The sequence below is a fragment of the Gymnodraco acuticeps genome, unplaced genomic scaffold (assembly GCF_902827175.1).
Source record: "Gymnodraco acuticeps unplaced genomic scaffold, fGymAcu1.1, whole genome shotgun sequence".
Taxonomy (NCBI): domain Eukaryota; kingdom Metazoa; phylum Chordata; class Actinopteri; order Perciformes; family Bathydraconidae; genus Gymnodraco; species Gymnodraco acuticeps.
Genome location: NW_022990567.1, coordinates 560,610 through 704,788, shown reverse-complemented (window position 1 = coordinate 704,788; position 144,179 = coordinate 560,610). Strand labels below are relative to the sequence as shown.

Sequence of the window (144,179 nt, the reverse complement as noted above, 5' to 3'; positions counted from 1 at the left end):
GGGGAGACGCCAAGGCGTCCTGCAACAGAGTCTGTAAAGCAGGGAGAACCAAGTCCTGGCTGGTCAGAAGGGGGCCACCAGAAGAAGCCTGTGGCTCGTTGAAGCACTCTGAGAAGTGTTGGTAGGATCAGAAGAAGGGGTGGATAGGTATAGAGAAGACACCTTGGCCATGAATGAGCCAGGGCGTCCTGACCCAAAGGGCTGGTCTTCTCTGTCAAGGAGAACCATAGGGGACAGTGGGTCGATATCCTCGAAGGCAAAGAGATCTACCTCTGCCCTGCCGAAGACACCCCAGATGCTGTGCACCACCTCTGGATGAAGCTGCCACTCCCCCGGTGGAGGCTTGTTACGAGAGAGGAAGTCTGCGACTTGGTTCTGCTCTCCTAGTAGATACATTGCCGTAGGCTGGCCAGGCAAGGGGCTGCCCAGGTTAGGTTGAGTCTGGGACACCACTAGCAAGTGTGCAGATTTGGTGATCCCCTGATGGTTTATATCAGGGGTTTTCATAGTGTGGGAAGGTGAGCCTCCCCTCAGAGAACATAAGAACAGCCGCACCCACCCTCCCAATTAATATTGCTATTATTATTGTTGTTGTTGCTATAATGCAGGGGTATTATTATCCAGTGGAATGTCCTTACCTACTGGCCTAGTTAAATCAAAGTGGTTACTTTTTTTTGGCTGGGCAGTATAGTTTTACACACCTTCTTATTTGACTTTCTCAGGACTTAAAACTGTTTTTTGGGGACAGACCCCCAGAAAGAAAAATATATTTTTAAAAACCCGGAAGTAAGCTGCGCATGGCTTCCCTCCACAAAAAAGCAATGAGATTTCTCCATAGGATTTTAGAAAATAGCTCGAAATAAGATCTGTGGTAAACGTACCTGTTAGATAAATGCACGTTTTGTTCAGCCGGATAATATCCACATGTCTACCCTACTTTTATAATTTCTAATCATAAATCTATCGATTAGATTTATGATAGACTTTTGAAACTACAAGAAGATAAGGAGGACTTTTACAAAAAAGTAATAGAGATTTTTGTCCTGAAGGATAGGCAAATGGACTTCAAGTCAAGGTAAGACCGCAATTTTATTGAAAATGGGATCTTACTAAGATAGAACAATTCAATATGTAAATGATAAAATTAAATGTTTTGGGTATCCTTTTGTTGAACTGTCTGTTTAAAATTAATCGAAGCCACAGACAAAAAAAGCTTTTGAAAATAATATTATATTTTCATTTAGGTCAAAATATAATATTTGTAAACCTGAAGAGTCAGTGCCAGTGCCTCACCAGCCATGAACCTCACTGCAGAAGCTTATATATAGACATCTACGTTTGTGCCCCACCACTTTTGTACATATAAAAACGCCACTGCTCATTCCTTCCGTCTACTTGGGTCCGAATGCGCCGTCCCGTTCAAATGAAATCGTCGCCAATCACATTTCCTCGTTCGCGCCAGGGCCGGGGGAGGGGTTACAAGGCTCGCGTCTTGTGCTGCATTCATTTTCACTCGGACATTAGGGATTTTCTCTCATAAATGTCTGATGAGCCACAACCTTTATTTCAAAACAAAGCTGCCAACTGGGGTGGCAAGGCTATTTTTAGGGTGGCAGTTGCCACCACATGCCACCCCGGTAGATCCGCCCCTGCTTGACCGGTAATTGCTTTTAATCAAAGTCAATGCGGAAAACCCGCACTCACACAGGTAGGCGGAGGTGAAGGGAATGAGCACTTTTACAGCCTTTTTGGCGAGGTGGGGGAACTCGGTCTCCACAGACAGCCAAAAGTGTGCAAGTGACGTTTTCTGCCAGACGCTGTCTCCTCTTTCACTTTAGGTAACTTCACAAAAAATCGATCCATGTTGCCGCACGCATAAAGTTAGCTGAAGTTAACCAGCTAGATTTCACTGTTTCTCGTTATTTTTTTCTCATGCTGCGCCTCCCCTGAAGCTCTCTCGGGCGCGCCTCACACTTTGAAAACCGCTGGTTTATATGAAACGGGGGGGTTACGTATTGTAACCCTAGTTATATAAGGACAGGCGGACCCCTCTATTGGACTCTATGGGTACTACTCTCTATCATGCTATGCGGGCATTCACCTACTGAGTTGCATAAACGTAGCCGGCCAATCGGGGCGAGCCTACCTGAATGCACGCGCAGGCCCACAGTATATAAGGGGGCTACGCCTCCCGACTGTCATCCTACACCCTCTTCAGCGAGCGGCAAAGGAAAGACAGGGCCCCCAGGTAGAGGGCTCCGACTGTGCTTATATAACTAGGGTTACAATACGTAACCCCCCGTTATATATCACACAGGCTCAGCCCTCTACTGGACTATATGGGTACAGTGGGTGGAGCCCTGAAGTATAAATGCCCTGTCGTCCAACAACATCGACCCATCACACTGCCCCTGATCGGCTTTTGGTTAACAGCCACCGCACCCCCACTTCCTCCCATCCGGTTGTGACCGTGGAGAAGTCGGGGCCGCAGCTTGGATAAGACATACTCACACACGCTTACCTCGTGTAGAGTGTGCATGGAAAAAATAGTGCGGAAGACTCTGTATGGAGCTTACTGCGCATCATGTTCCCCAGGTCCCTAAGGAGCATGGGAAAAACACAAGTGCACTCTATCCCAGGCATAACACCGGAGCCTCGCTGCTGGGAAACGTTGGTGCTGTTCTAAGTTTGTTCTAATCTGTCAAAATGACAGACTGCTTTCAGATCTTTTCGTCATTGTTAAAAAAAATCCGTACAATATTCGGTTAACGCGACCTCTGTGTGAGACAGAAGATATCCAGTGCTAAGCACTGCCGCTGGGGTCAGTAAGGATGAAATAGAACTGCTCTTGACCCGTTGACTCACGTGGAACTTGTGTGCAAACATCCCGACCATAGCTATTATAGTCTTTAACAAATGAACACTTGTTGTGAATATATAAAGTATACATTGCATGTTACACTATGTAAATAGTTAATTTATATACAGGATATATATGTTAAGAGCATATTTATTTGACTAATCAGACATGTTGAAAATATTTTTACATTTTAGCAAAGTTTTACTTTAAGAATTATATCATTTCAAATACACAATATAACAATACTAACGATTTTTAACAAATATTTCATAATTCAAAAGTATCTTTAGAATTTCCTGAAAGATTGCTTCTTGTGTTTACATTCAGCACAGTAAGATTTCTTACTTTCTTCACAGAACAAAAAGACAAGGTAGATACACATGAACATGATGTGTCTAATGGCCTCCCCGCTCACATCTGATTATATTATTCATATAAGATTACTTAATTTTTATAGGCAGGGATATTGTATGTTGTGCCACCCATCAGGGAACAGACTGGGGGCAGGACAAAGTACACCTTTTAATTAATTATGTTAGTTTAATAAAGTAAACTTGAGAATAAATGCTATGTCATATCAGCAAATACATTATTTGTTTCAGCAAATAAGTCTATAACCATATATTTTATTTTGTATTCTTAAGTTTTCTTCATTGAATAATGAACACACCAATATCAACGTTTTTTTTATGAAAGCAACATAGAGAAGCTAGAACATGCAATAATATAAAGGGTTTTAATCTAGGAATAATAGTTGAACAATCCATTCGTGTATATCAGTGTTTCTAAAACGTTTTCATACCAAGGACCACTTAACCAATAGAAAAACACTCGCGGACCACCTAACTCCAAAAATATCCAAAAACACATCGTTTTTCTAGAACAGATTACAAATCACCTGAAAATGGTACAAACAAGTGGCAACATGTGTGATGAAGGTGTTGCACTCGGCTATATCATGCAATCGAAAACTTAAACTCGCTCCATTGCGGAGATATTCCCGCGAGAGTGCGGAAAACTTTAATTTATTTATTTTCAAATGTGACATTTTACCAATGTACTCACGGACCACTAGGGGGCGCTCACGGACCACCAGTGTGCGGACCACACTTTGAGAAGCACTGGTGTCTCTGCACATGATATTTAATCTGTTCGTCTCAAATGCAAAAATGCAAAATATGATAAAGGAAAAGTGTACAATTCAGATGGTAAAGTAAGAGCAACCTAGGCTGAGTTATGATTCTTTGCTTAGACAATGGTATCTTTACATCAAACTGTCATATATTTGCTTGTGTTATTGTATTAAAACACAGGGAATGAAGGGGATAATAAAGGAATAATCAGTTTTACCCAGACATTTCATCATTTATTCCAGAAATAGATTAAATATTTAAGTCCTCAGGCAATACCATATGGGTATTTTCAATAACATACCAATTACTATGGCCTTTGGTCCACACCCAAACAGCTTCTAAGTCAATTGAACATTAAGCTTATGTAAAACTACCAAGGTGACGATGTTCAGGAACTTCATTTTCAATGTAAATGTGTGGACAAGGAAAACAGAGTTTTGGCTTGTAAACACACAAATGTGGCTGCCAACGCCATTGGTTATTGACCTGTTTGGCTTTTGACCCATTGTGTTGTCAAACCTTCCCATTGGCCTCAAATACCACCTCATTGTGTTGTGACTTTTAAAGTGCTTGTGTGAACAGGACTTCTATTTGGACAAAGGAAATAAAACATTAAAAAAAACAAGTTTATATGTTATAGGCCATTTTATCTATTTATTGTTTGTGCTACATTTCCATCTTGGTTATTCAACGACCCATGATAGCTTTCTTTGTGTTCCTCTCTGGTCTCAGCAGCACAATGTAACATTTGGGACCAAACAGTGCCATCAAGAGGCCAAAACTGGAGGCAAGGATGGCAAATACTTCTACTGCATCTGCATATTTGCCTGGGGAGTTTATGTAAGCAGGAACAAAGGCCACCCACACAGCACAGAATATCAGCATGCTAAAAGTGATGAGTTTGGCCTCATTGAAGCTATCTGGAAGATTCCTTGCCATAAATGCTAACAGGAAACTAAGTATAGCCAGTAGGCCAATATAACCCATTAACACTGCAAATCCAACTGTGGACCCGACTACACACTCATACACTATTTTGTCATTGTAGTATTGAGTGTTTTTTTGAGGCACTGGTGAGGAAGAGACAAGCCAAGCAGTACAAATCACTGCCTGAATGGATGTAAGAAGCACAACTGTCCCTCTCTGCAGTCCAGCACCAAACCACTTCAGACTGGCTCCACCTCCTGGCTTGGAGGCCTTGAACACAGCCAGAACCACCATGGTTTTAACAAGAATACAAGAGATACAAAGTACAAAGCTTATCCCAAATGCTGCATGTCTCAATTGACATGTCCACAGTCTGGGACGGCCGATAAACAGCAGTGAACACAGGAAACATAGCTTAAGTGATGCTAAGATCAGGAAACTCAGTTCTGAATTGTTGGCGCGTACCATAGGTGAGCTACGGTGATGGATAAAGATTCCTAGGACAACAGCACAGACACACGTGCCGAGAAAAGAGGCGGTTGTCAAGCAGATACCAAGAGGCTCTTGATAAGAGAGGAACTCCGTTTCTTTAGGAACACAGTGGTCACGCTGGGGGCTGGACCAGAAGTCCTCTGGACAACTGCTGCACTCCATGGAGTCTGTTAGAATAAGGGAAAAGAGAACACTGACAGTTAAGTTGAATGGGCCACTAATGCCCAAAACTTTATTGCTCGCTATGTATCTAGTAGTGGACATGTGCTTTTTTTACACCTGGGCATCAAGAAAGTGACAAATGTATAATCGCTGGTTTAGGATGTCGTTTTATAATGATACCAACCAGTTTCATTGCTGTACTTTCCCTCAGAACAAGCGACACAGTCATAACAGCAAACAGGCTGTCCCTTTTTTCTGGTCATGCGGCTACCTGGAGAACAGCTCTCACTGCACTTGGACTGGGGTGGCTGTCAGGATTGTAAAAGTTATAGAACAGTTATTCAACACTTTTTGATTGTGTTAGTGTGTGTCATAAAGTACCAAGATAAAAAGAAAAAACAATAAACAGGATTAACCTGTTTGAAGACAAAGCTCCAGAAGATGTTTTCTTCATCAAGTGTGAGTTCTTCACCTTTGGAGGCAGACTTCTTAACAACACCCACATTCTGAACATTTATTTTTCCATCAGGGAGCCACTGCCAGTTCATGATGTCATATATTGGTAAGGCATCACCATTCTCATCAAATGATACTTGATCCCCAAATGTTGTTGTAAAGTTGACTTTTTCCAAGTAATGTATAAGCTACACAGGGATACAACACAGACATATAATTTGAGAAGGTGAGAACAAATATTTAATGTTGTTGATTTTGCATTAGTATTGTAATGTTCTGTATGATATATTGTGGATTTATTTGTCAATTATTATAGTCAAAAACATCAACCACTGTTGCCATTAAGTAATTAAGTTTGTCACAAGAAAAAAAGGGAATTTTATTTTGTCTTGTAACTTCTATGATTAAAGATGTCGTCATCTACTCAAAGACAATCAGGAGAGTATGTCTTCTTTTCCCCAAATCTATTTCATTAATTAACTCAAGATGAAGCAGGAGATTTCAAAAACCAAACAGGTGTAGTGCAAACTGATATCACACCTGCCATGGCTCCAGTGTTTGCAAAGCAGCACAGCTGTGCCCACTGAAAGGCCCTCTCCCTGGCACACAGCGCAGCATATCATCAAGGGCATATGCCAGGGCATACACAGCCTTGTAAATATTGTATTCTGGCCTGAGGTTTGAAACATCCAAAAACTCAGTCTCCACACTTGCTAGATCTTCCTGCCCAGTGCATAGAGCTCCCCCAGCTTCCACCCAACCTGCTGGAGGTGGTGCAAATTTACACCGAAATGTGTATTCCCAAAACTGACTTACCTGAAATGTAATTAAAACAAATAATTCACAGAAATAGCAATTATAATTATGGAATTTGCAGAAATGATTGTAAGGTAACACTCTTACCATTCTATTTCTATGATTATTGGACTTGTCTGGACTTGTTTTAAGTAGAAAATCCTCAAGCCCAGATATTTCTCCTCTACGGATGGCAATGCCCAGGGTGCCACCCAGGTACGGCATGAAGCCGGGGGTCTGGAGCCCAGTTGCTGTAGTCCAGGCTTCACTGGCCATCCACTGCAGGCCTGTCATATTCTGCCTTACCACCTGTAATTTGCTCTTATTTAATCTAATTTTTCAGACTGATGTATACATAACATCATTTACTTACTAGGAATGAATATTTAAACTACTACATATTATATTTAAAACAGATATTTTAGATTGGTAGATTATAAATAGATAAAGATATAGATTGATACTGTTAATACCTCTTCCATTAGTTGAATCATGTGGATCAGATGTGCAAAAACAATGACCACACGAGCGGTTGATTTCTTCATTAAATGGACAATCCTCTTAAGTTCAGCTGGGTTGTCACCCCAGGGCAAAATCTCAGAGTAGGCCAGACAACCTCCAATAGACTCATTTAAGTCAGATTGGAAGGATCGGGCAACATGGCGGCCATAATCATCATCACTGACCAGCAGACCGGCCCAAGTCCAGCCAAAGTGTTTCATAATCTGAATCATAGCACGCACCTAAATAAAAATAGAGCACAGGGATACCTATTCATGTCTCACAATAAAATAAGAGTCGATTTGACCACTACACTTATTTTCTATATCTACGTAGTTTCATTAAGGATGCACAACGCAAACACAGTACATTTACACTAAATTACAGCTCAGTAAACTCTTTGTAAAACATATGTATTGCATTTCTAGAACATAGTTTGTTTCACCTGGAAAGCATCACTTGGGATTGTTCTGAAGAAGGATGGAAACCTCCGCCTATCACTCAGGCAGGAACATGTGGCAAAGTAACTGACCTATAAAGACATACAGTATTAACACAAGTGTGACTTTTTTACTATTACTTCAATTCAGGGTAAATAAATAAATAATGTCAGCTTTTACAAATGAACTGTTTTAAAATATGCATTAAAAAATAACTTCTACCAAATAAAGCCTGAGATTTAATGTAACATTTACCATCCTTTCACTTTTAAGTATATACACATTTGGTGCATCAAAAGAACAGCTAAAACTGAAGACAGGAAACTTACCATGGGCAATTTGAATAAACCTATCACATCAGATGTGGCGATTGAAAATGTTGAAATGGGATCTCCCACAATCCCAAGGACTGGGGTGGTCCCTAAACAGGTCTCTTGAAGCAGAAACTGCTCCTCTCGACCGCTGGCTAGTGACAATGCAGCACTGAATCCAATTACAAGTGTGGCACAGTTGTCATAAAGACTGTATCCCAGAGACACATTCTGTAGCAGGTTGGGGTTTTTGTTGATCTCATCAATAGCATAGGCCATGGTCATGGCATGTCTAAACCCTGGAGGGTCAAAACTAACAAAAACATTTCTAGATTAACCACTTGAAAAATCAATATATATATATATATATATATAATTATCGGTAAATGGTGTCTACTTCATGTGTTTGAAACTTACCCTTGGCAGCTGACCTGATTTGGCTCTGACGTGAACGTCGGCTCATGGAAGACAGAGGTGTAGTGAACCTTAAACAGACCACCGAGGATCACATCACCAGCCTTTTGCATCTCATTAAAATTAAACTGTTTCCTTAATTTACAGGAGGAGAAAAGAGAGGAAGACTCAGACAAGAACCAAATCAAGAACAGAAATGTGTCTAGAAATGCCCCCATAATGGCCCTCCTTCCTACACCCATTTGGCTTCATGCAATGTTACCTAATTTTATAAGTAGGGATAAGTCATGTCTTTGGTCATGCTGGTTTTCGTCATAGTTTCACACCGCCCATCGGGGCACAGGCAGTAGTGTAAGAGCAGGGCATACATATCAAACCAGATTTACAGGCAATGTGATGATGACATTATTTATTTGCTGTATTTTCTGTTAATTTCTTTATCCGGATATTTAATTTGTTTGTTAATTTGAAATTGGAGTGCAACCTAAACTCTGTAGAATGTTGCTGAATGGAAAAAAAAATCATCTTTCTAACTCTAATACATAAAGAGGAAAAGAAAAGTAAACAAGAATACATAAATATAACAGAGATAGCAATTATTTTCCAGCTCCGGATCAACCCAGAATAGTCGATTACTCAAGGATTGGATGTTAATGTGACAGATTTGTCTGGCAGTTACCCTGTTGTTTTATAGCAAGAGTAGGAAAATATGGTTTTGAAACAGACACTCATTCCATTCAGGCTATAGTGTTGATGAATATATGATTTTATCTCTATCTTTTAGTCTTTGGATAGCTCGGGTTGTTTGGAATTGGGGCCACAAGTTTTATATACAAACACCAAAAACAACCAGGTCAGAATCGCTTTGTCTGTCTATCTACGTAGATCTCCAATGCTCTGTTTCAGCACTCTGCACACTGCACCCCACAACAAACAACGTTGTTCTCAAACCGCTAAGTAATAGTCACAAGGTTCTCTTTACCAGAGTATTTTTAAACACGAGTATCTGTACTTGAGTAAAGGATGTGTGTACTTTTGCCATCTCTGTGTAACAGAAAACCCAAGAATAAGCAATATATAGGCCTGTTGCATCAAACCTCTGACAACAAATAGATAGCCAGGAGGTGAAATCAAAACTGGGGTAGATTTTTCAAATTGGACTTAATTTTGATCTTAATTTTCATGCAGTCTTTATAAAATATTTCGAACAATGAATACAAAAACACAAGAATACAAAAATAAATTGCTTTTAATTTTATAAAACCACAATACAACACAAATACAGAAATATGATGAAATACACATCAAAAAATGTATACAAATCTGCAGAGTGCAATGTAACAGCAGTGACCATGGTGAAAGGCGGTCTTCCTATATATACCAGTGCATTCATAGCTCTGAAACAATTTCCCTAGGCCTGAAGTGAGATAGAACTGCCGAAAGTGTTACAAATCTACATTTAAAATGCAGTCCCAAAACACACAATATTGATATATTTCTGTATATATTACAAAGTCACACGTGACCTCGCATGACCCTGGAAAGCATAAGTTCCGGTGTTGTCAACGAGTTCAGTCTTATGGAATCTTCTCGCGGGAACATGAGATTCCGAGTGACTAAGAACTCTGGCGGTCATCCAGGATTCATAGAACCGTAGTTACATATGTTAACTTTCGTTCTATTACATCCTTACTGACCGCCAGAGGCGGTGCTTAGCAATGAATGACTTATATCAACAGAGTCACGAGGAAACCTGAGTACTCATAGGGATAGACTAGGTGGACTCTGCAGGAGGACCACACCCAACGGGTGAGGGGCGGCAACATTCACTCTGTGGTATCTGGCGAATGTGCTCGGTATGCCCATGGGGGCGCGGCACAGCCGGCCGATTGAGATGAGAGCGTGCCAGCACCTTAGGGAGGAACGCTGTATTCGGCCATAAAGTGACACCCGAGCCATCTGAGTTCACCTCAGACACGAGCTGTTCACGGACAAGGCCTGTAGCTCGCTTACACGCTTTGCTGAAGTGATGGCAAGAAGGAAAGCAGTCTTGGCTGAGAGCCACTCCAGTTCTGCCTGTGACAAGGGTTCAAAGGGAGGCGAGCATAGGGCGTCCAGTACCAAGGGCAGGTCCCATGTAAGGCAAGGCAAGTTTATTTATATAGCACTTTTCAACACAAGGCAATTCAAAGTGCTTTACAAAAAATGAAAGACATTAAGAAAATGGCATTTAAAATCAGTCATTAAAAAGAAAAGCTAATAAAATAAACATTATAAGAAAAAATACATGGATAAAAGTTACAGTGCAGTCTAAGATATGAATAGTTCAATTAAAAGCAGCGACAAAAAGAAAAGTCTTCAGCCTGGATTTAAAAGTAGTATGAGTTGCAGCGGACCTGCAGGTTTCTGGGAGTTTGTTCCAGATATTTGGAGCATAATAACTGAATGCTGCTTTACTATGTTTAGTTCTGACTCTGGGGACAGAAAGCTGACCAGTCCCTGAAGACCTGAGAGATCTGGATGGTTCATAATTTAGCAGGAGGTCAGAAATGTATTTTGGGCCTAAACCATTCAGTGCTTTATAAACCACCATCAGTATTTTGAAATCTATTCTTTGACACACAGGAAGCCAGTGTAAAGACTTCAGAACAGGAGTGATGTGATCCACATTCTTAGTGTTAGTGAGGACTCGAGCAGCGGCGTTCTGAATCAGCTGCAGCTTTCTAATAGATTTTTTAGTGAGACCTGTAAATACACCATTACAGTAGTCGAGTCTACTGAAGTTAAAAGCATGGACAAGTTTTTCCAAATCCTGCTGTGACATTAGTCAAGAATATATCTAGGATTAAAATCCTAGATACACATCCTAGATATATTCTTTAGGTGATACTAGGCTGATTTAGTAACTGTTTTAATGTGACTGTTGAAACTCAGGTCAGAGTCCATGACTACACCTAGATTTTTGGCTTTATCTGTTGTTTTGAACATTGCAGACTGAAGCTCAGCGCTAACTTTTATACGTTCTGCCTTGGCTCCAAAAACCATTACCTCAGTTTTATCTTTGTTTAATTGGAGAAAGTTCTGACACATCCAGTCATTGATTTGTTCAATGCACTTACTCAGTGTTTGAATTGGAGCATAGTCTCCTGGTGAAATTGTTACGTAAATGTGTGTGTCATCCGCATAGCTATGGTAACTTATTTTGTTGTTCTTCATTATCTGAGCCAGTGGTATCATGTAGATGTTAAAGAGAAGAGGCCCCAAGATGGAGCCTTGAGGAACCCCACATGTCATATTTGTCAACTCAGATGTGTATTTACCTATAGAAACAAAGTTGTTTCTGTCCTTTAAGTAGGATTCTAACCAATTTAGAACTGTTTCCGAAAGTCCCACCTAGTTTTCCAGTCGGTCTAGTAATATGTTGTGGTCAACAGTGTCAAACGCAGCACTGAGATCTAATAATACTAACACTGAAGTTCTGCCACTGTCTGTGTTTAAGTGGATGTCATTGAAGACCTTTACAAGAGCAGTCTCAGTGCTGTGGTTTGGACAAAAGCCTGACTGGAACACATCAAAACAGTTATTTAAATGCAAGAAATTACTCAACTGTTGAAAAACAACTTTTTCAATGATTTTACCTAGAAATGGCAGGTTTGATATGGGCCTGTAATTGTTCATTACTGAGACATCTAGAATATTCTTTTTTAAGAGCGGTTTAATGACTGCAGTTTTCAGGGCCTGTGGAAAAATACCTGAGTGAAGAGATTTGTTTACTATATGAAGTAGATCTGAGGCCATGCAAGGCAAAACATCTTTGAAAAATCCTGTTGGAATAATATCAAGGCAGCAGGAGGAGGATTTCAGAAGTTGAATAATGTCCTCTAGGTTTTTTTCATTAATCTGATGGAATTGTGTCATGATGTCTGAATTGATATTAGGTGGACACAGAGACAACACATTTGCTGTACCTGATGCAGAGGCACTGACTGCTTGTCTGATTTTCTGAATGTTGTCAGTGAAAAAGGAGGCAAAATCATTGCATGACCTGGTGGATAGACATTCAGAGGCTACTGACACTGGGGGGTTAGTTAGTCTGTCGACGGTAGCAAACAAGGCACGTGCGTTGTTTTTGTTTTTGGTAATGATGTCAGAGAAGAACGATTGTCGTGCGTTTTTCAATTCCAAATTATAAAGGCCAAGTCTCTCTTTATAGATTTCAAAGTGAACCTGGAGATTTGTTTTTCGCCACCTGCGTTTAGCTTTTCGACATTCTCTTTTACCTGTTTTCACGGTCATGGCCTTTCTCCATGGAGATATTTTCTTGCCAGACACTTCCTTTACCTTAGTTGGAGCAATGACATCTATAACATTTTTAATTTTTGAATTAAAATGATCTACTAGCTCATTTACTGAGATGTTAGCAGGGGCAGGTGTGGAAGAACAATTCTGAGTAAACATTTCCCTAGTATTTTCAGTTAAATATCGCTTTGTGGTTACCTCTTTTTGAACATTTTTGTGAACAGAAATAGAGCTCTCAAAGAAAACACAGGAATGGTCAGAGAGTGCAACATCAGTCACCACAACCTTAGAGATATTCAGACCCTTTGAGATAATTAAGTCCAGAGTGTGCCCCTTATTGTGCGTGGGCGCTGTCACATGCTGAGTCAGTCCATAGCTATCAAGAACACAAAACAGTTATTTTGCCCCTCTGTCCTGGGGGTTGTCAACATGGATGTTAAAATCACCAACAATGACTAGACGGTCAAAGTCAATACACACTATAGACAGCAGTTCGGTAAAATCATCAAAAAAGCTTGCACAGTATTTGGGTGGTCTATAGATATTTAGGAACAGAGCTCGAGAGGAGCATTTCAGCTGAAGGGCCACATATTCAAAAGAATCAAAGTTCCCATAAGATGTCTTCCTGCATTGAAGGGAATCATTGAACAGAATAGCAACTCCACCCCCTTTCTTATGCATTCTTTCCTGACTCATAAAACTACAGTTGGGAGGTGTTGATTCGATAAGAACAGCTGCACTGTTATTTTGTTCAATCCAAGTTTCTGTTAAAAACATAACATCAAGATTGTGCTCAGTGATAAAATCATTGATTAAAAATGTTTTTCCTGCCAAAGACCTGACATTTAATAAAGCTAGTTTAAGTTTGTTAAACACACTATCAGTCATGTTTTTTGTAACAAGCTGTGGCTGACATGGAATCACTGCTACATTTGATAAACTCACACAAACGTTTGAGCGCTTCCTGTATCTAAGATGATTCACCGCTCTTAATCTATTACCTATCAACACAGATATCGGCAAAGCTACAGGCAGGCAGGGCCCCGGCATGTCCTGGAAAGAGTTGAGAGTGCCATACGCCCTTGAGCCTGGACCCAGCAGATATCAGTTTGCAGAGTTTTGTACACACACATCCCTATCAGGCTTTGAAGGAGAGGGAGGACCCACTACCCTGCTCCTCTCATCATAGGAGGGCAGGGTTTGGAAATCTGCTTCCATCTTCCTTGTATTGTTTTGGTTTGGATGATTGTGGTAGGCATGGTGATGAAGCTGGGGGAGATGGTGCGCATCTCTGCTTCGGTGATTTTGGTGGGCGTCGTTGAGGGGCGGGGGTAAAGGACATGCTGCCAACCCTGCGTGTCGCCTTCATGCGGTCATCGAACTCCAGGGGGGAGGGCGAGGGTGAAAGGGTGAGCGGAGGGTAGAGAGAGCTGGGGGATGAATGAAGAGTATCCTCAAAGGCGTTGACAGGGGGGGTGACGGGCAGTGGAGACTCCTCCATTTGTCTCATAGGTCTCCCATAATCAGAACATTCCTCAGGCGGGTGCAGTGATACTTCTTCAGGGTTTTCTGCGTGATGTGTTGTGTCTTTCTCCTGTTTTGATTCCTCTTGCCGCTTGTCCTTGGCAGAGGGAACAGATTGATGACAGGCAGTTGAATATGTTAGAGATAAACAATTTCACTCCTGACTTGTTTAGGCAAACTCCATTGGCCTTGAAAAGATGTCTGCGATCCCAGAAAAAGTTAAAATTGTCAATAAAATGGACAGAATGGTCAGTACAGACAGTTGAAAGCCACGTGTTCAGTGCAAACAATCTGCTGAATCTCTCCACTCCTCTTCTGACTGGCGGTAGAGGGCCACTGATGAACACCTCCGCATTTAGAGAGCTGACAGTTTCTAACAAACATTTAAAGTCTTCTTTCAGCATTTCTGACTGTTGTTTCACAACATAATTTGTTCCAATATGTAGTACCACATTCTTCACAGTCGAATTTTCAGCCCCAATATACAGGATCTTCTCAGCCAAGTCAGAGACCACATCCTTGGGAAAACAGAGTACTTTGGTGTTGTTCTTACTACACAGACCTTTTACATCTCTTACAGCAGAGTCACCCACAATCAGAGTTTCAGGCCCAGTCGTTAGCTTTCCCTCTAGCCTTTTACTTTTGGAGTAGCTATTGGTCCTTACCCTGCTGTGTGAAGATGACAGGTTATCCAGGTCATCAGAAAGAGATCTCCGGTTCTCGGTCAGCGGAGGGTATCTGTTCTGGATTGGCACACTTGGTGGTTTAGGAGGATTGTTTGTAATTCTCCCTTTAGCAGCTGTCCACGGCTGTTTCCTAGTATGAATAGGGGTTGAAGAGGCACTCTTCCTGGGTGATAACAATGCAGGCCAGCCGGTCGCATCACAGATTTCAGAGCGCTGGGCTCTGCCTGTTATCCGTCCTCCCAAATCCCATGGAAATGATTTACTCTTAGGCTTTGCACCCAGAGAGTTCCAGGGAGGACTACCACTTGTAGATTTATTACCCAGTACACAGCCCTCCTGTTCCTTGGAATCCTTGTAGCTGCTAACTAGCTGTGAGTTAGCATACCCTTTTCCATTATTTTGCAACACTGGTAAAGTGGTGTCATTCCCACGACATAGTCCATTCACTTCCACGTTAACTTCCAACCGTTGCATTTTCATTTCCAACACAGCCATCTTCTATATAAGTTTGTGGAAGTCATCTGTAGAGAACGGAGGCATTTTGCTGCTAACTAGCTTAAGCTAAATTGCATGTAGTACAGGCTTTAGCTGTTGCTAGGCCACGCTACTGTAAGACTGAGGTCGTCGTAAAAATCTTGAAATATGGCTGAAACCCTCCGTCTATTTACGAAGATTAACTGTCCCAGTGATAAGTTAATGTCCAGGAGCCGCTGCTCGAAGTTTTCAGAGAATAAGATTAGGAAAATCAGCATAAAAAGTAAGCAGAGGCAAGAGCAAGCGGAAAAGCGTCTGCACTGTAAGAAAGATAAGCCACACACCAAGGATCCCTTGGGACGTTCGGGGGGCGCAGCCTCAGAGTTCCCCCTAAGAAGAGGGATACCATTCTGTGGCTCCCCACTGTGTTGTTGTCAACCCTTGCGTGTTGCGATGATATAGCAGCCACATACACCCTGACGGTAGCGGGACACCGGCCGTTGTTCAGGAGGGACTGTAGGAACTCAAGGATAGTAGGCACCGAGCAATGTACTGGGTCCTCGTTTTGCTCTTGGCACCAGTCAGTAAATAGTTTCCACCTGTTTTTGTACTGTATACGAGCAGACAGTGCCCTGGCATTGAGAATAGTTCTCTTGACAGGCTCTATGCAGTCGCTCAGCAGTGGGTCGGGCCCTCCAGTGGCTGAGACAAGAGGTCCTTCCTGTTGGGGAGATGCCAAGGCGTCCCGCAACAGAGTCTGTGCAGCAGGGAGAACCAAGTCCTGGCTGGTCAGAAGGGGGCCACCAGAAGAAGCCTGTGGCTCGTTGAAGCACTCTGAGAAGTGTTGGTAGGATCAGAAGAAGGGGTGGATAGGCATAGAGAAGACACCTTGGCCATGAATGAGCCAGGGCATCCTGACCCAAAGGGCTGGTCTTCTCTGTCAAGGAGAACCATAGGGGACAGTGGGTCGATATCCTCGAGGCAAAGAGATCTACCTCTGCCCTGCCAAAGACACCCCAGACGCTGTGCACCACCTCTGGATGAAGCCGCCACTCCCCCGGTGGAGGCTTGTTACGAGAGAGGAAGTCAGCGACTTTGTTCTGCTCTCCTAGTAGATACATTGCCCATAGGCTGGTCAGGCAAGGGGCTGCCCAGGTCAGGAGAGTCTGGGACACCACTAGCAAGTGTGGAGATTTGGTGCCCCCCTGATGGTTTATATCAGGGGTTTTCAAAGTGTGGGAAGGTGAGCCTCCCCTCAGAGAACATAAGAACAGCCGCACCCACCCTCCCAATTATTATTGCTATTATTATTATTATTATTATTATTATTATTATTATTATTGTTGTTGTTGCTGCTATAATGCAGGGGTATTATTATCCAGTGGAATGTCCTTACCTACTGGCCTAGTTAAATCAAAGTGGTTACTTTTTTTTAGCTGGGCAGTGTAGTTTTACACACCGTCTTATTTGACTTTCTCAGGACTTAAAACAGTTTTTTGGGGGCAGACCCCCAGAAAGAAAAAAAAATATTTACACACGTAAGGTCATCATCCTAACAGTTTTTTATGCTCATCAAGTCATCCGTGAGCAGAGCATCAAGTTGGTGTGGCGGCACGTGGGGGGTGTTTGTTGGAAATCCTATTCAACTAAAAGCCAGACAACGCCACCTTGGGAATTGCACCCAAGGAAATAATTATTCCAAGTACCAACAAGGCACTCAGGTTCGTGATACTGAGGGGCAGGAGACGTGGTTCCAATTTGTCAAATGTTTTATTTCTGGCATTAAAATATCATTAAAAACACCATAAGCTCATTATACACACTGGAAATAAAGGGGGGAACTCTTAATTCAGGGATGCTGAGGCTTACCAGTGGATAGAGGTAACGAGGGGTGAGAGGGATCCCAACAAAGTAAATTAAGGCACCCGTGATCACTACACACTCACACGAAGGAACACAAATCAGGGGGGAGCACAGCACGACACACAAAGGGGAAAGCCACCACCGGGGACACCAGCATCACACCTTTGGCTCTCAGAGGGGCAAACAAGACACAATTACTGGCATAAACAGTAAAAACAAATTAATACACTGACCAACACATAAGATAACTATAAGACAATAAAAAGTCAAGAATACTACAAAATACTGATTTCAAGTAACTGATATTAACTGAAATAAACTAAACAAATGTAAAGCAACAGGGTCGAAAACTAAACCAAAGAAACGAAAATCAACCTAACAGTCTACTTAATCTTGAAATAAATAAACAAAACAAACTTAACTCAATGAAATAACTAATCATGAACAGAGATTAATCGAACAAACCGCGATAACAATGTTTAAAATATGGCCCTGTAATGAAGAGCAAAGGCACAGTGATACCAAGAGGCTGGTACAGACAATGTAGGCCAAGAGCAACACCCGCCAGGCAGTAGTGTGGCGGTGAAGCACAGTAGGGCAGGCAAGCCGGCTGTGCAGACAGACACAGCCGTGAGGGCAGACCCTGGGGCAGACCAGCCGTCCAGGCAACAGGCAAGACACTCGTAGATGTAGAGCAGTCGTGGATGCAACACAGACGTGGAGGCAAAACAGCAGTCCTTTATCACGCTTCCAGCGCAGAGCCTAGCAGACATTAAGCGATCAGGTGATGTTACAATAACAATAATAGGTTAAGATCATTCAGGAAGAATGAGACAAGCAGAAGGTCTACCTACCGATCAGGCCAAGTTCAGACAAACACACAGCAGGAGAGCTTCATTTACAGCGGCAGCAGACATGGGCTGCAGGATCCCTGCAATGGTCTACAACCAGCGATACATTTAGTATTCAGGCTAATTGTCATGCTATGTGTATAACAAACGTCAGCCACTGCAAACTCACCGGTGCCAGCGGAGAAAGCACGTCACGTCAGCGGAACCCGGAAGTGGCCTTCGTGCCAAAGAGCAAGAGCGACACTGACCCCTCTTTATAAAGGTTGCCCCGTGTGGTGATAGGGCTGAACAGTCTATCCTGCTACATTGGCATGCCTATAAAAGCTGAATGCGGCAATTACCATCTTGTTCAGCAAAACGCCTCACAAACGTATTAAGATCTAAAGCTTTAGTGTGTTTTGATTCAATGCTGAGTACAGCCGAACTTGACAGTCTCTTCTCTGTCATTGTAGACCGCAAATACCTCATTCCTTCTGTCTACTTGGGTCCGAATGTGCCGCCCCGTTCAAATGAAATCGCAGCCAATCACATTTCCTCGCTTGCGCCAGGGCCGGGGGAAGGGTTACAAGGCTCGTGTCTTGTGCTGCATTCACCGGACATTAGGGATTCTCTCTCATAAATGTCCGATGAGCCACAACCTTTATTTCAAAACAAAGCTGCCAACTGGGGTGGCAAGGCTATTTTTAGGGTGGCAGTTGCCACCCCATGCCACCCCGGTAGATCTGCCCCTGCTTGACCAGTACTTGCTTTTTATCAAAGTCAATGCGGAAAACCCGCACTCACACAGGTAGGTGAAGGGAATGAGCACTTTTACAGCCTTTTTGGCGAGGTGGAGGAACTCGGTCTCCACAGACAGACAAAAGTGTGCAAGTGATGTTTTCTGCCGCTGTCTCTTCTTTCCCTTTAGGTAACTTCACAACAAATCGATCCAAATCGATCCATGTTGATCCATGTTGATCCATGTCGCATAAAGTTAGCTGAAGTTAACCAGCTAGATTTCACTGTTTCTCGTTATTTTTTTCTCACGCTGCGCCACCCCTGAAGCTCTCTCGGGCGCGCCTCACACTTTGAAAACCGCTGGTTTATATGAAACGGGGGGTTACGTATTATAACACTAGTTATATAAGCACAGGCGGAGCCCTTTACTGGACTCTATGGGTACTACTCTCTATCATGCTATGCGGGCATTCACCTACTGAGTTGCATAAACGTAGCCGGCCAATCGGGGGGCGAGCCTACCTGAATGCGCGCGCAGGCCCACAGTATATAAGGGGGCTACGCCTCCCGACTGTCCTTCAGCGAGCAGCATAGGAAAGACAGAGGGCTCCGATTGTGCTTATATAACTAGGGTTACAATACGTAACCCCCAGTTTATATTTTTGTTCAGTGTATATCAGACAGGCTCAGCCCTCTACTGGACTCTATAAATATTTTTACATTTTAACAAAGTTTTACTTTAAGAATTATATAATTTCAAATACACAATATAACAATACTAACGATTTTTAACACATATTTCATAATTCAAAAGTATCTTTAGAATTTCCTGAAAGATTGCTTCTTGTGTTTACATTCAGCACAGTAAGATTTTCTTCCTCAGTATAAATAACGCATCATTTGTACACATGTGTGAAACGTACCCTTTTCAGCTGAGCTGTTGTGGCTCTGGATAATGTCTGCAGAGGAAAGACAGATATGTGTGCACCTAAAACAGCCCTACTATAACCACATAACAAGGTTTTTGCATTTCATTAAGATTAAGGATGAGGTACAACAAGAAAAATGAGAACAAAAAGACAAGGTAGATACACATGAAAATGATGTGTCTAATGGCCTCCCCGCTCACATCTGATTCTATTCTTCATATAAGATTACTTAATTTTATAGGCAGGGATATTGTATGTTGTGCCACCCATCAGGGAACCCCTGTTCCCTGATGGGTGGCACAACATACAATATCCCTGCATATATATATCCCTATATATGCACAAAGTACACCTTTTAATTAATTATGTTAGTTTAATAAAGTAAACTTTAGAATAAATGCTATGTCATATCAGCAAATACATTATTTGTTTCAGCAAATAAGTCTATAACCATATATTTTATTTTGTATTTTTAAGTTTTCTTCATGGAATAATGAACACACCAATATCAGTGTTTTTTTTATGAAAGCAACATAGAGAAGCTAGAACATGCAATAATATAAAGGGTTTCAATCTAGGAATAATAGTTGAACAATCCATTCATCCAAAAACACATCGTTTTTCTAGAACAGATTACAAATCACCTGAAAATGGTACAAACAAGTGGCAACATGTGTGATGAAGGTGTTTCGCTGGGATATATCATGCATTCGAAAACTTAAACTCGCTCCATTGCGGAGATATTCCCGCGAGAGTGCGGAAAACTTTAATTTATTTATTTCAAATGTGAAATGTTACCAATATACTCACGGACCACCAGGGGGCGATCACGGACCACCAGTGGTCTGTGGACCACACTTTGAGAAGCACTGGTGTATATGCACATGATATTTAATCTGTTCGTCTCAAATGCAAAAATGCAAAATATGATAAAGGAAAGGTGTACAATTCAGATGGTAAAGTAAGAGCAACCTAGGCTGAGTTATGATTCTTTGCTTTGACAATGGTATCTTTACGTCAAACTGTCATATATGTGCTTGTGTTATTGTATTAAAACACAGGGAATGAAGGGAATAATAAAGGAATAATCAGTTTTACCCAGACATTTCATTATTTATTCCAGAAATAGATTAAATATTTAAGTCTTCAGGCAACACCACATGGGTATTTTCAATAACATACCAATTACTATGGCCTTTGGTCCACACCCAAACAGCTTCTAAGTCCATTGAACATTAAGCTTATGTAAAACTACCAAGGTGTTCAGGAACTTCATTTTCAATGTAAATGTGTGGACAAGGAAAACAGAGTTTTGGCTTGTAAACACACAAATGTGGCTGCCAACGCCATTGGTTATTGACCTGTTTGGCTTTTGACCCATTGTGTTGTCAAACCTTCCCATTGGCCTCAAATACCACCTCATTGTGTTGTGACTTTTAAAGTGCTTGTGTGAACAGGACTTCTATTTGGACAAAGGAAATAAAACATTACAAAAAACAAGTTTATATGTTATAGGCCTCAGACCATTTTATCTATTTATTGTTTGTGCTACATTTCCATCTTGGTTATTCCACGACCCATGATAGCTTTCTTTGTGTTTCTCTCTGGTCTCAGCAGTATAATGTAACATTTGGGACCAAACAGTGCCATCAAGAGGCCAAAACTGGAGGCTAGGATGGCAAATACTTCTACTGCATCTGCATATTTGCCTGGGGAGTTTATGTAAGCAGGAACAAAGGCCACCCACACAGCACAGAAGATCAGCATGCTAAAAGTGATGAGTTTGGCCTCATTGAAACTATCTGGAAGATTCCTTGCCATAAATGCTAACAGGAAACTAAGTATAGCAAGTAGGCCAATATAACCCATTAACACTGAAAATCCAACTGTGGACCCGACTACACACTCATACACTATTTTGTCATTGTAGTATTGAGTGTTTTTATGAGGCACTGGTGAGGAAGAGACAAGCCAAGCAGTACAAATCACTGCCTGAATGGATGTAAGAAGCAAAACTGTCCCTCTCTGCTGTCCAGCACCAAAACACTTCAGACTGGCTCCACCTCCTGGCTTGGAGGCCTTGAACACAGCCAGAACCACCATGGTTTTAACAAGAATACAAGAGATACAAAGTACAAAGCTTATCCCAAATGCTGCATGTCTCAATTGACATGTCCACATTCTGGGACGGCCGATAAACAGCAGTGAACACAGGAAACATAGCTTAAGTGATGCTAAGAGCAGGAAACTCAGTTCTGAATTGTTGGCGCGTACCATGGGTGTGCTACGGTGATGGATAAAGATTCCTAGGACAACAGCACAGATACACGTGCCGAGTAAAGAGGCGGTTGTCAAGCAGATACCAAGAGGCTCTTGATAAGAGAGGAACTCCGTTTCTTTAGGAACACAGTGGTCACGCTGGGGGCTGGACCAGAAGTCCTCTGGACAACTGCTGCACTCCATGGAGTCTGTTAGAATAAGAGAAAAAAGAGAACACTGACAGTTAAGTTGAATGGGCCACTAATGCCCAAAATTGTATTGCTCGCTATGTATCTAGTAGTGGACATGTACTTTTTTTACACCTGGGCATCAAGAAAGTGACAAAAGTATAATCGCTGGTTTAGGATGCCGTTTTATAATGATACCAACCAGTTTCATTGCTGTACTTTCCCTCAGAACAAGCGACACAGTCATAACAGCAAACAGGCTGTCCCTTTTTTCTGGTCATGCGGCTACCTGGAGAACAGCTCTCACTGCACTTGGACTGGGGTGGCTGTCAGGATTGTAAAAGTTATAGAACAGTTATTCAACACTTTTTGATTGTGTTATTGTGTGTCATAAAGTACCAAGATAAAAAGAAAAAACAATAAACAGGATTAACCTGTTTGAAGACAAAGCTCCAGAAGATGTTTTCTTCATCAAGTGTGAGTTCTTCACCTTTGGAGGCAGACTTCTTAACAACACCCACATTCTGAACATTTATTTTTCCATCAGGGAGCCACTGCCAGTTTATGATGTCATATATTGGTAAGGCATCACCATTCTCATCAAATGATACTTGATCCCCAAATGTTGTTGTAAAGTTGACCTTTTCCAAGTAATGTATAAGCTACACAGGGATATAACACAGACATATAATTTGAGAAGGTGAGAACAAATATTTAATGTTGTTGATTTTGCATTAGTATTGTAATGTTCTGTATGATATATTGTTGATTTATTTGTCAATTATTATAGTCAAAAACATCAACCACTGTTGCCATTAAGTAATTAAGTTTGTCACAAGAAAAAAAGGGAATTTTATTTTGTCTTGTAACTTCTATGATTAAAGATGTCGTCATCTACTCAAAGACAATCAGGAGAGTATGTCTTCTTTTCCCCAAATCTATTTCATTAATTAACTCAAGATGAAGCAGGAGATTTCAAAAACCAAACAGGTGTAGTGCAAACTGATATCACACCTGCCATGGCTCCAGTGTTTGCAAAGCCGCACAGCTGTGCCCACTGAAAGGCCCTCTCCCTGGCACACAGCGCAGCATATCATCAAGGGCATATGCCAGGGAATACACAGCCTTGTAAATATTGTATTCTGGCCTGAGGTTTGAAACATCCAAAAACTCAGTCTCCACACTTGCTAGATCTTCCTGCCCAGTGCATAGAGCTCCCCCAGCTTCCACCCAACCTGCTGGAGGTGGTGCAAATGTACACCGAAATGTGTATTCCCAAAACTGACTTACCTGAAATGTAATTAAAACAAAGAATTCACAGAAATAGCAATTATAATTATGGAATTTACAGAAATGATTGTAAGGTAACACTCTTACCATTCTATTTCTATGATTATTGGACTTGTCTGGACTTGTTTTAAGTAGAAAATCCTTAAGCCCAGATATTTCTCCTCTACGGATGGCAATGCCCAGGGTGCCACCCAGGTACGGCATGAAGCCGGGTGTCTGGAGCCCAGTTGCTGTAGTCCAGGCTTCACTGGCCATCCACTGCAGGCCTGTCATATTCTGCCTTACCACCTGTAATTTGCTCTTATTTAATCAAATTTTTCAGACTGATGTATACATAACATAATTTACTTACTAGGAATGAATACTTAAACTACTACACATTATATTTAAAACAGATATTTTAGATGGGTAGATTATAAATAGATAGAGATATAGATTGATAATATAAATACTTCTTCCATTAGTTGAATCATGTGGATCTGATGTGCAAACACAATGACCACACGAGCGGTTGATTTCTTCATTAAATGGACAATCCTCTTAAGTTCAGCTGGGTTGTCACCCCAGGGCAAAATCTCAGAGTAGGCCAGACAACCTCCAATAGACTCAGTTAAGTCAGATTGGAAGGATCGGGCAACATGGCGGCCATAATCATCATCACTGACCAGCAGACCGGCCCAAGTCCAGCCAAAGTGTTTCATAATCTGAATCATAGCACGCACCTAAATAAATATAGAGCACAGGGATACCTGTTCATGTCTCACAATAAAATAAGAGTCGATTTTACCACTACACTTATTTTCTATATCTACGTAGTTTAATTAAGGATACACAACGCCGACACAGTACATTTACACACAATTACAGCTCAGTAAACTCTTTGCATTTCTAGAACATAGTTTGTTTCACCTGGAAAGCATCACTTGGGATTGTTCTGAAGAAGGATGGAAACCTCCGCCTATCACTCAGGCAGGAACATGTGGCAAAGTAACTGACCTATAAAGACATACATTATTAACACAAGTGTGACTTTTTACTATTACTTCAATTCAGGGTAAATAAATAAATAATTTCATCTTTTACAAATGAACTGTTTTAAAATATGCATTAAAAATAAAACTTCTACCAAATAAAGCCTGAGATTTAATGTAATATTTACCATCCTTTCACTTTTAAGTATATACACATTTGGTGCATCAAAAGAACAGCTAAAACTGAAGACAGAAAACTTACCATGGGCAATTTGAATAAACCTATCACATCAGATGTGGCGATTGAAAATGTTGAAAAGGGATCTCCCACAATCCCAAGGACTGGGGTGGTCCCTAAACAGGTCTCTTGAAGCAGAAACTGCTCCTCTCGACCGCTGGCTAGTGACAATGCAGCACTGAATCCAATTACAAGTGTGGCACAGTTGTCGTACAGACTGTATCCCAGAGACACATTCTGTAGCAGGTTGGGGTTTTTGTTGATCTCATCAATAGCATAGGCCATGGTCATGGCATGTCTAAACCCTGGAGGGTCAAAACTAACAAAAACATTTCTAGATTAACCACTTGAAAAATCAATATATATATATATATATATATATATATATAATTATCTGTAAATGGTGTCTACTTCATGTGTTTGAAACTTACCCTTGGCAGCTGAGCTGATTTGGCTCTGACGTGAACGTCGGCTCATGGAAGACAGAGGTGTAGTGAACCTCAAACAGACCACCGAGGATCACATCACCAGCCTTGTGCATCTCATTAAAATTAAACTGTTTCCTTAATTTACAGGAGGAGAAAAGAGAGGAAGACTCAGACAAGAACCAAATCAAGAACAGAAATGTGTCTAGAAATGCCCCCATAATGGCCCTCCTTCCTACACCCATTTGGCTTCATGCAATGTTACCTAATTTTATAAGTAGGGCTAAATCATGTTTTTTTTTCGTCATAGTTTCACACCGCCCATCGGGGCACAGACAGTAGTGTAAGGGCAGGGCATACATATCAAACCAGATTTACAGGCAATGTGATGATGACATTATTTATTTGCTGTATTTTCTGTTAATTTCTTTGTCCGAGGTACTTATTGTTATTTTGAAGTTAGAGTGCAACCTAAAACTCTGTAAAATGTTGCTGAATGGAACAATTGATAAATCATCTTTATAACTTGAATACATGTAGAGGAAAATAAAAGTAAACAGGAATAAAGAAATATAACAGAGATAGCAATTATTTTCCAGCTCCGGATCAACCCAGAATTGTCGATTACTCGAGGATTGGATCTTAATGTGACTGATTTGTCTACCAGTTACACTGTTGCTTTATAGCAAGAGTAGGAAAATATGGTTTTGAAACAGACACTCATTCCATTCAGGCTATGGTGTTGATGAATATCTGATTTGATCTCTCTCTGTGATGTGTATATCTTTTAGTCTTTGGATTGCTCGGGTTGTTTGGAATTGGGGCCAAAAGTTTTATATTGTAGAGCCGATTGAATTGGAGTCGGGGGCGGTGTGTTAAGTATGGAACTCCACACTTTATATTCCATTAGGTTACAGACAAAAGAATATACTTGCTACATGCTACCGTGAAGCTGGAATTCTAACAACTAACTAACTAACTGGTTCGTGGTGCAACACACTATACTGTATATGAATAGGTGAATAGGTGAATTATGTCCCGTAATGTTCCACCACACAAGCCCCCCCAGAATTCACCCATACACAAAGTCCGTGCGGCGGGGAGGAGCGACAGGCCGACCACCACGACTCCGGAGAACAGGAGCCGGAGAGGCGACTCCCGCAGGGGCGGCCGATGGGAGTGGTGGGACCAGAACCGCAGGCCCCAGGTCGGTGACAGGGGTCAAGGTCGGGGGGTGGCCCCGTCGCGGAGGCCGTGCCAGCAGCCGGCTGGTGCAAGTCCAGGTGAGCAGCCTTCACCCGGTCCACCGAGACGTGCTCGGCCCTGCCACCCAGGACCACCAAGTGCTTTCCCCCATGTTTCAATACTCGGAAAGGCCTGTCGTAGGGGCACGAGGAATTGCTCCAGGGGGGCCTTCGTGTGGCGGTACACCTTAGCAGATGCCCTCACTTCCTTTTTGAGCCCCCGCCAGACGAACTTTGCGGCCACCATCCGCTGCGAAGGCTTCCCACCGGGGTGCCACAGGTTGTGCACCGCCTCGAACATGGAGCGCCTCCAGCTGGCGGGAACGACTGGACGCGGCTGGCCCGTGGAGACGTCACACAAGAGATCAACCTCAGCCTCTGCCATCCAGCTGATCTCCTGGATGGGGGCCTTACCCTTCAATGCCTCATACAGCGGACACATAATGTGGGCGGCCCGGGCGATGAAACGGTGGTAAAAGGTCACCATCCCAAGGAACTCACGGAGCGACCGCGCCATGTGTGGGCGAAGAAACGCTGCGACAGCCTCAACCTTCGCCGGCAGGGGTGCAGCCCCGCCCTTGGTGACGCGTGCAGAGTGCTTGGTGGTGGGTGCAGAGAAGGTGGGCAGCGTCAGGTCTGAGAACTCGGCCAACAACACAAGATACTTGTGACTACCTGACAATGAGTTGTATGCCACCTTGCCAACCGTACACACGAGGGAGGAAAACGTCAAGGCATCAACCAAGCGTTTGTTTCCAACGTCCACCAGAAGCCCATGAGCACACAAAGAAATCTGGCCCAAGGAGGGGAAAATAAATATCTGCTGTGACGAAGTCCCAGTTGAACCGCTGCCCCCCAACACATAAGTTTACACATAGGCCTCATGCCATATGTGCGGATGGGGCTGCCATTAGCTGTCGTCAACTGCGGTCCGTTCCCCCCCCCGACGACGTGGAGCTCCCCAGCGCCGCCACCACGTGGAAATACTTCAGGTCCTCGTCACGGACCTGACGGCCGGCAAAGTGCGCCTCCACGTGTGCGAACCACGGCGTAGTATAGAACTCCACACTTTATTTCCCATTAGGTTACAGACAAAAGAATATACTTGCTACGTGCTACCGTGAAGCTGGAATGTTAACATCAACAACGACCGGAACAAGGTACCACCCACTAAATGGTCCGTGGTGCAACACACTATCACGGTGAATTATTTCCCGTAATGTTCCACCACAATATACAAATACCAAAAACAACCAGGTCAGAATCGCTTTGTCTGCCTATCTACGTAGATCTCGACCAGGGCCGGCCCTTGGCATAGGCAGTATAGGCGAATGCTAAGGTCGCATCCATCGATTGGGGGCGCCGAAAATTGGGGGGAGGAAAATTATTAAATAATACTATTAACGATATTTCATAACAAAACAATCTCCCAATTTGGGCTCAATAAAGTACATCTTATTATCTTATCCTATCAGAACTACGCCTACATTGTGTACAGTGCCCATAAACTATGGAGGAGAAACGGGAGAAAGACAAAGGTACAGTAACGTTAATGTGATGATTAATCAAAAGTCAATTGAAATGTAGTTACCGTTGATGGAACAGAGTGTTAACTTGCTAGTGTTAAGATTGCGGAAAAGGTAGGACCCAAATGCTGACTACAAAAAGGTAAGAGGTCTATAAACAAAAGGCGAGCTTTATTTTCAAAGCTGAAGATCACAAAACATGGCATGGATAACATTCTAGACGTCCATAACAAAGTCCAACATTCCCAAAAGGGTGGGTGGAGGGAGTCCGGAGGACGGGTCTGGGTCGACAGCCCAGAGGCAAGGCAGAGGAACCGGAAGTGGTCTCAGGTGGACGGCCCGGGGCCAAGGCAGAGTTCATGGTGGGGGTCTAGGGCGGACGGCCCGGGGGCAAGGCAGAGTTCATGGTGGGGGTCTCGGGCGGACGGCTCGGGGGAAAGGTAGAGTTCAAAAAGGGGTGAAGGCCACAGCGGGCGAACTCAGGGGGCCGGGCATGAGGGCGAAGGCAGCGGCTGGAAGAGTCAGGGGGCCGGGCTCGAGGGCGAAGGCCGCGGCTGGGGAACTCAGGGGGCCGGGCTCGGGCACAAGGTCGGGAAAGAAGGCGGCGATGGGACAGCTCCGAAGGGCGGGCAGGAAGGCGGCGACGGGACTGCTCCGGAGGACGGGCACGAAGGCGGTGACGGGATAGCTCTGGAGGACTACGTATGCCGCAATGGGACCCCTCCAGTGTCAGCTGGATCGCCGGAACACTGGGATCGAGAGCAGGAGCTGGCCTGGTCATACCCCAGGAAAGGGTTAGAGACTTCAGACAAGTCTTCAGGACTACTTGTGAGAAGCTGTAGCCACTCAGGCAACAAGCTCCTGAGCCAGGGCTGGCTTGCGAGCGACCTCCTGGCGTGCCTCCTTCAAGGCAGCCTGTAGAAGCCAAAATGCTTTTGCCATTACTTATTATTTGTATTATTATCTTCATTTCTGTTTGCATCGCGTTTAATTCTTATTGTTTATCACTTCCGCCAATGGTCACGTGGATGTGGTTTAATGTTATTTAGGTCACCTTTTGGATGCCGGTTTGGGAGGATATGATGTAGGAAGAGGGTGAATGGCACTCTGACCGTCAGGTTGGGAGTTGTACATTGTTTGTTTGCATTTTATTAAACACTATGGACTATGAATTACTTCGGACTCTTATATGGAACGCGAGTACATTTTAGACTCTCAGCAGCATAACTCATAGGGAGTTTGTGCCGCTACATTAGTCAACAGAAAAGGATCGCCGCATCGAAGACGCGACGGAATGGACTGGATCCTAAGCAGACAAAGCCGGACATTCGGGATCACGGAGTTGGAACACTGGGACAGTTTCCCCCTCGGCGGAGTGGACAGGAAAAGCTAGAATTAACCGTGGCCGCAGGCGGAAACTGATTGACTGGAGCACATCACAGCCAGTTGAGGCGGTAGGCACAATTGCGTTCATTCTGTGTATTTTTTGTTTGGAACACAGTTTGCAAGTGGTGCTGCCGTTAGTCCATTGGGGACTGTTATTTGGCGTGTTTTGTGCGTGCTGGTTATGCCGATATCGGCGAAGGTTTGGATTTCCGGAATTGTTTGTAACGTGCACAACTGTGATCACTGATCAGGCACCACGTCTGTGACAAGATTGACATTTGTGAATACTGTTGTGTGCATATTGGAACATGCAAAATGAGTGATAACAACGAAAATGAGGATGGAGTGGACAATGTGTTAAATATTGGAAACAGAAATAGCAAATTGACTTTTCATGACTCAAGATCCAGAGTAGGCATATCAAGAACTGCGTCTGCTTATATAAATGCTCAGGTGGAAGTGGCCGCCCTGATGGTTTTACAAAATCTACTTCAACAAAGACATGCTGTGGAAAAATAGGAACATGAGCTGGGGAGAAGAAAAGAAAAACTGGACCTAGAAGGAGACATCGCCGCCACCATGGCCAAAATGAAGGTGCTTGCTGAAATCCAGTGTTCCGAGTAGCTCTACTACAGGATCTGATGGCAAGCAGTCATATTTTGTAAATGGACTTAAGGAAAAGAAAACACTTCATATCAACACAGATCCTTGTAACCCAGCCACAAGTTATATATAGACCCTCTAGAAAAACGCGGGCAAAAATCCTTAATTATGCGGGCTAAAATCCTTGATTATGCGATTAAACATGCAGGGTTTTTATGTGATTTTATGCGGTGAAATTGCGGGAAAGTTGCGAAATATGCGAAATATTTTTTTTTAAATATTGGGCTGTCTTATTTATTCTCTCTCACACACAACCTGCCATTAACGTTAAACCCCTTTACTATTGAATTAAACACATTCAATGTTTATTTACTGTAAAAGCAATAGGGCTATTTTAATCACACACACACACACACACACACACACTTCTCCGCCTCATTCTGTTTTCATTTACTTGTTCGTTATCTGACCAGCTTCAATCTTGTAGGCTACTCACCTCGTTTCTTGTAGCCCTCGAAAGGGTTTTGGATGTTGATGCCTCGGTGAACGTGACTTGTTTGGCTTTCTTGTCCGCAGCAGCAGAAAGCATTTTCGAATGTTTGAATGAATCAAAGTGGGTCGTCACCGTCAATTTTCTCTTATGCTCCAACCAAGCGGCAAACTCTGGGGAAGAGCCGGTGTTGTGTCACATTATGCCTCCCCATCATGAAATGCCCCCCTTGTCACGGGAACGCGCATTTCTAAATGACACGTTTACACCTCTAAATGACACGTTTACACCTTAAAACGATGTTTAAAACGAAAAGTAAACGTTCAGGGTTTTTATTAATGGTAATTTTCAGACTGTGAGTTGTTTAGTGGTAGCTCATAGTCTTGATCAGGGACGTGCACAGGTACAGGCTAATGTTGCCCGGGCAACGGCCCGTTTGGCCAATACGGAAGTGCCACACACTGCAGTTCATATATTGGCCGATAGGGACTGACTGCAGAAAGGAGCAATTTCCATAGACCCCCATGTTAAAATGCCCAACTTTACAGCATAAAAAAACATGTTTCTACCCATGGATGCAATAGATATTATTATGAATATAGTTAGATTCCACCTTCATGATTATGGATCTGTGAGTGAATTGTTTTCTAACACGACTCTTTTATTCATATTAGGTCTTAAAGTGTTTGCATAAATTAGGGCGTGGTCACATTGAGTGACGGCTCTGTCAAGTGACTGCTGCTGCTAGCTTCTTGTCTCTCTGCTAGCTGCTCCGTGAAGCTACAGGCACTCTGCCTGCTCAGTTCATCCAGGGACAACACACTCTTACTCCCTAAGCGTCCAGGAGCGACGTTTGGTCAGTGTCCGTGGCGTCCAGTTGTGACGCTCCTAGGCTCCTTCAGCGTCATAAAGGGAGGCAAATAGCTTTCAACTGATTGCAATGTATTCCCATCTGCGGCGGGATTTGACGCTCGTGGAAGCACGGCATTCGTTTGTGTCGGCTGTCCTTAAAGGCAATGTGAGCGTCCATTCCCATTGGATAACGGAGAATTGTACACCCGGAAGTAAGTATTCCTCTTACTGTCGATTGATTTTACAGTGATATCTGCACTACTCATCGACTAAAAAACACCAGATTATCCTTGTTAATTACACAACATTGATTGGTTTAAATTGTGTGCAATGCTTTTGTATTTTTCCCCTTCGATTCGGAGAAACAAATATTTTTTCGGAGTAAAGGATGGCAGAAGACACTACACTACCCATAGTCCCCAGCTATCGTTTGGACTACACCATGTGCTCTGTTTGACAAACCCCGTTTTTTTTCACCATTCATTCCAATGGCTGGCGTCTATGTCACGTGATCTTCAAATTTCTCCCCGCAGAAAAAGAAAACATGGCCGAACTTCGTTTTATTCTCAGTGGAAAATGCCTATTTTAAAGTTAGTTTGGCCATTAAAATGCGTTTTGATGTCATTTGATGCGAGAAATATGAGTTGTTATTTCAGATTATGTGTGCAGTGGATGTACATGATCTTTAGTTTGCTAGTTATTACGAAGATTACTTCAGGAAATCGCGACGTTTTCATTGTTACCAAGGTGGTTGCTAGGGACGCTGCTATCGATATTATTTCTGTTATGTTGTGTAACTGTTTAATGGTGTTATCTTTATTGCTACCCCCTTCCCCGTCAATGTATAGTGTTGGTCCACAGCGCAAACATATTAGTTTATAACAAAATCCGCATCTAAAGATAGCCTACGTTATTTCCCCCTGTGCAATTCCAGTCTCACATCTCACAGCACATCGTCATTAACAAATACCGGAAACAGACCGAAAACATTTTAAAAAAAAAGATATATACTTTATTCCGAGTGTGCTTGCTTTTCTCTTTGGAAGTCATCACATAACGGCATTGTAATACACGGTTCGGCTGCATTAAATATTACATATCTGCCGTAGTTCTGTATTTATAGAGCCCTGATGAGAAGACTTCTAGACAAACATGAGGAACTGAAAACGTGACGTGGATCATATATATATCAGCCATTAAACAACATCTTACATTTCTTTTCTCACAATACGTCTCCTTGCAGTATCAACATTAATTCGGCTGACTTTTATATTTGATCCAATTGGTAGATAGGCTGTATTTACTTCATAAAGGTGCACAGCTGATATAAAGGGACACCTAGTGGTTAAAGCATGTTATTGAATTTCATTATTTTTATTATTAGATATTAATAGGATCCCTATAAAGTATATTCATTACTCGTTATTCTCTACCAATAGTTAATTAAAGACTGTATATAATGACTATTTTGCACATCCCTTTCAAGATTTCAAGATTTTCTAAGGTTTATTGACATAATCATATAGGCTTACACAACTATGCAACCCAGTCTCACGGCATTTCGTGTTCACCAACACGATTTTTGATCTATTGATTCGTGTTCACCAACACGATTTGCCCCTTTTTTTCGTGTTGCAAAGCACGATTTTAAAAGCAATGTATTTCTACTGCCTGCATCACGTATTTTTCTCCGGTCGGGTCGTGGGAGACCGGAAGCTGTGTGGTTCATAAAAACATGTTCCTACTCAATATCAAGCCACAATTATTGCTTATATTTTAAATCGTATAATTTCGAACTTTTGTTGCCCTCTGTGAGGAAAATAAATGGGGCTCAGAGCCTCAGAATACGGAAATCTGTATTTTTAAATATTTGTTTCCTTCTAATTCGTTATTCTTTTCAAAATAACACACTGTTATTTACTCACCAATAACACACAATTATCCTTGCTTTTATTTATTGGTTTAATTCCATAATCTCTGGCTTTTTTGGCGTCCGTCAGGAACTGAATTTCAAAATAAAAATAACCGGAAACAGACGTAGGCCTATAAGGGACATTTCGAGCATCATTGCGATTGTCAACATTTCTGAGTTTAGGATGGCCGAAGACACTACACTACCCATAATCCCCAGCTATCGTTTAGGACTACAGTCCCCGTAAGGTTACGTAGAGCGTCAAACAGCTGTGTGAAATGGAACGAAACCACGCCAGACTATCCAAAACTGGAATCGAACGCCCCCCCCAGAACTACACATGCTGGCTATTGTGTTTCGCAAAATGTTCTATGGGACGTCTCTACTGAACGTTTTCGTTTTTCCCATAATTAGAAGTTGCCAGTATTAAACACATTGGTGTTATCAAATGTAAAACATATAATTAATAAATGGGTGAAAATCGCTTGTGTCCATAATGCGCAGCATTAATACCCACATGACAGCTCATTGTTACTTTGTAATTCTACTCCACTACAATTCAGAGGTTAACCTGGTATTTTTACTCCACTGCATTTATTTGAGTTACTTTGCAGATTCTGATTAATTATGTGAAATATAAACAACCCTTAAATCAGACTTTAGTTACACCTGAGTAAAATTCAGGTAAGGTGATTGTCAAGTGCCAACAATCAGGAGAGATATTTGATAGTTGGTGCTTGAGAAGACTAAACATGTATCTGCAATTGACATGAATGGAAACGAGTAATAAAGTATATGCATTACTCGTTATTCTCTACTAATAGTTAATTAAAGACTGTATATTATGGCTATTTTACACATCCCTTTCAAGATTTTCAAAGGTTTATTGACATATCATATACACAACTACGGTGTAGTTATGCAATTAATGAAACACTTGGGTCACAGGTTCCTCAACAGTGCATTACAAGACATCTATCAATATGTGTGTACCTCCACCATTAAACTGTCATATTCTGCACATTTCTTATTCTATCTACATACATAAGAGTATAATTCATATGTATAATATCAGTTAAAATAAGTGATTCAACATAGTTAACATTGCAGGAAAGCAATATATTAGACATTAAGTACTTTGTCAGGCTTAATATTTATCTGCAGATAGATACCCCCAACGTTTTTTTCTTATTTAAAAGAAGACCTTAATCTGTTATTTAATGTTTTAAATAAAGGTTAATTCGTTTTTCTGTTTTGCACCTCCTCCTATTAACCTGTTAAACCCCGAGCCTGTTTTTCAGGTTTCAGGCTCGAAAATGACATTCCCAGAACAAATGACCATATCTTCCCTTCTAAAAGGGTTACATTAATAATCTTTTTTCTCAAAGTAATGATAAATCTGTGAGTTGGATGTAGAAAAGTCAGATTCAATATAGATGTTTTTTATTTTAAAGAAAATTCAGATTGAACATGGTAAAAAACTGTAAATTATAGTGTCCGTCCAAAAAATATTTTGTACTTATAGTGAAAACTAACCTTGGATGATGGGTTAGTAGACTAAAAGCTTTAGGAATCCAAAGTAAAACATATAATAAGTACCCTGTATCAAGATTGATGCAAAACAAGTGATATTTGACCTTTTTAGACAGATTTAGCAAAATAAAAACCTCTTCTGGGGCCATTTGGGTGGATCTTCCATATCTCTGGCCCCCCTTGCTTGATTTTGACATGTGACATCTCTTTCTGACAGTCAGAGCCAATGGAATCGAGGGGAACTCCCACATAGTCCTTATTTGGTCATGTGTATGTGTGAGACTGCTGCATCGCCGAGACCGGAAGCAGCAGCTAGCTGTGGTGGCTACCATTAGCAGCTAGCATTTACTCTCCGATATTTACATACAAATGGAATTATTGATTATAAATTCAATCAGTTTTTTATACATGGACGTTAAGAACCTATGGATTAACAGATTCAGCCGCGTTTTTTCTCATTTTAATGCCATTGAACACGTACTTTGATCAGATTGACAGCTACTTGTGAGACGATCTCCCTAGAAGCTTCGTAAAGGTACGTGTTGTGATGACTGTATTTGCTTCCCCTGTCGCGAGTCCGGATCACTCAGTGATGATACTATATACCTACATAATCTATGGAGTCTCAGCTTTAATCGGATATATTGTATGTGCAGCTATGATAAGTAATAAGGGTACTTTTATCTTGAGTTCTGTGTCAATGTCCGTTAGCATTTTTCACTCAGGGGTAATTTAGATGCTTCTTGTGAGACTTGTGTTTTGTTTTGGTAAACATGGTTTGTATCGGCAGTTAGCTGAGATTATTTCCGTTAATCTGGTATAACACATTAATAGGTTCTTAAATATTAAGATCTCCTGAGACACAGTATCGTGAAAAAAAGACCCAGGGTCCCCGCCGGCGGGGACCTTCGGGCTTAACAGGTTAATATCTTTGTACATTCTGCACTAAACTGTTTTATTGTAAAGATCACTTATAGTATCTTCTTGATTTTTTATATTCTATATTTATACTTTCCCCCTATGAAAGTATGTACTCTTAATATGTTTGTAATCAAATAAAACACAATAATTCAATAACGTGCTTTAACCATTAGGAGGTGCACACAAGGTACACACAGCCATAATAACTTTGTATTATTAGTGTAGGACACTTGTGTTTTCGTACAACATCTGAAGATGTGTAGTTTTATGCATGCTTTCACATAATTTTACAGCATATTGCTATACTATTTCAGACTCAGTATTTACATTCTTACATTCAAAGAAAATCAGTAATATCTTTAAAAACCACAGTCCTTTTATATCAGCTGTGCACCGTTATGGTGTAAATATAATAAATCTGTGAATTAGATCAAATGTAAAAGTCAGCCGAATTAGTGTTGATACTGCAAGGAGACGTATTGTGTGAAAAGAAATTGAAGATGTTGTTTAATTGTTGAATATATTTATGATCCACGTCAAGTATTCAGTTTCGGCGGCATTTTCTCAGTTTTTCCAAAGGTCTTCTCATCAGGGCTCTATAAATAAAGAACTACGGCAGATCTGTAATATACAATGCAGCCGAACCGTGTATTACAATGCCGTTATGTGATGACTTTCAAAGAGAAAAGCAAGAGCGCTCGGAATTAAGTATTATTTTATTCTTTTAAAATGTTTTCCGGATTTCATATCATATAAACACCGAATCCCAGCATGCATTGCGGCTAAAACATCCAATAAGCGAGCTTAAAACCATAGCTGAGGATCTTGGGTAATCGCTCGAAATGCTTACGTCTGTTTCCGGTTATTTTTATTTTGAAATTCAGTTCCTGACGGACGCCAAAAAAGCCAGAGATTATGGAATTAAACCAATAAATAAAAGCAAGGATAATTGTGTGTTATTGGTGAGTTAATAACAGTGTGTTATTTTGAAAAGAATAAGAAATTAGAAGGAAAAAAAGATTTAAAAAATACAGATTTCAGTATTCTGAGGCTCTGAGCCCCATTTATTTTCCTCACAGACGGCAACAAAAGTCCGAAATTATACAATTTCAAATAAAAGCAATAACTGTCGCTTGATATTGAGTAAGAACATGTTTTTATGAACCACACAGCTTCCGGTCTTCCTCGACCCGACCGGAGAAAAAGACGTGCTGCAGGCAGTAGAAATACATTGCTTTTAAAATCGTGCTGTGCAACACGAAAAAAAGGGGCAAATCGTGTTGGTGAACACAAATCAATAGATTAAAAATCGTGTTGGTGAACACGAAATGCCGTGAGACTGGGTTGAACTATGGTGTAGTTCTGCATTGAATGAAAAACTTGGGTCGCAGGTTCCTCAATAGTGCATTACAAGACATCTATCAATATTTGTGCATACCTCCAGCAATGTTAACTCTGTTGAAGCACTTATTTTAACTGATATTATACATAATGTATTATACTCTTATAAGATGTATGTAGATATACCATCTCTGGCCTTGTCAGGTATTGAACAATCAATAAATAAAGAACACAGAATTGTTAAATATAAAACACAGAATTTGTGTGATTATACTAAATGATTTACAAATAAACACCACTGCATATTTACAACTGTTACACATGCTGATGTAACGCAAATGTTCCAACTTGGGATCAATAAAGTATATCTTATCTTAAGCTGATCGATGGCTACTGCCATATTTGCAAAATTTGCCTCTGAACCTTGACAAGTGCATGTTTCAGGCTTATCAATTAATGTAATGTTATCAATTAACAACAGGGGTCACAAACATAAGACCAGCTGTTAAATAAAGCTCTTCTGACATTAGCTGGCATGTGTGTATATATATTAATGCTGCCCATTATGGGCACAAGCAATTTTCACCCATTTATTAATTATACGTTTTAAATTTGAGTGTTTCCTATCCCCTAAACCTCCAGGGATGTACACAGTTTAATACTGGCAACTTCTTATTATGGGAAATACGAAAACGTCTTTTAAAACTACAACTCTAGAGACGTGCCATAGATACAGAACATGTTGCGAAACAGAATAGCCAGCATGTGTAGTTCTGGGGACGGGGTGGGGGAGGGGGGGACGTGGTGGACCCGTTCAAATCTAGTTTTGGACAGTCTAACGTGGTTCCATCCCATTTCAAGTGCTGTTCGAGAATCGGCGTAACCCTCGGAGCACACTCTCCAATCACAGAGCTTGTTTGTCAAACAGAGCACATGGTGTAGTCCAAACGATAGCTGGGGATTCTGGGTGTAGTGTCTTCTGCCATCCTTTACTCAGAAAAAATATTTGTTTCTCCGAATCGAAGGGGAAAAATACAAAAGCATTGCACACAATTTAAACCAATCAATGTTGTGTAATTAACAAGGATAATCTGGTGTTTTTTAGTCGATGAGTAGTGCAGATATCACTGTAAAATCAATCGACAGTAAGAGGAATACTTACTTCCGGGTGTACAATTCTCCGTTATCCAATGGGAATGGACGCTCACATTGCCTTTAAGGGCAGCCGACACAAACGAATGCCGTGCTTCCATGAGCGTCAAATCCCGCCGCAGATGGGAATACATTGCAATCAGTTGAAAGCTATTTGCGTCCCTTTATGACGCTGAAGGAGCCTAGGAGCGTCACAACTGGACGCCACGGACACTGACCAAACGTCGCTCCTGGACGCTTAGGGAGTGAGAGTGTGTTACCAGGGAACACAACTTGACCCCTGCAGTGTTTGTTTGTTCTTCATGCCTATATATCGGACTATTGTGACTCGCTCTGCGGTTGAAACAGACGGTGCATGCATGCGGTTTTGCGGTAAGTGAAAATCGAGTACTTATTTATGTGTTAATGATTTTAATCAGCTACGTAATGAATGTTAAGGCTTGGGTTAGCGTGTAAGCGAGTGGTAGCTACATTGGTGCTAACGATGCTAATCGTAGCCTCCAAGTTAAAATGATAGACTGTATATATAAAGGTTAAAACGAAATAGACAAGTGTTAAGCGTTAAGTGGGATAATACTGTAGAACAAACGGCTTCTGTTTGAGGTTGATAAAATAAGGTCATCCTTGTAACTTAGAGAGATATTTTATTATGTAGGTAGGAACTGTATGCATGCTAAGGTTAATTTAAATTGGCTATGCTCAAGTATGTAAACAAGCTAATGTCGAAGTAGTGTATGTGAAATAAGATGTGTGTATATTACAATTATTAATGTCATATTTTAAGATGATTACTTAGATATTACAATATGGCTGGTTGAGCTGGAGTTCATTATTGAGCTTACACGATAACGTCATAGTCATCTGAAGAACGAACCCAAACCTTGTTGTTTTTATTAATTGCATTACCAAATTGGTATCAAATAAACAGTAAGCATTGGTAACACAACTTCCAAAGTTACAGTAAAATAAAAAGGACCCTGACTCGGACAATACACAATCCAACATGTTCAACAGAAGAGAATCAGTTATATTGTTTGTACACATGGTACTTTACATATATATCTGTTTGTTTAAGGTGTCCAGGTGATGCAGACAGGCTGGACCAGAGAGTAGACAGAACTGGACTCCTCACAGCAGTGAACTTCAGCACAGGTACAAATACTCTTTTTTTCATACTGTACAAAGAATCAAGAAATATATTGGTTTAAATTAATGAAGTATTGACTTGAATACACTGATATACATTCCATTAAACAATACTAAATACTAGATCACCTACACATCAGTTAAGTTGAGGGGTTTTTCCATGCAAAAAGTTACATTTAGATGTTAACAAGCAATATGACTGTCAGCTTTCTAATGTAATGTATTGAAGGCAAATATATTTAACACATAGTTAACTGCTAACTGCTACTATTTATCTCTCAATATTGTCTGAAAAAATGTGGTAAAAGTTATTATTTCAGTGAGACAACAGAGCAAGCTTCTACAGTTGCACTACGTTTTGATAACAGTTAAATATTATTTTGATAATAACATATATTTCAATGTTGATGAACTTCATACTGTTCATTCCTAATCTGATTGTCTTTGTAGCTCACTGTTGAAATTAAAAAAAAAAACATTACAATTACAAAATAATTATATCTACAGCCCCTAAACACACAAACACACCGCTTTCATAAATAACACACTTGTTCTGCAATAATATGTTTTATGTTTCCTGTAAGTTTTGTTAGGAAAGGACATGCCTGAAAGACACGATTAAACATTTTCTCCTTCTCTGAGGGTCAAGAAGAACATCCAAGAGGAACATTAAAAGCTGATGTTATGAGACTTTAAGACCAGTACAGGACATTCACTAAGAAACAACTTTTATTGTGAAAACACAGTCAGCTGATCGAATGCAGCTATTTTCACATCTACACTCCATCAGCTGATTATTTCTATTTGCCTCACTTTATGAGCTTCACATCACCTGTGCATTGTACTGCAGAGTTTGCAACGTCACAAATAAATGGGGCCAATCTTCAGTCAGATTTTCAGTAAGAATAATGGACAAAAGGAGTGCAAATACAAATACAATTTATTGAAATGTGAACCAAAAGTTAATCAAAAATGTTTTAAATAAAAAGCACATATGGACAGAAGGTGTAAACCTATTAAATGTATTTAACACATTTAGTCAAATAAAGTGACAGACTAGGCTTTTGCAGTTGGTATCAGCTGTGCCCAGCATGGGCTCCTCCATCAGGCCTGGTCCTCCTCGCTGAGGAAAGACCCTCAGTCCTCTCCAAACCAACAGACAGGACGCCGATCACACGGAGGTTTCTCCCTGAAGTCTCTGCAGCTCTCTGGACACCATGCTGTCTCAATCCGTCCACATTGAATATGAGAGGGGAAAAATGAAAATAATAAATGCTTTAGACCATAAGAAATATAAAGTTGACTGTTGAGTTGCTCAGTTTTTTTAGATTGTCAATACTATTACTGTATAACTAATATATTAGGTTAAGAGGCACATTCAAATAAAGATTGGTCTTTAAATACATTTTGTCTTTTGAATTGTTTGTCTAAAGTCAAGGATCTAGAACTGGTACTTAGTTTTAATGATACAGTCTGGTTATTATGCTGTTTGGAGGAGGCCTCACAGGTAAGAGCACTAACTAGCTACCATCACATGTACCTTAGCTTGACTTAAATGTATTAAACGTGTAATTAAGTGATATCAAAATATAAATAACTAATGTCATGCAAACATATTAATATTTGCTTGATTCCAGTGTTGAATTTAGCACAATTGCATACAAACGTTAAGGGATTTTAAGATTCTGAAGTATTATGCTAAAAACTCAATAACTTAGATTATTATTTATAGTTTTGCTGAATAGTTCCATGTCCGCTTACCTTAGAAACGTAAAATGCGACGGCAGTGTGCAGATGGGGAGCATGTTAGCTTAGCTTGGTAGCTTCAGCTAGCTCTGGAACTTCCAGCTCGGTGGCAGCAGGTCCCGCCTCGGCTCTGCCTCTTTGCCCTTATAGAGTGGCGAAGTCACGTCCATCTACTTCCGGTCCATGGGACCCAGGAAGCGGAAAATTATACATTGAAGTCAATGGAGAGAGAAAAGTTATCTTTTGATCCCGTTTGAATTGTGCCACGAATTACACATATGATGTTTGTCAATCTTAAACAATCATTTCCATGTAAAAAAAGTCACAGTTTGTCGTAAAACTGTTGAAATATAAGACTATGAAAAATACGCAACTAGAAAGACTACAAATCCCAAATCCCATTCTGGGTCGCGTAAGTGATGTCATAGGCGATAATGCTCCAAGACTGGTTGCGACTCGCAATTAAAGCAAAGAAGAAGAAGATCTCATAACTGATTCATTCCCTCCAATATAAGAGATTGCTCCAATTAATTCACTTTTATAAGATGCCTGTGTGCTTTGTACCAGGTTGGAATCACAAAAGTGATCATACCACTTGCTCGTTCTATCGCTTCCCATCTGATGAAAGGACCAGGAGTCGTTGGACCAAACATATCAGGTAATATACTTGTTTTGCATGGAACATAGTCAAGTTAGCTACCTAGCTAGTACCCGAGCACGTTAGTTAGCATTACATTACATTACTTAGCCTTGTCATTTGTATTAGCCTTAACATGAAGTAAACCAAAATGTTAAACAGTAAGAGTAGTCATGATGGTAAGTATTTTGTGAAACATTTGATGTCATCCATGTAGCTTCCCCCCAGTAAGATGAACCAAGCAAAGTTGACATACTCAACATACAGCTGTGCTCTTAAGTTTACATGAATAATTTGTGAAATATTGGTATTAACAGGTTTAAATAATTATTAGTAATTAATTATATAATTTTCTGATTATAGACGAGCAGATGAGAAAAGCAGAATATGCAGCTGCCATTTTCCACATGGAAAAGAGAAAGGGAGCTTAGCTGTTTTCAAACTGGTTCATGTATCACTTAGTTTACTGAACCGTGATGAATGAAAGAAATTAGTGAGGTAGTGGTTTACTGAAGTTACAAAGACATTAATATATCAGTAACAGGTCAGTGTAAACACCAGCTTCTGTCAATTATGGATCATTCAAACTATATACAAATATGTAATAAAGTTCTAAAACAAGTATTCGGTATATTCCTTGATAGCTTTTGGAGAAGGTTGTTTTTAAGTTTACTCAAATCTATCGTTTCAACTGTTTCACTTTATAAAAAGGGAACAGGTGAGTAGAGCATCATTGAGTTTCTTATTCTGTCAGTAAATTATCCAAATGAAATGTTTTTCATTATTTTAGTCAACCCTAAACAAATTGATTGTACCTTTTAATAATGACCTTACATGGTCGCCAAAGTTAAATTAACTTCAGAAAATCAAATCTGTTCTGAGAAAAAACTAATAAATGTTTAAAGATAGGAATTTGCCATCCCACTGTAAAACAGTCCGTAGAAATGTAAAGGTGTAGTTGTAGTTTAGTCCAACGTTTCATTTGGATTCATTTGACAAAAGTCAACTATTTTCATAAAGAATATATATATGTTTCAAATTCAAAGTCAACTTTATTGTCAATCTTACTCAGTTTGTGTTTATAGAAAGAGAGATCAAAAAGACGTTTCCAACAATCCCAAATACGAAAAATTTAATTATACAATTTACAGATATTTATACAAATATATATATCCTATATACACCATCATGTATAATGATGGTGTATGATGTAGAAGGAAGTGTGGTAGATAACAAGTAAATATAGAGTTACATACAGATCCATGTTACAGCAAAAGATGGAATAACTAAGAAGCACGCAGTATAATAATAATTACATGCAACAATTAAATAACTGCACAGCATCTCCACCACAATCCCAATCTGCTGTGTCCTGTTTTCCTCCCCTCTGCGTAACACCACATCACACATACGAAACACAACGCAGAGTCCGAGGGTGTTAAGAGTATGTTTATTTAAATGTCCTCCTCTCTACTGGCCAACACAGGGAGCATATGCTGGGTGTAGAATTTTTCCAGGAGGAGGAGATTTCCATGCCATGCAGGGTCTTTGGGAATGGGGATGATGATTGCCTCCTTCGTGGTCCACACAACAAAGTAGCAGAGACTCCGGTCTGTGATGTGCAGCTGCCCTTGGACCTGGTGCCAGTATGGGTGATTCTCCTTGAGAATATATGACCCACCCTCCTCACGGAGACAGAAGGATGGTAACTGGACTGCCTCCGTGATGGTCATGTTCCTCTGGCTGTGTGGACACTTCACCTCCAGCAGGGCAGATGGCTGCACAAGTCCATCGGATGATGCTCCCAAAACACCCGACTCACTCACAAAGAGACCAGACTCGAACACTGTCACCCGATAGGCCTGCACAAAAGCCTCCACCCCTTCGGTCTCGTTTACAACCCCCCAGTTGACAGCCATGACTCCGTCCAAGTTGTACCCCCCAAGCACCCTCTTCATGAGGGACGCGCATGGAGTGGATGAAAGTCCCGACCGCAGCACAGCACCAAAATTGCTGGCTGTCAACCTGCCCCGCTTGTGTAACTGCCACTGAGGATTTGTCCGCTGTCCTACGTGGCTGTCTGGATGGCAGCTTGCTGGTCTCTGCTCAGTTGCATTGAGGCAAGAATTGCCTCAAGCCCCCGACCCCCATGCTCCTTCACCAGCTCCGGCACGGTGACAATGGCCTGATGTTGAGGCTGCGGCTCTGGCTCAGGTGACAAAAGCCATGCCATGCCACACTGTGTGCCCCTTAGTGCAGACCTGAACCAGTCTACATCCTCAGTGGCGATATCTCTGGCCAGTGGGTTGTATGTCTCCTCTCGCTGTTGATACAGTTGAGACACCGGCTGGACTACTTTTGAAGTGCCAGGCTTCCTCCACTGGCACTCAACATCTGTGGAGCTGATCTGCCACATGGCAAATATTGCAAATGCTGCAGTGTGGCTGCATTTGTACATCCCCCGTGCACAATCACAGACAGCGCTCTGCATCGCGCCATCGTCTCCCATGCAGATTTTGTAAAAATAAAGTAAGTACCATTTGTTAGCATGCTATAATAGATTGAATGAGCAATATTACAAGGATGGTCCGGATCTGGGGGTGGGAGGGTTTATTTTTCCATAGTTTTGTCCTCTTGTTTGATTGTTGTTATTGTTTGTTTTTTCTGTATTTTTTGCAATTTGTGTTGTATTGGTTGTGATTGTACATTGTATTTTTCTAAATGTGTATGAATACATTTTTGAAAAACATTTGATAAACAAAAAAAAAGGATTTGGTCAGGATCTAGACTCGGTGTGTAGTTTATTAATTAATCAATGCTCTCTACATTAGGAAAACACATACCAGTGTACCAGAGGGAGTCACACACAGCTGTGCCTAGATAACCAAACAAATTGACAAGATAACCAAAATCCTTGAATCTACACACAGCAAATAAACTCAAATGACACAACGACATGTAAAAAGAGATCACACATACAGTATAGTCGATATAAAACTGGCCGCTTCAATCTGAAGAGCAACTAAAACAAAACACAGGAGTGTATCTTGTTCTTGTGAACACTAATGTTATCCACAGCATACACAGAGACCACAACGTTTTTAAGGAGACGTTAGTGTACCTTGTTAGCTAGCTGACATTAACGTTAAACATTGCACTCATATTACTCACCGAAACCTTGTAAAGCCGGTCCCGCTGCTCTTACAGAACCGACTAACTCCCCTTTCGTGTATGTACAGCTCTCAACATTCCCAGACTTGTAGTGATTTTCACCTCGTTTTATACTTTTCGCCTCATTCTGAAAGAAACAGGTGACATTTGCTAACGTGACGGCCATCTTTGTGACGGTGACGCGTATTGTGCGAGACCAGAGACCTGTAGTTTACTGAGCGGTTTCACACAAACAAATGTGTAACTTCACAGTTTTACCACACATTTTTATTTTTTTGACTAACATCATATGTGTAATTTGTGGCACAATTCAAACAGGATCAAAAGATAACTTTTCTCTCTCCATTGACTTCAATGTATAATTTTCTGCTTCCGGTGTCCCATGGAGGCTCCCGGAAGGGGAGGAACTTCGCCTCTCTATTTGGATCAGGCAGGAGTTGAACTCTGACGTCACTGTCGAGCCGTTAGTGGCCGACTCCGCCTACTAAGGGCTTCTCTGCAACTCTGCAGAATCCTATGGGTGACGTCACGGACCCTACGTCCATTTATATATACAGTCTATGGCTCCAACACACAGTTGCACGGGGTGCAGAATAGTTTCCCCCCACTTTCGTGCAAGACATCGGGGTACTGCTTTGCCCGGTCTTTAGCAGAAATGTTCGTCGGTAAATAAGATGGATTAGATTTTTTCATCTTGGTGTTTTCTCTCTCGTGTGAGTTCCACACGTTCACTCTACGGTGTTGTTTACCTTCTGTGATGCGCGAGCTGCGTCATCATCATTACTACTTCACGTCAAGACGAGTTAACTTTTTTCCCCCTCAACTTTGTGTGGAAAAATGCAGGGATTATGCGCCCTTTTAAGAAATATGCGCCCTTTTAAAAATCTGCGCCATTTTGCTGATTATGCGGTAAATTATGCGATCGCATAATCGCGTTTTTCTGGAGGGTCTATACATCTGCACCAATCATTCCAGAGCACAGTGTAGCTAATCTAAAAACATCAACACTAACAACCAAGGACAGAGCTGACACTGAAATCATCACATCTACCATAACCCCCACCCTGATCCACCTCCACTGGCTCCCAGTCAAGCACCGTATCACCTATAAACTCCTTCTTCTGACTTACAAATCCCTCCATGCCCTCGCCCCCCAATACCTGTCTGACCTTCTCCGCTACCACACTCCTTCCCGGAAGCTAAGATCATCTGGACAGGATCTCCTCTCCACCCCCCGCACCAGGTTGCGGACTTTTGGTGACAGAGCCTTCAGTGTGGCATCCCCCACCCTCTGGAACTCTCTCCCCCCCCCGAAATCCGCAGCGCCCCAACCCTGGACATTTTCAAAAAAGCCCTCAAAACGCACCTTTTTACCAAGGCTTTCGCCACTGTATAGTTAGTTTAATAGGTTTATTTTTCCGCTACTTCCCCCCCCCCCACCCCCTTAACCTGTCTGCCTTTTTTCCCCTACTCCCACACCCCCCCTACCCGACTTGTAAAGCGACCTTGGGTTTCCTGAAAGGCGCTATACAAATATTATATATTATTATTATTATTATAACACTCGAGTCACAACCTCATCCGACAGAAAGCACATTTGCAACCATGAAAGCTGGAAATATTAAATAAGACATAGAAACAAAGGAAACTAATGGCGCGTTTCCACTGCAGGCCTCGCTCGGCCTCGCTCGGTTTGGTTAGACCTTATTAGGCCCGGCTCACTTTAATGCTGCGCTTCCATTACAGTTTAGGAACTGGGGTAGTTACTATAGTAACGCAGTGTAGGCGGAGCCGTGACGTCATCTTCAATGAGCGCCCCAAAAAAACAACATAGCCGTTAGCTCTTAGCACTCATTCATATCTGTTCAGAAACTAGACAGAAGTTAAACAAGTAGAAACCACAGACTGCCTGTGTCATGGCGAATACAGTCGCTGGTTTATTTATGTCTGTATAGGCCGTTGTTGTGAGTGTGGACGGTCGGAGCATATATAACGTTAGCTTAGCCAAGCTCCATTTAGAAAACACGCATTTTAAAAGGGTTTTTCGCCTGCCGTCTGTCTGCAGACTTATCAAAGCATTAATTCATGGTTTTTACTAACCGGAATCAGTATGTTGTTACTTCGGCATCATTTTGAAATGTGTATTAAAATTAAATCACGGTCAAATATGTTCATCTTGTTGTAGTTGTAGCCCCCTTGCCAGCGATTCTCTCTCTAGTTTAGCATACTCAGCCCGACTCAGCCTGGTTGTTCCTGGCTCTAGAACCACGATTTAGTCGGGCCAGCCAAAACTAGGCCAAGTGGAAGCGCAACCAAAAACGGGCCCCGCACGGCTCGGCACGCTTAAAGCGAGCTACCCGCTGCAGTGGAAACGCGCCATAAGATCGACAGAAAATAACCAGCCATGGCCTTTTTGCATACAAGTGGCCTTACTGGGGCCGGTGAAGATGACTGCAAACTCTCAGAGTCAGCGATGGGTGCTTGCAGGACATCTGTAATGAAAGTGGATATGCTGTGGAAACATCAATTTAAGATGCACTATCCTGAAGGTGGCAGAGACATCCAGAGACTTTCCATGGAAAATCAGCGGTTCCGGGATCCAGTCTTAACATCTGCCAAACTATTGGAAGGACCAATCACATTAGATTGGAAAAGGATAAGGAAAAAATGACTTGTACTTGTGATTCAGATGAAGACACATATTGGCTTTCTGAACAGACCCCTCAGCCAAGTACGCCTTTTTCATGAGGCAGAGAAACTTCTGCCATGTCTAAATAATTTTCCATTTTTCACCTTGCTCCTTGCCCCATGCATACAGTGACTATTTTTGCCCCCTGCACACACACTACTACACACAGCAGACTTGATTGCTTGTATACTGATATATGAATACTGGATTAAAAAAATTATGATCTGCATATCATTAGAATTTATTGTAATTTGTTTTTGAATAATTATTATAAATTGTTATATAATAATTAGGGGCGGGAATGTAGGAGCCATAATGCTTGTTTTGCCATTACTTATTACTTTTATTATTATCTTCATTTCTGTTTGCATCATGTTTAATTCTTATTGTTTATCACTTACGGCAATGGTCACGTGGGTGTGGTTTATTGGTATTTAGTCACCTGTTGGATGCCGGTTTGGAGGATATGATGTAGGAAGAGGGTGAATGGCGCTCTGATACTTTCTGTTGACCGTCAGGTTTGGAGTTGTATATTGTTTGTTTGCGTTTTATTAAACACCATGGACTACAAATGACTTCCGACTCCTACATGGAACAGCAAAGAGCACATTTTAGCCTTTCAGTGGCAGTAGCGTGGCGTGGGAACAAAATTAGGGGAAGCCAATAATACGTCCTTTCTTTTGGGTCGGGGGTGTGGTGGTCAATGTAATAACGTAACCAGATGAGTGATTACAGCACCCGGTATCATTTTACACACATTTGTATCAGATGCAGGACTTACACACGCCTGTTATCTAACCGACAGGTCCGCACGCACTCTCCAGCCGAAACTCTAATAAGCATTAATTCACAAACTAAATCAGGAGACCTTTTCGTCCGATTCGCTCCTTTTTTCCTCGCTGTACACAGCTCCAGTTTGGGCATCGGCCTGTCATCAGATTGTATTTGTTGTTGCTGCTGTAGCGGAAGTTTAGTACAATTATTTTTGATTAAATACTCCAAATCTCCACCCTCCATAATTTCACTTGTTTCAGTTGCTTGCTACTTTCTAACGGCGGTGAGAGTGATGCAGTGACGCTATCTATCTTCTATCGATTAGATTTATGATTCGAAAATTATAAAAGTAGGGTAGACATGTGGATATTATCCGACTGAACAAAACTTGCATTTATCTAACAGGTTCGTTTTCCACTGACCTTATTTCGAGCTATTTTCCTAAATCCTATGGAGAAATCCCATTGCCTTTTTGTCGAGGGAAACCGAGCGCAGCTTACTTCCGGGTTTTAGGATGCGTCACTGCAACACTAAGTTGATGCGATTTGATTGGACTGTGAGGCAAGGGAAGCCAGCCATCTCTGGCTTCCCTTGGCATGGCCCTGACCAATCACATGTTGGCAGGGGCATCACGTGAGCCTCATCTGATTGGTCAATCCCTCCATTTTTTTTCACCAAGGGAAGCCAGATTCGGCTAGCCTCCTCTCGCAGCAGAGAGTGCAATCTACTGTTTCACCATAACATCTAGAGGGGCGCTGTTTGTTTCACTCTTTGTAAAATACTCAATGAGAATGGGGGAGAGACGGGCCGGGCCGGCAGCAACACACAGCAAAGGAGAATTATCTAAACAAAACAAAGTGTTTTTATTTATTTATTTAAATTATAACTACAATCCGAAAAAACAGGGGAAGCCTGGCTTCCCTTGGCCTCCGGGAGAAAACGCCACTGCTCAGCGGCTAACTCATAGGGAGTTATTGCCGCAATACAGCCTCTCTACCCCGTCTAGATGAGGCGTTATTCCCAGTGCTTGAATTGGGCCGGTCCTCACTGGTTCGCAGTACCGGCACTTCTGATTTTTACCCATGTGGTACCGGCACTTCTTACTGAGGCAAGGTGCTGGTACTCAAGATGCCGGTACGTCATGACGCATGACAACAAATATGCCCAGCGTAGATGCGTCATGAGATGCCGCCGGCGGCAGAAGCGTGGCTTAATAATAGTGTGAAAAGACGGCGGTTGTCGCCGGACAAGGAGCCGACTGCAAATACAGAAAATGCTGTGCCTGTGTTAGAAATGTTGTCTGACGGGGAGCCTTCTCTGGTCGAGCCTCCTGCTCCAAGTTCTGCATCCCATAAACCACTGTCTGGATTCCCCTGTGTCCCCCCTGGCAGCTCCATTGATTCCCTCTCTCCTTCCTGCTGAAAGATGGTGAATGTACTCAGGGACGAGGAGTCATTTAACCAGCCGCCAGTAGGAGTCAGGCTTTACTTTCTTGTATATCCATAAAGCAGTGTTTCTCAAACTTTTTCATACCAAGGACCACTTAACCAATAAAAAAACACTCGCGGACCACCTAACTCAAATATCCAAAAACACATCGTTTTTTGCAAATCGCCTGAAACTTTTGCTCACTCCATTGCGGAGATATTCCCGCGAGAGTGCGGAAAACTTAAATAAAGAAATGTGAAATTCTACCAATATACTCATGGACCACTAGGGGGCGCTCACGGACCACCAGTGGTCCGCGGACCACACTTTGAGCAAAAGTAAATCTGTTTACAGTTCTGTTTCATATGGATGTTGAGAGGTATCCATATATCTCTTAATTTTCCAGGTCCAGGTGCGCATAATTTTACGTAATTAATCATATATTTTCGATTATAAGGAGTAGAAATATGATTCAGATATCCGCGGAATCGCTGGAAGAGTAGCTTTCCAGCGGTATCTCCTGTGAGACTGTAACCAGGGCACAGCAGCCAATATGGCCGCTCAAAGCAGCTTGACTTTACACTGTGTGGGATTGGTGGATTCGTGTGTCCGTCAAGGAAATCTCGGCCGGCAGCCATCATGGTCTAAAATGACCAATGGACATCGAGAAATCACTAAGGACCTACCCACCAAGTAAACAAAACATAAACCACGTGTCTCCCATCAGTTTAGGTCTTTGAGGAGAGAGAGAGAGACAGAGAAAATGGCTAAAAAAAACTTTACAGTTGCCAACTTCGCTAGAGATTTTTTTCGCTAGCAGCAATGAAGATAGAGCCTCAGAACCTGAAGAAGAAGAAGAATACAAAGACAACAACAAGGATCCATTTGGACATGAGTAAGTGTAAATATTACAGTAATAGTGTACTGGAAATGTGTGGGGAATACCGCGAAAATGAACAATAGGTTTATTGATATATATTTTGTATCGATAGTCATGAACTTTTTATTGGACAAAATAGACTCCCCATTAGCAAACGTTTACTCTGTGTTAACGTTATTTTGGTGTGTAAAAGTGAGATTACATGTGTAGATGATTAAATTAATCATTTATTCGTCCCACAACGGAGACATTTACAGTGACATGTTTTTGCCATCGATTATTTTATCATACTGTTCTGTACAGATGAGACTTTGTCATAGATTTATTTATATGTGTGCCTGTTATTATTTTACCGTCCTGTACAGATGAGACTTTGTAATCAGATGTGGCCTATGTATATGTGTGTCTGTGATTTTATACTGAATGTAAAGTAACTGGAAATACCTGTGTGTGTGTGTGTGTGTGTGTGTGTGTGTGTGTGTGTGTGTGTGTGTGTGTGTGTGTGTGTGTGTGTGTGTGTGTGTGTGTGTGTGTGTGTGTGTGAGAGATCGAGAGAGACTCCTTCTCCAACCTCCCAAACTTTATTTTTATGTGTGCATTGTTATTTGTGCTTAAGCAACATTTTACTTGAACTTTATTTCAATGAAATTAGTTGTAATTATTGTCCTACATTTTAATTTGTTTTACAGAGATGTTTCACAGCTGCCTGGGCCTAGTGGCCCACAGGCGGCGTTTATCCAGCAGCCAGAACATCCATCTGTGCCTGCCCCCAGATCAAGATCTACCGTGGCTCAAGGGCCTTCACCAGAGCCATCACCACCAAGGACCAGCAGACCAGCATCACTACAGCTGCCTCCACCTCCATCTGCGGCTGCCACCAGGTCAAGATACACCTCAGCACAAAGGCTCCACCACAGCCATCACCTTCAACCCAGCCAGCAAGGAGGTCTCGTGGAGGTCTTGTATAGCACTTGTACACCCCACCTACACAGCAGCCCATGCACCATCACCCCCATCTTCACAGCAGACCCACTGTCTTGGAAGACAGACAAAGACCTTGACACTGTCTTGACATTTATAATAAATAGTTGGTTGAAAGTTCTGATGTTCAATATTGTAAATAGTTAGATTTTCCAGTTTCTTATATTTATATAAATAGTTGGTTGAAAAAAACATATTTATAATAAATTGTTGGTTGAAAAAAAAGGTTGAATGCTCAATTTGTATTTGTACACATCACATGAACCTTGGTATGTAATATGAAGTCATTATTCAGTCCTAATGTATCTCAGTCCCTGCTGTGGTGAAAGTAGAGTGATACACACCTATTTTACTCAAAATTCGAATTTAATTGTTTTCATTTTAGACATTAATAACACATTTATATACAGTGTAATTCAAATATTTCACTGCTTTTGTGATCTTAAGACTTTGGTAACCAAATCTAAAACACCAAAACAATTCGATCACATGAGTACATTTGTGTTTTCACAAAAGTTTTGAAGATTTTCCGAAAATTGGATGTCAAATGTTAAGCTTTTGAGCTACTTATCTCATCAAACAGTGCTCTAAGGTGAGTAATTTGCATATATAGCAATACTAGAGATTGTCCTGAACATTTTGATATGTAACACATGGGTGCCATGTTAGAAGAAATACATTTAAAAGGTGATTTAAGAAAACATCTACAAATCGCGAAAATACCCTTAGACTCCAGAGGGTTTTAAAGTGCACCAGATGCATTTAACTTCAATATTTAAAAAAAAAAAATCTTCCCGGGGGAGCATGCCCCCGGACCCCCCCTAAAGGGTGTCAGGTCCACTCCTCACTTATACAAATAGCACTTTACTACTGCACCCCCTCTCAGCATTTCTAAAATATACAGTAAAGAGACAAACCCACCAGCATTATAGGATATACTATATGACTTTGAGCCAAATACTTGTTTTTGGGCTGTATAAATAAATTGACTTGAAACAGTTGCTGATTTAGAGTACTGGCACCTATTTTATTCCAATTCAAGCACTGGTTATTCCAAGTGTAAAAAATGACGTTCCGCCTGTAGAGCAAAAATAATCTGAGTCCAAAGTTGGTCGGTTCATTCTGTTAAGATCGCGGAAAAGGTAGGACCCAAATGCAGACTACAAAAAGGTAAGATGTCTATAAACAAAAGGCAAGCTTTATTTTCAAAGCTGAAGATCACCAAACATGGCATGGATAACATAGGTAACACAGGGAAAATACTTCACCAAAAAGCTGACCGTGACTGACATGGAGGGAGACAGGAAAAACAAACAATGAACCGACAGGGGAACACAGTGAAAAACAAGACTAAATACAGAGAGGGGTAATCACGGGACGAGAAACAGCTGGGTAAGGGAGGCAGAAACACAAGGGCAACAGGTGAACACAATGAGACAATCAGACACAGGAGGAAAACAAGAGACAGGGAGAACAGAACAGCAAAACAAAACCCATTACCAGACAGACAACACTAACACCGTGACATAACACCAAGATCGTGACAGCTAGCTTACTTTTAGAAGATAGCATGGTTGTTTGTTTGCTAATCATATATCATCACATATTATATTTATTGTTAACGTCAATTAACGTTACTCCCACCTTAAATTCAGGCACATTTGGAAAGATTATTCAGATGTTACATCACCTGTTATATTTTCATCTACATCTGTTGAGGTGAGCCAATGTTTGCCCTGCTTGTATATAGGCTAGTCATTACAATGCTATTCCTATTACATCCCCTTCATAGTTTATCGTTGTAGGCCTTTATTTTATTGCCCTACTGTCTAGAGTATGTTCAATAGTGTAGAGTAGGGCTGTACCCGAATATTCGACTATTTGAATATTCGTTCGTTGGCCAACTATTCGGGTTTCAATTTCATTATTCGGATATTCATTTTTTTTCATTTTTTTTTCAATATTTTTTTTTTCTAAATGTATGCTATCAATAAAGGCGAATTGCCATATTCTTATACTATATTTATAATTTTGAATTGCACTGTTAAAATGCGGAAATATATACAATCTCAGCCTGTGCTCCTGACATCGCGTTCACTCAAAGTCACAAACGCAAACGGCACGCTTCACCTTGCTTCACCTCGTTTCACACACCTGAACACAAAATGCCGAAGACTTCAGCTGTGTGGGACCATTTTAAATTGGACGACGGTAAGAAGAAGGCAGTGTGCCAAATATGCGACAAGAAACTATAGGTTACTTACGTAACCCCAGTTCTCAGAGTAACATGAAGTGAGATGTCTCACTATGGGATGCGCCTCATCGCGGAGCAAACAGAAACATCAATCTCATTACGCCAATCCTGATTGGCTGGTGATCTTGACGTCAGCGTCAGGGAATTCACCCCCTATAAGTAGCTTGCGCCACGACGCATGCGTCATTCAAAATAAGCACCTCTTCTCGCTTCACCATAGCAAGGAGGGCCGTCTGGTGAGACATCTCACTTCATGTTACTCTGAGAACTGGGGTTACGTAAGTAACCTATAGTTCTCATTCATAACACTCCGTTCGATGTCTCACTATGGGAAATTGTAGCTCCCGTATTGTCAGACGAGCTTATCTCAAAAATCACCAAACCAACCAGAACTTAACAGGTAGAGCTCTGACTCAACCAGGTGCCCAGCACTGCTTGAGTCACACTGGGAAAAGAACATCCAGCCTGTTAAGAGAAGGACAAAAGTGAGCGGCGAGGACCAGCTCGCCGCTGCACCAATGTCTTGGATGGGAGACATCCTGGACAGAGTCCAGGATGCAGCCAGACCCTGAGTCGAAAGAGCCCGCGGACCCGAGGGTGCCTGCGAACTCTGACTCGTATGAGCCCCAAAGCAATTGCTTCCACAAACCAGTGGGAGAGCTGTTGCTTAGTAACAGGCTTGCCCTTATAATGGTTAGCCCAGGGCACAAGGGGTTGGTCATTATGACAAAGCACCCTTGATCTGTCCCTGTACGTGCGTAAAGCACGGGCTGGACACGGCAAATCCGGCCGCTGTTCCCCGGAGGAATACAGTGGCGTGGAGGATGCCTCAATGTCAAATGTGGTACCTGAACCAACCGCCTTAAGATAAAGGCAGGGTTGGGCTTCAACCACACTCTGTTTGCCCTGGGGCGAACTGAGTGCATGAAGACTGTACAGATAGTGCATGAGTGCCACTGGCTCGCTTGGCAGCTGCCAGGGTCAGCTTCATGTCACACTGTCAGATTGTACCACTCACGGGCCAGGCCCATAGAGCCAAGTGCTCTGGGTGTGGGTGAAAGATCGCCCCCCCCGCTTGGGACAGTATGTCCCTGCGTAGTGGGAGCTGCCATGGCTGCCCGCACAGCAGCTGATATATCTCCGCTAGCCAGTACATAGCTGGCCAGTGCGGAGCTATCAGGATAAGTGTGTGGCGTTGCTCTCTCACTCTGGCCAGAGTTGGGGGTATCAGAGCCAGGGGTGGGAACGCGTACAGAAGGCCCGGGGGCCAATTGTGCGCAAGTGCATCCACGCCTAACGGTGCATTTAGATCGCGCATCGAAAAGAACAGCTGACACTGAGCGTTGTCTTTTGATGCGAACAGATCCACCGCGGCTCTGCCGTAACGCACCCACAGCTGGCTCACAATCCTTGGATGTAGAGTCCAGTCTGCATAAAGTGGTATACCTCTGGACAGTAGATCTGCCCCAAGGTTCATCACTCCCGGTACGTGCGTCTACCGCTCCATAGGATCAGTTTGCGCGCCAGTGTGTGTCACTGGAGAGAACGCAAACCCCCTTGGCGGTTAATATACGATATTGTGGTCGTATTATCTGTCCTCACAAGGACGTGATGTCCCCTGAGGAAAGGCAGAAAGCGTTTTAGGGTGAGAAACACCGCTAAAAGCTCCAGGTAATTTATGTGCGCCCGCTGGAGGTCTCTGCTCCAGAGACCCCTCACCGGGCGACCTTCATAAATACCTCCCCAACCTGTCAGACATGCGTCCGTGGTGACCACTTTCCGTGAAAGGACAGCACCCATAGGCACACCTCGTACTAGAAAAGTCGGGTGCAGCCAGTGGCGCAGTGCCATTACGCATTTCACAGTAACCATCACTAGTTTTAGGGCGGCCACCCAGCGCTGAAACTCCCTCATGTGTAAGCGTCCCAGTCGTACGACCAGGATGGCTGACGCCATGAGCCCCAGCAATCGCAGGCATGATCTGAAGAGGACATGTTTGCGCAGCTGGAAAAGAGTGAGACAAGCTCTGAAAGCTTTCACACTATCCGCTGACAAGCGAGCTGAAAAGGGCACCGAGTTCAGGTGTAAACCCAGGAAGAGTATAGTCTGCGCGGGGCACAACATGCTCTTCTCTGTGTTTATTATGAAACCCAGGTTGAGCAGGTGCTTTACGAGGACATTTGTCTGCGTAACAGCCTCCTGCTCCGACTGTACGAGAAGCAGCCAGTCGTCCAGTTAGGTCGCCAGGCGAATACCCTGTTGTCTTAACGGGGCTATCGCGGCTTCCGTACATCGTACAAACACCCTTGGACTGAGAGACAGACCGAAGGGGAGTACTCTGTATTCATAACAGATCCCCTGAAATGCGAATCTCAGATATTTCCTGTGTGGGTAATATACTGGGATGTGAAAATACGCATCTTTCAGGTCGACTGATGTAAACCAGTCGTCTTGTCGCACGAGCCACAGCAGAGATGTGTGAGTGAGCATTCTGAACTTATATCTTTTTAGATATTTGTTCAGAGCCCTCAAATCAAGTATTGGCCGAATTCCGTTCCCTCCCCGTTTGGGAACGAGGAAGTACTTGGAATAGAAGCCGCCCTGACTCTGCTCGGCGGGTACAATAGATATAGCCCTCTTTTCTAGGAGAGAGAATCTCTCTCTCCAGAATATGGGCTGACTCTCCTCGAGCCTGCGAATGCAGAATGCCCGAGAAGCGAGGGGGGGTGACAGCGAATTGGAGTCTGTAGCCCCGTGTTACTGTCTTGAAAACCCAAGCAGATGATATGAGCATCTTCCACTGCATGCTCCTTAGAGCCAGTGGAGATGTCACGTCTCTTCCCCTCTGAGTCTCTATTTGTTGTGTTATGGGGCCCTCTAGTGTCTGAACACAGTGGTGCCCCTTTTCGACAATCCCCACCGACACTGCGCATGCGCATGACGGTGGTGCCTTCACAACCCCAGCCGGCACTGCGCATGCGCGTGGCGGTGGTGCCTTTAAAGCCCCAGCCGGCACTGCGCATGCGCGTGACGGTGGTGCCTTCACAGACCCGCCTGTAATCCGCCGTTTGAGAGACGCCGTAGCTGCTCTCAGAAGGGGAACAGTTGACGGGCTGTTTATTGGTTTTATTGTTTTTCTTATAATTTTTTTGAGCTGCGCCCTCTGCCCTCTGCCTGGATGCGTCAGCAGCTAATGTTTTATGACAGAAAAATCAACAAATGTGTGACATGTGTTTGTGCGGACTTGAGGATGGTGTTGAGGCGTCTCTCGAGGCGGCGGGAACACATTTAGAGCTGGGCAACCGTGGACTTCCAGCTCTGTCACAGAGGGGAGAAGGAGGGGCTGTCACGCCGCTCGCTTCTTCTTCCTCGACTGCTGGCCGAAATTCTGGGTTGGCTGCGTCTGAGCTGCAGCCGGAACCGGAGATTTTCTAGGCCAGCTCGCCCTCGTCTCCAGCCTGGGCTGGGGACTCGAGGCGGGCTGCGACCTCTGCGTTTTCGGTGTTTTAAACCGAGCAGGGTTCGAGGCAGCTTGGGCGAAGGACTGCTGCTGCGAAGGACTGCCGCTGCGAAGGCAGCGGCTGGACCCTTCGAGGGAGGCAGAGGTGGAGTGCCTCGTCCTCCCTTCTTTTCGACTCACACCTCCTTTGCATGGAAGCAAGAGCGGAGCCGATGGGCATATCCAGCACATCCTCCTTTTCCCGGTCTGGGAGGTTGGTGAGGTTGAGCCATCTCGCTCTTTCCTGCAACACCATGATCCCCATTGCCTTGCCCGTGGCCTGGACGGCGCAGCGTTGGACACGAAGACAAATGTCCGTGACCGCTGCCATCTCGTCCAGAGTGGCTGCCCCCGGGTTACCCGACAGGTCCTCGCAGAGCTCCGCTTGGTAAGCGGTTAGCAGCGAGGACACATTCAGGGCCCTGGCGGAGAACGCTGCGGCTTTGTAGGACCGTTCAGTCATTGTCGACTGAAATCGGTCCGACTTTGCCGGCAGAGTGGGGTTCCTGCTTGGTGACGGGCCCATCCTCGGTAGGAGGTGGGCCGCTACCAGCGGTTCCATGGGCGGTATGCGGAGCAGGCCGAGCTTCTCCATTCCGTAACAGTCTAGGGAGAAGGCACCCTGGATTGGGACCTTGTTGCTGAAGGGCCGGTCTCTCCACGAGACCGACACCTCATCCAACATCTCCGGGAAGACCGGAAGGAGTTGCCTCTTTGTCCGCGCTGCTTGGGGAAAATGTTTCCCTTCGTAGCGGGACCCGGAGGTCTCCTTGGCCATTTCAGGCCACGGGATGTCGAGTCTGGCCGCGGCGCGTTTACACACGGCCTGCAGGTCCATGCTCAGACAGGGCGAAGCTGGTGTGCTATCGCCCGGGAGAGCAGCCCTCGCTCCAGGCTTTGCAGCCTGAGCCGATGACATGAAGATGTCCTCTTCATGTTCATCCGACTCGGACAGGAGGAACACCGAGGCGTCCTCTTCGTCCTCATCGTAGTCCAGCTCGAGGACATCCTCCGCGGGTGAGACCATGGTGAGGTCTAACCGGGAGCCCCAGCTCGGTAAAGCGTGGGGTCCCGTTCCCGCGTGTCTTGCCGTCACCGGGTCCCGGCCTGCCAGGGCGCGGGATTCCGGTTCTGCAGCCATCGCAGATAATGAGCCCCAGACCGACACGGAGAGGGGTTCACTCTCTGCGGCGGACGCCCCCGCGTCTTGACTGCCGGCCGGCAGGTCAGTGGACATGGGGGGGTCCTGCTCCGACAGGCTAGCTTGGCGTGCTAGCCGTCGGCGGAGGCTCTTCACGGTGAAGTGGACACAATGTCCGCACGAGCCGGGGTTGTCGATAGCGCCTTGGGCGTGTTCCAGCCCGAGGCAGGACGAGCAGACCTGGTGTGTGTCTGTGCCCTAGATCTTCAACCCGCAGCCACAGAGTCGAGCCACCGAGTCCCTGACTCCTCTGGTGTGAGGGAGAGAGGCGTCCATCTTGTTCGCCTCGTGGCGTGGAGAGGACCCGCTCTCAACAGGTAGGTTGGGAGAAAAAAAAAAGGTGTTACCACCCTGTCCTTAATCCGGAGAAAAGGACGGTGTGGGTCTTTTATTCCCGGAGAATACTGACTGGTGTGACAGTATGCTCCTTTAATCCTTTCCTCCTCCGTGGGGAAGAGAAAAGAAAGAGCTTCCTCGCTGCCGTGGTGTCGATAGTGAGGGAGCGAGCTAACGCTAGCTTGAAAAAATCAGACCTACCTTACTTTCCGGGGAAAGAGAACGGCGAGGTCGATTTCAATACTAACTGGCGTTAGTATTACCGTCTTCCTGCGAAGCAGAAGGAGTAGCCGGCGAGCACCCGTCGACCGAAATGGTTATTTGGGTTCAGTCTGTGGACCGTTAAGCTTGTCCGGCTACTATAGAGATGTGCTCGGAAGCGAGAAGAGGTGTTTGAATGACGCATGCGTCGTGGCGCAAGCTACTTATAGGGGGTGAATTCCCTGACGCTGACGTCAAGATCACCAGCCAATCAGGATTGGCGTAATGAGATTGATGCTTCTGTTTGCTCTGCGATGAGGCGCATCCCATAGTGAGACATCAAACGGAGTGTTATGAATGAGAACTGGCCTACCACGGTGGCACAACAACTCTGAAAAGTCACCTAGATGCTGTAAGTAGTAGCCTAGCTTAGCTTAGCTGTTGTCAAGTTGCCATGATGAAGCTGCTTTATCCGCCGTTTAAACAGTAATGTTACACATGAAAAAATCGTGCTCTTACTTTGCTTGGAAAATAGTTGCAAGCAAGCAACCGAATTATTTTTTATATTAGTTTTTCAATTTTATCCGAATAGTGAAAATAATAGGATTAATGCGGGAACATCTGGGGCTAAGGCAATTATTCATTTATTTAAATACTGTTTACTGTATCGGTAACAAGTATTACACTGTTAGGCCTACTGTTACGGCTATGTTATTAAAAGTATTGTTGTTATAACAGAAATATGTGTTTTGTATCTTCAGGTTGTAAAACGTTATAGACGGAATTTGGAACCGGATTTGGTCCCCGGGCGGTGCACTGCGGCTAGGTTAAATGCAGAGGACACATTTAGTTTTAATGTATGCGAGTACTGAGACAATAAATAAATATAAATCGTAATAGTATGCTCTTTCTGCGCTTCTACTTAACAGCGTGTTGTCAGGTGTCTCGGAGCGTGTTATGAAAAAAATGTTATTAAAAAAAAAAAAACGCACCGAATATTCGAATATTCGCTGCTGATTACTACCGAATATCTGGAGCCCGAAAAATGGTATTCGGGACAGCCCTAGTGTAGAGTTAGATGCTAAAGCTGAATCAACAGGTGCAGCTCAAACATTTACTATATCACAAAACTTGTTCTCTGTAATTTAATAAAACATTTTTTAGCACTAGCTAATATCTTGCCATGGGCAGACAATTGGTTCTCCGCTGCTCTGTTTCAGCCTTTATATATAGGCTACAGTCTATGGTTTCAGCACTCTGGACACACTGCACCCCATAACAAACAACGTTGTTCTGAAACCGCTAAATAAGACACAAGATTCTCGGACAAGACTTGTCTTGTCATTTTTGCTTTTTTTTTAGAAGACACATAAAGCCTAAAAAAGATGGGGAGCAATGAGCAAAAAAACATACATGAAACAAGACTATTTCTAATATTCCCCCCACCTCCTTTTCTGAAAATCAAATACTGAACCTAAAAAAAATATAAAACATGTATAGTATATTGGCCATTTAATGACATGTCTGGCTTGTCAGGGCCAGTTCTGCTGTGATGGCTTTAGATCAGGGTATTTGGGCATCCATCCAAACAGCATGACTTTGTCAATGATGATTATTTGAAGAAAAGTTACATATAAAATATAAAATAAAATAAATACATCTTGTCAGCACTGGGCATGGCAGCGCAGTGACGTATGGTAGAAGGAGGGAAGCATAGTCTGGAAATCTTTATAAACCATTGAGAACACACAGTACAGTTTGCCAGCTTGACGACAGTTAATGATAGAGATGTCTCTTATTGGTCTGATACTGTCTATAAGTTTGTGTGAGCTGAACTCAGCTGTTGTTTTGAATAGTTATGGGGATGGCTCTGAAGCTTCATCTGTTACATGTAAGCTACAAGGTACCACTCGTCAACCTGCATTCTCTATGGACGGTGACTATGTCATTGGGGGTGTTTTCTCCATTCACTATTACATGCACACAGTGAAGCATAACTACACCACCATGCCCGAGCCACTAAGCTGCACAGGGAGGTTAGTACAGGGAGATTGTGGCTAGACTGTGGGGATATACAGTATATTGATGTTCATATTGTGAATTTGTGTTGCCATAGTTGTATATAACAAAATGTGGATTTGTTTTCTCTTTCATCAAAATGTATAGTTTAACTGATGTATATACATTTCAAAATTTTAAAAGAGAGATATGTGTAATTTAGGATTAAATTGACCATTGAATCAATTCAGCAAAGTTATTGTGAATTTTGGATTTCAAGTGTTTGGGATTTTGACACGTTTATTTTATGTGTATTTAATTGGTTCACATAAAGCCTAAAGAGAAGCTGTTCCTTATTATCCAGACCATATATTTGAATGTCAGTCATCTTGTAGTCTATCACGTATTATTTTTAAATCTTAAAGTTTTAACATTAACACCGATGTCTGTGTGCAGCATCGACTCCCGTGAACTGCGCTTCTCTCGTGCAATGGTCTTCGCCATCGAGCAGATTAACAACAGCACGGAGCTGCTTCCGGGGATCAAGCTTGGTTATGAGATCTACGACTCATGTGCCTCTGTGTCCGTGGCGGTGCAAGTTGCATTTCAGCTTTCAGGGGGACTGGAGCCGGTGTTTAACACCGGCGACAAATGCTTGCAGTCTGGTATGGTGATGGCCGTCGTTGGTGAGTCTGGGTCCACGCCTTCCATCAGTATGTTGCGTGTCATCGGGCCCTTCAACATACCTCAAGTAAATATTAAGAATTTATTGCAAACTGTGTTTGAGTGCATTGCTTGTTTTGCCTCCGTCCCGTTAAACAACTGTTGTTTGCTTTAGGTGAGCCACTTTGCCACATGTGCATGCCTGTCTGATAAGCAGCACTACCCGAGTTTCTTCAGAACAATCCCGAGTGATCAATTCCAGGCTGACGCGCTGGCCAAGCTGGTAAAACACTTTGGCTGGACTTGGATAGGTGCTGTCCGGTCTGATTCTGACTATGGCAACAATGGCATGGCCTCTTTCCTATATGCAGCACGTAAAGAGGGGATATGTGTGGAATACTCAGAGTCTTTCGATCGGACCCACCCACGTAGCCGGATCCAGAGAGTAGCTGACGTTATCTGCAGGTTTCTATATCACTGATTCTCCTTTAGTTCCCTGTGCTGAAACTGACCTTCTGCAGAGAAAACCAAAACAAGTTCTATGAGTGATGGAACATGTTTTTATTACATCAGGAAATGTGCCAATATATCTTTTTATCATCTCTTATGTTTTGTTTTTCTTCAAACTTATGACTTGTATTGTTATAATATACAATATTAATCATATAATATAACTATTGTTTTTATATCCCATTGAACGTCCCTCCAGGTCAACGGCTAAGGTTGTTGTGGCATTTACTTCCACTGGAGATATGAGGATTCTGCTGGAGGAGCTGTCACGCAAGCCTTCTCCACCTCGCCAGTGGATAGGTAGTGAGTCCTGGGTGACCGACCCAGACATGCTGAGGTTCAGCTTCTGTGCTGGAGCCATCGGATTTGGCATTGAAAAATCTGTCATCCCAGGTCTGAGGGACTTCCTGCTGGATCTCTCTCCCTCTAAAGTGTCTGAATCCCCATTGCTTACCATGTTTTGGGAGGAAGCATTCAACTGCAGGCTGGTAAAAAGTGAGAAAGTTGTGCCAATTTTAAACACATGACACTCACGGTAGTGTCTTGATTGTGTTAGTTTTTTTAATTTTCTGTCAAAGTGAAGCTCCCTGAATTGATCAGCCTGTTAAAGACCAAACCCCAGATTTGGACTGAAAGGAAAATCTAATATTTGTAATGAAATACATGAGGCGGACATAAGGTGCATCTCGGTGAATGATCTCACAATGTGATGTTGAGGTCATGTTTATTAACAATGCTGTCTAATATATTGTAAATAACATACATGTACATTATTCTACTTGGGCTATTATGTAGTGATTCCAGACTGTTTATTTGTTTAGTTGAAAGCTATTTATTCCTCAATGCACAACAATTTAGGGAAAGTCTCCCTTAAAAATGGTCATAAAATAAATGCTGGGAAAAAAATTGGCTGACTCCCCATTGCTCACCATTTTCTGAGAGGAAGCATTCAACTGCAGGCTGGTACAAAGGGAGAAAGTTCTGGCAATTTTAAACATACATGACACTCACGGTAGTGTCTTGATTGTGTTAGCAGTCAAAGTCAACTTTAATGTCTCTGTCTGAAACACAAACTGGAAGATATATACTTTTTTATATCGTATTATTATTATAATATAAGTATTATATAAGTGAAGCTCCCTGAATTGATCCGCCTCTTAAAGACAAAACCCTGTCTGCTAATCCTGCTTATCTAAAACATATAGTGCAGAGTTAAAATATATGTAAAATAAAACATATATAAAATGTGGAATATATTTGTTGACAGGTTTTCAGTAATTGTAAAATAAAGAAGATGAAGTCTAAACAGGAATGTAGTAAATGTATGCTTTATGAGAAGTAATAAATGCACGGTATATGTACATACATAATGTAGATGAGTTAAAGTACTAGTATTTAAATGTGGAGGGACTGTATCAAAGTCCTGACTTCAAGAGTTCAGCAGTCTTATTGCTAGTTGAATCAAGCTGTGTCGGCCTGTTAGTGTGTTACCGTCTACCAGACAGCAGAGGGCAGAAAGTGTATTTCTAGTGTGATAAGGGTTTCTGATGATCCTGTACTGCTGGTTCTAGTGTCCATCATGCATCATTATAGCATACAAGTCAGTATTACTGAAAATAAATAAATACAGATAGACATGTCAGCTTGCATGAAATTTGATGTAAAGTAAGCATGTTATAAGAATAAATCTCAACACTAAAGAAGTTTATTTTTGCAATGCTTGTTTGGCAGGTTAAATAACACAATACAAACATAAGAATGAATGTATGTAATCATCACCTCCCTCTGTCTCTGTGTTTTTAGGTGAAGCCACAGACAGGAGTGTGTGTGATGGAACTGAAGATATAAAGACGCTCCAGAGCTCATACACTGACACATCTCAACTTCGAGTCACTAACATGGCGTACAAGGCTGTCTATGCAATAGCGCATGCCATTCATAACGCAGTGTGTCAGCAAACAGATTCTACTACACAGTGTGATAAGTTCACTAAGCTAGAAGCCAAAGAGGTCAATCAAAATAATGATGTTCTTTTAAGCTGCACGTCTATGTTATCAAATGAATGCTCTTAACTTTTAAATAATTTATTTTATCCCCTTCACTGTCTTCCTTTATTTCATCCCTAGGTTCTTAATCAGCTAAAAAAAGTTAATTTTTCCCAAAATGGTTATGATGTGTCATTTGATGCCAACGGGGATCCTGTGGCCACATATGAGCTGGTAAACTGGCAAAGAAATGAGAGTGGCAGCATTGAGTTGGTGACTGTGGGGCAATACGATTCATCACTGCCGGTGGGCCAGGAGTTCCTTATCAACAGGAACCTCACCTGGGTGGAGGGTGGCACACAGGTGAGGAGCCCCAAAGCAATAAATTAACATGCTACATTTTCATATCATCTCAAAGGGTGGGCCTATATAGTGTCTTTCATTTTTATAAAGAGTTTAAGGTCTCTGAAATTGTTTATTCTGACCATAAATATTATGAGGGTACCTCATACAAATTCCAATGTTACAAATAATGAGAGAGTATTTTTAGTATGAAAGTTATGTTTATTATTGAAAATACATATTTAGCACTTTTTATGGAGTGGAGAAAAGTGACACAATTAAAGGTGTTGTATAAAATACTTTTATCTAGACAAGATAATCAATTTCAGACTGCTGAAACTTACTTTAGATTTAGCTGATTATTTTTCTCACAAAACCTGGATTGTATCGCCTTGGCAGTGTGGTTGACAATACAAAAATGTAAAAGACACAAAGAAAAACATTGTGAAGAAAAAAACATGAATCTATCCTTTTATAATTTTAGCTTCAGAGCACACCTGTCTACATGTGAGTTAATTTGTATATATGTGACAGGTGCCTGTGTCAGTGTGCACTGACAGCTGTCCTTCAGGAACTCGTAAAGTGCTTCAGAAAGGAAAACCCATCTGCTGTTATGACTGTACATCGTGTCCCGAGGGAGAGATTAGCAATACTACAGGTATTTGTTTTTCTAATGTATGTCTACAACATAAAATATAAATTCCAACTGCTTAAAGGTATTTTCTTTTTTTCAGATTCCTTTGATTGTTTCCCTTGTCCCAAGGAATTCTGGCCTAATGCAGAGAGAGATTTGTGTCTTCCCAAACCTGTAGAGTTTCTTTCCTTCAACGAGGCCCTTGGAATCGTCTTGGCTGCTTTTTCAATCGGTGGTGCCTGTCTCACCATTATAACAGCGGCTGTGTTCTATCGTCACAGGAGCTCACCAATTGTCAGGGCCAACAACTCTGAGCTGAGCTTCTTGCTGCTCTTCTCCCTGACTCTATGTTTCTTATGTTCATTAACGTTCATTGGAGCACCCTCGGAGTGGTCCTGCATGCTGCGCCACACAGCGTTTGGGATCACATTCGTCCTCTGCATGTCTTGTGTTCTTGGAAAAACTATAGTAGTTCTGACGGCCTTCAGAGCTACACTACCAGGTAGTAATTTGATGAAATGGTTTGGGCCTTCACAGCAAAGATTGACTGTAGTGTCTTTCACGTTTATTCAAGTTTTGATATGTACTATTTGGTTAGTTCTTAGTCCCCCCTTTCCGATGAAAAACCTCACGACATACAAGGAGAGAATCATCCTGGAGTGTGCATTAGGATCAGCTTTGGGGTTCTGGGCTGTACTTGGCTATATAGGCTTACTGGCTGTCTTTTGCTTTGTGTTAGCTGTCCTAGCTCGGAAACTACCTAATAACTTTAATGAAGCCAAGCTTATCACATTCAGCATGTTGATATTCTGTGCAGTCTGGATCACATTTATCCCAGCATATGTCAGCTCTCCTGGGAAATATACTGTGGCTGTGGAGATATTTGCCATTCTGGCCTCCAGTTTTGGACTAATTACGTGTATATTCGCTCCAAAATGTTTTATTATTTTGTTTAAGCCAGAGAAAAACACCAAGAAACATTTAATGAGCAGGGGTTTGTAGAAAACTGTAGATGGCTTTATAAAGCTTATACTGTGCACATTCAAATATGCTATCCTTGTTGATTTAAATATTCATATTGGAGTTTCTTTTATGCTCAATATTTTACTAATTGTAATGTCATTTTGTGAATTTACTAATAATACCCTATTTTACAATACATTTTGATCAGTTACTGAAAATATCAAATAAAGTGAATAAATAAAGTCAACATTCAGACCGTGTGTGGTACTTGATAAACATTTCCCAAAAAATATTAAATACTGCATAATTAGAAGAAAAGCTGGCTGAATTGCTATAACATTATTGCCAAAGAGGAAAATACAACATCCCATAGTCCACAAATCCTTCAACAAGTTCTTAAAATGTGTTTTGAATATTCTTATTATTATATTTAAAATATAAGAATTTTCATAGATTGCATCTTTTGGGACACATAAGCATACGCACCATTACACAATTCACATTAGCTTTACAATATGATGTAGCCACCCGTAGGTGGTAGGTCTGGGTTTGTTTGGTCTAAAATAAATCTGATATTTCTGAATCATCTGAGTCTTAAAAGGCAACAATTAAAATAAAATGCAATTGTTCAAATGGAATTTCATTAAGTACATTTTGTATCACCCTTTAATGTATATTCTCAAAAGTAACCTGGAATTATTCCATTCTTAGTAATAGACACTTAAAAACCTTTTAATACTATAGTTTGAAATGAATTTAATAATTAATCACATTATTAATAGTCAATCTCCAAACACATTTTACACGAGCTCTCTGTGTAGTCTTCACCTATGCAATTGTTTTTCGTTGTGATTGGTTAAACCAAATATGTATTGGCCTTTATGGGGTCAGTATGTATACTACAATTTGTCCTTGCCTGAGGTCCTGCTTCCGTGGCGTAGCCACCATAGGGCCAGGGTGGGCCCAGGCCCACCCAGTTTACTCATTGGCCCACCCTGAGAAACCTTCGGTGTCATTTAAAATTAAAATTAATCTTTTAATTATTATTTTTTTTATTATTTTATTATTATTATTATAAAAAAATGTATTCACCCATTGAGAATATCCAATAATTCAAAGTGAAATTCAAGTGAACAAATATCGAGTTTAATTAATGTTGTATGTGCTTTATCCTCTGAACCGTAGGCTACTCATGTACGGTAAAAACTGATTTTTGGTTCCGGCGCGCGCCATAATAACGTGAGAGAGGCAGAGAGCTGCCTGCAAAATAAATGATGGCTCAAAGTTCACTAATGAACTTTTTTTTTTTTTTAAAAGCCAGACTCCAAGAAGAGCCCCCACTGCCCTCATCTAGCAGCGATCTCTATACGATCATTTCTGATAACGATGACATAGCCCCGCCTCCCTCTCCCCGCGTCTCCATCTCCCCACCTCTCCTGCTGCTGGGCTGTCAGAAGAAAAAAAAATGTTAACGGAAACTCTGCCGCACGGTTCCCTCGTCCCTTGGAAGAGGCGGAGAGGTGGGTGTTTTTCATCGGCTGGTGGACAGTCCGGAGAGATATACACAGGGTTGGGTTGTAACGGAATACATGTAACGGCGTTACGTATTCAGAATACAAAAATCAAGTGTATTCAGCTGGCGTTACATTTGAAAAACGAGTAATCTGATTACAGTTACTTTCGTAAACCTGAAGTGAATACATTTTGGAATACTTATTGGAATTATTGGTGGAAAAGTTTCCTCACAAAATGTAATATTCATTACCGGCAGAACTGTGTGTACTGCAGTGACTGCACCAACACACTTTCACTCCATAATCGTCCAGGAGCGACTTTTGGTCAGGGTCCCGTGGCGTGCAGTTGTGACGCTCCTAGGCTCCTTCAGCTTCATAAAGGGACGCAAATAGCTTTCAACTGATTGCAATTTATTCCCATCTGCGGCGGGTTTTGACGCTCATGGAAGCACGGCATTCGTTTGTGTCGGCTGCCCTTAAAGGCAATGTGAGCGTCCATTCCCATTGGATAACGGAGAATTGTACACCCGGAAGTAAGTATTCCCCTTACTGTCGATTGATTTTACAGTGATATCTGCACTACTCATCGACTAAAAAACACCAGATTATCCTTGTTAATTACACAACATTGATTGGTTTAAATTGTGTGCAATGCTTTTGTATTTTTCCCCTTCGATTCGGAGAAACAAATATTTTTTCGGAGTAAAGGATGACAGAAGACACTACACTACCCAGAATCCCCAGCTATTGTTTGGACTACACCATGTGCTCTGTTTGACAAACCCCGTGATTAGTTCTCAAGCTCTGTGATTGGTTGACCTTCAACTGCATTCCATATAAAAAGTTTTGTAGAAGATAAAATCATACTTTATTCAGCAGTGCTTGCTTTACTCTTTGAAAGTCATCACATGAATGCATTGTAATAAATGGTTCGGCTGCATTAAATATATTACACATCTGTCTAGTTCTTTACTTTTATTTATCTACAGAGATCGGGCTCAGAATAGACCGGAAACTATTCTTTTACCGTTCAGTTTGAATTTCACAATAAAGTTAGTAGTAATATTTTGTTTTGATATTATTGTTTTTTATTAACTAGACCGCTGGGTCATGTTAAGACCATCTTTTCTGTGTTGCTGTGGGTTTTTTCCATCGCTTTTGTGTTACAAATATTAAAACAATAACTAAATATATCCGTCGTAAACTAAACCAGAAACAGCAGTATATTTTATTTTGTTAACACTGTAAACTTGACAGCTTTTTAACCCAAACCACCTTAAAGCACGTTATTACCCTATGGTTATTACACGTTTAGAGTAATGCAATGCAGGTAGATTGTGTTGCTTTTTAATGACTGTTTAAAATGCCTTTTTCTTAATGTCTTTTATTATTATTAACTACTTGTTACTTGTTGCTAGGGACGCTGCTATCGATATTATTTCTGTTATGTTGTGTAACTGCTGGTGTTATCTTTATTGCTACCCCCTTCCCCGTCAATAGTGTTGGTCCACAGCGCAAACGTATTAGTTTAACAAAATCTGCATCTAAAATGGTGGCATAGATAGCCTACATTATTCCCCCCTGTGTAATTCTCCATTTACTCAACAATAACACATAATTATCCTTGTGTTTATTTTTTGTTTGATTAATAAACACAAGTTGGAGTCCGTCAGGACCGAGGGTCGGAGCAGCTCATTTGCTTTAGAGAATATTACACCGGGAAGTAAGTATTCTCTCCGCTTCGCTTGACAAACCCCGTGATAGTCCTGAAGCTCTGTGATTGGAGAGTGTGCTCCGAGGGTTACGCCGAGCGTCGAACAGCACTTGAAATGGGATGGAACCTCGGAAGACTGTCCAAAACTGGATTTGAACGGGTCCACCCCGTCCCCCCCTCCCCCACCCCGTCCCAAGAACTACACATGCTGGCTATTGTGTTTCGCAACATGTTCTCTATCTATGGCACGTCTCTACTGGGAGTTGTAGTTTTAAAATACGTTTTCGTATTTCCCATAATAAGAAGTTGCCAGTATTAAACTGTGTACATCCCTGGAGGTTTAGGGGATAGGAAACACTCAAATGTAAAACATATAATTAATAAATGGGTGAAAATTGCTTGTGCCCATAATGGGCAGCATTAATATATATACCCACATGCCACCTAAGGTCAGAAGAGCTTTATTTAACAGCTGGTCTTATGTTTGTGACCCCTCCTGTTGTTAATTGATAACATTACATTACATTAATTGATAAGCCTGAAACATGCACTTGTCAAGGTTCAGAGGCAAATTATGCAAATATGGCAGTAGCCATCGATCAGCTTAAGATAAGATATACGTTATTGATCCCAAGTTGGAAACATTTGCGTTACATCAGCATGTGTAACAGTTGTAAATATGCAGTGATGTTTATTTACATCATTTAGTATAATCACACAAATTCTGTGCATTATATTTAACAATTCTGTGTTCTTTATTTATTGATTGTTCAATACCTGACCAGGTCGGAGATTAAATACATCTTATAAGAGTATAATACATATGTATAATATCAGTTAAAATAAGTGCTTCAACATAGTTAACATTGCTGGAGGTATGCACAAATATTGATAGAGGTCTTGTAATTCACTGTTGAGGAACCTGCGAGCCAAGTTTTCCATTCAATGCATAACTACACCGTTTGTGAATATGATATGTCAATAAACCTTAGAAAATCTTGAAAGGGATGTGCAAAATAGTCATTATATACAGTCTTTAATTAACTATTAGTAGATAATAACGAGAAATGAATATACTTTATAGGGATCCTATTAATATCTAATAATAAAAATAATGAAATTCAATAACATGCTTTAACCACTAGGTGTCCCTTTATATCAGCTGTGCACCTTTATGGTGTAAATACAGCCTATCTACCAATTGGATCAAATATAAAAGTCAGCCGAATTAGTGTTGATACTGCAAGGAGACGTATTGTGTGAAAATAAATGTAAGATGTTGTTTAATTGCTTATATATTTATGATCCACGTCACGTTTTCAGTGTTGGCGGCAGTTCCTCATGTTTGTCTAGAAGTCTTCTCATCAGGGCTCTATAAATAGAGAACTACGGCAGATATGTAATATTTAATGCAGCCGAACCGTGTATTACAATGCCGTTATGTGATGACTTTCAAAGAGAAAAGCAAGCACACTCGGAATAAAGTATTATTATTATTTTTTTTAAATGTTTTCGGTCTGTTTCCGGTATTTGTTAATGACGATGTGCTGTGAGATGTGAGACTGGAATTGCACAGGGGAAAATAACGTATCTTTAGATGCGGATTTTGTTATAAACTAATATGTTTGCGCTGTGGACCAACACTATACATTGACGGGGAAGGGGGTAGCAATAAAGATAACACCATTAAACAGTTACACAACATAACAGAAATAATATCGATAGCAGCGTCCCTAGCAACCACCTTGGTAACAATGAAAACATTCTATGGACGCAATTTCCTGAAGTAATCTTTGTAATAACTAGCAAACTAAAGATCATGTACATCCACTGCACACATAATCTGAAATAACAACTCATATTTCTCGCATCAAATGTCATCAAAACGCATTTTAATGGTCAAACTAACTTTAAAATAGGCATTTTCCACCGAGAATAAAACAAAGTTAGGCCATGTTTTGTTTTTTTGCAGGGAGAAATTTGAAGATCACGTGACATAGACGCCAGCCATTGGAATGAATGGAATGCAGTTGGAGGTCAACCAATCACAGAGCTTGAGAACTAATCACGGGGTTTGTCAAACAGAGCACATGGTGTAGTCCTAAACGATAGCTGGGGATTCTGGATAGTGTAGTGTCTTCTGCCATCCTTTACTCCGAAAAAATAGTGTTTCTCAGAATCGAGGGGGGAAAAATACAAAAGCATTGCACACAATTTAAACCAATCAATGTTGTGTAATTAAGGATAATCTGGTGTTTTTTAGTCGATGAGTAGTGCAGATATCACTGTAAAATCAATCGACAGGAGGGGAATACTTACTTCCGGGTGTACAATTCTCCGTTATCCAATAGGAATGGACGCTCACATTGCCTTTAAAGATCAAATGCAAAGCTTCCAAATATGCTACATTTTTATAGAAATGTTGTTTTTAAGACTGCCTGTATTTTTTTTAAAATTTAAATCGAGATAATACACCCAAAAAAAAGCTTTTTATTGATCCAAAACTCGAACCAAAGCCGTCTGAATTGTGACATGTAATTCCCAGCAGCCTCCGCGCGCGTGACGTGGCCAAACGTGGCCAAACAGTCTCTGGACCAAATATCCCGACTCGGCAGTCTCGGTCACATGTTTTTCGAAAAGAAAACTGAATTAAGGCGAGACACGGCAGGCAAAAACATCTTTTTTCAAGTACAGGTCAATTTGAGATTTTGTGCTATTTTGATTCCATAACATGTTTTCTTTCAGGGTTTTGGAAGGAAAACGTACAAAATACACATTTAAGTGTTTATTTTACTATAGTTTGTCTATTTGCGTCTGTAGATTTCTCCTAAATTCACCAAAAGTTAGCATTCTAACGTAACATAAAGTACCGCGACCGCTGTGTGCACCATGTCAACAGAGGTATCGCTGGAAAGCTGTGTCTCTCCTGCACAATCTCATCGGATCCAAATATGGTCATTTCCTTTGTATCAGCAACCAATCGTGAAAGCACAAAGGGGTCTTAAACCAAGAAACGAAATCTCATTGGCTGGTGTCAATTTATGACAACGTGATTCGTTCAGATGCGTCACGTGGTGTGCTAAAACACTTCCTGGTTAGCTTTCAGCTAGAAATTGAAATCTCAAAATGCAAAAAGAACGGCGAAAAAAACGTTCACAGAGAAGACGACAACAATTGTCACTTGCACAAGCAAGGTTATAAATAAAAAAAAATGACCCTGAACATGAAATACCTTCACGGAGTGCGTCGATGCGCAAGCTGTCATCCAAAGAACAGGAGGGTTTAGCTAGCGCCTCACTGCAATCTTTAAAGGTCGTTTTCTCAAAATGAGTTTTTTCTCCTACTCTGAGTTCGAAATTTCAACTTCAGTAGCACGTCCATTCACCAAACCTTCCAGTTATATTCCTATCAATATTATGAAGGCTTTTACAGAAGGGTTTGTCCATATATCATTCATAGCCTGAATTATACAACATTATATACATAAAAACATGGCGAAAATGGATATTTTAGGGCTGTTGACAGTATTTTCTGATTTATGGAGTGATAAAAAGAGATATCCAATATCCCTTCTGTAAAAGCCTTAGATACTAATATGACTACAAAATGAAACAAGACTTTTGAATCTGGCTATATCCAAAGTTCAGATTTCGATTCCTGAAATGTGTTAAAATATGTGCATATTTAATGAGATAATGGATAATTTGCATATTTAAACATGCTATTTCAGAAACTTGTAATACAAAAGACAATTGCCTTATTGTAAGTAATTAACTGGAGACATTTCTAGCTGATACCTTTAAGTTAAAAAAAATTACCCTATTCACCTGGGGTGTCTCGCCTTAACATGGGTTATTGTTGTGCTTTTTGTTGTACGAACGGTGCGGGATCTGGGAGAGTTTTACATGCATTTCCCAAAGACCAAATCATCCGCAAAAAATAGATTTTTTTTAGTGAATCGTGTTGGATGGCAACCGACAAAATGGAGCAAGTTGTGTTCTGACCACTTCGCGTGTGATGCATACGATGTTGATCCTGCTATCATGAAGTCTGTTGGTGGAGAAGCATTAATAGCATGTCGGAGGCTGAAACCCGGAGCCGTCCCCTCCATATTTCAGCACAAGAAACCACTGAAAGAAAGAAAGAGCCGGGCGATGCAGAAAACGCCAAAGAATTGAGGTAAACAACTTTTGATTAGATTTCAAAGCGCACGGAGCACAGCAGATAACGCAGATAACGGAATTGCAGTTGTATTGCTTATAGAGGTGGGCACCGTTAGATTCTGTGTCTTTACGATCATAAACAATGTGTTGGATGTGGAGCTAGGATAAGTAATAAGGGCGCTAGGAGTGATTTTGGTGCAGTAATAGGTTAGCATTTTTCGCTCGGGATTAATTCACTGTTAGCATAGTTTATCTGCAGCTCATTCATCGCTCCTCCACTCATAACGGAAAAGTGTGAACAATATGCATTATGATAGGGATTAAATCCACTATTATTCCTCCTGGCCCAATTAAAAATTCCCCCCGCGCAATTAAAAGTGACTGTGAGCACTTAGAAAATCCAACATTCTTCTAACCACTTCATTAGGCCTATGCATCAAAAAAGCCCTCCGCCATGCTTTCATTTATTTCAGCCGAGTGGGTGCTTATAGAGGTGGGCACCGTTAGATTCTGTGTCTTTACGATCATAAACAATGTGTTGGATGTGGAGCTAGGATAAGTAATAAGGGAGCTAGGAGTGATTTCGGTGCAGTAATAGGTTAGCATTTTTCGCTCGGGGCTAATTCAGAGTCTCACTGTTAGCATTGTGTTTGGTTGTGATGGTTCCCAAATTACCCAGTGGTGAGTCCGCCTGGACTTTATTTTTCTAAACCTCTCTAAAAAGGTCAAACGTCACTTGTTTTGCATCAATCTTGATACAGGGTACTTATTATATGTTATATTTTGGATTCCTAAAGCTTTTAGTCTATAGTCTACTCAGAATCAGACATGATAACGAAACTAAGTTGTACTATCGGCGGAAGCAGCTGTGAGCGATAAGCGAAGGTTTGTTTGTTTGGCCACTGTGACGTCACGCGACGCCATCTTGCGGAGGAGTGGCTGAGAAAATAAATCGTCGGACTTGGTGTTGGGGGTTGAACAAAATAAATATTGCGCATTGCCAGACACCTATTATCTCCGATTTTAATACTGCAATATCTTAGATAGTGTTGTAGCTATATGATTTCGATTTTACTGGCAATTATAAAAAAAACCTTTGCATTTGATCTTTAAGGGCAGCCGACACAAACGAATGCCGTGTTTCCATGAGCGTCAAATCCCGCCGCAGATGGGAATACATTGAAATCAGTTGAAAGCTATTTGCGTCCCTTTATGAAGCTGAAGGAGCCTAGGAGCGTCACAACTGAACGCCACGGGACCCTGACCAAACGTCGCTCCTGGACGATTATGGAGTGAGAGTGTGTTGACTGCACAGCGCTGCAGCATGTCTGTGAGCGAGAGAGAGAGATGCAGCGTGTCTGTGAGGCCCCGCCCCCGCACACAGATGAGAGAGAGAGATATCTTTTAAAATATATCGAAAGTTAGAAACGGAGATGGTTAGATAAAATGTGCAAGATAACGTTTATGTAGCATTTCTTTATTGTCGAAATGATGACATTTATAACGGGATAACATCAAAGTGAATGGCCTGCTGCTGCTGAATGCATGGGGCAAGTGACTGGAAAAAGTTAAAAAAGTTATTACATCGTTTCAGATAATAATAATAATAATAATAATAATAATAATAATAATAATAATAATAATAAATAATAATAATAATGATGATTCATTCTATTTAGGGGCGCCTTTCAAACCACCCAAGGACACCTTATAATTCATAACTTATTCTAAGGAAAGGTTTTAAGACAGTACAAAGAATGCAGTCCGGGTGATGTTTTTTATGTGGGTGCAGATGAGAGAGCTGTCCAGAATGACACCAAGATGTTGTAAAATACGTGTCTCCTGTACACCAAAACATACCCATCTGTTATGGAAAAAGAAAGTATTCCAAAAGTATTCTGAAAGTAATCTGCCACCGCGGTACCGGCGGGGATTGTTGTTAGCTTCTGATGCGCAGAAGAAAAATCTGGCCCACCCTATTTTTTACAGGCCCACCCTAAAGTACATTTCTGCCTACGCAAAACGCGCTAGCTGCCAGAGCATGTGAGAAAGCGAGAAGCATGGCTGCAAGTGGGAGTGCAACTGCCGCTGCGCCTCGGCTTGTTGACAAAAAAGACGCCAGAAGCGAAATTTGGAAGTATTTTAGCTATATCTCTGACAGTGAGGGCAAGCCTACGGACACCACGAGAACTGTCTGTAAGAAATGTATTAATTTTATTTAATACGAATTCTTGTCATTTATTTTATTTATTGTTTTCATTGTTTAAAAGTTTGTGTTAGGGTTCTGGTGTGAAATAAAGCACAATAATTACATTTAAGACTGTTTCCCTTTTTTTAAGAAAAATATCGAAAAATAATCGGAATCGCAATTCTTGACTTGGTATCGAAACCAAAATGTTGGTATCGTGACAACACTAGCTACTCCCTACAGTTAAACCTGATATTTAGTAGGTCTGTTAAGTATTGAATGCTGATAATTCTGACGTAATTTGGCCGGTCAAAGTTGTTTGGGCTCGGATAAAATCGCTCCGTTACTTTTGTCCCGTGTTACTTTCGTCCCGGCTCTACCTACGTGTGTATGTGTGGTGTCAGGTGTCAGTATGAGAGGATGACAACGCCTCTAATTTTGATGTGGCCCAAGAGCCAATCACAATATTACCTGCGATGCAGTGAACCAATCACCTTTGAGGGGGGGAAAACCTATCGTTGATTAAACACTATCCAGTGTTTCCCCTACCATTGTCTTGGAGGGGCGCTGCGCCCCGCCAACGGAGCCCCGCGCCCCCCCTGAAATTCAAGGTGTTTAAAAAAATATATATAATTTTTTTTAAATATATATATAGCACCAAATTGCAAATAATCTATAACTACTGTCACTTTTCACATTGAACATGTGCTCTTTTATTAAATAAACTAAACGCTTTCATTTTAAGTTGTGAGTTTAGTGTTTTTGACCCTAAGAAACACTGATGCATTAATCAATAACAATAATCCACAGCTCCTCTCTCTATTCCAGAGGATTTAAAAAATATATATCCCAATGCCACAAAAATGCATCAGTGACGTGGTTGAAATCTTGTCTCCAGAAAACAAAAAAACTGAAACAAGCGGTATCAGTGACTGTGTGTTTGATGTGGCTCTTTGCAGTAACATAGAAAACATGTGGCTCTTAACCTCTGACTGGTTGGCCACCCCTGCACAAAGCAATAGTCACAAGAATCTCAGCCAAGATTTTTGCTTTAAAACAAAAAAAAACCATAAAGCTTAAAAAGATGGGGAACAATGAGCAAATAACCCCCAAAACAAGATTATTTCTAATCATCCATCCACCTCCTTTTCTGAAAATCATATACTGATCCTAGAAAAACATAAAACAGGTACAGTATATTGGCCATTTAAGGAGTTGTCTGGCTTGTCAGGGCAAGTTCTGCTGTGATGGCTTTAGATTAGGGTATTTGGGCATCCATCCAAACAGCATGACTTTGTCAATGATGATTATTTGAAGAAAAGATACATATGAAATATACAATAAAATAAATACATCTTGTCAGCGCTGGGCATGGGCATGCTCTCTCTCTAATAGCAAAGTGACGTATGGTAGAAGGAGGGAAGCATCTGAAAAATGTTATAAACCAGTGAGAACACACAGTACAGTTTGCCCACTTGGCGACAGTTGATGATGGAGATGTCTCTTATTGGTCTGATACTGTCTATAGCTTTGTGTGAGCTGAAGTCAGTTCTTGTTTTGAATAGTTTTTGGGATGGTGTGAAACAAGCGGCTGGGCTTACAGGGGATAGGACTGCTGCTGTGCTTAGCACTAATGCTTCATCTGTGACATGTAAGCTACAAGGTACCACTCGTCAAACTGCATTCTCTCTGGATGGTGACTATGTCATTGGGGGTGTTTTCTCCTTTCACTATTACATGCACACAGTAAAGCATAACTACACCACCATGCCAGAGCCACTAAGCTGCGCAGGGAGGTTAGTACAGGGAGATTTTGGCTAGAATGTGGGCATATACAGTATATTGATGTGTATATTGTGAATTTGTGTTGCAATATACTGTAAAAATAATAATCATTTATTTACATTACGTTTTTTACATAATGTGGATTTATTTTTTCTATTTCATAAAAGGCAATAGTTTAACTGATGTATACTTAACCATTTGTTGAATGGAGAAATGTGAAACTTATGATTTATTGGACCATTGAATCAATTCATCAAAGTTATTGTGAATATTGGATATATAATCAAGTGTTTGGGTTTTTGACAGATGATATTCCCATAAAGCCTACAGAGATGCTATTAGTTATTATCCAGACCATATCTTTGAATTGCAGTCATCTTGTAGTCTATCAAGTATTATTTTAAAATCTTAAAGTTTTAACTTTAACACCGATGTCTGTGTGCAGCATCCACCCCCGTGGACTGCGCTTCTCACGTGCAATGGTCTTCGCCATCGAGCAGATTAACAACAGCACGGAGCTGCTTCCGGGGATCAAGCTTGGTTATGAGATTTACGACTCATGTTCCTCGGTGTCCGTGGCGGTGCATGTTGCATTTCAGCTTTCAGGGGGACTGGACCCGGTGTTTAACACCGGCGACAAATGCTCAAAGTCTGGTATGGTGATGGCCGTTGTTGGTGCGTCTGCATCCACGCCTACCATCAGTATGTCGCGCATCATCGGGCCCTTCAACATACCTCAAGTAAATATTAAGAATTTATTGCAAACTGTGTTTGAGTCCATTACTTGTTTTGCCTCTGTCCCGTTAAATAACTGTTGTTTTCTTTAGGTGAGCCACTTTGCCACGTGTGCATGCCTGTCTGATAAGCAGCAGTACCCGAGTTTCTTCAGAACAATCCCGAGTGATAAATTCCAGGCTGACGCGCTGGCCAAGCTGGTAAAAAACTTTGGCTGGACTTGGATAGGTGCTGTCCGGTCGGATTCTGACTATGGCAACAATGGCATGGCCTCTTTCCTGCATGCAGCACGTAAAGAGGGGATCTGTGTGGAATACTCCAAGTCTTTCTCTCGGACCCACCCACGTAGCCGGATCCAGAGAGTAGTTGACGTTATCCGCAGGTTTCTATATCACTGATTCTCCTTTAGTTCCCTGTGTTGAAACTGACCTTCTGCAGAGAAAACCAAAACAAGTTCTTTGAGTGATGGAACATGTTTTTATTACAACAGGAAATGTGGCAATATATCTGTTTATCATCTCTCATGTTTTGTTTTTCTTCATACTTATGAAAATATTGTTATAAAAGACAATATTAGTCTTATATTTTATAACTAATTTTTTTATATTTAATTGAACGTCCCTCCAGGTCAACGGCTAAGGTTGTTGTGGCATTTACTTCCACTGGAGATATGAAGATTTTGCTGGAGGAGCTGTCACGCAAGCCTTCTCCACCTCGCCAGTGGATAGGTAGTGAGGCCTGGGTGACCGACCCAGACTTGCTGAGGTTCAGCTTCTGTGCTGGAGCCATCGGATTTGGCATTGAAAAATCTGTCATCCCAGGTCTGAGGGACTTCTTGCTGGATCTCTCTCCGTCTAAATTGGCCGACTCCCCATTGCTTACCATGTTCTGGGAGGAAGCATTCAACTGCAGGCTGGTAAAAAGTGAGAAAGTTGTGCCAATTTTAAACATATATGATACTCACGGTAGTGTCTTGATTGTGTTAGTTTTTTTTAATATTCTGTCTAAGTGTAGCTCCCTGAATTGATCAGCCTGTTAAAAACCAAACCCCAGATTTTGACTGAAAGGAAAATCTAATATTTGTAATGAAATACATGAGGCGGACATAAGGTGCATCTCGGTGAATTGTGATGTTCAAGTCATGTTTATTAACAATGCTGTCTAATATATTGTAAATAACATGTACATTATTCTACTTAGGCTATTATGCAGTGATTCTAGACTGTTTATTTGTTTAGATGAAAGCTATTTATTCCTCAATGCACAACAATTTAGGGAAAGTCTCCCTTAAAAAATGGTCATAAAATTAAAAAAATCACGCTCTAGAATATGTTTATCCAAAACATATAGTGCAGAGTCAAAATATATGTAAAACATATATATATATAAATTGTGGAATATATTTGTTGACAGGTTACAGTCATTGTAAAATAAAGAAGTTGAACTTTAAAAAGGAATGTAGTAAATGTATGTTTTATGAGAAGTAATATATACACGGTATTACATTACATGTTACTTGTTAGACGCTTTTATCCAAAGCGACTTACATACGGTATGTGTACATACATAATGTAGGTGAGTTAAAGTACAAGTATTTAAATGTAGAGGGACAGTATCAAAGTCCTGACTTCAAGAGTTCAGCAGTCTTATTGTGTGTTGAATCAAGCTGTGTAGGCCTGTTAGTGTGTTACCGTCTACTAGACAGCAGAGGGCAGAATGTTTATTTCTAGTGTGATAAGGGTCTCTGATTATCCTGTACTGCTGGTTCTAGAGTCCATCATGCATCATTATAACAGGGCAAGTCAGTATTAAATAAAAGGAATACATATTTTTTCTTATACAATAAGTATTTGTCTGATGACTGATTTGTGTAAATATGAGCTGCTAAAATAATCTAATAACGTAAAAAACAGATAGACATGTCCGCAAAACAGTGATTTGAAATGTGATGTAAATCCTGCAATGCTTGTTTGGCAGGTTGAATAACACAATACACACATAAGTATGAATTAATGTAATCATCATGGCTAAAAACTCCTCCCTCTGTCTCTGTGTTTTTAGGTGAAGCCACAGACAGGACTGTGTGTGATGGAACTGAAGATATAAAGACGCTCCAGAGCTCATACACTGACACATCTGAACTTCGAATCACTAATATGGTGTACAAGGCTGTCTATGCAATAGCGCATGCCATTCATAACGCAGTGTGTCAGAAAACTGATTCTACTACACAGTGTGATAAGTTCAATAAGCTAGAGGCCAAAGAGGTCAGTAAAAAAAATGATGTTCTTTTTAAACTGCACGTCTATGTTATCAAATGAATGCTCTTTTAACTTTTAAATTATTTATTTTATCCCCTTCACTGTCTTCCTTTACTTCATCCCTAGGTTCTTAATCAGTTGAAAAAAGTTAATTTTTCCCAAAATGATTATGATGTGTCATTTGATGCCAACGGGGATCCTGTGGCTAAATATGAGCTGGTAAACTGGCAAAGAAATGAGAGTGGCAGCATTGACTTGGTGACTGTGGGGCATTACGATTCATCACTGCCGGTGGGCCAGGAGTTCCTTATCAACAGGAACCTCACCTGGGTGGAGGGTGGCACACAGGTGAGGAGCCCCAAAGCAATAATTTAACATGCTACATTTTCATATCATCTCAAAGGGTATGATGTCTCATACCTCGGTACCTCATTATCCTCTTAAGCCCCACGGACCGCCGAAGGGGCCAAAATCACAACATCTGCAAGCAAAAGTGTCTGAGGGCTTCTTAAGATTTAATAAACTATGAATGTTTCATATCTGTGTAACGGGAAGAAACTCAGCTAACTGACTTCTTTTATTTTTTTTATTTTTTTTATAAAGCTAACGCTGAGCCTCTGAATTAGCCACGGGCAAACAAATATTAAGGCTGTTAGCACAGAACTCCAGCTATACCGATCTATATAATTATTGGATCTGCACAAACAAGCTTGGATAACATCCTGAGATTCCACAGATTATAGAAATATAAGGATCATCACTGAGTGATCAGAACTCGTGACAGGGGAATCAAATAGACAACACACGAGTAGCTTTAGGTAGCAAAACACGGAGATATGCTCACCTTAGCTGTTATTCTGATCAAAAGTCGTGTTCAATGGCATTAAAACGAGAAAAAACGCGGCTGGAGTTTAATCCACAGGTTATAGCAGTGTTTCTCAGACTTTTTCATAGCAAGGACCACTTAACCAATAAAAAAACACTCGCGGACCACCTAACTCCACAAATATCAAAAAACACATCGTTTTTATAGAACAGATTATAAATCGCCTGAAAATGGTACAAACAAGTGGAAACATGTGTGATGAAGGTATTGCACTGGGCTATATCATGCAATTAAAAGTGAAACTTAACCTTGCTCCATTGCGGAGATATTCCCGCGAGAGTGCGGAAAACTTAAATTGATTAATTAATTTCAAATGTGAAATGTTACCAATATACTCACGGACCACTAGGGGGCGCTCACGGCCCACCAGTGGTCCGGGGACCACACTTTGAGAAGCACTGGGTTATAGCAATGTGTCTGTCACTTTGAAAAAATTATTGATAATCCATAATTCCATTTTTATGCAACAATCGGAGAAGAAAAATTAGCTGCTAATGGTATCCACCAGAGGCTTGCGCAGCTTCCGGTTTTTCTACGCGTCACTATCACTCCTTATTTGGTAACCTGTGTGTGTATGTGGAACTTTCCCTCGATTCCATTGGGTCTGACGGTTAGAGAGATGTCAATCATCAAAATCGACCAAGGGGGGCCAGAGATATGGAAAATCCACCCAAATGACCCCATAAATGGTTTTATTTAGCTAAATCTCTCTAAAAAGGTCAAATGTCACTTGTTTTGCATCAATCTTGATACAGGGTACTTATTATATGTTGTACTTTGGATTCCTAAAGCCTTTAGTATACTAACTCATCATCCAAGGGTAGTTTTCACTATAAGTAAAACATAATTTTCGGACGGACACTATAATTTACAGTTTTTTACTATGTTCAATCTGAATTTTCTTTAAAATAAAAAACATCTATATTGATTCTGACTTTTCTACATCCAACTCACAGGTTTATCATTACTTTGAGAAAAAATATTATTAATTTTCCCCTTTTAGAAGTGTAGTTATGGTCATTGGTTCTGGAAATGTCATTTTCGAGCCTGAGACCTGAAAAACAGGCTTGGGGCCTAACAGGTTAGAATTCGAATGTTACGAATAATGAGAGAGTATTTTTAACATGACATTTACGTTTTATTGTTTAAAATACATGTTTACCTAATTGTTTTTTTTTTAACTAAAGACAAATGTAAAAGACACAAAGAAAAACATTGTGAAGAAAAAAACATGAATCTATCCTTTTACAATGTTAGCTTCAGAGCACACCTGTCTACATGTGAGTTAATTTATGTGACAGGTGCCTGTGTCAGTGTGCACTGACAGCTGTCCTTCAGGAACTCGTAAAGTGCTTCAGAAAGGAAAACCCATCTGCTGTTATGACTGTACACCGTGTCCCGAGGGAGAGATTAGCAATGCTACAGGTATTTGTTTTTCTAATGTATGTTTACAACATAACATATACATTCCAACTGCTTAAAGCTCTTTTCTTTTTTTCAGATTCCTTTGATTGTTTCCCTTGCCCCAAGGAATTCTGGCCTAATGCAGAGAGAGATACATGTATTCCCAAACCTGTAGAGTTTCTTTCCTTCAACGAGCCCCTTGGAATCGTCTTGGCTGCTTTTTCAATCGGTGGTGCCTGTCTCACCATTATAACAGCGGGTGTGTTCTATCGTCACAGGAGCTCACCAATTGTCAGGGCCAACAACTCTGAGCTGAGCTTCTTGCTGCTCTTCTCCCTGACTCTATGTTTCTTATGTTCATTAACGTTCATTGGAGCACCCTCGGAATGGTCCTGCATGCTGCGCCACACAGCGTTTGGGATCACATTCGTCCTCTGCATGTCTTGTGTTCTTGGAAAAACTATAGTAGTTCTGACGGCCTTCAAAGCTACATTACCAGGTAGTAATTTGATGAAATGGTTTGGGCCTTCACAGCAAAGATTGACTGTAGTGTCTTTCACGTTTATTCAAGTTTTGATATGTACTATTTGGTTACTTCTTAGTCCCCCCTTTCCAATGAAAAACCTCACGACATACAAGGAGAGAATCATCCTTGAGTGTGCATTAGGATCAGCTTTGGGGTTCTGGGCTGTACTTGGGTATATAGGCTTACTGGCTGTCTTTTGCTTTGTGTTAGCTGTCCTAGCTCGGAAACTGCCTAATAACTTTAATGAAGCCAAGCTTATCACATTCAGCATGTTGATATTCTGTGCAGTCTGGATCACATTTATCCCAGCATATGTCAGCTCTCCTGGGAAATATACTGTGGCTGTGGAGATATTTGCCATTCTGGCCTCCAGTTTTGGACTAATTACGTGTATATTCGCTCCAAAATTTGTTATTATTTTATTTAAGCCAGAGAAAAACACCAAGAAACATTTAATGAGCAGGGGTTTGTAAAAAATATAGATGGCTTTAGAAAGCCTATATACTGTGCACATTCAAATATGCTTTCCTTGTTGATTTAAATATTCAGATTGGAGTTTCTTTTATGCTCAATATTTTACTAATTGTAATGTCATTCTGTGAATTTAATAATAATACCCTATTTTACAATACATTTTGATCAATTACTGAAAATATCAAATAAAGTGAATAAATAAAGTCAACATTCAGACCGTGTGTGGTACTTGATTAACATTTCCAAAAAAATATGAAATACTGCATAATCATAAGAAAAGCTGGCTGAATTGCTATAACATTATTGCCAAAGAGGAAAATACAACATCCCATAGTCCACAAATCCTTCAACAAGTTCTTAAAATGTGTTTTGAATATTCTTATTATTATATTTAAAATATAACAATTTTCATAGATTGCATCTTTTGGGCCACATAAGCATACGCACCATTATAAAATACACATTAGCTTTACAATATGATGTAGCCACCCGTAGGTGGTAGGTATGGGTGTCACAATTCTTATGTCATGTCACGGTTTTAGTTTTGTGTGTCTGGTCATGGGTTTTGTTTTGCTGTTCATTCCTCCCTGTCATTAGTTTCCCTGGTTTGTCTGATTGTGTTCACCTGTTGCCCTTGTGTTTCTCCTTCCCGGCCCGGCTGTTTCTCGTCTCGTGATTACCCCTCCCTGTATTTAGTGTTGTCTCTTCCTGTGTTCGGTGTTGGTTCATTGTTTGTCTTTCATGTCTCCCTTCATGTTGGTCACAGTCACCTTTTGTTTGGATGCTACCTCGTGCTACAGTACCTGTTCATGGATTCGTGTTTTTCAGCTTTTGTAAATAAAGCTTGCCTTTTTTTTCATTTTGAAACCCGCTTCCCTCCTCAATCTGCATTGGGGTCCTATTTTTCCCCAACCCTGACACTGGGTTTGTTTGGTCTAAAATACATCTGATATTTCTGAATCATCTGAGTCTTAAAAGGCAACAATTAAAATAAAATGCAATTGTTCAAATGGAATTTCATTAAGTACATTTTGTATCATCCTTTAATGTATATTCTCAAAAGTAACTTGGAATTGTTCCAGTCTTAGTAATAGACACTTAAAAACCTTTTAATACTATTGTTTGAAATGAATTTAATAATGAATCACATTATTAGTCAATATCCAAACACATTTCACACGAGCCGTCTGTAGTCTTCACCTATGCAATTGTTTTTTGTTGTGATTGATTAAACCAAATATGTATTGGCCTTTATGGGGTCAGTATGTAGACTACAATTTGTCCTTGCCGGAGGTCCTGCCTGGCTGCTTATTTGTTCCATATTTAGCCTGGTTTTTCCAGTTGTTTTGAATGTTCCCAAAAGTGTGATGGGAAGCAAATAACTATATTAAGAGAGAGGTGTGTTGAATTAAGAAGAGACTGTAACAGTGTAACAAAGGAGTTTGGGAATACTTAGATCAAGTGAGAGGTGTTGCATCTATCTTACCTCAGTGTGTGAAACTGGCGGACAGTGAGCCTTTGGCCCTGCAGTCGGGAGGGGGGATGTTGTGAATGGAGGGCTGTTCCCTCTGCATTTTGTGGCTCCTAAGCAGCAGAACAGCTACCACGGCAAACCCCAGCTCACACCTAGTGGGTAAATTTGAGGATACTGATGATATCTTATACAAGCCCCTGTTGATGCTTTTGGTTACAAATCAGACTCTAAAAACAATTATTTGTCCTTGTTCAGGCCTGTTTTAGGTAAAACAACCTCTGCAGCTTATGAAAACTATAAAGGTGCTGCTGAAAAGCCTTCACTGGTTCAGAGGATCTGCACAGCACAACAAACAGTGTTGTTCTGAAACCACTTAGCAATAGTCACAAGAATCTCAGCCAAGATTTTTGCTTTAAAAAAACAAAACCATAAAGCTTAAAGAGATAGGGAACAATGAGCAAATAACCCCAAAACAAGATTATTTCTAATCATCCACCCACCTCCTTTTCTGAGAATCATATACTGAATCTAGAAAAACGTTGCATGCTTAAACCCTCTACCGCTGTTCAGTTTTCTGTAGCCTTCAAAAATGTTGTGGATGACAGAGCATATCCTATTACTGGTGATATAGAGGGGTTACTTTCTTTCTTCAACTCCTCTTGTCAAGACATCCTTGATACTATTGCTCCACGAAAAGCTGTTCGCCCTAAAGTTAAGTCTGAACCATAGTTAAATGAGTCCACTCGTACTGCCAGACAGGAGTGCAGAAGGGCTGAACGCAAATGGAAAAAAGACAGGCTGCATGTGCCTTATGATATTTTAAAGGGCTCCTGGTGTAGATATCAGAAAGTTGTTAAAGCGGAAAAAACGCAGTATTTTTCAGATGTTATACGTAATAGCTGTCATAAACCCTGTGTTCTTTTTAGCACTATAAACTGTATACTAAATGTCCCACAATCCATCAATTTAGTAACCTCCACTGAAACCTGTGAGGCGCTTCTATATTTTTTTATTGACAAGGCCATCAGAGCAATCATCTCACTTCCTTCCCATGATCCATCTGTCATGGACACTTGCTCAGCTGTTATGGATCAGTTTGAGCTTGTGTCACTTCCTGCTCTAATGGAAATTGTTGCTCAATTGAAACCCTCGGGTTCTCCAAGCGATGTTGTCCTTGTGCGATTTTTTTAAGAAATCTGGGACATTGTTGGACTTAACGTTCTTAATATAATCAACAGCAGCCTGACTACAGGAATAGTACCAAAGTGCCTAAAACATGCTGTGGTCCAGCCTTTGATAAACAAAAAACCCTGGACACCTCTGTTTTTGACCATTTTCGACCTACTGTATCTCTGAACTTCCTTTTATGTCCAAATGTTTTGAAAAAGTGGTACTGAAGCAGTTGCAGTCTTTCTTAAATGTGCATGGCATTCTTGAGGTATATTCCAGTCTGGGTTTAAACCATAGACTGTATATATAAATGGACGTAGGGTCCGTGACGTCACCCATAGGATTCTGCAGAGTTGCCGTGAAGCCCTTAGTAGGCGGAGTCGGCCACTAACGGCTCAACAGTGACGTCAGAGTTCAACTCCCGCCTGTTCCAGCCTGCTCCAAATAAGGGCAAAGAGGCGGAGCCGAGGCGGGACCTGCTGCCACCGAGCTGGAAGTTCCAGAGCTAGCTGAAGCTACCAAGCTAAGCTAACATGCTCCCCATCTGCACGCTGCCGTCACATTTTACGTTTCTAAGGTAAGCGGACATGAAACTATACAGCAAAACTATAAATCATAATCTAAGTTATTGAGCTTTTAGCATAATACTTCAGAATCTTAAAACCCCTTAACGTTTGTATGCAATTGTACTAAATTCAACACTGGAATCAAGCAAATATTAATATGTTTGCATGACATTAGTTATTTATATTTTGATATCACTTAACTATACGTTTAATACATTTAAGTCAAGCTAAGGTACATGTGATGGTAGCTAGTTAGCGCTCTTACCTTTGAGGCCTCCTCCAAACAGCATAATAACCAGACTGTATCATTAAAACTAAGTACCAGTTATAGATCCTTGACTTTAGACAAACAATTCAAAAGACAAAATGTATTTAAAGACCAATCTTTATTTGAATGTGCCTTTTAACCTGAGATATTAGTTATACAGTAATAGTATTGACAATCTAAAAAAACTGAGAAACTCAACAGTCAACTTTATGTTTCTTATTGTCTAAAGCATTTTTTATTTTCATTTTCCCAATCTCATATTCAGTGTGGACGGATTGAGACAGCATGGTGTCCAGAGAGCTGCAGAGACTTCAGGGAGAAACCTCCGTGTGATGGACGTCCTGTCTGTTGGTTTGGAGAGGACTGAGGGTCTTTCCTCTGCGAGGAGGACCAGGGCTGATGAAGGAGCCCATGCTGGGCAAAGCTGATACCAACTGCACAGGCCTAGTCGGTCACTTTATTTGACTAAATGTGTTTACTTATACATTTAATAGGTTTACACCTTCTGTCCATATGTGCTTTATATTTAAAACATTTGATTAACTTTTGGTTCACATTTCAATAAATTGTATTTGTATTTGCACTCCTTTTGTCCATTATTCTTACTGAAAATGTTAGATTACACATTCACATCTGACTGAAGATTGGCCCCATTTATTTGTGACGTTGCAAAACAAGGTACATGTTGTGAAGCTCATAAAGTGAGGCAAATATAAATAATCAGCTGATGGAGTGTAGATGTGGAAATAGCTGCATTCGATCAGCTGACTGTTTTTACAATAAAAGTAGTTTCTTAGTGAATGTCCTGTACTGGTCTTAAAATCTCATAACATCAGCTTTTAATGTTCCTCTTGGATGTTCTTCTTGACCCTCAGAGAAGGAGAAAATGTCCTGTCTTTCAGGCATGTCCTTTCCTAACAAAAATGACAGGAAACATAAAACATTATTGCAGAACAAGTGTTTTATTTATGAAAGCGGTGTGTTTGTGTGTTTAGGGGCTGTAGATATGATTATTTTGTAATTGTAATGTTTTTTTTTATTTCAACAATGAGCTACAAAGACAATCAGATTATGAATGAACAGTATGAAGTTCATCAACATTGAAATATATGTTATTATCAAAATAATATTTAACTGTTATCAAAACGTAGTGCAACTGTAGAAGCTTGCTCTGTTGTCTCACTGAAAGAATAACTTTTACCACGTTTTTTACAGACAATATTGAGAGATAAATAGTAGCAGTTCTCACTGTGTTAAATATCTTTGCCTTCAATACATTAATTTAGAAAAATGACAAAGTCATATTGCTTGTTATCATCTAAATGTAACTTTTTGCATGGAAAAAACCCTCAACTTCACTGATGTGTAGGTGATCTAGTATTTAGTATTGTTTAATGGAATGTATATCAGTGTATTAAAGTCAATACTTCATATATTTAAACCAATATCTTTCTTGATTCTTTGTACAGTATGAACAAAGAGTCTTTGTACCTGTGCTGAAGTTCACTGCTGTGAGGAGTCCAGTTCTGTCTCTCACTCTCTGGTCCAGCCTGTCTGCATCACCTGGACACCTTAAACAAACAGATATATATATATATATATATATATATATATATATATATATATGTATGTAAAGTACCATGTGTACAAACAATATAACTGATTCTCTTCTGTTGAACATGTTGGATTGTGTATTGTCCGAGTCAGGGGCCTTTTTATTTTACTGTAACTTTGGAAGTTGTGTTACCAATGCTTACTGTTTATTTGATACCCATTTGGTAATGCAATTAATAAAAACAACAAGGTTTGGGTTCGTTCTTCAGATGACTGTGACGTTAACGTGTAAGCTCAATAATGCTCCAGCTCAACCAACCATATTGTAATATCTAAGTAATCATCTTGAAATATGACATTAATAATTGTAATATACACACATCTTATTGTGAGGTTGATTTCACATACACTACTTCGACATTAGCTTGTCTACATACTTGAGCATAGCCAAATTAAATTAACCTTAGATGCATACAGTTCTACCTACATAATAAAATATCTCTAAGTTACAAGGATGTAACCTTATTTTATCAATCTCAAACAGAAGCCGTTTGTTCAACAGTATTATCCCACTTAACACTTGTCTATTTCGTTTTAACCTTTATATATACAGTCTATGATTTTAACTTGGAGGCTACGATTACAATCGTTAGCACCGATGTAGCTACCACTAGCTTACATGCTAACCCAAGCCTTACCATTCATTACGTAGCTGATTAAAATCATTAATACATAAATAAAGCACTAGAATTTCACTTACCGCAAAACCGCATTCATGCACCGTCTGTTTTAACCGCAGAGCGAGTCACAATAGTCCGATATATAAGCATGAAGAACAAACAACCACGGCCGGCTACAAGTTATGTTTCCTGGATGAGCTGAGCAGGCAGAGTCCCTATAGCTAGCTTCACGGAGCAGCTAGCAGAGAGACAAGAAGCTAACAGCGGCAGGCACTTGACAGAGCCGTCACTCAATGTGACCACGCCCTAATTTATGCACAAACTTTAAGACCTAATATAAATAAAAGGGTCGCGTTAGAAAACAATTCACTCACAGATCCATAATCATGAAGGTGGAATCTAACTATATCGATAATAAAATGTATGGAGCCAGGGGTAGAAACATGTTTTTTTCTGCTGTAAAGTTGGGCATTTTAACATGGGGGTCTATGGAAATTGCTCCTTTCTGCAGCCATCGCCTATCGGCCAATATATGAACTGCAGTGTGTGCCGTATTGGCTTCCCGGCTCTATCCCACAGTTTGCCGCTTGGTTTAAACCCCTACACAGCACTGAATCTGCTCTTTTAAAAGTTTTTAATGACCAGCTACTGTTGTCATCCCAGGTCTGAGGGACTTCTTGCTGGATCTCTTTCCCTCTAAAGTGGCTGAATCCCCATTGCTTACCATGTTCTGGGAGGAAGCTTTCAACTGCAGGCTGGTAAAAAGTGAGAAAGTTGTGCCAATTTTAAACAAATATGACACTCACGGTAGTGTCTTGATTGTGTTCGTTTTTTTAATTTTCTGTCAAAGTGAAGCTCCCTGAATTTATCAGCCTGTTAAAGACCAAACCCCAGATTTGGACTGAAAGGGAAATCTAATATTTTTAATGAAATACATGAGGCGGACATAAGGTGCATCTCGGTGAATGATCTCACAATGTGATGTTCAGGTCATGTGTATTAGCAATGCTGTCTAATATATTGTAAACAACATACATGTACATTATTACATTATTCTACTTAGGCTATTATGCAGTGATTCTAGACTGTATATTTGTTTAGATGAAAGCTATTTATTCCTCAATGCACAACAATTTAGGGAAAGTCTCACTTCAGAAATAGTCATAAAATAAATGCGAAAAAAATAAAATCACGCTCTAGAATATGGTTATCCAAAACATATAGTGCAGAGTTAAAATATATGTAAAAAATATATATATATAAATTGTGGAATATATTTGTTGACAGGTTACAGTCATTGTAAAATAAAGAAGATGAACTTTAAAAAGGAACATAGTAAATGTATGCTTTATGAGAAGTAATATATACACGGTATTACATTACATTACATGTTACTTGTTAGACGCTTTTATCCAAAGCGACTTACATACGGTATATGTACATACATAATGTAGGTGAGTTAAAGTACAAGTATTTAAATGTAGAGGGACAGTATCAAAGTCCTGACTTCAAGAGTTCAGCAGTCTTATTGCGTATTGAATCAAGCTGTGTAGGCCTGTTAGTGTGTTACCGTCTACCAGACAGCAGAGGGCAGAATGTTTATTTCTAGTGTGATAAGGGTTTCTGATGATCCTGTACTGCTGGTTCTAGTGTCCATCATGCATCATTATAACAGGGCAAGTCAGTATTAAATAAAATGAATACATATTTTGCCTCATACAATAAGTATTTGTCTGATGACAAATTTGTGTAAATATGAGCTGCTAAAATAAACTAATAATGTAAAAAACAGATAGACATGTCCGCAAAACAGTGATTTGAAATGTGATGTAAATTCTGCAATGCTTGTTTGGCAGGTTAAATAACACAATACACACATAAGTATGAATGAATGTAATCATCATGGCTAAAAACACCTCCCTCTGTCTCTGTGTTTTTAGGTGAAGCCAGAAACAGGAGTGTGTGTGTTGGAACTGAAGATATAAAGACGCTCCAGAGCTCATACACTGACATATCTGAACTTCGAATCACTAATATGGTGTACAAGGCTGTCTATGCAATAGCGCATGCCATTCATAACGCAGTGTGTCAGAAAACAGATTCTACTACAGTGTGATAAGTTCACTAAGCTAGAGGCCAAAGAGATCAATAAAAATAATGATGTTCTTTTAAGCTGCACGTCTATGTTATCAAATGAATGCTCTTAACTTTTAAATTATTTATTTTATCCCCTTCACTGTCTTCCTTTACTTCATCGCTAGGTTCTTAATCAGTTGAAAAAAGTTAATTTTTCCCAAAATGGTTATGATGTGTCATTTGATGCCAACGGGGATCCTGTGACCTGAGCTGGTAAACTGGCAAATAAATGAGAGTGGCAGCATTGAGTTGGTGACTGTGGGGCAATACGATTCATCACTGCCGGTGGGCCAGGAGTTCCTTATCAACAGGAACCTCACCTGGGTGGAGGGTGGCACACAGGTGAGGAGCCCCAAAGCAATAGTTTAACATGATACATTTTCATATCATATCAAAGGGTATGATGTCTCATACTTCGGTACCTCATTAGCCTCTTAAGCCCCACGGACCGTCGAAGGGGCCGAAATCACAACATCTGCAAGCAAAAGTGTCTGAGGGCTTCTTAAGATTTAATAAACTATGAATGTTTCATGACCTTTTTTTTTTTTTAAACCTCAAAGCTAACGCTGAGCCTCTGAATTAGCCACGGGCAAAACATATTAAGGCCGTTAGCACAGAACTCTAGCTATACCGATCTATATACTTATTGGATCTGCACAAACAAGCTTGGATAACATCCTGAGATTCTACAGATTATAGAAATATAAGGATCATCACTGAGCGATCAGAACTCGTGACAGGGGAAGCAAATACAGACAACACACAAGTAGCTTTAGGTAGCAAAACATTACATTACATTCCATTTACTGTAGCTGACGCTTTTATCTAAAGCGACTTACAATAAGTACATTCGACCAGGAAGACACAACCTTGAAGAAAACAGAATCATATAAGTACATCAGGTTTAATATAGCCAAACATTTCAAGTGCTACTCAACTGGCTATAGATAAGCCAGTCCTTTATTAGTATATACGTGCTCTGTTAGCAGTTCTTTGTTAGTAATTCTATCGCTCGAAGTGGAGTCGAAAGAGATGAGTTTTCAGTCTGCGCCGGAAGGTGTGTAAGCTATCTGCTGTCCTGATGTCAATGGGGAGCTCATTCCACCATCTTGGAGCCAGGATAGCAAACCCACGTGTTTTTGCTGATGGGAACTTGGGTCCCCTTCGCAGCGAGGGTGCAGCGAGCCGTTTGGTTGATGCAGAGCGGAGTGCACGTGCTGGGGTGTACGGTTTAACCATGTCCTGGATGTAGGAAGGGCCAGATCCATTCGCAGCATGGTACGCAAGTACCATTGTCTTGAAGTGGATTCTAGCAGTTACCGGAAGCCAGTGGAGGGAGCGGAGGAGCGGCGTGGTGTGGGAGAATTTAGGAAGGTTGAAGACCAGACGAGCCGCTGCATTCTGGATGAGCTGCAGAGGTCGGATGGCACATGCAGGTAGACCAGCCAGGAGGGAGTTGCAGTAGTCTAGGCGTGAGATGACGAGAGCCTGGACCAGAACCTGTGTTGTTTTCTGGGTCAGCTGGGGACGTATCCTCCTGATGTTGTAAAGCGTGTATCTGCAGCAGCGGGTTGTAGCAGCGATGTTTGCAGTGAAGGACAGTTTGTTATCTAGGATCACACCCAGATTCCTTGCAGTCTGAGTCGGGGAAACAACAGAGGTGCCGATGTTGATTGTCAGGTCAAGAGTGGGACAATCTTTTCCCGGAAGGAAAAGCAGTTCAGTCTTGTCAAGGTTGAGCTTGAGGAGATGAGCAGACATCCACTGAGAGATGTCAGCTAGACAAGCAGAGATGCGTGCGACGACCTGGGTCTCTGAGCGGGGAAAGGACAGAATTAAATGGGTGTCGTCAGCGTAGCAGTGGTATGAAAAACCATGCGGGCTAATGACCGATCCGAGCGAGTTTGTGTACAGGGAGAAGAGGAGGGGACCAAGAACAGAGCCCTGAGGGACCCATGTAGTTAATTGACAAGGGTCGGACTCGGACCCACTCCAAGTTACCCTGTAGGTACGGTCTTTGAGGTATGAGGTGAGGAGGGAAAGTGCAGAGCCTGAAACTCCAAGTTTTTGAAGAGTGTGAAGGAGGATCTGATGGTTCACCGTGTTGAATGCAGCAGACAGGTCCAACAGGATGATGACAGAGCAGAGGGATACTGCTTTGGCAGTGTGCAGTTCCTCAGAGACAGCAATGAGAGCAGTTTCTGTGGAGTGACCTTCCTTGAAACCAGACTGGTGCGGATCCAGAAGGTTGTTCTGATGGAGATAACAGGAGAGTTGTTTAAATCAATCAATCAATCAATCAATCAATGTTTATTTATATAGCCCAATATCACAAATGTTACATTTGTCTCAGTGGACTTTACAGTTTGTACAAAATATCAGTATGACAATACGACACCCTCTGTCCTTAGACCCTCACATCGTACAAGGAAAAACTTCTGAAGAAAACCCACGGTTTAAAGGGAAAAATGGGAGAAACCTCAGGGAGAGCAACAGAGGAGGGATCCCTCTCCCAGGACGGACAGACGTGCAATAGATGCCGTGTGTAAATTGAAAAGATAATACATTTGCAACATAGGTAGTCCAAATGTTTGGAAATGCATGTGTGTATAATAGGAAGATGAATCCACGAGGATATCCATCCAGGACCTATGATCCAGGACCACAGCCACGACTCAAGATCCAGGGCTCGCGATCCAGGACAGAGGAGCGCAGGATCATCCATGACTCCGGATCCCGGAGTATATAGACACCAAAAAGAATAATAACTCTAATAATATATAATATTTTTATAGCGCCTTTCAGGAAACCCAAGGTCGCTTTACAAGTACTAGCTCCGAGCTAGAGCTTTTCTGGTTCAGCTCCGGTTTCCCTTTTCTGCTCCCGCTCTGTTCACACCGCCCAGCACCCGACTGGTGCTGCCGCTGCTGCATCATGACGTCACCGTTTACATCGCTGATTTGCTCCCCAACGGCATTACGGCGCTCACAACAACAACTGCGTCGGGTCGATGATCGTGTTGCTTTTAATCACACGAATCTAGATTAAATTGAATAACGACTTCTCCAACCTGATACTTTGCTCCAGAGTGCCGTGGTTCATTGTTTATTAATGTGTTTCTGCAGCATTTACCGACCGCTGCAGTGTTGGCTGCTCTTCCACGGGAGTTTATTCTCCTCCGTTAGCTCCCGGTTAGCTCTAAAGTATTCACTGTCCGACTCACACAAGCAGCTGATACATATCCCCAGTTCCCCTTAGCCTAAGTGAATGTGTGTCAGTCTGAATTGACGCTGTTTGGTATCACAACGCTGTTATGAAAGTTTCTCTGGTATAAAATGGGTGATGTTAGCATAGCAACCAAAGCTAAACTGACTACATGCTATTGCTATCCTATTGTGGCATAAACCGTTTTCTACAGGCACATTTTACCAGCGTATTTTTATTATGATTCTACTTGTGATAGTCGGACACGACAACCTGTGCAGCCCATGTATTGATTCCATCCGATAGCTGCTATAATACAAAACAAAACGTCTGCCTCTCTCCACAATGATCAATAACAGTGAACGGATGGTCAAAGTAAGGTACAATTAAACAGAATCACACGAAGCCTGGTTAGTGTTGCCTGACTTTATAAAGTCTGTTTATAAGCACTACTGCTTGTAGGCAGGCATGACAGTCGACCCATGTTCAGTGGAGGTGGGTTTAGTTTCCTGCACGCCTCGACGTAAGAGAGACGTAAGAGAGACGTAAGCGACCCCACCTCTTAGCACCGAAGCTCTTTCCTCTAGACCAACAATTTTTTGGAGCTGGAAGTGAACCAGATTCCGGAATTAAGAGCCGGCGCCGCTGCGGTGTGAACAGGAAAAACCGGCGCTTTTCAGGCTCCAGCTCCGAGCCGGAGCTGAAAAAGCGCTGGTCTGAAAGGGGCACTTGAGACTGTTTGGAAAGTGACCAGAAGTTAGAGTAGTGTTGATGAATTGGGTGAGAAACGGTAGAATATCAGGAGCGATAGTCTGAAGGAGGTTTGAGGGGATAGGGTACAGAGGACAGGTGTTAGGGCGGGCAGAGGTAATGAGGGTAAGAACCTCACTTGGAGAGAGAGGGGAAAAGGAGGTTAGTGTGTCGGTGAAAGGAGGGTCAGGTGACCCAGCGGTGAGTAAAGGTGAGTCAGAAAAAGAAGAGTGAATATCATCAACCTTTTTTTCAAAGTGGTTAACAAAGTCGCTAACGTTTAGTAATTAACAAAGTCGCAAAACACGGAGATATGCTCACTTTAGCTGTTATTCTGATCAAAAGTCTTGTTCAATGGCATTAAAACGAGAAAAAACGCAGCTGAAGGTTAATCCATAGGTTATAGCAATGTGTCTGTCACTTTGAAAAAATTATTGATAATCCATAATTCCATTTTTATGCAAAAATCGGAGAAGAAAAATTAGCTGCTAATGGTAGCCACCAGAGGCTAGCGCAGCTTCCGGTTTTTCTCCGCGTCACTATCACTCCTTATTTGGTAACCTGTGTGTGTGTATGTGGAACTTTCCCTCGATTCCATTGGCTCTGATGGTTAGAGAGATGTCAATCATCAAAATCGACCAAGGGGGGCCAGAGATATGGAAAATCCACCCAAATGACCCCAGAAGTGGTTTTGTTTGGCTAAATCTCTCTAAAAAGGTCAAATGTCACTTGTTTTGCATCAATCTTGATACAGGGTACTTATTATATGTTGTACTTTGGATTCCTAAAGCTTTTAGTCTACTAACCCATCATCCAAGGGTAGTTTTCACTATAAGTAAAAAATAATTTTTGGACGGACACTATATTTTACAGTTTTTTACTATGTTCAATCTGAATTTTCTTTACAAGAAAAAAAGAAAATCTATATTGATTCTGACTTTTCTACATCCAACTCACAGGTTTATCATTACTTTGAGAAATAAAATACTGAAAATATAAAATAAAATAAATACATCTTGTCAGCGCAGTGCATGGGCATGCTCTCTCTAATAGCAAAGTGACGTATGGTAGAAGGAGGGAAGCATCTGAAAAACATTATTAACCAGTGAGAACACAGTACATTTTGCCCACTTGGTGACAGTTGATGATGGAGATGTCTCTTATTGGTCTGATACTGTCTATAGCTTTGTGTGAGCTGAAGTCAGTTCTTGTTCTGAATAGTTTTGGGGCTGGTGTGAAACAAGCGGCTGGGCTTACAGGGGATAGGACTGCTGCTGTGCTTAGCACTAATGCTTCATCTGTGACATGTAAGCTACAAGGTACCACTCATCAACCTGCATTCTCTATGGACGGTGACTATGTCATTGGGGGTGTTTTCTCCTTTCACTATTACATGCACACAGTAAAGCATAACTACACCACCATGCCCGAGCCACTAAGCTGCGCAGGAAGGTTAGTACAGGGAGATTTTGGCTGGATTGTGGGCATTTACAGTATATTTATGTGTATATTGTGAATTTGTGTTGCAATGTACTGTAAAAATAATAATTTATAAATATTTTATTTTTTCTATTTCATAAAAGGCAATAGTTTAACTGATGTATACTTAACCATTTGTTGAATGGAGAAATGTGAAACTTGTGATTTATTGGACCATTGAATCAATTTTGCAAAGTTATTGTGAATATTGGATATATTAATATCTAATCATGTGTTTGGGTTTTTGACAGATGAAATTCCCATAAAGCCTACAGAGATGCTATTAGTTATTATCCAAACCATATCTTTGAATTTCAGTCATCTTGTAGTCTATCACATATTATTTAAAAATCTTAAAGTTTTAACTTTAACACCGATGTCTGTGTGCAGCATCCTCCCCCGTGGACTGCGCTTCTCACGTGCAATGGTGTTCGCCATCGAGCAGATTAACAACAGCACGGAGCTGCTTCCGGGGATCAAGCTTGGTTATGAGATCTATGACTCATGTGACTCGGTGTCCGTGGCGGTGCATGTTGCATTTCAGCTTTCAGGGGGACTGGACCCGGTGTTTAACACCGGCGACAAATGCTCAAAGTCTGGTATGGTGATGGCCGTTATTGGTGCGTCTGCATCCACGTCTACCATCAGTATGTCGCGCATCATCGGGCCCTTCAACATACCTCAAGTAAATATTAAGAATTTATTGCAAACTGTGTTTGAGTCCATTACTTGTTTTGCCTATGTCCGGTTAAATAACTGTTGTTTTCTTTAGGTGAGCCACTTTGCCACGTGTGCATGCCTGTCTGATAAGCAGCAGTACCCGAGTTTCTTCAGAACAATCCCGAGTGATAAATTCCAGGCTGACGCACTGGCCAAGCTGGTCAAATACTTTGGCTGGACTTGGATAGGTGCTGTCCGGTCGGATTCTGACTATGGCAACAATGGCATGGCCTCTTTCCTGCATGCAGCACGTAAAGAGGGGATCTGTGTGGAATACTCCGAGTCTTTCTCTCGGACCCACCCACGTAGCCGGATCCAGAGTGTAGCTGACGTTATCCGCAGGTTTCTATATCACTGATTCTCCTTTAGTTCCCTGTGCTGACACTGACCTTTTGCACAGAAAAAACAAAACAAGTTCTATAAGTGATGGAACATGTTTTTATTACATCAGGAAATGTGCCAATATATCTGTTTATCATCTCTCATGTTTTGTTTTTCTTCACACTTATGACTTGTATTGTTATAATATACAATATTAATCATATAATATAACTATTGTTTTTATATGTCATTGAACGTCCCTCCAGGTCAACGGCTAAGGTTGTTGTGGCATTTATTTCCCCTGGAGATATGAAGATTTTGCTGGAGGAGCTGTCACGCAATCCTTCTCCACCTCGCCAGTGGATAGGTAGTGAGGCCTGGGTAACCGACCCAGACATGCTGAGGTTCAGCTTCTGTGCTGGAACCATCGGATTTGGCATTGAAAAATCTGTCATCCCAGGTCTGAGGGACTTCTTGCTGGATCTCTCTCCGTCTAAAGTGGCTGACTCCCCATTGCTTACCATGTTCTGGGAGGAAGCATTCAACTGCAGGCTGGTAAAAAGTGAGAAAGTTGTGCCAATTTTAAACATATATGATACTCACGGTAGTGTCTTGATTGTGTTATTTTTTTTTCTTTTTTCTGTCTAAGTGTCGCTCCCTAAATTTATCAACCTGTTAAAGACCAAACCCCAGATTTTGACTGAAAGGAAAATGTAATATTTGTAATGAAATACATGAGGCGGACATAAGGTGCATCTCGGTGAATGATGTCACAATGTGATGTTCTGATCATGTTTATTAACAATGCTGTCTAATATATTGTAAATAACATACATGTACATTATTACATTATTCTACTTAGGCTATTATGCAGTGATTCTAGACTGTTTATTTGTTTAGATGAAAGCTATTTATTCCTCAATGCACAACAATTTAGGGAAAGTCTCCCTTCAAAAATGGTCATAAAATAAATGCTGAAAAAAAGAATCACGCTCTAGAATATGTTTATCCAAAACATATAGTGCAGAGTTAAAATATATGTAAAAAAAAAAATATATAAATTGTGGAATATATTTGTTGACAGGTTACAGTCATTGTAAAATAAAGAAGATGAACTTTAAAAAGGAATGTAGTAAATGTATACTTTATGAGAAGTAATATATACACGGTATTACATTACATTACATGTTACTTGTTAGACGCTTTTATCCAAAGCGACTTACATACGGTATATGTACATACATAATGTAGGTGAGTTAAAGTACAAGTATTTAAATGTAGAGGGACAGTATCAAAGTCCTGACTTCAAGAGTTTAGCAGTCTTATTGTGTGTTGAATCAAGCTGTGTAGGCCTGTTAGTGTGTTACCGTCTACCAGACAGCAGAGGGCAGAATGTTTATTTCTAATGTGATAAGGGTTTCTGATTATCCTGTACTGCTGGTTCTAGTGTCCATCATGCATCATTATAACAGGTTAAGTCAGTAATAAATAAAAGGAATACATATTTTGCCTTATACAATAAGTAGTTGTCTGATGACTGATTTGTGTAAATATGAGCTGCTAAAATAATCTAATAATGTAAAAAACAGATAGACATGTCCGCAGAACAGTGATTTGAAATGTGATGTAAATCCTGCAATGTTTGTTTGGCAGGTTAAATAACACAATACAAACATAAGTATGAATTAATGTAATCATCATGGCTAAAAACACCTCCCTCTGTCTCTGTGTTTTTAGGTGAAGCCACAGACAGGAGTGTGTGTGATGGAAATGAAGATATAAAGACGCTCCAGAGCTCATACACTGACACATCTGAACTTCGAATCACTAATATGGTGTACAAGGCTGTCTATGCAATAGCGCATGCCATTCATAACGCAGTGTGTCAGAAAACTGATTCTACTACACAGTGTGATAAGTTCCCTAAGCTAGAGGCCAAAGAGGTCAGTAAAAATAATGATGTTCTTTTTAAACTGCACGTCTATGTTATCAAATGAATGCTCTTTTAACTTTTAAATTATTTATTTTATCCCCTTCACTGTCTTCCTTTACTTCATCCCTAGGTTCTTAATCAGTTGAAAAAAGTAAATTTTTCCCAAAATGGTTATGATGTGTCATTTGATGCCAACGGGGATCCTGTGGCCACATATGAGCTGGTAAACTGGCAAAGAAATGAGAGTGGCAGCATTGAGTTGGTGACTGTAGGGAAATACGATTCATCACTGCCGGTGGGCCAGGAGTTCCTTATCAACAGGAACCTCACCTGGGTGGAGGGTGGCACACAGGTGAGGAGCCCCAAAGCAATAGTTTAACATGCTACATTTTAATATCATCTCAAAGGGTATGATGTCTCATACCTCGGTACCTCATTAGCCTCTTAAAGAGCCTGTGACAGCCTCCCAACAACTGTTGTGCAATGAAATATTGGGCTACTAGTCATCTCGAACCGTCAGTTTAAAAAATAAGGTGCGATACCGTTCCGATAAATATCAATCATTTCGATCTTCGCGGGGGAAATCCTTCTTCCTTCATTTTTAAGTTTTGGGGGATGCCGGAAGTGACGTCACTGTGCGGCGAGAGAGCTAAACACAGACAAAGTGTGTTGTCATGCGTAGAAATGGTGAATTACTTTGAGTGAGTTTAGGCACGTTAATAACGTTGTAATGAAGTTGACTACAGTGTATTCATATTTGTCAGTGCTTTCATGTCAATTCGGTGAACATAAACATAAATGATCGTGGTGAAGATGATGATTACATTAGGATTAAAAATCGGTAGTGAGAGCTGCTGAATTTCCTCCCGTGGTATGTGATATAAAAACAAATCGATTATTTTTGTAGTTGTAAACTAAGTGGATGAAACTACATTTATTAGTGCTTTCATGTCAATTCGGCGAACATATGATACATTAAATGATCGTGAGGATGATGATTTAAAAATCATTTGTTTGAGCCGGTCTGCATTTCCTGATGAGAAAACAAACCGATGCTTTTTGTAGTTGTACACCAACATGGATTAAACGTGTGTTTTTTTTACCACAATATTGGGGAAATTAATGGATAAAATGCACGGATTATTATTATTATTATTATTCCCACTCCGATCGGGACACTAGGTCCACTGTTTCCCCGCAGCGAGGCTCCTCCGTTGACAGTTTACGTGGGCTGGGCTGGGTGCAGTGACGAATCCCGATGGGCCGGTACTGAAGTGGGCCGGTCGGATAAGTCACTAGCACATCCCACACTCCCCCCGTTGACAATTTACTAGCGGTACTGAAGTGGGCCGGTCGAGAGCCCCGGGCTGATTTTTAGTCCCAGTCCACCACTGGCTACATGACCATATTATCGCCCATATTGACGCACCTAATTCCTAAACTTCTAACAAACAGATACAACATAAACCGATCCTTCAGCCTCATATGAGCTCTCAGACACGTTCAAAATTAAACTGTCATCGCTGTCTGAGCTTGCTGCTGTGTGCACCATCGTGCGTTTACATGCAGATGCTGGGAACCTGAACGGTGCAGCTGGAGTGCTGTGCCCGCAATGACGTCACACATAATTTGGCGGGACATGAAGAATCCCCGAGAAGATCCAGAATATGGTCAAAATTGAAGGGAAGATGAATGGTTATCAAAGTACAAATATCCAAAATCAGTTCAGTAACGATTTTCAAGTGGACAATATTTACTCAAATTGATGGGTTTGGATGATGGGGGAAACTCGTGTCACAGGCTCTTTAAGCCCCACGGACCCGCCGAAGGGGCCGAAATCACAACATCTGCAAGCAAAAGTGTCTGAGGGCTTCTTAAGATTGAATAAACTATGAATGTTTCATATCTGTGTAACGGGAAGAAACTCAGCTAACTGACTTTTTTTTTTTTTTTAAAAAGCTAAGCCTCTGAATAGCCACGGGCAAAACAAATATTAAGGCTGTTAGCACAGAACTCCAGCTATACCAATCTATATACTTATTGGATCAGCACAAACAAGCTTGGATAACATCCTGAGATTCCACAGATTATAGAAATATAAGGATCATCACTGAGCGATCAGAACTCGTGACAGGGGAATCAAATACAGACAACACACGAGTAGCTTTAGGTAGCAAAACATGGAGATATGCTCACCTTAGCTGTTATTCTGATCAAAAGTCGTGTTCAATGGCATTACAACGAGAAAAAACGCGGTTGGTTATCCATAGGCCATAGGTTATAGCAATGTGTCTGTCACTTTGAACAAATTATTGATAATCCATAATTCCATTTTTATGCAAAAATCGGAGAAGAAAAATTAGCTGCTTCCGGTTTTTCTACGCGTCACCATCACTCCTTATTTGGTAACCTGTGTGTGTATGTGGAACTTTCCCTCGATTCCATTGGCTCTGACGGTTTACATTACATTGCATTTAGCTGACGCTTTTATCCAAAGCGACTTACAATAAGTGCGTTCGACCAACAAAATACAAACTTGAAGAAAACAGAATCATATAAGTACATCAGGTTTCATAGAGCAAAAACATTTCAAGTGCTACTCAACTGGCTTTAGGTAAGCCAGTCCTTTATTAGTATATAAGTGCTCTGTTAATAGTTCTATTGCTCCAAGTGGAGTCGAAAGAGATGAGTTTTCAGTCTGCGCCGGAAGGTGTGTAAGCTATCTGCTGTCCTGATGTCAATGGGGAGCTCATTCCACCATCTTGGAGCCAGGATAGCAAACCCACGTGTTTTTGCTGATGGGAACTTGGGTCCCCTTCGCAGCGAGGGTGCAGCGAGCCGTTTGGTTGATGCAGAGCGGAGTGCACGTGCTGGGGTGTACGGTTTAACCATGTCCTGGATGTAGGAAGGGCCAGATCCATTCGCAGCATGGTACGCAAGTACCATTGTCTTGAAGTGGATTCTAGCAGTTACCGGAAGCCAGTGGAGGGAGCGGAGGAGCGGCGTGGTGTGGGAGAATTTAGGAAGGTTGAAGACCAGACGAGCCGCTGCATTCTGGATGAGCTGCAGAGGTCGGATGGCACATGCAGGTAGACCAGCCAGGAGGGAGTTGCAGTAGTCTAGGCGTGAGATGACGAGAGCCTGGACCAGAACCTGCGTCGCTTTCTGGGTCAGCTGGGGACGTATTCTCCTGATGTTGTAAAGCGTGTATCTGCAGCAGCGGGTTGTAGCAGCTATGTTTGCAGTGAAGGACAGGTTGTTATCTAGGATCACACCCAGATTCCTTGCAGTCTGAGTCGGAGAAACAATAGAGGTGCCGATGTTGATTGTTAGGTCAAGAGTGGGACAATCTTTTCCCGGAAGGAAAAGCAGTTAGAGAGATGTCAATCATCAAAATCGACCAAGGGGGGCCAGAGATATGGAAAATCCACCCAAATGACCCCAGAAGTGGTTTTATTTTGCTACATCTCTCTAAAAAGGTCAAATGTCACTTGTTTTCCATCAATCTTGATACAGGGTACTTATTATATGTTGTATTTTGGATTCCTAAATCCTTTAGTCTACTAACTCATCATCCAAGGGTAGTTTTCACTATAAGTAAAAAATAATTTTAGGACGGACACTATCATTTACAGTTTTTTACTATGTTCAATCTGAATTTCCTTTAAAATAAAAAACATCTATATTGATTCTGACTTTTCTACATCCAACTCACAGGTTTATCATTACTTTGAGAAAAAAGATTATTAATTTTCCCCTTTTAGAAGTGTAGTTATGGTCATTTGTTCTGGAAATGTCATTTTCGAGCCTGAGACCTGAAAAACAGGCTTGGGGCCTAACAGGTTAGAATTCCAATGTTACGAATAATGAGAGAGTATTTTTAACATGACATTTACGTTTTATTGTTTAAAATACATGTTTACTTTTATTTATTTTTTTTAACTAAAGAGAAATGTAAAAGACACAAAGAAAAACATTGTGAAGAAAAAAACATGAATCTATCCTTTTATAATGTTAGCTTCAGAGCACACTTGTCTACATGTGAGTTAATTTGTATATGTGACAGGTGCCTGTGTCAGTGTGCACTGACAGCTGTCCTTCAGGAACTCGTAAAGTGCTCCAGAAAGGAAAACCCATCTGCTGTTATGACTGTACACCGTGTCCCGAGGGAGAGATTAGCAATGCGACAGGTATTTGTTTTTCTAATGTATGTTTACAACATAACATATAAATTCCAACTGCTTAAAGCTCTTTTCTTTTTTTCAGATTCCTTTGATTGTTTCCCTTGCCCCAAGGAATTCTGGCCTAATGCAGAGAGAGATACATGTCTTCCCAAACCTGTAGAGTTTCTTTCCTTCAACGAGCCCCTTGGAATCGTCTTGGCTGCTTTCTCAATCGGTGGTGCCTGTCTCACCATTATAACAGCGGCTGTGTTCTATCGTCACAGGAGCTCACCAATTGTCAGGGCCAACAACTCTGAGCTGAGCTTCTTGCTGCTCTTCTCCCTGACTCTATGTTTCTTATGTTCATTAACGTTCATTGGAGCACCCTCAGAGTGGTCCTGCATGCTGCGCCATATAGCGTTTGGGATCACATTCGTCCTCTGCATGTCTTGTGTTCTTGGAAAAACTATAGTAGTTCTGACGGCCTTCAGAGCTACACTACCAGGTAGTAATTTGATGAAATGGTTTGGGCCTTCACAGCAAAGATTGACTGTAGTGTCTTTCACGTTTATTCAAGTTTTGATATGTACTATTTGGTTAGTTCTTAGTCCCCCCTTTCCAATGAAAAACCTCACGACATACAAGGAGAGAATCATCCTTGAGTGTGCATTAGGATCAGCTTTGGGGTTCTGGGCTGTACTTGGGTATATAGGCTTACTGGCTGTCTTTTGCTTTGTGTTAGCTGTCCTAGCTCGGAAACTACCTAATAACTTTAATGAAGCCAAGCTTATCACATTCAGCATGTTGATATTCTGTGCAGTCTGGATCACATTTATCCCAGCATATGTCAGCTCTCCTGGGAAATTTACCGTGGCTGTGGAAATATTTGCAATTCTGGCCTCCAGTTTTGGACTAATTACGTGTATATTCGCTCCAAAATGTTTTATTATTTTATTTAAGCCAGAGAAAAACACCAAGAAACATTTAATGAGCAGGGGTTTGTAAAAACTGTAGATGGCTTTATACAGCCTATACTGTGCACATTCAAAATATGCTTTCCTTGTTGATTTAAATATTCAGATTGGAATTTATTTTATGCTCAATATTTTACTAATTGTAATGTCATTTTGTGAATTTAATAATAATAACCTATTTTACAATACATTTTGATCAGTTACTGAAAAAATTAAATAAAGTGAATAAATAAAGTCAACATTCAGACCGTGTGTGGTACTTGATAAACATTTCCAAAAAAATATTAAATACTGCATAGTAATTGTAAGAAAAGCTGGCTGAATTGCTATAACATTATTGCCAAAGAGGAAAATACAACATCCCATAGTCCACAAATCCTTCAACTAATTCTTAAAATGTGTTTTGAATATTCTTATTATTATATTTAAAAGATACAAAAATGCATAGATTGCATCTTTTGGGACACATAAGCATACGCACCATTATAAAATGCACATTAGCTTTACAATATGATGTAGCCACCCGTACGTAGGTGGTAGGTCTGGGTTTGTTTGGTCTAAAATAAATATGATATTTCTGAATCATCTGAGTCTTAAAAGGCAACAATTAAAATAAAATGGAATTTCATTAAGTACATTTTGTATCATCCTTTAACGTATATTCTCAAAAGTAACCTGGAATTGTTCCAGTCTTAGTAATAGACACTTAAAAACCTTCATTACCAAAAATAAAAACAACTCACGTGCCTTGTTTGCTACCGTCGACAGACTAACTAACCCCCCACACTCTAAAAACAAATGCATTGGCTCAACAAAGAAAATCAACACAACAGTTTGCATCGATGTTTATTGAGTTAAGACAACTTCTAATGAAATTGTCTTAAAGCAACAAAGTTATTTGAGTTAGGGGAGAAGGCTTTTCCTCTACAATCAGAGGTGTTTTTAATTACCACTTACCTAATAATTGGTAGCATAAACACAAGTTTTGAAGTTGATTACTCAAAAGATTAAGTTGTTCCGACTAGTTTTACCACATGATTTAAAAGGAATTTTAAGTTGTATGTACTTAATTACCATCATTGTGAACACACGTTTTTAAGTTCACAACCATTTATAAATGAAGTTGCTCCAAATATATTGTATTCAAGTTTTTTTTCTTAGCTTTTTCATGTTTTTGCCTTTTTAAAGAAAGAAATTAATTGATTCCACAACAAAAATATTAGGCAATTCACTTTTTATTTTGAACTGCAGTTGTTTATTTCAACACATGATGTTTCAATCAGGAGAGAATTATTTTTGTTTGAACATGTATTGACACATGCCATATGATAAGGTGCATGAACACCTGAAATCACAGCTGACTGCAGGAGAGAGGAGAACCATTTTATAGTTTGGCTGCAGCACGTTGATTGGCTGCTGGAGAATGAGGTGAAATGTAATAGGTTAAAGAGAACGCCTGTGATGAGCTGATTATATGCAGCTGCGGAGTAAATGTATACACACCCAGTCTTCCTGAAAAAACTTGCGCTGAGCTTCATTTAAATCTTGAAAAAAAAGATAAATAACACAAATTTAAATTGCCCCAAAAATAATAAATAAACTCATTAGCCATATTACCATGGGACATGGGGACACAGCAAATACATGCTGCCATCACAACGAAGTCAGAGGCCTTTGCATATTTAAAACCAGTGCCAATGTAAAATCTGTAAAGTTTTTTTAAAACTACAGTAACAAACTCTCAATGGCCACCAATCTGCAGATCACACACTTCAATTTTACAAAAGCTGTAACAAAGATGTCATTATTTCAAACAGTATGAACACATTTAACGCAGAATGCTTGCTCATTCATTCATGGTTGCCATCGTATGGTCAGATCCTGGGGTGGACCGGTCACTGATGAAGGCAATATGCATGTCCTTTTGAAGCACATTAAATAATAGGTTAGCACATAAGAGATAATGAATTAGGTAATTGCATACTTTTTAAACTGTCACTCTTAGCTAATTCAGAGCCATTATTACCAGCTGCTAAAGCAACGCTGGTATTGTTTTCATCTATTGAGTCTGCATGTGTGTGTCATCATGGCAATGTGGTCCTGAAGACACACAGAGGTGCTTTTGAGTACTTTGCCTAGTGTTTAAATGCATGTGGACAGATTTTGTCAATCACAACCGTGCAAGTTTTAGTGTACCTTCTCATCTTTTTTGCAGGTTCCATACAATATTTGAACTGGTTAAGTGAAGAGCAGAAGCCACTTTTCAAAATTGTACACAATCCTTTTCCCATGCCATTGCTGTCAACACCTATCCATGCTGAACGTTGCTAAGATATCCACCTAAGACCCTCACTGGAGTTTATACTGCTGCCCAAACCTATATCTGGCAACCGTAAATCGACTCACCCACCTCTACTGTCTGTTATTCCCACCTACCTGCGCCTGTTGCCCTCCATCCTGCCTCATCGAAAGTGCTTTAGGCGACGGGGAAAGCGTGGTGGCGCGCTCGTCCATCAAAAAGCACACCTGACGGCTTCTTCCGTGACTTATCCACGCATCAGATGTCACGGCCCTCCCGCTGCACGCCATCCGAGGGTTCGGTGGATTCGCCCTGTTTTTCCGGAGCTGCGGCCTCTGCTGGGCCCGCTGGCAGCTCCTCCTGCCCGATTGACTGCTCCTGGTCCGCGCGGCGTTCAACACGCACATCTTCGTCAGCTGAGACGCACTACACCTTCGGCCAGCCCGGAGAGAAAACTCTGCATGACTTTGCTAAATGCTAGGTCAATAGCAAACAAGACGTTCCTGTTAAACGACTTCTTCACCTCTCATGATCTGGATTTAATGTTCCTGACGGAGACCTGGGTCCACACCGGCGAGTATGTACCGTTTTCTGAACGTCTTCCTCCCGACTGTACTTTCTTCAGCTCCCCCCGTACCACTGGCCGTGGTGGGGGTATAGCTTCAGTGTTTAGAGCTAATCTCCAATGCCGTTTGCTTCAGCTAGCTTCGAGTTGCAGCTTTTTGAGCTGAACCTGGCATCACCTATAGGGTTAAAAAAACCTACTATGAAACCCTCCTTTTTACGCAGTGGTCCAGACATAGACATCAGACGGCGACACATATTCAGTTGCCAGTTACTTTGGCATTAGGGCAGGGATATCTAGATACTTTCCAAGGTTCTATTTCATACTTACTGACCAGTAAGTATGCCAGAGGCGGTGCTTTAGCACTGGATATCTTCTGTCTCGCGCATGCGTAGGTCGAATATTTATATCAACAAAGTCACGTGTGACCTCGTATGACCCCGGAAGGCATAAGTTCCGGTGTTGTCAACGAGTTCAGTCCTTTTTCATCTTCTCGCTGCGCAGGTTACTACTTTTTGAGTAGAAGCCAAGCTAGCTTATTGAAAATTAAGATTCTAGCTCATCGCTACCTGTAGCCTTGTGATCGTCTCGATCGGAACTGCGGGCTAGGAAAACGCTCGCCCTCCAAAGGCTGCGACGAGCTAGCTGTCCGCCCTCCCAAGGGAGGGGACTGCGGTGTTCACCGCTCGGACCCTAGGAGCTCCGGACCGGTAAAGAGCGGACGCTCCTGCACGTCAGCCGGTGAGATCGCTACCGTTTATCGCTGATTGTGCTATCTATTCTCAAGCTAATGAGATAACTGTGTACAAGTTAGCCGGGGGCTCTCGCTAATTTGTTACTGCGCTAGTGAAGGGAGCGTCTCCGCCCCCCTCTCACTATATAAATCTGGCTCCTTGCCTGTTCTATTGTCCAGTTAGCTGAGTGTTTTCGTTCAAGCTAACTGTTACGGCGCTAGTGAAGGGAGCGTCTCCGCCCCCCTCTCACCGCATACATTTGTTTCCTTACCTGTTCTATCGTCCAGTTAGCTGAGTGTTCTCGCTCAAAGCTAACTTGCTACAGCGCTAGTGAAGAGAGTGTCTCCGCTCCCCTCTCACAGCTCACAATTAGTTCCTGTTCTATCCCCAGTTAGCAGAGTGCTCTCGCTCAAAGCTAACTTGCTACAGCGCTAGTGAAGAGAGTCTTTGCTCCCCTCTCACAGCTCACAATTAGTTCCTGTCCTATCCCCAGTTAGCTGAGTGCTCTCGCTCAAAGCTAACTTGCTACAGCGCTAGTGAGGAGAGTGTCTTCGCTCCCCTCTCACGGTGCACAATTGGTTATTTTATTTAATCGTTTATTTGACAGGGACATGCACTGTAATGAACACTCAAGACATTTAAATATGTCAAGCGTAACAGTGCCAGATTTAGCTTTGAGCTACTTTCCATTCCCTCACATAAAACATTTAAGGAAATTACATTTTACAAACATGGTAAAAGAACAAACAAAATACAGGATATGCAAGGAGTGGCAATGACATATAAAGTGCATCCATCCTCCAGTTAACTGAGTGATCTCGCTCAAAGTTAACTTGCTACAGCGCAAGTGAAGAGAGTGTTTCCGCTCTCCTCTCCCTGCACACAGTTGGTTCCTGTTCCACCCTTCAGTTAACTGAGTGCTCTCGCTCAAAGTTAACTTGCTACAGCGCTAGTGAAGAGAGTGTTTCCGCTCCCCTCTCCCTGCACACAGTTGGTTCCTGTTCCATCCTCCAGTTAACTGAGTGCTCTCGCTCAAAGTTAAGGGTGACCTATCATGCAAAATGCACTTTTGTACGTCTTTTATACATGAATATGTGTCCCCGGTGTTCCAGGGAACTCACCAAGTGTCAGAAGACACAACCCTCTCTATTTTCCTCTATACCCAAATCCCTTAATAAGGGGCTGCAACGGATCTGATACAGACTGATCCAGATTTGAACACTTCTGTGACGTCACAGAAGTGTTGCTACGGCTATTGGGCCAACTCCACCAATCAGGAGGAGACAGCCACGGACATTGCCGTTCGTAAGCGCTGGAGACGCTGTAGTACATATGCCAGGCCTGTAGATGGTGCTGTTCTCACAGAATCAGCCCATCAGCATGATCTGTTTGGTATTTTGAAAAATAAAGAGTATAAATATGCCTTATATAGGTATGGTCCTACACTATATTATTCAAATATAGTATGATAGGCCCACTTTAACTTGCTACAGCGCTAGTGAAGAGAGTGTTTCCGCTCCCCTCTCCCTGCTCACAGTTGGTTCCTGTTCCATCCTCCAGTTAACTGAGTGCTGTCGCTCAAAGTTAACTTGCTACAGCGCTAGTGAAGAGTGTTTCCGCTCCCCTCTCACTGCACACAGTTGGTTTAATGCCCGTTCCAATCCTTCAGTTAGCAGAGTGCTCTCGCTTAGGCTAACTTGCTACGGCGCTAGTGGAGAAAGTATTCTCGCTCTCCTCTCACGGCATAAAACCATTAACTGACTTAATTGTTCTCACCCCAGTTAGCAGAGTGCTCACGCTCAAGCTAACTACTATTGTGCTCACTCCCCTCTTGTCTTGGCCTCGAGCATCTGAGGGAGGGCCTTTTGGAGGACCCGTGCATGAATTGCACCATCATGCCTCGTGCGGTAGGAGCTACTAGACTAGCCGAGGTTGAACTACTGACTGAGGGTGGCCTTCCCCCTGCACAGTCAACTCTGCACAGCCCAACCTACCCATCCTAGGCGTTGGGCCGCAGAGGCTGCGGGTGCACCGCCCAAGAAGAGGACTAAGCCTGATAGGCTGTCCTCCACGGTGGACCTACTCACTACTGAGCTAGCCCAGATTAAGTCACTCCTCTTGGCTCTCCATTCTGTTGCCCGTGCAGAGCACGCCGCTGCCCAACCGTGGCTGAGCTGGTTCTAGATGACGATGTGTTCTCGATGGCAGCTTCAGCCACTCAATTTGATGAGTATGACGGGGAGAGCCCATCCCATGCTCCATGGTCCCTCGGAGGAGGTAGATGACGGCTTCATGGGTACCGTCATTCGCAGGGCACTGGCTCACCGGCAGCTGGATGCGCAGCAGCCCGAAACAGCGCCTGCCAGTGTGTTCTTTAGGCGCACTCTTCGCAACCTTTACTGTTCCTCCCTCTTGTGAGTATCTGAGGGAGTTACAGGCATGCTGGAGGACACTAAGGCTCTTTACAGTCTTACGTCCGATGGCCGAGCCCTGGCAGCCATGCAGGATGCGGCAAGAGTTGGACTTGACCACACACCGGCTGTTGAGCCTACCATTGCTTCCCTCAGTTTCCCCTGACGAAGCTCTGAGGTCGGAGGCCAGGTGCCCTCCACTCCAATGTCGGGTCACTGATGACCTGATGACGGCTTACGATGCAGCGGCGCGCATGGGCCGTATTGGCAATTCCCTCTCACCTCATGCTCGCCCTCTCAGCTTCCCCGCAGCAGGATGCTCTTAGCGCTTCCTCTACCAGCCTCAGTGACGCCTCATTACAGTTGTTCGCTCTGATGTCTAGAGAGCTTGGGCGCCTGATGTCCACTCTCGTCCAGACTCGTCGCCAGGTTTGGCTGACAGTCACCCTTATCAGAGACATGTAGGACTCTCCGTCCACCGGCTCACCCCAGTGCCCACCATGGGCCTCAGCGCCCCACGAGGGGGCTGGCCCGCTACAGTCTTAAGCCGGGTCAAGATGACCACCATAAGCGACCTGGCAAAATAAATCGCCCTAAACCAGGAGCTGTCAGTCCTCCTGGCCAAGGGTGCAATCGAGCCTGTGGACCCCATCTCACAGCCTTGGCTTCTACTCGACCTACTTCCTGGTAAGGAAGAAAGGCGGTGGACTTCGCCCAATCCTCGATCTGAGGGGACTCAACAAGTTCCTAAAGATTTTAACTTTCCATGTGCTGAGCACAGCGGACGTTCTTCGTACCGTGGCCAGGGTGAATGGTTCACGTCCGTCGACTTGAAGGACGCTTATTTTCATGTGCCTATTGTGCCTCATCACAGGCAGTTTCTTCGCTTTGCCTTTAGAGGCCGTCATTTCCAGTTCAGGGTGTTCCGTTCGGACTCTCCCTCTCCTTAGACGACTGGTTAATATGTGGACCATCCCGGTTACAGACGATCCAGGACACGGCTCTCCTTCTCTCTCATGTCGCCCGGCTAGGCCTCATGGTGAACATGGAGAAGAGTTGTCTGAACCCCTCTCAGAGCCTAACCTTCATTGGGGTGGCTCTGGACACAGTCACTCAACCAGCGAAGCAGTGTTCTCGCCCCCACTCCTGGTAGACGTGATGCTTTATTCTAGCAGCAGCCGACTGGATAGGCTGTCCTGCTGAAACTTCTTTTTTTTCCCCAGCTAGGTGAAGGCAGTGCGCTCGCTCCCGCTCCCTCTGCTGGTAACATGGGTGTAGTTACATCCCTTTTGTGTTCGGCGAGTAGGAGCGTTGCTCTACTCTTTCCGTTCAGCAGGTAGCTGGTGAAGGCTGTGTTCTCGCACCGCGCTCCCGCCTACGCTGCATCTGGCATTCGTTATTAACTCAACCAGTGAGCGCGGTGTTCTCTCCCCTGCTCCTGGTAGACGCGCTGCTTCATTCTAGCAGCAGCTGCCTGGCTAAACTGCCCTGTTACATTTCCTTATCTAATCCACCTAGGTGAATGCAGTGCTCGCTCCCGCTCTCTCTGCTGGTAACGTGGTGTAGGACATTTACATCCCTCTCTGTGTTCGGCGTATAGGAGCATTGCTCTACTCTTTACGTTCAGCAGGTAGCTAGTGGAGGCTGTGTTCTTGCACCCACTCCCGGTTACACTGCATCTGGAATTTGTTATCAACTCAACCAGTGAAGGCAGTGTTCTCGCCCCCGCTCCTGGTAGGCGTGTTGCTTGATTCTAGCAGGAGCCGCCTGGCTAGGCTGTCCTGTTAAACTTCCTTGTTTAAACCCAGCTAGGTGCGGGCCTGTCCATCTGCTGCTCAGACTCTGCCGTGGGACGCCTTGGCATCTCCCCAACAGGAAGGACCTCTTGTCTCAGTTGGAGGGTCGGATGTGACACCCCGACCCCTGCCGCCTCCAGCTGTGGGTCTGGCCACTGGAGGGCCCGACCCACTGCTGAGCGACTGCATAGAGTCTGTCAGGAAGACTATTCTCAAATGCCAGGTCACCATCTATTCGTAGGCAGTATGAAAACAGGTGGAAACTGTTTCGTTTTTTTGACTGGTGCCAAGGGCGAAATGAGGACCCAGTATATTGCTCGGTGCCTACGACCCTTGAGTTCGTGCAGTCCCTCCTGGACGACGGCCGGTGTTCCGTTACCGTCAGGGTGTATGTGGCTGCTATATCAGCTCAACACACAAGGGCTGACAACAGCACAGTGGGAGCCATAGGTAGGTATCCCTCTTTTTAAGGGGGAGCTCTGAGGCTTCACCCCCCGAATATCCCAAGGGCCCCTACATGGGACCTGCCCTTGGTGCTGGATGCCCTATGCTCGCCTCCTGTTGAACCTTTGTTACAGGCAGAACTGGAGTGGCTCTCAGCTAAGACTGCTTTCCTTCTTGCCATTACCTCAGCAAAGCGTGTAAGCGAGCTTCAGGCCTTGTCCGTGAACAGCTCGTGTCTGAGGTGTCACCTTATGGCCGAACACAGCGTTCCTCCCTAAGGTGCAAGGACATATGGGCTGCGGCCACATGGGCATCCCAGAGCACATTCGCCAGATACTACAGGGTGAATGTTGCCGCCCCTCACCCGCTGGGTGTGGTCCTCCTGCAGAGTCAGCCTAGGCCATCCTTATAGCAGGGGGAGTATTCAGACTTCCTCGTGACTCTGTTGGTATAGGTCATCCAGTGCTAAAGCACCACCTCTGGCGGTCAGTAAGTATGAAATAGAACGATAGTTACGTATGTAACTACGGTTCTATGAATACTGGATGACCGCCAGAGTTCTTGGTCACTCGGAATCTCGTGTTTCCGCGAGAAGATTCCATAGGACTGAACTCGTTGACAACACCGGAACTTATGCCTTCGGGGTCATACGAGGTCACACGTGACTTTGTTGATATAAATATTCGACCTACGCATGCGCGAGACAGAAGATATCCAGTGCTAAAGCACCGCCTCTGTCGGTCATCCAGTATTCATATAACCGTAGTTACATACGTAACTATCGTTTGACATTATGAATTGTGCTACTTTTAAAGCAAGCAACGATGTTTTCAAATCTGTAATCAAAAAGCTCCTCAAAAACGCTATCGAAGCAGTTCCTGCCGTTGCTACGTTAGTTCAAACGGTAACAACGGACTATTTTTCTTAGCGTATGCATGACAATTGAAATCAATACATACAGCCAGTGGCGTTTTTATATGTACAAAAGTGGTGGGGCACAAAAAACTTAGATGTCTATAAGCTTCTGCAGTGAGGTTCATGGCTGGTGAGGCACTGGCACTGACTCTTCAGTTTTACAAATATTATATTTTGACCTAAATCAAAATATAATATTTTCAAAAGCTTTTTTTGTCTGATGCTTCAATTAATTTTAAACAGACAGTTCAACAGAAGGATACCCAAACATTTTAATTGTATCATTTAAATATTGAATTGTTCTCTCTTAGTAAGATCCCATTTTCAATAAAATTGCAGTCTTACCTTGACTTGAAGATGAAGTCCATTTGCTTATCCTTCTGGACAAAAATCTCCATTACTTTTTTGTAAAAGTCCTCCTTATGTTCTTGTAGTTTCAAAAGTCTATCATAAATCTAATCTAATCAATAGATTTATGACTCGAAAATTATAAAAGTAGGGTAGACATGTGGATATTATCCGGCTGAACAAAACGTGCATTTATCTAACAGGTTTGTTTCCCACAGACCTTATTTGGAGCTATTTTCTAAAATCCTATGGAGAAATCTCATTGCTTTTTTGTCGAGGGAAGCCATGCGCAGCTTACTTCCGGGTTTTAGGACGCCTCACTGCAGCTCTCTCGTCTCCTCTTCACACACCACACTTTTCGCGGCACATTTAGCCAATCAGCTCTGAATGATGGGAGATGACGTATGGTGGGGATGGCAGCACTATGCCCCTATGGTCATTATTTTTTTGCCACACACATTAAATAGGAAAATACTCTGAGCATGCGCAGTGTAGTTTTTACAGTCACCGTTCACTTAGACAGAGAGAGGGAGGGGCATGATCGGGTTTTGTCCCACATGGCTCTAAACAGCTCAATAGGCACACACTGTAGACACTAATTAGAAGAACACAGACTAAAACAGCAATGTACAGACGAATCAGATGATTAAACATGATCTTAAAATATATTTTGTATATTTTTTTATTTATTTTTTGCATTTTTTTGTAATCATTATTTTTAATACTTTCTGCTGACACTAGGTGGGGCTGTGGAGGTACCTCAAGTCTCCATCTTTGGGGCTCTTCTCTTTAATATATACATGCTACCACTGGCTCAGATAATGAAAAACAACAAAATAAGTTACCATAGCTATGGATGACACACAAATTTACGTAACAATTTCACCAGGAGACTATGCTCCAATTCAAACACTGAGTAAGTGCATTGAACAAATCAATGACTGGATGTGTCAGAACTTTCTCCAATTAAACAAAGATAAAACTGAGGTAATGGTTTTTGGAGCCAAGGCATAACGTATAAAAGTTAGCGCTGAGCTTCAGTCTGCAATGTTCAAAACAACAGATAAAGCCAAAAATCTAGGTGTAGTCATGGACTCTGACCTGAGTTTCAACAGTCACATTAAAACAGTTACTAAATCAGCCTACTATCACCTAAATAACATATCTAGGAGTAAAAGACTAATGTCACAGCAGGATTTGGAAAAACTTGTCCATGCTTTTATCTTCAGTAGACTGGACTACTGTAATGGTGTCTTTACAGGTCTCACTAAAAAATCTATTAGAAAGCTGCAGCTGATTCAGAACGCCGCTGCTCGAGTCCTCACTAACACTAAGAAAGTGGATCACATCACTCCTGTTCTGAAGTCTTTACACTGGCTTCCTGTGTGTCAAATAAGTGATATCAAAATATTGTTGCTGGTTTATAAAGCTTTAAATGGTTTAGGCCCAAAATACATTTCTGACCTACTGCTAAATTATGAACCATCCAGATCTCTCAGGTCTTCAGGGACTGGTCAGCTTTCTGTCCCCAGAGTCAGAACTAAACATGGTAAAGCAGCATTTAGTTATTATGCTCCAAATATCTGGAACACACTCCCAGAAACCTGCAGGTCCGCTGCAACTCTGACTACTTTTAAATCCAGGCAAAATACTTTTCTTTTTGCCGCTGCTTTTAATTGAACTATTCACATCTTAAACTGCACTGTAACTTTTATCCATGTATTTTTTTATTTTAATGTTTATTTTATTATCTTTTCTTTTTAATGACTGATTTTAAATGCCATTTTCTTAATGTCTTTCATTTTTTGTAAAGCACTTTGAATTGCCTTGTGTTGAAAGGTGCTATATAAATAAACTTGCCTTACCTTGCCTTAACACTATTGTTTGAAATGAATTTAATGATTAATCCCATTATTAATAGTCAATCTCCAAATACATTTCACACGAGCCGTCCGTAGTCTTCACCTATGCAGTTGTTTTTCGTTGTGATTGCAGTTAAACAAAAATATTTATGGGCCTTTATGGGTCAGTATGTACACTACAATTTTTCCTTGCCGGAGGTCCTGCCTGGCTGCTTATTTGTTCCTTATTTAGCCTGGTTTCTCCAGTTGTTTTTAATGTTCCCAAAAGTGTGATGGGAAGTAAAGAACTATATTAAGAGAGAGGTGTGTCGAATTAAGAAGAGACTGTTGCGGAGAAACAAAGGAGTTTGGGAATACTGTAGATCAAGTGAGAGGTGTTGCATCTATCTTACCTCAGTGTGTGAAACTGACGGACAGTGATCATTTGGCCCTGCAGTCGGGAGGGGATGTTGTGAATGGAGGGCTGTTCCCTCTGCATTTTGTGGCTCCTAAGCCGCAGAACAGCTACCACAGCAAACCCCAGCTCACACCTAGTGGCAGGGGCGGACTGGCCATCGGGACGTTCGGGACGAATCCCGATGGGCCGGTACTGAAGTGGGCCGGTCGGACGATGTGGGCCGGCCGGTAACCGGCAGGGCTCGACATTAAATGGCCCGCTGGTCCAGAAGCACTATTTAGACACCCCGGGCCTAACGTACTTTCCACTTGCCCGCTCGGGCCACTAAAAATATTGCATTACAAAAATTGTCCTGTGGTATTGGTATTTTGACTAGCAATTTAGTTAAATTGTTTCGTTTATCAACGCTACAACATAGCGTTCCGTGAGTCGGTTGTCGTTGTTGTTGGGTGAAAAGCAAACAGCTGTTTGCTGCGGAGCGCAGCGGGAGCAGGCTCCCGTGAGCGGGAGCGCGCTCCTTCACTACAGACTATCGCGCCACCTAACCATTCGCCAAATGTTTTTAATACCAGCGGTAACCGGCCAAGCGCCGGTCAAAAAACAATCTTCAAATAAAAGAAAGTCACCGGAGGAGTTAAAGGAGAGTGACAGGGAGTATGAGAAGAAGAGGGAGAGAAAGTTTCAGCCAGCTTGATCGATGGAGTTGGCTGCAGTGACGCGTCCTAAAACCATTTTATAATCTATCGATTAGATTTATGATTCGAAAATTATAAAAGATGGGTAGACATGTGGAGATTATCCGGCTGAACAAAACGTGCATTCACATTTAACAGGTTTGTTTTCCACAGACCTTATTTCCAGCTATTTTCCAAAACCCTTATCGAGGGAACCAGCAGCTTACTTCCTGGTTTTAGGACGCGTCACTGGCTGCACCTCTCAGTCTCAATATGATGCCAATATAAACAAGGCCTTCTGTCGGCTCTGTACATCAATGCCGACCTATGCTGACAAGTAAGTGAAGAGTAGACAATATAAAGGTATTGGCGAAATGTCCCAGCAGTTTAGGATAATGAAGGTTCAGGTTCTAATCAAATCAATTACATAGCCTGACAAGAAGGCAGAAAGTGCATTATACAAATAATAATAATAGCAGACATTTTTTAACAATGACCACAATATCATTATTTTAATAAACCAAATATGAACAATTGAAGAAAATGAGGAAGAACTGATGATTAAAATATTAATTTTCTTCATTATTAGATTTCTTTTTTGGACGAATGCTCCGGGCCAGTGGTTACAATGGTGGGGCCAGTGATAATACAAGTCCACCGGCCCGGAGGTAGACATTATTTACCCTTAATGTCTACCGCTAGTAAATTGGTGGGCCGGCGGTACCGAAGTAGGCCGGTCGAGAGTCCCGGGCTGATTTGTAGTCCCAGTCCGCCCCTGCCTAGTGGGTAAGTTTGAGGATACTGATGATATCTTATACAGGCCCCTGTTGATGCTTTTGGTTACAAATCAGACTCTAAACAATTATTTGTCCATGTTCAGGCCTGTTTTAGGTAAAACAAAATCTGTTAAAGGGGCAACTTATGAAAACTATAAAGGTGCTGCTGAAAAGCCTTCACTGGTTCAGAGGATCTGCAGAGCACAACAAACAGCATTTTTCTGAAACCACTAAGCAATAGTCACAAGAATCTCAGCCAAGATTTTAGCTTTAAAAAAAACAAAACCATAAAGCTTAAAGAGATGGGGAATAATGAGCAAATAACCCCCAACACAAGATTATTTCTAATCATCCAACCACCTCCTTTTCTGAAAATCATATACTGATCCTAGAAAAACATAAAACAGGTACAGTATATTGGCCACTTAAGGACATGTCTGGCTTGTCAGGGGAAGTTCTGCTGTGATGGCTTTAGATTAGGGTATTTGGGCATTCATCCAAACAGCATGACTTTGTTTATGATGATTATTTGAAGAAAAGTTACATATAAAGTACAGAATAAAATAAATACATCTTGTCAGCGCTGGGCATGGGCATGCTCTCTCTCTAATAGCAAAGTGACGTATGGTAGAAGGAGGGAAGCATCTGAAAAATGTTATAAACCAGTGAGAACACAGAGTACAGTTTGCCCACTTGGGGACAGTTGATGATGGAGATGTCTCTTATTGGTCTGATACTGTCTATAGCTTTGTGTGAGCTGAAGTCAGTTCTTGTTTTGAATAGTTTTTGGGATGGTGTGAAACAAGCGGCTGGGCTTACAGGGGATAGGACTGCTGCTGTGCTTAGCACTAATGCTTCATCTGTGACATGTAAGCTACAAGGTACCACTCGTCAACCTGCATTCTCTATGGACGGTGACTATGTCATTGGGGGTGTTTTCTCCATGCACTCCAACATGCACACTGCGAAGCATAACTACACCACCATGCCCGAGCCACTAAGCTGCGCAGGGAGGTTAGTACAGGGAGATTTAGCCTAGAATGTGGGCATATACAGTATAGTGATGTGTATATTGTGAAGTTGTGTTGCAATGTACTGTGTTGTATGTACAAACTGTAAAAATAATAATCATTTATAAATATTTTAGTTTTTTACATAAGGTGGATTTATTTTCTCTATTTCATAAAAGGCAATAGTTTAACTGATGTATACATACTTAACCATTTGTTGAATGGAGAAATGTGAAACTTATGATGTATTGGACCATTGCATCAATTCATCAAAGTTATTGTGAATATTGGATATATAATCAAGTGTTTGGGTTTTTGACGGATGACATTCCCATAAAGCCTACAGAGATGCTATTCGTTATTATCCAGACCATATATTTGAATTTCAGTCATCTTGTAGCCTATCAAGTATTATTTTTAAATCTTAAAGTTTTAACATTAACACCGATGTCTTTGTGAAGCATCAACTCCCGTGGACTGCGCTTCTCACGTGCAATGGTCTTCGCCATCGAGCAGATTAACAACAGCACGGAGCTGCTTCCGGGGATCAAGCTTGGTTATGAGATCTACGACTCATGTGCCTCGGTGTCTGTGGCGGTGCATGTTGCATTTCAGCTTTCAGGGGGACTAGACCCGGTGTTTAACACCGGCGACAAATGCTCGCAGTCTGGTATGGTGATGGGCGTTGTTGGTGCGTCTGAGTCCACGCCTTCCATCAGTATGTCGCGCATCATCGGGCCGTTCAACATACCTCAAGTAAATATTAAGAATTGATTGCAAACTGTGTTTGAGTCCATTACTTGTTTTGCCTCCGTCCCGTTAAATAACTGTTGTTTTCTTTAGGTGAGCCACTTTGCCACGTGTGCATGCCTGTCTGATAAGCAGCAGTACCCGAGTTTCTTCAGAACAATCCCGAGTGATCAATTCCAGGCTGACGCGCTGGCCAAGCTGGTAAAAAACTTTGGCTGGACTTGGATAGGTGCTGTCCGGTCGGATTCTGACTATGGCAACAATGGCATGGCGTCTTTCCTGCATGCAGCACGTAAAGAGGGGATCTGTGTGGAATACTCCGAGTCTTTCTATCGGACCCACCCACATAGCCGGATCCAAAGAGTAGCTGATGTTATCCGCAGGTTTCTATATCACTGATTCTCCTTTAGTTCCCTGTGCTGACACTGACCTTCTTCACAGAAAACCAAAACAAGTTCTAAAAACATGTTTTTATTACAAATGTGCCAATATATCTGTTTTTCATCCCTCATGTTTTGTTTTTCTTCATACTTATGACAATATTGTTATAAAAGACAATATTAGTCTTATATTATAACTATTATTTGTATATGTCATTGAACGTCCCTCCAGGTCAACAGCTAAGGTTGTTGTGGCATTTATTTCCACTGCTGATATGGAGATTTTGCTGGAGGAGCTGTCAAGCAAGCCTTCTCCACCTCGCCAGTGGATAGGTAGTGAGTCCTGGGTAACCGACCGAGACATGCTGAAGTTCAGCTTCCTTGCTGGAGCCATCGGATTTGGCATTGAAAAATCTGTCATCCCAGGTCTGAGGGACTTCTTGCTGGATCTCTCTCCGTCTAAAGTGGCTGACTCCCCATTGCTTACCATGTTCTGGGAGGAAGCATTCAACTGCAGGCTGGTAAAAAGTGAGAACGTTGTGCCAATTTTAAACATATATGATACTCATGGTAGTGTCTTGATTGTGTTTTTTTTTCTTTTTTCTGTCAAAGTGAAGCTCCCTGAATTTATCAGCCTGTTAAAGACCAAACCCCAGATATTGACTGAAAGGGAAATCTAATATTTGTAATGAAATACATGAGGCGGACATACTGTAAGGTGCATCTCAGTGAATGATGTCACAATGCGATGTTCAAGTCATGTTTTTTAACAATGCTGTCTAATATATTGTAAATAACATACATGTACATTATTCTACTTGGGCTTTTATGCAGTGATTACAGACTGTATACCTATTTGGATGAAAGCTATTTATTCCTCAATGCACAACAATTTAGGGAAAGTCTCCCTTCAAAAATGGTCATAAAATAAATGTTGAAAAAAAAAATCACGCTCTAGAATATGTTTATCCAAAACATATAGTGCAGAGTCAAAATATATGTAAAAAATATATATATATATACATTGTGGAATATATTTGTTGACAGGTTACAGTCATTGTAAAATAAAGAAGATGAACTTTAAAAAGGAATGTAATAAATGTATGCTTTATGAAAAGTAATATATACACATTATATGTAGGCTACATACATATTGTAGGTGAGTTAAATAGTAAGTAGAAGTATTTAAATGTAGAGGGACAGTTTAAGTCCTGACTTCAAGAGTTCAGCAGTCTTATTGCGAGTTGAATCAAGCTGTGTAGGCCTGTTAGTGTGTTACCGTCTACCAGACAGCAGAGGGCAGACAGTTTATTTCTAGTGTGTTAAGGGTTTCTGATGATCCTGTACTGCTGGTTCTAGTGTCCATCATGCATCATTATAACAGGGCAAGTCAGTATTAAATAAAAGGAATGCATATTTTGCCTTATACAATAAGTATTTGTCTGATGACTGATTTGTTTAAATATGAGCTGCTAAAATAAACTAATAACGTAAAAAACAGACATGTCCGCAAAACAGTGATTTGAAATGTGATGTAAATCCTGCAATGCTTGTTTGGCAGGTTAAATAACACAATACAAAGATAACAATTAATGAATGTAATCGTCATGGCTAAAAACACCTCCCTCTGTCTCTGTGTTTTTAGGTGAAGCCACAGACAGGAGTGTGTGTGATGGAACTGAAGATATAAAGACGCTCCAGAGCTCATACACTGACACATCTCAACTTCGAATCACTAACATGGCGTACAAGGCTGTCTATGCAATAGCGCATGCCATTCATAACGCAGTGTGTCAGAAAACTGATTCTACTACACAGTGTGATAAGTTCACTAAGCTAGAGGCCAAAGAGGTCAGTAAAAATAATGATGTTCTTTTAAGCTGCACATCTATGTTATCAAATTAATGCTCATTTTATTTTTAAATTATCTCTTTATCCCCTTCACTGTCTTCCTTTACTTAAGCTAGAGGCCAAAGAGGTCAATACAAATAATGTTTTGAACTCCCCAATGTTTTTTTCAGCTGCACGTCTCTTTTATACATTTTAATGCTCATTTTATTATAAATGATCTCTTTTTTCCCCTTCACTGTCTTCCTTTACTTCATCTCTAGGTTCTTAATCAGCTGAAAAAAGTAAATTTTTCCCAAAATGGTTATGATGTGTCATTTGATGCCAACGGGGATCCTGTGGCCACATATGAGCTGGTAAACTGGCAAAGAAATGAGAGTGGCAGCATTGAGTTGGTGACTGTGGGGCAATACGATTCATCACTGCCGGTGGGCCAGGAGTTCCTTATCAACAGGAACCTCACCTGGGTGGAGGGTGGCACACAGGTGAGGAGCCCCAAAGCAATAGTTTAACATGCTACATTTTCATATCATCTCAAAGGGTATGATGTCTCATACCTCGGTACCTCATTAGAATTCCAATGTTACGAATAATGAGAAAGTATTTTTAACATGACATTTACGTTTTATTGTTTAAAATACATGTTTACTTACTTTTTTTTTTTTTTTAACTGAAGAGAAATGTAAAAGACACAAAGAAAAACATTGTGAAGAAAAAAACATGAATCTATCCTTTTATAATGTTAGCTTCAGAGCACACTTGTCTACATGTGAGTTAATTTGTATATATGTGACAGGTGCCTGTGTCAGTGTGCACTGACAGCTGTCCTTCAGGAACTCGTAAAGTGCTTCAGAAAGGAAAACCCATCTGCTGTTATGACTGTACACCGTGTCCCGAGGGAGAGATTAGCAATGCTACAGGTATTTGTTTTTCTAATGTATGTCTACGACATCAAATATAAATTCCAACTGCTTAAAGCTCTTTTCTTTTTTTCAGATTCCTTTGATTGTTTCCCTTGCCCCAAGGAATTCTGGCCTAATGCAGAGAGAGATACATGTCTTCCCAAACCTGTAGAGTTTCTTTCCTTCAACGAGCCCCTTGGAATCGTCTTGGCTGCTTTTTCAATCGGTGGTGCCTGTCTCACCATTATAACAGCGGCTGTGTTCTATCGTCACAGGAGCTCACCAATTGTCAGGGCCAACAACTCTGAGCTGAGCTTCTTGCTGCTCTTCTCCCTGACTCTATGTTTCTTATGTTCATTAACGTTCATTGGAGCACCCTCAGAGTGGTCCTGCATGCTGCGCCACACAGCGTTTGGGATCACATTCGTCCTCTGTATGTCTTGTGTTCTTGGAAAAACTATAGTAGTTTTGACGGCCTTCAAAGCTACACTACCAGGTAGTAATTTGATGAAATGGTTTGGGCCTTCACAGCAAAGATTGACTGCAGTGTCTTTCACGTTTATACAAGTTTTGATATGTACTATTTGGTTAGTTCTTAGTCCCCCCTTTCCAATGAAAAACCTCACGACATACAAGGAGAGAATCATCCTTGAGTGTGCATTAGGATCAGCTTTGGGGTTCTGGGCTGTACTTGGGTATATAGGCTTACTGGCTGTCTTTTGCTTTGTGTTAGCTGTCCTAGCTCGGAAACTACCTAATAACTTTAATGAAGCCAAGCTTATCACATTCAGCATGTTGATATTCTGTGCAGTCTGGATCACATTTATCCCAGCATATGTCAGCTCTCCTGGGAAATATACTGTGGCTGTGGAGATATTTGCTATTCTGGCTTCCAGTTTTGGACTAATTACGTGTATATTCGCTCCAAAATGTTTTATTATTTTATTTAAGCCAGAGAAAAACACCAAGAAACATTTAATGAGAAGGGGTTTGTAAAAAATATATATGGCTTTATAAAGCCTATATACTGTGCACATTCAAATATGCTTTCCTTGTTGATTTAAATATTCAGATTGGAGTTTCTTTTATGCTCAATATTTTACTAATTGTAATGTCATTTTGTGAATTTAATAATAATACCCTATTTTACAATACATTTTGATCAGTTACTGAAAATATAAAATAAAGTGAATAAATAAAGTCAACATTCAGACCGTGTGTGGTACTTGATTAACATTTCCAAAAAAATATTAAATACTGCATAATTGTAAGAAAAGCTGGCTGAATTGCTATAACATTATTGCCAAAGAGGAAAATACAACATCCCATAGTCCACAAATCCTTCAACAAGTTCTTAAAATGTGTTTTGAATATTCTTATTATTATATTTAAAATATAACAATTTTCATAGATTGCATCTTTTGGGACACATAAGCATACACACCATTATAAAATGCACAGCTTTACAATATGATGTAGCCACCCGTAGGTGGTAGGTCTAGGTGTCACGATTCTTATGTCATGTCACGGTTTTAGTTTTGTGTTTCTGGTCATGGGTTTTGTTTTGCTGTTCATTCCTCCCTGTCATTAGTTTCCCTGGTGTGTCTGATTGTCTGATTGTGTTCACCTGTTGCCCTTGTGTTTCTCCTTCCCTGCCCGGCTCTTTATCGTCTCGTGATTACCCCTCCCTGTATTTAGTGTTGTCTCTTCCTGTGTTCGGTGTTGGTTCATTGTTTGTCTTTCATGTTGGTCACAGTCACCTTTTGTTTGGATGCTACCTCGTGCTACAGTACCTGTTCATGGATTCGTGTTTTTCAGCTTTTGTAAATAAAGCTTGCCTTTTTTTTCATTTTGAAACCCGCTACCCTCCTCAATCTGCATTTGGGGCCTATTTTTCCCCAACCCTGACACTGGGTTTGTTTGGTCTAAAATAAATCTGATGTTACTGAATCATCTGAGACTTAAAAGGCAACTATTCAAAATAAAATGCAATTGTTCAAATGGAATTTCATTAAGTACATTTTGTATCATCCTTTAATGTATATTCTCAAAAGTAACCTGGAATTGTTCCAGTCTTAGTAATAGACACTTAACAACCTTTTAATACTATAGTTTGAAATTAATTAAATAATTAATCACTTTATTAGTCAATCTCCAAACACATTTCACACGAGCCGTCTGTAGTTTTCACCTATGCAATTGTTTTTCGTTGTGATTGATTAAACCAAATATGTTCACCGCTGGGTCACCAGACCCTCCTTTCACCCACACACTGACCTCCTTTTCCCCTCTCTCTCCAAGTGAGGTTCTTACCCTCATTACCTCTGCCCGCCCTACCACCTGTCCTCTGGACCCTATCCCTTCAAACCTCCTTCAGACTATCGCTCCTGATATTCTACCATTTCTCACCCATTTCATCAACACTTCTCTAACTTCTGGTCACTTTCCAAACAGTCTCAAGGAGGCAAGAGTAAACCCTCTCCTAAAGAAACCCACTCTCAACCCGTCTGATGTTATAAACTACAGGCCTGTCTCTCTCCTCCCGTTCCTGTCTAAAACACTCTAGAACGCGCTGTCTTTAAACAACTCTCCTGTTATCTCCATCAGAACAACCTTCTCGATCCGCACCAGTCTGGTTTCAAGGCAGGTCACTCCACAGAAACTGCCCTCCTTGCTGTCACTGAGGAACTGCACACGGCTAAAGCAGCCTCCCTCTCCTCTGTCATCATCCTTTTGGACCTGTCTGCTGCATTCGACACGGTGAATCATCAGATCCTCCTTCGCACTCTCCAAGAACTTGTAGTTTCAGGCTCTGCACTTTCCCTCATCACCTCATACCTCAAAGACCGAACCTACAGGATTACTTGGAAAGGGTCGGAGTCCGACCCTTGTCAATTAACTACAGGGGTCCCTCAGGGCTCTGTTCTTGGTCCCCTCCTCTTTTCCTTGTACACAAACTCGCTCGGATCTGTCATTAGTCCGCATGGTTTTTCCAACACACTCTCACTCCCTAAGCGTCCAGGAGCGACGTTTGGTCAGTGTCCGTGGCGTCCAGTTGTGACGCTCCTAGGCTCCTTCAGCGTCATAAAGGGACGCAAATAGCTTTCAACTGATTGCAATGTATTCCCATCTGCGGCGGGATTTGACGCTTATGGAAGCACGGCATTCGTTTGTGTCGGCTGCCCTTAAAGGCAATGTGAGTGTCCATTCCCATTGGATAACGGAGAATTGTACACCCGGAAGTAAGTATTCCTCTTACTGTCGATTGATTTTACAGTGATATCTGCACTACTCATTGACTAAAAAACACCAGATTATCCTTGATAATTACACAACATTGATTGGTTTAAATTGTGTGCAATGCTTTTGTATTTTTCCCCTTCGATTCGGAGAAACAAATATTTTTTCGGAGTAAAGGATGGCAGAAGACACTACACTACCCAGAATCCCCAGCTATCGTTTGGACTACACCATTTGCTCTGTTTGACAAACCCCGTTTTTTTCACTATTAATTCCAATGGCTGGCGTCTATGTCACGTGATCTTCAAATTTCTCCCTGCAGAAAAAGAAAACATAGCCGAACTTCGTTTTATTCTCGGTGGAAAATGCCAATTTTAAAGTTAGTTTGGCCATTAAAAAGCGTTTTGATGTCATTTGATGCGAGAAATATGAGTTGTTATTTCAGATTATGTGTGCAGTGGATGTCCATGATCTTTAGTTTGCTAGTTATTACGAAGATTACTTCAGGAAATCGCGACGTTTTCATTGTTACCAAGGTGGTTGCTAGGGACGCTGCTATCGATATTATTTCTGTTATGTTGTGTAACTGTTTAATGGTGTTATCTTTATTGCTACCCCCTTCCCCGTCAATGTATAGTGTTGGTCCACAGCGCAAACATATTAGTTTAACAAAATCCGCATCTAAAGATAGCCTACGTTATTTTCCCCTGTGCAATTCCAGTCTCACATCTCAGAGCACATCGTCATTAACAAATACCGGAAACAGACCGAAAACTTTAAAAAAAATAAAATAATACTTTATTCCGAGTGTGCTTGCTTTTCTCTTTGAAAGTCATCACATAACGGCATTGTAATACACGGTTCGGCTGCATTACATATTACATATCTGCCGTAGTTCTGTATTTATATAGCCCTGATGAGAAGACTTATAGACAAACATGAGGAACTGAAAACGTGACGTGGATCATAAATATATCAGCCATTAAACAACATCTTACATTTATTTTCACACAATACGTCTCCTTGCAGTATCAACACTAATTCGGCTGAATTTTATATTTGATCCAATTGGTAGATAGGCTGTATTTACACCATAAAGGTGCACAGCTGATATAAAGGGACACCTAGTGGTTAAAGCATGTTATTGAATTTCATTATTTTTATTATTAGATATTAATAGGATCCCTATAAAGTATATTCATTACTCGTTATTCTCTACTAATAGTTAATTAAAGACTGTATATAATGACTATTTTGCACATCCCTTTCAAGATTTTCTAAGGTTTATTGACATATCATATAGGCCTACACAACTATGGTGTAGTTCTGCATTGAATGAAAAACTTGGGTCGCAGGTTCCTCAATAGTGCATTACAAGACATCTATCAATATTTGTGCATACCTCCAGCAATGTTAACTATGTTGAAGCACTTATTTTAACTGATATTATACATAATGTATTATACTCTTATAAGATGTATGTAGATATTTCATCTCCGGCCAAATGTTCCAACTTGGGATCAACAAAGTATATCTTATTTTAAGCTGATCGATGGCTACTGCCATATTTACAAAATGTGCCTCTGAACCTTGACAAGTGCATGTTTCAGGCTTATCAATTAATGTAATGTAATGTTATCAATTAACAACAGGGGTCACAAACATAAGACCAGCTGTTAAATAAAGCTCTTCTGACCTTAGCTGGCATGTGTGTATATATATTAATGCTGCCCATTATGGGCACAAGCAATTTTCACCCATTTATTAATTATATGTTTTAAATGTGAGTGTTTCCTATCCCCTAAATCTCCAGGGATGTACACAGTTTAATACTGGCAACTTCTTATTATGGGAAATACGAAAACGTCTTTTAAAACTACAACTCCCAGTAGAGACGTGCCATAGATAGAGAACATGTTGCAAAACAGAATAGCCAGCATGTGTAGTTCTGGGGATGGGGTGGGGGAGGGGGGGACGCGGTGGACCCGTTCAAATCCAGTTTTGGACAGTCTGCCGTGCATGGTTCCATCCCATTTCAAGTGCTGTTCGAGAATCAGCGTAACCCTCGGAGCACACTCTCCAATCACAGAGCTTGAGGACTATCACGGGGTTTGTCAAACAGAGCACATGGTGTAGTCCAGGGGTGCCCAACCTTTTTTGAACCGAGAGCTACTTTTAAAGTTGCCAGTCTGCCGAGATCTACCAGTCCAAATAAAGAGGCGTAGCCATTACTGACAGCCTGCTACCAGATAAATACACACTTCTTCTTGTATAAATCTGACCTTTGTACGATTAATACTCCATAAAATACTGCAGATCCTTTATTTTACCTCTTTCTAATCTACACACATACAAGTATTTAACTGAAGTTACACAACAGTGTTGTTGATACAGAGTTGGAGTTTATTCACACGTCACTACAGTGGGTAATGTTTTCAAGAAACATTGAACAGTGCTGCCACATATGACACAGGAACAAAAGAAAAGACTCTGAACCCTTTCTTTGTCCTTATATAAAAATAATGTTGCTACAAAAGTATAAATGAGGCTTACTAATAAGACAACTCAGATCTGAAGCTACACAGGAATCTGCTGCCAAAGTACAATAAAAAAGACTAAATTAATAGAATCAAACCCTTTTTTTGTTGCATTTTAGTAGAGTATAAAAATAAATGCCTTTAAAATAGGATGCAAGCAACACTAGTTTCTTAACCTGAATTGATAGATTATAATCAATTTAAGTTTGCATTCTTATACCATTTTGTACAATAATTATAATGAATAAGTTCAAACAAACTCAAACTTACAGCTGATTAATAACGGTATCTAACTTGAGTTTTTATCATATCAAAAACCTGTTGAAATGCTACTGTTATTTTTATTACGCATCGGCAGCCTCCAGGAAAGCTTCTTTCACAACTTCGCCATCTTTGAAAGACTTCATGTGTTTCGCAAGAATGTGCCTGACACGATAAGATGCTCTGGTAGCAGCCTTGCTCTTGTTGTTGGGCCTGGTGGAAATGGACTGCTGTGCATTTAGCTGTCCTTTCAGGCCCCTCCCCTTTTGGAGCGTAGGGCAGAATTAGGAGGGAATTCCGTCTCGTAGCGTTTGTGCACTGTTTTGAAATGCCGCTCCTAAATTACCCTTCTTCGATAAAGCCACGCTCGCATTGCAGATGAGACAGATGGACTTTGAATTGGAATAGATACAAACATAATCATCCTCCCACTCGGAGTGAGAATTATATATGTTTTGCTTGTGTGCGGACTGTCACTCCTGTTGACACGGACAACATTAGCGAACTAGTGCACTGCCCACCAGCCGCGCCCCGACACAGTCACGCCGGCCAATCACAAAGCTTTGATGCGTTCAAGTGCATTATTCTGGCACAGGAAGATTATGTTATAGGACATTAACGATAAAACAGAATATTGTTGTTCTATTTTTAGACACATCTCGCGATCGACTGGGAATCTCCCCGCGATCGACCGGTCGATCGCGATCGACTGGTTGGGCACCCCTGGTGTAGTCCAAACGATAGCTGGGGATTCTGGGTAGTGTAGTGTCTTCTGCCATCCTTTACTCAGAAAAAACATTTGTTTCTCCGAATCGAAGGGGAAAAATACAAAAGCATTGCACACAATTTAAACCAATCAATGTTGTGTAATTAACAAGGATAATCTGGTATTTTTTAGTCGATGAGTAGTGCAGATATCACTGTAAAATCAATCGACAGTAAGGGGAATACTTACTTCCGGGTGTACAATTCTCCGTTATCCAATGGGAATGGACGCTCACATTGCCTTTAAGGGCAGCCGACACAAACGAATGCCGTGCTTCCATGAGCGTCAAATCCCGCCGCAGATGGGAATACATTGCAATCAGTTGAAAGCTATTTGCGTCCCTTTATGACGCTGAAGGAGCCTAGGAGCGTCACAACTGGACGCCACGGACACTGACCAAACGTCGCTCCTGGACGCTTAGGGAGTGAGAGTGTGTTGGGTTTTTCATACCACTGCTACGCTGACGACACCCAATTAATTCTGTCCTTTCCCCGCTCAGAGACCCAGGTCGTCGCATGCATCTCTGCTTGTCTAGCTGACATCTCTCAGTGGATGTCTGCTCACCACCTCAAGCTCAACCTTGACAAGACTGAACTGCTTTTCCTTCCGGGAAAAGATTGTCCCACTCTTGACCTAACAATCAACATCGGCACCTCTGTTGTTTCCCCGACTCAGACTGCAAGGAATCTGGGTGTGATCCTAGATAACAACCTGTCCTTCACTGCAAACATAGCTGCTACAACCCGCTGCTGCAGATACACGCTTTACAACATCAGGAGGATACGTCCCAAGCTGACCCAGAAAGCGACACAAGTTGTGGTCCAGACTCTCGTCATCACACGCCTAGACTACTGCAACTCCCTCCTGGCTGGTCTACCTGCATGTGCCATCCGACCTCTGCAGCTCATCTAGAATGCAGCGGCTCGTCTGGTCTTCAACCTTCCTAAATTCTCCCACAACACGCCGCTCCTCCGCTCCCTCCACTGGCTTCCGGTAACTGCTAGAATCCACTTCAAGACAATGGTACTTGCGTACCATGCTGCGAATGGATCTGGCCCTTCCTACATCCAGGACATGGTTAAACCGTACACCCCAGCACGTGCACTCCGCTCTGCATCAACCAAACGACTCGCTGCACCCTCGCTGCGAAGGGGACCCAAGTTCCCATCAGCAAAAACACGTGGGTTTGCTATCCTGGCTCCAAAATGGTGGAATGAGCTCCCCATTGACATCAGGACAGCAGATAGCTTACACACCTTCAGGCGTAGACTGAAAACTCATCTCTTTTGACTCCACTTCGAGCGATAGAACTATTAACAAAGCACTTATATACTAATAAAGGACTTACCTAAAGCCAGTTGAGTAGCACTTGAAATGTTTTTGCTCTATGAAACCTGATTTCTGTTTTCTTCAATTTTGTATTTTGTTGGTCGAACGCACTTATTGTAAGTCGCTTTGGATAAAAGCAAAATGCTACAGTATGTAATGTAATGTAATGTAATGTATTGGCCTTGGGGTCAGTATGTACACTACAATTTGTCCTTTCCTCCTGCCTGGCTGCTTATTTGTTCCTTATTTAGCCTGGATTTTCCAGTTATTGTTAATGTTCCCAAAAGTGTGATAGGAAATAAAGAACTATATTAAGAGAGAGGTGTGTCGAATTAAGGAGAGACTATAGCGAAGAAACAAAGGAGTTTGGGAATACTGTAGATCAAGTGAGAGGTGTTGCATCTATCTTACCTCAGTGTGTGAAACTGGCGGACAGTGAGCCTTTGGCCCTGCAGTCGGGAGGGAATGTTGTGATTGGAGGGCTGTTCCCTCTGCATTTTGTGGCTTCTAAGCCGCAGAACAGGTACCACAGCAAACCCCAGCTCACACCTAGGGGGTAAGTTTGAGGATACTGATGATATCTTATACAGGCATCTGTTGATGCTTTTGGTTACAAATCAGACTCTAAAAACAATTATTTGTCCTTGTTCAGGCCTGTTTTAGGTAAGACAACCTCTGTTAAAGGGGCAAGTTATGAAAACTATAAATGTGCTAATGAAAAGCCTTCACTGGTTCAGAGGATCTGCAGAGCACAACAAACAGCATTTTTCTGAAACCACTAAGCAATAGTCACAAGAATCTCAGCCAATATTTTAGCTTTAAAAAAACAAAACCATAAAGCTTCAAAAGATGGGGAACAATGAGCAAATAACCCCCAAAACAAGATTATTTCTAATCATCCACCCACCTCCTTTTCTGAAAATCTGATCCTAGAAAAACATAAAACAGGTACAGTATATTGGCAATTTAAGGACATGTCTGGCTTTTCAGGGCAAGTTCTGCTGTGATGGCTTTAGATTAGGGTATTTGGGCATCCATCCAAACAGCATGACTTTGTCAATGATGATTATTTGAAGGAAAGTTACATATAAAATATAGAATAATATAAATACATCTTGTCAGCGCTGGGCATGGGCATGCTCTCTCTCTAATAGCAAAGTGACGTATGGTAGAAGGAGTTGAGCGTCTGAAAAACATTATAAACCAGTGAGAACACACAGTACAGTTTGCCCACTTGGCGATAGTTGATGATGGAGATGTCTCTTATTGGTCTGATACTGTCTATAGGTTTATGTGAGCTGAAGTCAGTTCTTGTTCTGAATAGTTTTGGGGATGGTGTGAAACAAGCAGCTGGGCTTACAGGGGACAGGACTGCTGCTTTGCTTAGCACTAATGCTTCATCTGTGACATGTAAGCTACAAGGTACCACTCATCAACCTGCATTCTCTATGGACGGTGACTATGTTATTGGGGGTGTTTTCTCCATACACTATGACATGCACACAGTGAAGCATAACTACACCACCATGCCCGAGCCACTAAGCTGCGCAGGGAGGTTAGTACAGGGAGATTTTGGCTAGAATGTGGGCATATACAGTATATTGATGTGTATATTGTGAATTTGTGTTGCAATGTACTGTGTTGTATGTAAAAACTCTAAAAATAATAATCATTTATAAATATTTTTGTTTTTTACATAAGGTGGATTTTTTTTCTATTTCATAAAAGACAATAGTTTAACTGATGTATACATACTTAACCATTTGTTGAATGGAGAGATGTGAAACTTATGATTTATTGGACCATTGTATCAATTCATCAAAGTTATTGTGAATATTGGACATATAATCAAGTGTTTGGGTTTTTGACAGATGAAATTCCCATAAAGCCTACAGAGATGCTATTAGTTATTATCCAGACCATATCTTTGAATTTCAGTCATCTTATAGTCTATCACGTATTATTTTAAAATCTTAAAGTTTTAACATTAACACCGATGTCTGTGTGCAGCATCAACTCCCGTGGACTGCGCTTCTCACGTGCAATGGTCTTCGCCATCGAGCAGATTAACAACAGCACAGAGCTGCTTCCGGGGATCAAGCTTGGTTATGAGATCTATGACTCATGTGCCTCGGTGTCCGTGGCGGTGCATGTTGCATTTCAGCTTTCAGGGGGACTAGACCCGGTGTTTAACACCGGCGACAAATGCTCAAAGTCTGGTATGGTGATGGGCGTCGTTGGTGTGTCTGGGTCCACGTCTACCATCAGTATGTTGCGCATCATCGGGCCCTTCAACATACCTCAAGTAAATATTAAGAATTAATTGCAAACTGTGTTTGAGTCCATTACTTTTTTGCCTCTGTCCGGTTAAATAACTGTTGTTTTCTTTAGGTGAGCCACTTTGCCACGTGTGCATGCCTGTCTGATAAGCAGCAGTACCCAAGTTTCTTCAGAACAATCCCGAGTGATCAATTCCAGGCTGACGCGCTGGCCAAGCTGGTAAAACACTTTGGCTGGACTTGGATAGGTGCTGTCCGGTCGGATTCTGACTATGGCAACAATGGCATGGCCTCTTTCCTGCATGCAGCACGTAAAGAGGGGATCTGTGTGGAATACTCCGAGTCTTTCTCTCGGACCGACCCACGTAGCCGGATCCAGAGAGTAGCTGACGTTATCCGCAGGTTTCTATATCACTGATTCTCCTTTAGTTCACTGTGCTGACACTGACCTTCTGCACAGAAAAACCAAAACAAGTGCTAAAAGTGATGGAACATGTTTTTATTACAACAGGAAATGTGCCAATATATCTGTTTATCATCTCTCATGTTTTGTTTTTCTTCAGACTTACAGTATGACTTGTAATGTATAAAATACAATTATACTCATATATTATAACTATTGTTTTTATATGTCATTGAACGTCCCTCCAGGTCAACGGCTAAGGTTGTTGTGGGATTTATTGCCACTGGAGATATGAAGATTTTGCTGGAGGAGCTGTCACGCAAGCCTTCTCCACCTCGACAGTGGATAGGTAGTGAGGCCTGGGTAACTGACCGAGACATGCTGAGGTTCAGCTTCTGTGCTGGAGCCATCGGATTTGGCATTGAAAAATCTGTCATCCCAGGTCTGAGGGACTTCCTGCTGGATCTCTCTCCGTCTAAAGTGGCTGAATCCCCATTGCTTACCATGTTCTGGGAGGAAGCATTCAACTGCAGGCTGGTAAAAAGTGAGAAAGTTGTGCCAATTTTAAACATATATGATACTCATGGTAGTGTCTTGATTGTGTTAGTTTTTTTATTTTTTCTGTCTAAGTGTAGCTCCCTGAATTGATCAGCCTGTTAAAAACTCCAGATTTTGACTGAAAGGAAAATCTAATATTTGTAATGAAATACATGAGGCGGACATAAGGTGCATCTCGGTGAATGATCTCAAAATGTGATTTTCAGATCATGTTTATTAACAATGCTGTCTAATATATTGTAAATAACATACAGGTACATATATATATACTATTATATACTATATTATTATATATTATATACATTATTAGGCTATTATGCAGTGATTTTAGATTGTTTATTTGTTTAGTCGAAAGCTATTTATTCCTCAATGCACAACAATTTAGGGAAAGTCTCCCTTCAAAAATAGTCATAAAATAAATGCTGAAAAAAAGAATCACGCTCTAGAATATGTTTATCCAAAACATATAGTGCAGAGTCAAAATATATGTAAAAAATATAAATATATAAATTGTGGAATATATTTGTTGACAGGTTACAGTCATTGTAAAATAAAGAAGATGAACTTTAAAAAGGAATGTAGTAAATGTATGCTTTATGAGAAGTATTATATACACGGTATTACATTACATTACATGTTACTTGTTAGACGCTTTTATCCAAAGCGACTTACATACGGTATATGTACATACATAATGTAGGTGAGTTAAAGTACAAGTATTTAAATGTAGAGGGACAGTATCAAAGTCCTGACTTCAAGAGTTTAGCAGTCTTATTGTGTGTTGAATCAAGCTGTGTAGGCCTGTTAGTGTGTTACCGTCTACTAGACAGCAGAGGGCAGACAGTTTATTTCTAGTGTGATAAGGGTCTCTGATTATCCTGTACTGCTGGTTCTAGTGTCCATCATGCAACATTATAACAGGGCAAGTCAGTATTAAATAAAATGAATACATATTTGGCCTAATACAATAAGTATTTGTCTGATGACTGATTTGTGTAAATATGAGCTGCTAAAATAAACTAATAACGTAAAAAACATCTCCACAAAACAGTGATTTGAAATGTGATGTAAATCGTGCAATGCTTGTTTGGCAGGTTGAATAACACAATACACACAAAGAATGAATGAATGTAATCATCATTTCTAAAAACACCTCCCTCTGTCTCTGTGTTTTTAGGTGAAGCCACAGACAGGAGTGTGTGTGATGGAACTGAAGATATAAAGACGCTCCAGAGCTCATACACTGACACATCTCAACTTCGAATCACTAATATGGCGTACAAGGCTGTCTATGCAATAGCGCATGCCATTCATAACGCAGTGTGTCAGAAAACTGATTCTACTACACAGTGTGTTAGGTTCACTAAGCTAGAGGCCAAAGAGGTCAGTACAAATAATGAAGTTATTTTAAGCTCCACGTCTATGTTATCAAATGAATGCTCATTTTATTTTAAATGATCTCTTTTTTCCCTTCACTGTCTTCCTTTACTTCATCCCTAGGTTCTTAATCAGCTGAAAAAAGTAAATTTTTCCCAAAATGGTTATGATGTGTCATTTGATGCCAATGGGGATCCTGTGGCCACATATGAGCTGGTAAACTGGCAAAGAAATGAGAGTGGCAGCATTGAGTTGGTGACTGTGGGGAAATACGATTCATCACTGCCGGTGGGCCAGGAGTTCCTTATCAACAGGAACCTCACCTGGGTGGAGGGTGGCACACAGGTGAGGAGCCCCAAAGCAATAGTTTAACATGCTACATTTTCATATCATCTCAAAGGGTATGATGTCTCATACCTCGGTACCTCATTAGAATTCCAAAGTTACGAATAATGAGAGAGTATTTTTAACATGACATTTACGTTTTATTGTTTAAAATACATGTTTACTTACTTTTTTTGTTTTTTTTAACTAAAGAGAAATGTAAAAGACACAAAGAAAAACATTGTGAAGAAAAAAACATGAATCTATCCTTTTATAATTGTAGTTTCAGAGCACACCTGTCGACATGTGAGTTAATTTGTATATATGTGACAGGTGCCTGTGTCAGTGTGCACTGACAGCTGTCCTTCAGGAACTCGTAAAGTGCTTCAGAAAGGAAAACCCATCTGCTGTTATGACTGTACACCGTGTCCCGAGGGAGAGATTAGCAATGCTACAGGTAGTTGTTTTTCTAATGTATGTTTACAACATAAAGTATACATTCTAACTGCTTAAAGCTCTTTTCTTTTTTTCAGATTCCTTTGATTGTTTCCCTTGCCCCAAGGAATTCTGGCCTAATGCAGAGAGAGATTTGTGTCTTCCCAAACCTGTAGAGTTTCTTTCCTTCAACGAGCCCCTTGGAATCGTCTTGGCTGCTTTTTCAATCGGTGGTGCCTGTCTCACCATTATAACAGCGGCTGTGTTCTATCGTCACAGGAGCTCACCAATTGTCAGGGCCAACAACTCTGAGCTGAGCTTCTTGCTGCTCTTCTCCCTGACTCTATGTTTCTTATGTTCATTAACGTTCATTGGAGCACCCTCGGAGTGGTCCTGCATGCTGCGCCACACAGCGTTTGGGATCACATTCGTCCTCTGTATGTCTTGTGTTCTTGGAAAAACTATAGTAGTTTTGACGGCCTTCAAAGCTACACTACCAGGTAGTAATTTGATGAAATGGTTTGGGCCTTCACAGCAAAGATTGACTGCAGTGTCTTTCACATTTATTCAAGTTTTGATATGTACTATTTGGTTAGTTCTTAGTCCCCCCTTTCCGATGAAAAACCTCACGACATACAAGGAGAGAATCATCCTTGAGTGTGCATTAGGATCAGCTTTGGGGTTCTGGGCTGTACTTGGGTATATAGGCTTACTGGCTGTCTTTTGCTTTGTGTTAGCTGTCCTAGCTCGGAAACTACCTAATAACTTTAATGAAGCCAAGCTTATCACATTCAGCATGTTGATATTCTGTGCAGTCTGGATCACATTTATCCCAGCATATGTCAGCTCTCCTGGGAAATTTACTGTGGCTGTGGAGATATTTGCCATTCTGGCCTCCAGTTTTGGACTAATTACGTGTATATTCGCTCCAAAATGTTTTATTATTTTATTTAAGCCAGAGAAAAACACCAAGAAACATTTAATGAGCAGGGGTTTGTAGAAAACTGTAGATGGCTTTATAAAGCTTATATACTGTGCACATTCATATATGCTTTCCTTGTTGATTTAAATATTCATATTGGAGTTTCTTTTATGCTCAATATTTTACTAATTGTAATGTCATTTTGTGAATTTAATAATAATACCCTATTTTACAATACATTTTGATCAGTTACTGAAAATATAAAATAAAGTGAATAAATAAAGTCAACATTCAGACCGTGTGTGGTACTTGATTAACATTTCCAAAAAAATATTAAATACTGCATAATCATAAGAAAAGCTGGCTGAATTGCTATAACATTATTGCCAAAGACGAAAATACAACATCCCATAGTCCACAAATCCTTCAACAAGTTCTTAAAATGTTTTTTGAATATTCTTATTATTATATTTCAAATATAACAATTTTCATAGATTGCATCTTTTGGGACACATAAGCATACGCACCATGCGTATGCTTATAAAAATGCACATTACCTTTACAATATGATGTAGCCACCCGTAGGTGGTAGGTCTGGGTTTGTGTGGTCTAAAATAAATCTGATGTTACTGAATCATCTGAGACTTAAAAGGCAACTATTCAAAATAAAATGCAATTGTTCAAATGGAATTTCATTAAGTACATTTTGTATCATCCTTTAATGTATATTCTCAAAAGTAACCTGGAATTGTTCCAGTCTTAGTAATAGACACTTAACAACCTTTTAATACTATAGTTTGAAATTAATTAAATAATTAATCACTTTATTAGTCAATCTCCAAACACATTTCACACGAGCCGTCCGTAGTTTTCACCTATGCAATTGTTTTTCGTTGTGATTGATTAAACCAAATATGTTCACCGCTGGGTCACCAGACCCTCCTTTCACCCACACACTGACCTCCTTTTCCCCTCTCTCTCCAAGTGAGGTTCTTACCCTCATTACCTCTGCCCGCCCTACCACCTGTCCTCTGGACCCTATCCCTTCAAACCTCCTTCAGACTATCGCTCCTGATATTCTACCATTTCTCACCCATTTCATCAACACTTCTCTAACTTCTGGTCACTTTCCAAACAGTCTCAAGGAGGCAAGAGTAAACCCTCTCCTAAAGAAACCCACTCTCAACCCGTCTGATGTTATAAACTACAGGCCTGTCTCTCTCCTCCCGTTCCTGTCTAAAACACTCTAGAACGCGCTGTCTTTAAACAACTCTCCTGTTATCTCCATCAGAACAACCTTCTCGATCCGCACCAGTCTGGTTTCAAGGCAGGTCACTCCACAGAAGCTGCCCTCCTTGCTGTCACTGAGGAACTGCACACGGCTAAAGCAGCCTCCCTCTCCTCTGTCATCATTCTTTTGGACCTGCCTGCTGCATTCGACACTAGGGCTGTGCATCTTCACTGGTCTCACGATTCGATTCGATTACGATTATCCTGTCAACGATTCGATTCAATTCGATATCCCGATGCATCCCGATGCATCACGATTCATACCAATGCGTTGCATCCTCAATTTTCTATATTACTGCACATGGCTTATTTTTCATCAATGCATACATGCAGTAAATACATATGAACTATTTTTATTATTTAGAAAGTGCTTCAGAAATCAATAACATAAATGTCTTGACATTCATTTATAAACTAAAATAAATGAATTGTATAGGTCTAGCCTCCCTATATCTGTGTGTGAAATTGTTCCATCCTCAAAAACTAAAAAATAATGCTTCTGCAGTCTAGCTGCAGCTTCTAGCAACGGTCTTCTGTTAAAAAAAGGACACTGAAGGTGGCATCACACACAGTAGCGTGGGGTGGGGAAAAATGTAGGGGAAGCCAATGTTTTTGGGTCGGGGGGGGGGGGGGGGGGTGGTCAATAACGTAACCAGATGAGTGATTACAGCGCCCGGTAACATTTTACACACATTTGTATCATACAGATGCAGGACTTGTACACGCCTGTTATCTAAGCGACAGGTCCGCACGCACTCTCCAGCTGAAACTCTCTCGTCTTATTAATTTAAGCATTTTCTTATTAATTTATGCCAACCTCCCCCCACCAATGCAATACCAGCCGCTCAATGCGCAGTGCAGATTCGGTAATTAATAAATAAGAAGCATTCATTCACAAACTAAATCAGGAGACCTTTAAAGTTTTACGTTCACATCAAAGTATCAGTATGCGTTGTGTTGATAATGGACGAGACCCGCAGAGTCAGCGTAAAGTTGAGACGATCTCTGTTTAATGTCTGAATCTGATAACAGATAAAATGATCAGTTTTACATACATTTCCCTCAGTGACTCCTCTCATTGCTTGGAACGTTTACAAAAAGGGAAGAGGAAACGTGAGGGACACAATATATACAAAAAGTAAAATCACAAAGAAAGGAAATGAAAGTCCTCACAACAATAAACTCCTGAGCACAGCTCTCCGACCTTGCCAGGTATTTAACATTCAATAAAATGAAGAACACAGAATAAAATAATATAAAACACAGAATGTGTGTGATTATACAAAATTAAATTAAATAAACCCCACTGCATATTTACATCTGTTACACTAACACACACGGCAAGTGCAGCAACAGTCCTCGTCTCTGTAATTAGTTCAGTCCGTAGTCCAAAAGTAACACAAAAATATAAACAATCTCATCTATTCAGGTGATCGGGCCCTATATGGCATGCTATCTGCGGTGCTGATTTTCGGATAGCAGCACCCTGTGCTAATTAAACAACTGCAATAAAACAACTACTTCAGACTGAACACCTGCAGCTAAATCCAGGCAAGCAATGCACAATAACCAACAGAACCACATCAGAAATTGCACACATAGCTACACGGGCAGTTCAGGCAACAGGTATGCACAGAGAGAAAGGGGTGTGCATTTCACTCACCCTATTTGAAGAGGAAGGCCATTCTCCTGTCTTTCATGGTAGCGAAGTGGTCAATAACAATGTCATAGAACTTCCCAGCGGCCTTTAGGTCCTCCACAACAACAGAGTCAATGGATATTGTGGCTAGGTTGACAAGTCTGTCCTGTCCACACGTGTTTCTCAGATATGTTTTGATCCTTTTTAGACAGGAAAAGGAGCGCTCTGCTGATGTGCTGGTGGCTGGTATCGTGAGCATGAGCTGGAGCAGCTTGTAGACCTCGGAGAGTGTGCCCTGTAGGTCATCCTCAATAAGAAGCTGTATCAGCTCTCCTGGTGGCTTGTGAAACAACCTGTTGTTGTACAGCGTGTGCAGCTCATTCCTTAACTTCTGCTCATCAAAGAATGGATACGTGTTGATCAGCTGAGCTAGCTCACTGCTGGGAAATGCATCAGGGTTGCAGAACAATGTGAATGATGTGTGTTCCAGTATCCGAAAAAAGTGCAGGTGCTCCATATCTGCAAATCTTTGGGTCATGTGCAACACTATGCCGTCAACAATCTGGAAGTAAAGACGCCGGAAAGACACAACCGTTTCCTCGTCTCCTTCTTGGTGCTGGTTAAACCCTTGCTCCAGGTCGTCCCAGCCGCGGCGACGTCGTTTACGTCGGGGCACAGGATCGCCGACTGCTTTGACCGTGTCATCGTAAATGCGACTGAATGTCTCATCTGTTCTTGTGGCTTTGAGAGCGCTGAGAGTGCTCATGATCCGATCCTGGCATTTTTTGATGTCCGCCGTCTTGCTTTGCAGAACCTGGAAGAGTGGTTCTGTGAGGCCGAAAATGGACTGAAAGACCCCGAGCAGGAAGGTGAAGTCAAAATCCTCAAGTTTTTGCTTCAAGGAAGCACTCTGTGCAATGGTCTCTTTGTCCCATCCCGGCTCTGTCATTATCCTGTCAAAAGCGATACAGAGCGACCCGCGTCCTTCATGGATGGCGTGTACTGCGTGGCTTTTAAAATTCCACCTCACAGCAGAACCCCCTGGTACACGCACAGCTCGATCAACTTCAGACAGTAGTGCTGATCTCTTACATGAACGTGAGAAAAAATTGTGGAAGGCATCGAGATTGGCAAAAAACAGTTTGGCTGCTTGGATGTTGTTTGTGCCTTGTGCTAAAACCAAATTTAATTTGTGAGCATAGCAGTGGATGAATAGCGCATTGGGGTAGTATGCTTTCACTAAAGCCTGAATGCCACCGTGCTGTCCACTCATGCAGCTTGCTCCGTCATAAATCTGACAAATCAGTTTGTTTGTTGGGCTGTAGTTCCCGATGGCTCTCATGACAACTGATGTTACAGCTTTTGCATCTCTTTCTAAGCTGACATCAAAAAAGCAGAGGAAACGTTCACACACACTGCCTTTTTCATTCACATATCTGATTATGATAGTGAGTTGGCACTTATTGGAGATGTCTGATGTGTCATCCACTTGTACAGCAATGAAAGGAGAAATGTGTATTTCTTTATCAGTCTCATCCTGGATACAACGAGCTATGCTCTCAATTATGTCATTTTGTATGGTGTTTGACATACCGCTGAAGACTGTTGACGATCCCAAGTGCTCCGCGAGTGCAGTGTCAAACTCTGCAAATGCACGTACCATCTCTACAAAATTGACCCTGTTAGAGCTGCCAGCGGCCTCATTGTGTCCCCTGAATGCTTGCTCTTGACGTGCAAGCAGTGGTGTAGTGGGCGTTGGACGCGGGGGTACGCCGTACCCCCACTTATTTGGAGCACAATCTTTTTTTTAATAGTCTAATAAATATAAAATCATTGCCAGTGTTATCAGTTGCAAGTGTGTATTTGTTGTAATAATGACAAAAACATAATACATTTCACAGTAATTATAATACAAAATAAAAACGATTTCCTTAAAGAATTATGATTCATCATCACGCTCATGACTCCGCGGCGAGCTGGGGGTGTGTCACTGACACACCCACGGCGAGCCAGCTCACTGCCCGCCGATTTTGCGGTAGCTCTTTCCCTCAAGAATGCTAACGAAAAAGCTCTATAATGGCAGGCTAACATTTTTTACTTGACTTCTTTTCTAAAAAGAATATAATTCACAAGAAGAAAGAGGCTAGCAGCACCGAAGCTACAAGTGAAGTTGCTACTAGTATAGGCCTAATTCACCAGAAGAGCCGCCTAAAGACGTGGATAATGCTAGCACTAACGTCAACGTTAGCTGCGCTAGCAACGTTCCGCTGGCTAGCTCAAGCTCACCTTTCCCAGAGGTATGGACGGAGGAGATGTGGCGGAGGAAACAAGAGGCTACCCGTGGATACACTGCAAAGCTGGGAAACTGGGCTGCAAAGTTTGTTCATCCATTTCGGATTTATCAGTCTTCAAAACGCAAGGTGTGTGTGTGTGTGTGTGTGTGTGAGAAAAGCAGCGCTGTCTGCTTATTTGCAATGTAGGCTAGACCTAATCAGAATAATTTCAAGTCCAGATCATCGTCTGCTTAGTTGCAATACTGTAGTTTATGCAATTTAGGCCTATAAATTGTTTATGTAATGTATATGCCAGTGTGTCCATGATTTTGAGTCTGTGTGTGTGTTGAGCGCAGCGCCGTCTACTTTTTGCAGTACAGCAACTATAGGACTAAGCATGCCGGTAGTTTCTTTGGGCCTGTCTGCCCGTGTTGTGAGTGCACTTCGCACGTGCGCACTTGTGTGGCATTGTTTGGGATTACCTAATTAAAATAGCGTCCCCCTAGTAAAAAAATCCCCACTACACCACTGCGTGCAAGGTACAGGGCAGCAATGATGAGTTTCCTCAGAATATCCCGGTTATTTTTTACTTGTTCGTTGTGCTTCTTTGTGCTAATGGTTCTTGCTACATCCAGAGCCTCGTCAATCCTGACGCGTCCAAAAAGCTTTAATTTCACAGCACAATCTATATGATTTTTAGATTTACCGTGCCTCTCAATTGCCTGTGACAGGTTGGCAAGGTCGATGAATCCTGAAGTTGCCCAAGGATTGTTCAGGGAGCACGAACCCTTGTCAAAAAGAAGACATGGCCAGCAAAATAGACGCTGAAGTTTAGCGCTTCCAGTTAGCCACTCCGTGCGGACATAATTGTCCTCATTGAACGTCCGATTAGATCCCTTATTCCTCTGTGTACACAGCTCGAGTGTGGGCGTTGTCCTGCCATCTGCTTTCATTTTTAGTTGCTGCTGTAGCAGAAGTTTAGTGAAGTTATGCTTAATTAAGTACGCCAAATCTCCACCCTCCATAATGCTTCATTTGTTTGATAATTTCTAACGGCGGTGATGACAGTTACAGTATTAAAATTGATGTTGATGTGATTGGATGGCAGTGTCCAATCAAATCGCCAGCCGCCAGCCGCCCCTGAATGGAAGCTAGAGGCGGCTGGCTTCCCCTGGCATGGCCCTGACCAA

At 41.5% G+C, this 144,179-nt stretch overlaps 7 protein-coding genes across 7 annotated transcripts; 5 read left to right on the top strand and 2 right to left on the bottom strand.

Annotated features, from left to right (window-relative positions):
• Positions 1 to 4,680: 4,680 nt before the first annotated feature.
• Positions 4,681 to 8,619, bottom strand: LOC117553791 (extracellular calcium-sensing receptor-like). Its single transcript, XM_034227860.1, has 9 exons — positions 8,495 to 8,619; positions 8,096 to 8,390; positions 7,772 to 7,858; positions 7,299 to 7,568; positions 6,926 to 7,134; positions 6,571 to 6,841; positions 5,991 to 6,218; positions 5,759 to 5,882; positions 4,681 to 5,579 (listed from the first exon to the last, which is right to left on the bottom strand). The coding sequence occupies exons 1-9, from the start codon at positions 8,602 to 8,604 to the stop codon at positions 4,681 to 4,683; spliced, it is 2,493 nt and encodes an 830-aa protein (XP_034083751.1). The 5' UTR covers positions 8,605 to 8,619.
• Positions 8,620 to 21,382: 12,763 nt separating this feature from the next.
• LOC117553786 (extracellular calcium-sensing receptor-like) lies at positions 21,383 to 43,927 on the bottom strand. The gene is made up of 11 exons (XM_034227856.1): positions 43,767 to 43,927; positions 26,655 to 27,297; positions 25,212 to 25,375; positions 24,805 to 25,099; positions 24,481 to 24,567; positions 24,024 to 24,293; positions 23,659 to 23,859; positions 23,296 to 23,571; positions 22,716 to 22,943; positions 22,484 to 22,607; positions 21,383 to 22,302 (listed from the first exon to the last, which is right to left on the bottom strand). Exons 1-11 carry the CDS (start codon positions 43,925 to 43,927, stop codon positions 21,383 to 21,385), a joined length of 3,369 nt encoding a protein of 1,122 aa, XP_034083747.1.
• Positions 43,928 to 61,022: 17,095 nt separating this feature from the next.
• Positions 61,023 to 66,242, top strand: LOC117553785 (extracellular calcium-sensing receptor-like). Its single transcript, XM_034227855.1, has 8 exons — positions 61,023 to 61,144; positions 61,563 to 61,857; positions 61,945 to 62,234; positions 62,479 to 62,774; positions 64,083 to 64,288; positions 64,406 to 64,627; positions 65,141 to 65,264; positions 65,341 to 66,242. Exons 1-8 carry the CDS (start codon positions 61,038 to 61,040, stop codon positions 66,240 to 66,242), a joined length of 2,442 nt encoding a protein of 813 aa, XP_034083746.1. The 5' UTR covers positions 61,023 to 61,037.
• An 11,157-nt stretch (positions 66,243 to 77,399) lies between these two features.
• LOC117553784 (extracellular calcium-sensing receptor-like) lies at positions 77,400 to 83,852 on the top strand. The gene is made up of 8 exons (XM_034227854.1): positions 77,400 to 77,578; positions 78,013 to 78,307; positions 78,395 to 78,684; positions 78,930 to 79,225; positions 80,364 to 80,569; positions 80,690 to 80,911; positions 82,751 to 82,874; positions 82,951 to 83,852. The coding sequence occupies exons 1-8, from the start codon at positions 77,520 to 77,522 to the stop codon at positions 83,850 to 83,852; spliced, it is 2,394 nt and encodes a 797-aa protein (XP_034083745.1). The 5' UTR covers positions 77,400 to 77,519.
• Positions 83,853 to 96,928: 13,076 nt separating this feature from the next.
• On the top strand, positions 96,929 to 105,276 carry LOC117553783 (extracellular calcium-sensing receptor-like). Its single transcript, XM_034227853.1, has 8 exons — positions 96,929 to 97,107; positions 97,525 to 97,819; positions 97,907 to 98,196; positions 98,442 to 98,737; positions 99,913 to 100,118; positions 100,239 to 100,460; positions 104,175 to 104,298; positions 104,375 to 105,276. The coding sequence occupies exons 1-8, from the start codon at positions 97,001 to 97,003 to the stop codon at positions 105,274 to 105,276; spliced, it is 2,442 nt and encodes an 813-aa protein (XP_034083744.1). The 5' UTR covers positions 96,929 to 97,000.
• Positions 105,277 to 119,358: 14,082 nt separating this feature from the next.
• Positions 119,359 to 124,352, top strand: LOC117553782 (extracellular calcium-sensing receptor-like). Its single transcript, XM_034227852.1, has 8 exons — positions 119,359 to 119,480; positions 119,938 to 120,232; positions 120,320 to 120,609; positions 120,839 to 121,134; positions 122,252 to 122,457; positions 122,718 to 122,939; positions 123,251 to 123,374; positions 123,451 to 124,352. The coding sequence occupies exons 1-8, from the start codon at positions 119,374 to 119,376 to the stop codon at positions 124,350 to 124,352; spliced, it is 2,442 nt and encodes an 813-aa protein (XP_034083743.1). The 5' UTR covers positions 119,359 to 119,373.
• Positions 124,353 to 132,865: 8,513 nt separating this feature from the next.
• On the top strand, positions 132,866 to 137,865 carry LOC117553781 (extracellular calcium-sensing receptor-like). Its single transcript, XM_034227851.1, has 8 exons — positions 132,866 to 133,044; positions 133,500 to 133,794; positions 133,881 to 134,170; positions 134,420 to 134,715; positions 135,907 to 136,112; positions 136,230 to 136,451; positions 136,764 to 136,887; positions 136,964 to 137,865. The coding sequence occupies exons 1-8, from the start codon at positions 132,938 to 132,940 to the stop codon at positions 137,863 to 137,865; spliced, it is 2,442 nt and encodes an 813-aa protein (XP_034083742.1). The 5' UTR covers positions 132,866 to 132,937.
• Positions 137,866 to 144,179: the final 6,314 nt, after the last annotated feature.

Bases quoted from the DNA above. Each gene is read 5' to 3' on its own strand.
- LOC117553791 (XM_034227860.1), bottom strand. From the start codon at position 8,604: ATGCAAAAGGCTGGTGATGTGATCCTCGGTGGTCTGTTTAAGGTTCAC. The intron at 7,135-7,298 runs GTATTAACAGTA...AGCAAATTACAG, and splicing joins TGATTCAACTAATGGAAGAG to GTGGTAAGGCAGAATATGAC. The intron at 5,580-5,758 runs GTTGGTATCATT...TTATTCTAACAG, and splicing joins AAAGTACAGCAATGAAACTG to ACTCCATGGAGTGCAGCAGT.
- LOC117553786 (XM_034227856.1), bottom strand. From the start codon at position 43,927: ATGGCATGGCTTTTGTCACCTGAGCCAGAGCCGCAGCCTCAACATCAG. The intron at 24,294-24,480 runs GTGAAACAAACT...ATATTTATTTAG, and splicing joins TCCCAAGTGATGCTTTCCAG to GTGCGTGCTATGATTCAGAT. The intron at 23,572-23,658 runs GTAAGAGTGTTA...ATTACATTTCAG, and splicing joins ATAATCATAGAAATAGAATG to GTAAGTCAGTTTTGGGAATA.
- LOC117553785 (XM_034227855.1), top strand. From the start codon at position 61,038: ATGGACGGTGACTATGTCATTGGGGGTGTTTTCTCCATTCACTATTAC. The intron at 64,628-65,140 runs GTGAGGAGCCCC...TATATGTGACAG, and splicing joins GGGTGGAGGGTGGCACACAG to GTGCCTGTGTCAGTGTGCAC. The intron at 65,265-65,340 runs GTATTTGTTTTT...TCTTTTTTTCAG, and splicing joins AGAGATTAGCAATACTACAG to ATTCCTTTGATTGTTTCCCT.
- LOC117553784 (XM_034227854.1), top strand. From the start codon at position 77,520: ATGCACACAGTAAAGCATAACTACACCACCATGCCAGAGCCACTAAGC. The intron at 77,579-78,012 runs GTTAGTACAGGG...GTCTGTGTGCAG, and splicing joins CCACTAAGCTGCGCAGGGAG to CATCCACCCCCGTGGACTGC. The intron at 78,308-78,394 runs GTAAATATTAAG...TGTTTTCTTTAG, and splicing joins GGCCCTTCAACATACCTCAA to GTGAGCCACTTTGCCACGTG.
- LOC117553783 (XM_034227853.1), top strand. From the start codon at position 97,001: ATGGACGGTGACTATGTCATTGGGGGTGTTTTCTCCTTTCACTATTAC. The intron at 97,820-97,906 runs GTAAATATTAAG...TGTTTTCTTTAG, and splicing joins GGCCCTTCAACATACCTCAA to GTGAGCCACTTTGCCACGTG. The intron at 100,461-104,174 runs GTGAGGAGCCCC...TATATGTGACAG, and splicing joins GGGTGGAGGGTGGCACACAG to GTGCCTGTGTCAGTGTGCAC.
- LOC117553782 (XM_034227852.1), top strand. From the start codon at position 119,374: ATGGACGGTGACTATGTCATTGGGGGTGTTTTCTCCATGCACTCCAAC. The intron at 119,481-119,937 runs GTTAGTACAGGG...GTCTTTGTGAAG, and splicing joins CCACTAAGCTGCGCAGGGAG to CATCAACTCCCGTGGACTGC. The intron at 123,375-123,450 runs GTATTTGTTTTT...TCTTTTTTTCAG, and splicing joins AGAGATTAGCAATGCTACAG to ATTCCTTTGATTGTTTCCCT.
- LOC117553781 (XM_034227851.1), top strand. From the start codon at position 132,938: ATGGACGGTGACTATGTTATTGGGGGTGTTTTCTCCATACACTATGAC. The intron at 136,113-136,229 runs GTCAGTACAAAT...CTTCATCCCTAG, and splicing joins CTAAGCTAGAGGCCAAAGAG to GTTCTTAATCAGCTGAAAAA. The intron at 136,452-136,763 runs GTGAGGAGCCCC...TATATGTGACAG, and splicing joins GGGTGGAGGGTGGCACACAG to GTGCCTGTGTCAGTGTGCAC.